Source organism: Streptopelia decaocto, assembly GCF_964273445.1.
Source record: "Streptopelia decaocto genome assembly, chromosome: 23".
NCBI classification, from domain to species: domain Eukaryota; kingdom Metazoa; phylum Chordata; class Aves; order Columbiformes; family Columbidae; genus Streptopelia; species Streptopelia decaocto.
In genome coordinates, this window is record NC_138678.1 from 5,300,018 (window position 1) to 5,414,968 (window position 114,951).

At 54.8% G+C, this 114,951-nt stretch overlaps 3 long non-coding RNA genes across 6 annotated transcripts; 1 reads left to right on the top strand and 2 right to left on the bottom strand.

The window, feature by feature from the left end:
• The first annotated feature begins 27,245 nt into the window (after positions 1–27,245).
• LOC309449382 lies at positions 27,246–100,698 on the top strand. Its single transcript, XR_014185951.1, has 3 exons — positions 27,246–28,712; positions 86,714–86,949; positions 100,331–100,698. It is a non-coding gene; the product is annotated as an uncharacterized lncRNA (long non-coding RNA).
• On the bottom strand, positions 27,860–30,000 carry LOC309449383. Its single transcript, XR_014185952.1, has 2 exons — positions 29,121–30,000; positions 27,860–28,834 (listed from the first exon to the last, which is right to left on the bottom strand). It is a non-coding gene; the product is annotated as an uncharacterized lncRNA (long non-coding RNA).
• Positions 99,103–111,853, bottom strand: LOC309449381. Of its 4 annotated transcripts, none has more exons than XR_014185947.1 (4): positions 111,646–111,853; positions 104,410–104,687; positions 103,967–104,122; positions 99,103–99,345 (listed from the first exon to the last, which is right to left on the bottom strand). It is a non-coding gene; the product is annotated as an uncharacterized lncRNA (long non-coding RNA). The 4 variants fall into 4 exon arrangements; XR_014185948.1 differs by lacking the exon at positions 111,646–111,853 and adding an exon at positions 110,275–110,604; XR_014185949.1 differs by lacking the exon at positions 111,646–111,853 and adding an exon at positions 107,509–110,265.
• Between the last annotated feature and the right edge of the window lie 3,098 nt (positions 111,854–114,951).

Sequence of the window (114,951 nt, forward strand, 5' to 3'; positions counted from 1 at the left end):
AGAGCCAGCTCTATTTCACAGCAGGATGCGGGCGACATGCAGGGAGGGAAAAACGCCACCTGTGCAATTCCAATTAACATAAATTAGCAGGGTCTGCACTCGGAAAGAAACAAAGATAGCGTTGCTGGGAACGAAGGGCAGCGCGGGGCCAGGGTGCTGCTGGTTCGCTGCTGAAACCAGGAGGGCGCAGGTGCTGGTGGGGTCTGTGGAGGAGGGGACACGGCGTCCAGAAACGGCTCCAGAGCTCTGCGGAGGTTCAGGGGTCACAGGCCGGGGGTGTTGGGTTTGAGCTCCTGGGTCAGCCTCCCAGCACAGGGAGAGCCAGCAGAGGCTGGATGCGTCACCTCTGCATCTGGAACCAGTTCTAATCAGAGCCGGGCACTCTCCAGCTCCTACAGCGCACGCCAACCGAAGGAGCAAGATGCCATGTGTCTTATTTTCTGCGGTGCCTTATTCCAGCGCAGCTCTGACCCCAGCCCCAGCTTTATTCTGCTAAAATCCGTGGTTTTCAGTAGCTTTACAGACAGAGCCCAGAACATTAGGAGTAACTCATAGCATGCGCTGTTTTTCAGGCCGTGGTTCATGTCCTCAGATGGAGACCTCAGCAGCACTTTATTGATTTACAACCAGCAGGATCAGGTCTCCTTTTCATGCGTAAAATATAAAAATTACTGCTTTCGCTATTGCTTCTGTTCTCTCCAATTAGCGGCACTGACATGATTTGTTCTCCCATAGTCTTTGTTGCATAACTAATCACAGCCAATAAATATAAACACAAAAAATAATTAGCTTAAATCAGCTAGCGGTACACGCCAAGCACATCCGTTCAGCAGGAGAGGACACGCACATTTCCTGAGATTATTACACTTTACGCTTATTGCCGTTTGGGGTTTTTGCTTCGGGTGAGGCTGGAGCCTGGGGGTGCGTCTGCAGGGCCGGCGCTGTGGTAACGTGCACCCGGAGAAGCCGATTCGGCGCTCTGGGTAATTCGGTGCTTGATTCCATGCCAGTTGTGTTTATCGCTTCGTTCCAGAAGATCCTGACACTTTGACATTCCCAGAGCACATGTCTGAGAATTAATGAAATATCGAAAGAAATCTCCAATAAGGGCTTTCACTTGCGGGGGAGATGAGCAGAGACCCTGATGCGACTTCTTATTCTTAATAGCGCTAAAGATGCCACCCAAGGACCAGATTGTCTGGACTAACCTCATATTGGTAGTCGATGGGGATGTAATATTGTTTCTGTGAGATGCTCAAAAACAAAACGAGATGAGGATGAGATGTAAAAGGGTAACTCAAGAGGATTGGGGGGTGTAATGAGCTTGGGCGATGGGCTCGTTAGCAGGGATTGATCCCAGGCTCCTTCGGGTGCTGACGAGCTCAGGGCTGGATCAGCGGTTGGGACGGAAGGGGCGGCGCGAGGGCGCTGAGGTCGATGGGGTTGGTGCGTGCTCTGGTCTGCAAGATATTCCCAGCGAGACGCCAGCTGGAATGAGTTTGCCTGAAGTTCTCGGCGTGTGCTTTTGGCCCCGATTATTTATGTTATGCTTAAGATTTTGAGTTTTTTCGTGCAGAATTGAAACATTGTGCAAATATGCCAATTTACACATCATTTTCCATGGGACATTGAATTGTTTCATTTCAGTGGTGTCGTTTGTTTTCAATGGTGTCCTAAATCTGCTGTTTCACAACAGTAAATCTGCAAATTTTTTCTGTGTTATTGTTATGCTTCATTTATTTTGATCAATTTTATTGTATCATTATTCATGTTGTCTCCGACTCCAGATTTCACATGGCAATGGTTGGGATCATTGAAACAACATTTTACCCCATGGGCATGGTAGGAGTTGAAATAACTGAGCCGGGATGATGTGGCCGTGTTGAACAAACCCCCGCGTGGTGTCCAGCATAGAAAATGTTCGGAATTCCTGCTCCCCTCTTCATGTTATTTTCATTATTTGGACTTTTTTTTTTAACCAGAATGAAGTTGTGTGGGAAATGGCAACATTCCCAAACTATGGAAATCCCGCGTTCAAACCAGTTCAATCTCACCGCACAGTTCCTTGCAATGTCCTCGGGGTTTTTGCAGAGAAATGGTTCCTTTTCGGTACCAATGAGATTAGTGAATGAACCCTTGGGATGTCACGGCACGTGTCCCTTTGCGCAGACACCAACCGCTCACGCGTGGGTGTGCGATCCTGCCGTTCCCAACGTGAAACGCTTTGCGGGTTTTGACAGCACTCTTTTCATTTTTCTCTTTGCTGTAGCAACTTCATTTTCCATAATTTTACCATCTGCCACTACCAAAGCAGGTAAACCATCCTCAGACACACAGCGCTCAGGGAACGCTGATCCCACGGCTGGAGTTGCGAGGGATCCGCTCGTGGATCCTTCCAGCAGCGGGATCGCCAGGGCGCGTCCGGGGCTCTGTCCTGCAGCCCTGGGGGCGCTGGGCGACACTCGCACGCGCACCAGAGTCGCACCATCGCGTTCCTGGTCCTTCAAACCATGGGCAGACTTCAAATGTGAATTCATCAGAGCTTTGTAGATTTTCGTATTAGCAACTCGCATGCAAATACATGCAAATAGATGTAAATAGACAGACACTTTTCTGCAGCCCAGGTTATTAAAGGAGCTGCTGCTCATAAGAGGATTTTCATAATAAGGCTGAGAATCCCACAACATCTATTAAAACACAGTTACTGTAAATTACACTAAATACGAGGTTGTTATCCTTGACAGAGCTTTGCAGAGGGAGGGAGCAGGGAATGAAGCTGTTTCTCTCTCGTCATCTCCCGTCTCTTGTCCATTCTTGCGGTAGCTGGTAGGACATGGTGGTGCAGGGAAGAACACGGTTCCCGTGGCTGCCGCGTCCCTGGGACGGCTCCAGTTTGAGGGGAGAACCCAAAGAGCGCTGGTTTGCGTGGGAGCACTGGGAGCCCCTCCTGACCGCGGGAGGCCGGGTGGGCCCGTGGGGAGAGGGGCAGCCCCCCCTCCTGCTGCCTGTTTGACTGGGGGTGCACGCCGCGTGGGAGGGACGGCGCTGGGTGTGGGACGGGGCAGGACGGCGCTGGGTGTGGGACGGGGCAGGACGGCGCTTGGGTGGGACGGGGCAGGACGGCGCTGGGTGTGGGACGGGGCAGGACGGCGCTGGGTGTGGGACGGGGCAGGACGGCGCTTGGGTGGGACGGGGCAGGACGGCGCTGGGTGTGGGACGGGGCAGGACGGCGCTGGGTGTGGGACGGGGCAGGACGGCGCGTGGCGTGGGACGGGGCAGGACGGCGCTGGGTGTGGGACGGGGCAGGACAGTGCTGGGTGTGGGACGGGGCAGGACGGCGCTTGGGTGGGACGGGGCAGGACGGCGCTGGGTGTGGGACGGGGCAGGACGGCACTGGGTGTGGGACGGGGCAGGACGGCGCTGGGTGTGGGACGGGGCAGGACGGCGCTGGGCGTGGGACGGGGCAGGACGGCACTGGGTGTGGGACGGGGCAGGACGGCGCGTGGCGTGGGACGGGGCAGGACGGCGCTGGGTGTGGGACGGGGCAGGACGGCGCTGGGTGTGGGACGGGGCAGGACGGCGCGTGGCGTGGGACGGGGCAGGACGGCGCTGGGTGTGGGACGGGGCAGGACGGCGCTGGGTGTGGGACGGGGCAGGACGGCGCTTGGGTGGGACGGGGCAGGACGGCGCTTGGGTGGGACGGGGCAGGACGGCGCTGGGTGTGGGACGGGGCAGGACAGCGCTGGGTGTGGGACGGGGCAGGACGGCGCTGGGCGTGGGACGGGGCAGGACGGCGCTGGGCGTGGGACGGGGCAGGACGGCGCTTGGGTGGGACGGGGCAGGACGGCGCTGGGTGTGGGACGGGGCAGGACGGCGCTGGGTGTGGGACGGGGCAGGACGGCGCTTGGGTGGGACGGGGCAGGACGGCGCTTGGGTGGGACGGGGCAGGACGGCGCTGGGTGTGGGACGGGGCAGGACGGCGCGGTGCAGGCAGAGCCGCCCCAGCTCCTCTTCTCGGCAGCCCTGCCCGTTTCTTGGGGCTCCTTTGAAGCCGTGGACCCGAGGCTGTTTTGTCTGCGTCCGCTTTACGTTTCTTGCTCTGGCACGCTCTGCCGCCGTTCTGGAGTGAACCGGTGCAGCCAACGTGCACGAGAAAAAGAGCATGTGAGCTTTGGTTTCTTGACCTTGGGAGCCCGGATGGCTCTTGGATGGCTCGTGAGCGGGTTTTGCCCAGCGTGCGGGCTCCTTCCATGGGATGGAGGGAGCGTTTGGGTGATCTCCGTGTGCATCAGTGGGCAGACAGCAAAGGAGGAGGTTGGAAGTGGAGAGCGCGGTGTCCCCGGGATGGTGCTGAGCCTTGGCCAGCGAGAGCGGGACATGCCAAACGCCGCTGGCGGCAGCCAGAGCCGAGCTCGAGCCGGGGTTCCTGTGCCGGGATTGCAGCAGGCCGGAGCAGACGGGCGCTCCTGGAGCGCAGGCCCTGCAGCCAGCAGCGAGCGCGCCCGCGAGGGTGCGCGGGGACGGCTCTGAGCTAAACCTGGAGGCCGCGGAACCAGCTCGGGACTCCCGCCCAGCGCCGAGCGAGCGATGCTGTGAGAGGGGCCTCTCTAACTTGTGCCCACTACGTGTGTGTAGCAGAGATAAGAGGCAGCGGGGCTGGGATCCGTTTGTTTAGCTGTGCAAACAGCTCGGCCCCAGCGGCAGTGACAGGCGGCGGGCGGAAGCCTGGCCTGGCCTGGCCCGGCGCGCTGGCCAGCGCAGCCCGTCCTGTCTGCACACACACAGATTTCAATAAGGCACGGGTCAGAGTCCAGCCGCCTTCCTTCCAAGCGCCGCCTGCACCACAGACACAGGATTTGGTTACAGATACTCTCACAAGATAACATACGCTTTAATTATATGTTTTTCCTTTCTTGCACCACTGTGATCTACAGAGGCACCCCCAGCTCGGATAAGCCGTTGTTGGCTGTCTGCAGCACTCTCTCTTTTGCTCTTTTAGTAGGCAAAACAAACCTCTTTCCACCAACAAAGCAGAAGATTATGTTAATACGGGGGCTGCATTCCCAGCCGGTGTAAGCAGAACGGGCTCTGCCGGCTCTGACCACGCTGACCGGCTCCAGCGCCGTTTGCGGGTCTGGCAGGAGCCCCAGCACCGCGCTGCGTGCCGGGCTGGCGCTGCCCGGCCGCCTTACACGGCACCAGGGGCAGAAACGATTGGGTTTTGTTAGTTTTTGATGGTCTTGCCCAACCTTGGTATTCTGCAGAGAGCTGATAACGCTTAGTCCGTGTTATGGCAGAGAGTAACTGGTGTGTATATATATATACATATATATACATATATATCTAGATACCACTTGCAACAAGGGCTCGCTTAACCCCGGTGAAGCCCCTGGCTGCTGGCGATGTCCCTGTCCCCCGTGTCCCTGCTCAGTGTCTGGCTGTCCTGCCCTTAGCAAGTTGTTCTGTCGTGAGTTTCAATCTGCTTGTGTTTGTTTTGTCAAAGACAAAGAGATTCCGTTGTTTCCTCTCCTCCAGAAGCCCATTTGGATGAAACAAATCAAGTTCAGCTAATTCTGAATTCAGGCTCTTTAGAGGGAAGGGGGCGCCCTCCGCACTCGGATTCTTTAGAAAAAGAGATGTTGTGTTTTCCACCAAAACCATGAACACTTCTGTCACCGAGCGTTTCCAACAGGGAAATGTGGGCTAGAGCCGAGCAAGGAGCGGGAAGAAAATGTGAACGCTGTGCAAAGAATCAAACTGTTCAGCGATCGAAATGGGAGATATTTTAACCAAACAACAGCTTCCTGCTGAAATTCTCGCTTTGGTTGAGAAGCTGTTCTGTGCTTAAATATACACAGAGTAGGAGAGAGAGGGATTTGGACTAAAAATACTGTAACTGGTTCAGTTTGTGTTCTCTCGCTGCCGTCTGCCGGACTTTAGGAATGTGGAGAAAGATTTCTAGAAGTGCAATGCAAAGAAATGAATTTGTTGTATTTGTTATTTCCCTTTATTGGGAAATATCAAGAAACAACCCCAAATGAAAAGCGCGTCCAGCGTATCATGATGCATGAACTGACAGCGCGGAAGGTCTGCGTACCCTCCGTAATTCAGTGAGAATCATCAGCGAGCGCTTTGACTTGCCCCACCACGGCTTTAATCACATCAGCTCCTGAGCTTTGCTGGCCCTCTCGGAAACGTGATTTATCTTGGGATTAAACTACAGTCACCCGCCTTCTACTCTAATTTTTAAAAAGCACCTTCTGTGAGCTAGTAACAAGAAGCCGCTCTTACTGTTCAATTTCCCAGCCTTTATTATATTAAGAAATATCATCTCAGTTCAAATGGCTTCAATTTTCTAATCCTGAATAACCTAAAGGCTGGGGAGTGACCTTGCTTTATATCAAATCAGATGTGATGCAGTGGCAGGGTTTAAATCCCACAGAGTTCATCAGCGAACTCCAGTGTCACCGCATCTATTAGTGAAATGAGTGTCTAAAGCCGCCCCGGATCCGGCGCTGGGTGCTGAGCGAGTATCGCGCTGCTGCGGCGCTGCGGACGCGCCTGGAGGCGTCAGCGCGTGCCCGCGCAGCTCGTCACGAGCATCCACCTGGTGCCCCAGCAATCAGTCCGTACGACCCGGACCCCAAAGCCCCTGGGACAAGTGCAACATGCACAGGACAGCGACAGCCCCCGCGCAGACCCGTGGTGAGGGGAAGAGGGCCAAGTCTCCAGGGAGGCGTTGAACACAGCTGAAGTTTGGCACCAAGTGAGTCTTCAGGTCCACACACGTAGCTGGAAGGACCATTAGACAGTCGAAGGTCTGGACGGGCACGGCCTGGAGCGAGAAGTGCTCTGACAAGACCCCAAGAAGAAATTGTGTTTGGTCATCCCTGGCACAGTGTGGATCTGCACCAGCTGGGGGCTGGGCAGGCGGAGATGAGGCTCTCGGGACACGGGGCAGGGACAGCGTGGGGAACGGGTGGGCTTGGTGATCTTGAGAGTCTTTTTCAACCAAAATGGTTCTATAATGCTCCTGCAGGGAGGCGTGAATCACAGTCCTGTCTCTGTCCACGATGTCCTGCGTCATCCTTTGTATCTCGCTTGGGCTCCCCCCCGCTCCAGATCCTCTGCCAGCACGTCTGCCTTGCGGGTTGTCCGGTCCAGGCTCTGTCTTCAGGGACGCGTTTGTCCAGCACCTGATCCAGCAGCAGCCTCGGTATCTTATCATCCGTCGTGCACCTCTAAATTGAGGCCCCCATCTTTAATTTATAGATCTGTAGAGAGGCCCTGATGTAAGCTTCTAGGCAGTAATGGCTACATAAATCACAGCAACAATAAGCTTATTGCCAACAAGATTTTCCTGATATTCAGCCTGAATTTTCTCTTTCTTAATTTAATCTCATAACTCTTCAAAATGGTCCCGTGACCCACCCTGGTTAATCCCAGCCCTCCCTTGGGTTTGTGGCATCCAGTTTAGTGTTGTCCAGAAAATACTTATTCCATTCAACAGTATACTTAGAGCTTGAAGGTGCATTTCATTATGTGTCTGGACAGAAGGGAAATGGTCTGAACTTGGTATTGAAGACCCGAGGAAGGAGAGTTTCAGACAGGGTGCAGCTCCGGGCCCCGAATTAGACAGTCAGGACTTTTCCCACCCGCTTCCCCCAAAGTGCCCCAGGACCAGCCCCACGTGTTCCCTTTGCCCAAAAGGCCTTTTTTTGGTAGCAGCACTTTTTGCAACACGAGCAGATTTCTCAAGAGAGATGCATGTCCCGTAACATTTCCACTTGCATTCTCCTTGTACCATGGAGTCAGTGTTCCCCCAGCATTCCGCCCCGTTCCCGCCGCTCTCCTGCCCGGTCCCGTGGCACCCGCCTGGGCGCTGACGCGCGTTTTCCCTTTCAGCCCCCGTGGTAATGTTGCTCTTCTAAAAACAAAGAGAAATCCCCAGAGCGTCTCCATCAGCAATGCTCTATTCTGTTCCGGGCGCTGCGGTAGGCAGGAAAGAGCAGGAATGGCGGCAGCGTTGTTACCAGCCCGCGAGGTGATGGATGAGCTGCATTTTCCAGATGCTCGTTCAGAGCGCCGGGGCGGGGGTGTTCGCTCCCCCGCGCGTCTCGGGCGCCGGGCGGCGCTGTGCGCGGTGACGGGGGCAGCGCCCGGCGTGCCGCCCTGACAACCACTCAGCCGGGAATTGGATTTCCTTCCATTTCCTCAATTTTTTTCCACCAGGGAGCAACAACCATCTTGTAACCGAGCTGACAATCATCGTGTCGTCCCGAAAATGAGATTGTCAAAATATTGTGTCAGGAATTGTGTAAAAAGTGACTCCCTTGGCTGTCACTCATACGCGCCATCCTAAAGAGTCTGGTTACCATTAACAAAGATACTTAGCACATAAATAGTCTCAAAAAACAGACACGGCTAAAATTAGGAACGCCAGAGATAGTGATAGCAGCAATAATGCAGCCTGCGAGAAGGTGGTCAGGGAAAAACGGAAAAAGGTGAAAGCAAGAAAAACTAAATGACAGAATAATGTGAAAAACACATCTTTTGTACCATATGAAATTTAATATTAATACTTAGCAAATGCCATTAACTCTGCCCTCGTATCACATCTAATTATATGTTTGTGCTGTGCAGATAATGATAACCGTGCAGTGCGCTCCGATTTGTGCCGGTTTTTGCAGTGTATGGTGTCATTACAAGAGCTGTGATGTTTTAGCGAAATGCGATGATCTGTGTCACACCTGAATTGCTGATCCGATAGCCCAGTTGTGGTTCAGCAGATACTCGTGTTCTCGCGGGCCGGCCCTCGAGCTCTCCCCGCCCGTCCTCGGGGCGCTGGGGGCAGCGCGAGGTTGCTGAAGGCGCCGTGCGAGGAGCAGAGCGGAGCCAGCAGCACCGAGCTCCGTACGGCTCCGTGGTGCTGAAGGGGCCGTGCGAGGAGCAGAGCGGAGCCAGCAGCACCGAGCTCCGTACGGCTCCGTGGTGCTGAAGGGGCCGTGCGAGGAGCAGAGCGGAGCCAGCAGCACCGAGCTCCGTACGGCTCCGTGGTGCTGAAGGGGCCGTGCCAGGATCAGCGCGGGCCCAGCAGCACCGAGCTCCGTACGGCTCCGTGGTGCTGAAGGGGCCATGCGAGGAGCAGCGCGGGCGCAGCAGCACCGAGCTCCGTACGGCTCCGTGGTGCTGAAGGGGCCGTGCGAGGAGCAGAGCGGAGCCAGCAGCACCGAGCTCCGTACGGCTCCGCGGTGCTGAAGGGGCCGTGCCAGGAGCAGCGCGGGCCCAGCAGCACCGAGCTCCGTACGGCTCCGTGGTGCTGAAGGGGCCGTGCGAGGAGCAGAGCGGGCCCAGCGGGACCGAGCTCCGTACGGCTCCGTGGTGCTGAAGGCGCCGTGCGAGGAGCAGAGCGGAGCCAGCAGCACCGAGCTCCGTACGGCTCCGTGGTGCTGAAGGGGCCGTGCCAGGAGCAGCGCGGGCCCAGCAGCACCGAGCTCCGTACGGCTCCGTGGTGCTGAAGGGGCCGTGCCAGGAGCAGAGCAGGCGCAGCAGCACCGAGCTCCATACAGCTCCGTGGTGCTGAAGGGGCCGTGCGAGGAGCAGCGCGGGCCCAGCGGCACCGAGCTCCATACGGCTCCGTGGTGCTGAAGGGGCCGTGCCAGGAGCAGCGCGGGCCCAGCGGGACCGAGCTCCGTACGGCTCCGTGGTGCTGCGACTCGTGCTGCTGCCGCTCTGTCTGCCTGAGGGTGAGAACCCTGAGCAGGGGGCGTGAGGCGACGGGGACACGCGCATCCCTGCAGAGCAGCGGCTGACGGTGTCGGGACGCGGGGGGACGGGGCGTTTACCTCCCCAGTTCTCCCGCGTTGCTGAACCTGCCGCGTTCTCCCTGAAGCCAACAGGTTTTCCCATCAGCCACCAGCCGATGTTCTTTCCCTCACCTCTCACCTTGGCGGCCAGCGCAATTTCGCTGCCTTCCAGCCAAAGCGGCGTAATAATCGTACAATGTGATTTAAGTAATAAAGAAATTGCTGTACATGCTGTTTGGTTTCTGGAGAGCTGGGAATAGCAAAGGCTCAAGTTGCAGACAAGTGCATTAATCTTTTCAGCTTTCCTGGAATGAAACATCAGAGGCTTTAACCTATTCTTTATTGCTCTTCCAGTGCTCCGGGTGGTACTTTTAAAAATAAACTCCTGAAAGGAGGGGAAAGGGAAGGATCTTGAGAACTGTTGTTAACATACTGTAGGTATGAGCTGGGAGTGGGACACGGTCTGTTGCAGGTATCTCTGGAGAAAACAGGCGCAGCGTGACTGTCGGAAAGCCGGGCTGGCTCCCCTGCGCGGGTGTCGCAGGCAGAACCTGCAGCTCGGTCTCTGCTGGGGCTCACGTGCTGCTGCCCTGACACCAACCGTCCTTTGGGGGTTTTGGCCAGGCAGGGGCTTTCCAGAGAAGTCGGTCGTGTCACAGGATTTGCAGCATTTCCCTTTTTTAATGCAAAATGAGAAGATGTGTGTTGGAGGGGGCGAGAATGAATATTGTTAAAATTCCGGTCCTCACCTTTCAGAGGCTGCGGCTCCCGATTCGAACGTCCGTCCGGCGCTCGGTCGGGAGGTGTCGTGGCTGGCTGTAACCGCAGAGCTGTGTGTTACTGCAGGTACAGCTCCTGTGCACCCTGGTCCCGGCAGCTGGAAGAATTGGTGATGAGTGGGTTTTGGTTTTCAGGGTCCTGGGGAGCTTTCCTGGAGTTTTACTTTCACCAGGTACAGGTGACTTGTGAGCAGGGGCTGTTGTGACAGGACAAGGTGATGGTTTAAACTGAAGGAGGGAGATTCAGGCTGGACATGGGGAAGGAATTGTGGCCCTGAGGGTGGTGAGAGCCTGGCCCAGGTACCCAGAGAGGGGGTGGATGAACCATCCCTGAGACACCCCAGGCCAGGCTGGACGGGGCTCCTATAGACTTCTTACAACAGAGCATATACTTAGGTCTCTCTAAACTGGGCTGAAAAGAGTTAAATGAGTTAAATCTTTTCTTTCACCGTCTCCCAGGTGAAGCTAAAGGTACCTTAGATGCTCATTGTAATGGAGAGCGATTATGGGGAGTGAAATTTGCAATAGAATTATGTTTAATTGTATCTTCTATTCTAACAGGTATTTTGAGGAAGCCAGCATTTGAGATAATTAGTGTTATTTCGTGCAAATAGCTGAGAGGATACAGGGGGAGGGAAGGTGATTCCCCGACCCGCGTGTGTGAGCTGGCGGGTGGGTCTGGCTGAGCCTGGGTCTGGCTGAGCCCGGGTCTGGCTGAGCCCGGGTCTGGCTGAGCCCGGGTCTGGCTGAGCCTGGGTCTGGCTGAGCCCGGGTCTGGCTGAGCCTGGGTCTGGCTGGGCCTGGGTCTGGCTGAGCCTGGGTCTGGCTGGGCCTGCCCAGAGCTGCCGTTCAGCAGGATGAGCTGGCGGGTGGGTCTGGCTGAGCCTGGGTCTGGCTGAGCCCGGGTCTGGCTGGGCCTGGGTCTGGCTGGGCCTGCCCAGAGCTGCCGTTCAGCAGGATGAGCTGGCGGGTGGGGGGGGTCGCACCAGCAGCCCAGGTGTTTGATTTAACCAGCGTCTCCTCCGCCGTGCTTTTTTATCCCCAAATACAAAGCTCCTCAGTCTGACATTTTAGCTGCCTCAGGCCTTCTCCATCCCAGGTTCTTGTTCACACGTTCAGCCGCAACGATCAAATACAACAGGAATGGCACTTTCACTGGTATTTCTGCCCTTCCAGTGTTGGGAATAAAAGAGACAGACTGAAAATAAGGGCAAAATAAAAGTAAAGGATTATTTTCATCTCTGAATCTCTAGCGAGGTTTGAATTGTGTTTTCAATAAGATTCCAGTCTGAACAAATCCTGCTCTTCCTACTTGATGCCGCCTTTCTCTGTAATTTCATTTCACACTTCAGTTCCGTAACCTTGACTTTGCGGAGGGTGAAAGTGCCCATGTGAGCCACATAAGCCAATGGAAGTAAAGATGCAGCTTTTCTGGGATGTTTTTTGTTCACAAAAGGTGAAATTCCGATTCGTACGGAGAACGGGTGAAGTCTGGACTGGCGCTGGCACAGGGCGCGGGCGGTCGAGCCGCGGGGCCGGCGTCACCTGTGCCAGCCGCGCAGAGCCGGGGCCACCAGGACCTGCCGCATTCATTCCGTTCCATGAGCTGACGCGTTTTCTTTGCAACGGGAGGCACAAAGAACATCCAGAGAGCTCGTTCCCGTGTCCGTCTTGGGAGTCAGGAACCCACTGAGCCATGGAGAGGGAAGCCCAGCGCGTTTAAGAGAATCTCTGCCTCTTGCTTCAGGCGAAAGTCGCACTGACATGGCTCAAAATCCTGAGACCACGTGCTGTCCCTGCTCTCTTCTCCCAGGGGTGCAGCCACAGGGCTTGAGCCAAAAGGAGTCACAGATATCTTAAAAATAGAGCGAAGGCTCCGTCTTTCCCGTCCTGGGCCACTGGTGGCCGTCTGCCCCAGGGCCGGGCTGGCCTTGCCCAGCGCGCCCGCGGCTCAGTCGCTGCGCTGGAGACGCGTCCCTGCTGCCTGCGTGCTGGGGAATAAAACAAAAACTAGTGGCTATTTCCAGATAGCCCGGCAGTGATTAATTGCTGTTCCAGCAGATGCTCCAAATCAAATATGCTTTAGCATCCCCGATTTATACTGGAGAGGCCGAGAGGAAACGCATTGCGAGGGCTGGGAGGGGGCCGGCACGCGGGCCGGGGGATAAACCGCGCTAAGAAGCCAAAGTGAGGGGTGCGGGATGCGTGTTCTGTCGGCTCCTGGCGAGGGGGCAGAGGGGGCGGCGGGGGGGGAAGGACTCGGGCTGGTTGATGACGATGTTAAAACGAGAGCGAGGGGAGGAAGGCAGGGAGCCCGTGGGGAGCGTTTTACGATGGCATCAGTCGTGTAATAACACTATAGAGTTTTATGTTTGCAGATGGGAAGAGATAACGATCTGGTTTATGAACGGAGAGAATCAGTCAGACATTGCGACTGCCGTATTAAGAATGTGGACTGTTTGCTTGATATAGTGTATGATTAAGCGACAAGACAGGGATATCTAGAAACCATCATCTAGGCAGCCAACCATCCATCTTTCTGACTTGTGTGAGGAGCAAATTAAAAAGCCCCGGTTTGTTCTTTGTGTGTGTGTGTGGTTGTCAAAAGCTGCCGCGCTGGGTGCATGAGGCTCTGAGGTCTGGAGTGAAAGGTGAAGGGGACAAGAGCCCTTTGGGCAACTGCTGCTGGTGCAGGGGACGCTGCCCAGAGCCCACGCGTGAAGGCGTCCGTGGGTGTCCCCGGAGCCGTCTGTGCCAGCGCTGGCGGCCGCGCGTGGAAACGCTCGTGCAGTAGGTCCCGATCCATCCACCCCTCGCTCACTAAGGGAGCAGGTTCCCATGCTGGAGTGCAGGCGTGTGCGCCGGGCGCAGCCCGATCCACCCCCCGGGTGCCAGACAGAGCGTTCCCGTGGGACTCCTACTAGACCAGATACGTATGCCAGCTTCCCTCCTTTCTCCAAGGCAGCTTTGCTTTCCTAACTATCTTCTTTTGTAATAAGGTTATCCAGATTCTCCTTTGCGAGCAAGGCTGCGGCACAAACTCTGCTGCTGCCCCCGGCTTTGGTTCCGAAACTCATACTAACAAAGCCAGGCTTTGTCCATCTCCCAGATCCACCAGCCAGCACAGGTTAACCTGCTGGCACCAGCACGGAGGAGCTTTTATCGCAATGAACTTCTGACAGGTTGCCAAGCAGGATGCTTTTTCCTCCATTGTGAGGAATCGTGTCAATATTTTCCCTGTGTCTGAGCAGCTCCTGAGGGCGCAGCAATCCAGACCAGAATTGGAGTCTGAGTGCTGGTTAGTCTTGGTTTCCATCCACAGACAAAAGGACCAAATGCTGATTGCCTGGTGCAGAAAAAGCAAAACGCATTCAGGCTTCGATTTTCCAACAGCCCTTTTTCCCTCTGAAAAAAAGAGACAGAAAGGAAGGCTTCCATTTTATTAAGATGCCATTTGCTGTTGAGAAAAGATATAAGCGAGTGGTGCCCACTTCGTGACCTTGTTGTCCACATGAAGATGAATGACCCGAACCTGCTCAGACCCCGATTGTACAGCAGCTTCTAGAGAAATGTGTTTGTTCGCCTGGCCGCAGAGCAGGAGATGTGAGCAGGGAGATGGAGCAGCGAGAGCAGCTGCCTTCCCGTAAATGCTCTCAGACTCACATTTTCATTAGTCCTAAATTCAATCACCCTTTAAAGGAAGCAAAAGATAAAGAGCAAGGGAACATATAAAGGATTCTTTAGAAGCAGAGAGGCTTGCTTTACCATTAAAATCCTGCCTAGAAGTTATTGTTATTATTCACATTACTGCTGCGCTCAGAGGCCTCGTGCAGATGAGGTTCCATCACGTGCGCCCGGTGGCGGGTGAAGGGCTGAGGAGGACCCGGTGTTGCCTCGTGCAGCTGAGAACATGCACTGGGAGGGCGGCTGCAGCTCTGCCCCCCGGCAGATGGGGCTGCCAAATAGTGAGCCTTAGGGGGCTATGGGGCTGCCAAATAGTGAGCCTTGGGGGGCAATGGGGCTGCCAAATAGTGAGCCTTGGGGGGTAATGGGGCTGCCAAATAGTGAGCCTTGGGGGACGATGGGGCTGTCAAATAGTGAGCCTTGGGGGGCAATGGGGCTGCCAAATAGTGAGCCTTGGGGGACGATGGGGCTGTCAAATAGTGAGCTACAGGGGGCTATGGGGCTGCCAGATAGTGAGCCTTGGGGGGCGATGCGGGACGCACAGAGAACCCGCCCCGAGCCCGCACAGCGCCCCTGCCAGCGGGATGGGCGATTGTGCTGCCCGGCTCCAAAGCCCGAGCTGCTCACGAAGCTTCTGCTCTTGCCTTATTGCTGGAGAACTCTCCAGGTCAGAAGCCTCTATTGGGAGAGAAGGGGGTTTTGGGGGCTGTTTTGTTCTGCTGGTTCTGGACACACGTGTCTAATGACTAATGTCTTCCAGCCTGACAGCAGTGAGAACAGATGGGGAGCACTCAGGGATGTGTCGACTGGCATGCAGGGATGTCTAGACTGACATTTGCCGTGGAAATGGAGGCTGGACGTGGCCCGTGGTGCAGACGGTGCTATGGGAGGTGCAGAGGTAACACCTTTCCCATCTCTTCCAACACTCTTTATGTTGCTGTGGTTTGTGCATCACCTTCCTCAAGCCTTCCTGTGGTTCCTCCAGCGTCTCAGCGTTGGTTGCTCCGGGAGCATCTCACCTGTGAGATTCCACAGCACAGCAGGTCCAGCCCTGTGATGGGCAATATCAGAAACAGGTCTTTTAACTGCAGAAAGCTCCTGTGATGTGTAACACACCTCCGCTGTGTTAACCAGCAGCTGCTGTCTCCACAGCCGACATTAAGTGAATTTTGCCCTTCCCCTGGCGCCGCGGGATGGGGCAGCTCTGGGGCTCTCACGTGCTGCTCCGCCAGGAGAGCTGCAAACCTGCGCTCGGTATCGTGACGTGTCATCAGCTCCGGGGAAGAGGAGGCAAACACACGCCATGTCCTGACTTTAAATGCGTGAGGAACTTATCAGAGGCGATAAGTGGGGATTTGAATGCAGAGATGTAACTTATCTCTAAATACACATCTTCCTATTTAGCTGCGTTTACATCCACCCGTATCTCACTGCCTGCAATGTGCCTTATTATAGAGCAGTGCTTACCTTTGATGTGCTGAAGGGCTGTTTGTGCTGGCGATGAGAAAAGCAAGGTAGAAGAAGCTTTCCAGAGCCGGAGTTTTCTCTCGCTGTCTCCTTTTGACTGTCTTTCATTTAACGTGTCTAATAAATGGTAGTTTACTGGAATCAAAGAATTCAAGGCTTCTGTGCTTGGTGATGAATACAAGGAATAAGAGGCTTTTATATTCTGTGAAACCTGCAGCAAGACTGAGCTATGGGACAGCTTTCCTATAGGTGTCTCAGAAGTGAGTGCTTATCCTGAGATAGGTGCAGTGATCTCTGCAAGGAAAAGCAGTGTCTCCGAGCGAGCCGGCCACTGTCGCTGGAGCCGAGCAGAACTGAAGCTCCGCAGATCTCAGAGCCCTTTGCGTGCTGACCTGAAAGGCTTTGCAGCGCGGTTAGGCTGGGTTTTGCAGGGGTGCCTAAGTCTAGCATAGGTCTGACTGCTGGTTTTGATTGATTACGGTTGCGTGTTTGCTTTAACGGGTTCTTGAGAGTCCGGTCCCCACCACCCCGTCTCGGCTCCTGGCCTATTGCACTGAGAAATCCAAAGCTGAGGAGGGATTTAATTTTAGAATAGTAAAACATTTGGGTTTCTCCATAGATAGATGAATGGCTAGATGGTATTTTTTATGATCCTTCTCCATGAAACACACTTTATCAATTATTTCCCGGAGAAAGAGAATTTGCAGATTGAAAACAAGAGCGGGAGCAGCAGAACTGGCGTTGGCTCCCTTGCAGCTCCTGTTTGTGTCCATGCACCGAGGGCTTTGTCTCTGTGGTACTTGCCAGGGACTCCAGATTACTGCCTCAAAGCACAAAAGCATTAACACGGCAAGACTCCGTCTTAATAACTGCAGAACTGTTCTGCAAATGAACAAAGATAATGTTGGCCTGACAGGCTGAGATTGGCGGTTGATGGAGGCTGAGCCTGAGAAGAGCGATTTCTCCAATAAGTCCCGGCATCAATCTGAGAGAGCAGCTGGAAGAAAGAGTAATAAATATATTTTCTCCGTCTACATGTCACGAGTTATAAACATGAAGCTTCAGCCTCTTTGCATTGCGCACGAACCGAGTCCCTTATCCCCACGCGCTCTGGTTTTGAGCCCCCGCTGTTGGGTGTGGGGCGTCACCCGCCCCGCGTCAGCCCGTCCCTCGCGCCGCCCGTCAGCCCATCCCTCGCGCCACCCGCCCTGCCGCGGGGGGTGTGTGCCACGGGCCCTGGGCACGTCACCCGCCCCGTGTCAGCCCGTCCCTCGCGCCACCCGCCCTGCCGCAGGGGGGTTGATCCACGGGCCCTGGGCACGTCACCCGCCCCGTGTCAGCCCGTCCCTCGCGCCGCCCGCCCTGCCGCGGGGGGTGTTCACAGGCCCTGGGCACCCACCGCGGCCGGTGTTGGTGTTTGTGGCCAGGGTTCAAAGGGAGCTTTGACTTGGACAAACAGACTGTGTCACCGACTCAAATGATCAAAACGGAAGGGAAGGGAAAAGCAAACTCGCGCCTTTGAAGTCGCTGCTGCCGCGATCTGTTTTCTCAAGCCTAAAGCTTTTCTTGATGCTGGCAAAAAGTCAGGAAAAATGTTTGCTTGGAGTTGCAGCAAAACAGAGGCCGAACTGCTGCCTCCTGTGGTTGAACTGCTGGTTAAACCCCGTGTCTGCACGGAGCAGCAGCGATGGAGAACCAAACCCCGTGTGTGCATGGAGCAGCAGCGATGGAGAACCAGCGCCTGCTCTGCTAACAGCTGGTTTGAGCGCCCCTTTCCCGCTCCGGGGCCACCGGCGGCTGCTGAGCTGTGGGAAGGAGGGTGAAGGTGTCACTGCTGCGTTGTGTTCCCGTCCCACAGGTAGATGGAGAGGGACCCTGGGCAGGTGGTTTTCTGCAGTTCAGTTCTTTCATTGTCCGGTGCCCTGTGCTGTGAAACCGAACCCGTTTCACTGGATTTCAGGCAGTGAACCCGACGTGCCCCTCGCGCCCGGCTGCGTCCCCACGCGGGTTTGTCCTGGAGACTCACGGCAAAGCAAAGGGGGTTTCTGCTTGTTCCATTTCTGTAGAAAACAGAAGGTGTGAGCGCCAGTTAAGACCAAGTAATTACAGACAGATATACAGTGTTACAATTCAAACCTGCACTGTAATGGCTCCATAAAGTCACCTAGGTTTAGATATACATCAAACCATTTTTCACACCGCAAGTGAATACTTTTTAAGAGCTATAACTTCGTGGGAGTTGATGGGTTTGCTGGATTCACAGCCCTTTGCTGGATGGAGGGGGGCGCACGAGACGCCGCTGTGCAGCAGAACGGGAGGGACAAAATGGATCCTTGGAGATGAGAATTGCAAAAGCTGCTGGAAACAAGAGCTGGGTGGGTGCCTGAGCTCAGCGCCACGGGGGGAGAGCTCGGGAGGGAGGAGACGCAGCCGGCTCTGCCCCGGGGTGCAGGGCGGCCCACCCTGGCCCTGCTCCGCAGCTCGTGGAGCATTCGCTCCCTGGGCTTTGGAGCACTGCTTTATTTTTAACAAAATGTGGGCTATTTGCTTTTGTCAGTTGACAAATGAAGGAGTCAGGGAGAGAGAAAGAATCCCACAGAGGCGTAAAACCAAGACAAACAGTTGTGAACAGGTAACGTGCGCCGCTGTGGTGAATGCGCCTGAGTCTGTACGTTTAACCGACCGTGGCGACAGGCGTCTATCTTTCCTCCTACAGCTTGTTTAAGCGTGCCCCGTGTCCCTGGAAGAGCGTTGCCTTTCATGGGAGGGCGGGTAATGGAATGCCCTCATCCTGTTTTAATCAGTTTTGAATGTGGAACAGGCAATCGTGATCTGAGGAAGGCAGTGTTTCCCTTGCCTGTGAATTATGTGATACTGGAGCTTCATTAACATGCTTTACAGTCTTATCTTTATTCATACTGGCAAATTAAATTAGCACTGTCTTTCAAATCTCTGCCTATTTTTCCCCCCCGGCAACCACCAGCAGCACAAAATAAATGGCAGTAACGGGAGTGGATTGCCGTGCTCTTGATGCTAGTCCCTGGATTTTAAGCAACCATCCCTCCCAGAAATGGCATTAGTTCTCGTTCCAGGAGCCGAGCCGCGTTGCAGCGGGTGGTTGGAATTACAGAGCGCCGGGGACGCTGCCCGGGCTGGACCCGCAGCCCTCGCGGTCCCGTCCCGAGCGCCCAGACACGGGCTGTGTGTCCGTGTTCAGGCTGGGGCCCCCTCTTCCCTTCGTGCCCTTTCCCTGTGCCGGGTCCTGGAGGTCTTGGTGGGCAAAGCACAGAACGTGGTTGTGGTGAGGATGGGAAGTCAGAAGCAGAGATTTGTTGTCCCCCCATAAGGGACCCTGTTACTGATATAACCCCAGTTGTTTTGGGAGCTGTTTAGAGGAAGGATCTTGGTGGAAAGGTATAAAAGGTGGGATGAGGTGGAAAAGACTTTATATCTGCCGTGCAGCCGCCTGGCCTGAGTGCCAGTGTGGATTGTCAGCTCTGCAGTCAGGCATAAATCGAGCTTCATAACCTTGCAAGTGCAAAGCATTAGAAGCAGGGGATTTCACATTAGATACTGAATATTGCCGCTATTGAAGAACATTCGTCATGTTCACCAAGTGTCTGAACAGAGCGAGCTGTGGCGCCTCCTGCCCGTTGGTGTCAGCGTGAGAGCGTCGCTGCGCCGTGGCCGGTGCCCCGCGGGCGGCCGGGGACACGCGCCCGTCCCGCGTCACCTCTGCTCAGCCCGGGGCAGCCGGGGACACGCGCCCGTCCCGCGTCACCTCTGCTCAGCCCGGGGCAGCCGGGGACACGCGCCCGTCCCGCGTCACCTCCAGCTCAGCCCGGGGCAGCCGGGGACACGCGCCCGTCCCGCGTCACCTCCAGCTCAGCGCGGGGCAGCCGGGGACACGCACCCGTCCCGCGTCACCTCTGCTCAGCCCGGGGCAGCCGGGGACACGCGCCCGTCCCGCGTCACCTCTGCTCAGCCCGGGGCAGCCGGGGACACGCGCCCGTCCCGCGTCACCTCCAGCTCAGCCCGGGGCAGCCGGGGACACGCGCCCGTCCCGCGTCACCTCCAGCTCAGCCCGGGGCCGCGGGCCCGGCGCCGCCAACCCCCGCTGCTCTGCTCCTCAGCGCTGGCTCCGCTTGCCGTGCCCGTTGCTGACGAGTGGATTGTGCCACAAAGATAACAGGCCTGTGCATTTAGTTGTGATGGAGATTACGGGGACATTGCAGCTTTCTTCCCCAAACCTCAGTGTGATTAAATTGTTTCCTTTGTTTCCTTCTCCGAGCAGTTCCCCTGGACTGTCCGCTGTTATCGCTAATCCAGGAGATGGCCCGAGCCTCCCACCTGTGAAATGTTCATTTCCTCTGCTGTCCTAGAGCAGGCCGGCCAGGAGCACGGCCCAGCCCAGGACTGCGCCTCGGATAAGCGTTTGGATGATGATGATTAATACAGCTGCTTTATTTATCTGACAGGTGGACTGATACATAGATATTGTTGCTAAGCCTCCGCTCCTTCCTGACAGGATCAACAGTACAGACAGCGTGAAATGCTGGTGTTTCTGGAGATCTCTGGATGCAGAGGTCGGGGCGGCCGGCGCCTTGCCCTTTGATTGTACTTGGATAATGGACTTCGGTCCTTCAAGTGAAGAGTGATGGTTTAATCCAGAGCTGACATGTCCTTAGTTTCCAGTACGGAAAACAAACAAAACCTCTCAGTTTGAGAATATAGTGCAGACATAGCTGAATGCTCAGAAAAGGGCAGAGGGTCCATAGATCCAACAGAAAAAGTAGCTTCAAATGTCACCAGGAACCGTTACAGCCTTTGGTGAGGTTTCTTCCTCCCTTTATCTGATCTCCATTTATCATTCCTGCTGCCTCTACCTGACACGAACAGATGAAATTTCGGAGTTTCTCGGTAAGGGAATCTCACAGCAGTTTTCAGGGGCCGTGGTGTTAATCTGTGCAACCCGGACTCCGGAGGGCATCAGCAATGCTGATTGTCGCTTGCCTGTCCCGTTAAAGCAGCTCCTTTAATAGCGGCACTTCTTGCCAAGGCGTCTGGGAGCCTCCTGTTTTCTGAAGGGTTTGTCCCTGTTCTCATCGGGAACTTCTGGAGATAAAGAGCTGGGACCTCTGTCCATGGAAGCGGGTGGACGAGGGCACCTGATGTTCTGAAACAGGCTCCGTTCTCCCGGCAGCGTGCAGCGCTGCCTGCTGTCCAATGAGAGCTCGTTAGGGACTCTCCGTAATGATGAACAGTGGGTCTTTTTAGCCATAATGGAGGTTTCTGTTTTCTGAGGTTGCTGGCCTAGCAGGAGATCAGTTTTTACCTGTTGTGTGTTCCTCTTGATCAGCCTCCCAAGAATCCTGGATGACAAAGCCAGATGTAAACTGGGGTAAACTGTCACCAGATGAAAACCAGCTGTTCACAGGTATGGTTTTTCCTTCTGATGTGCGTCTTACCCTGTGCCTTGTGCTCCAAACAAACTGCACACTGTTAGTGGAGCAGCTTTGGCCACCAGAGACGGGGAAACACGCTGCGCTTTACCTGCCCTCTGCCCCCCAGCAGCCCCTCTCTGCCCCCCAGCAGCCCATCTGCCCCCCCAGCAGCCCCTCTCTGCCCCCCCAGCAGCCCCTCTCTGCCCCCCAGCAGCCCATCTCTGCCCCCCCAGCAGCCCCTCTCTGCCCCCCCAGCAGCCCATCTGCCCCCCAGCAGCCCCTCTCTGCCCCCCCAGCAGCCCCTCTCTGCCCCCCAGCAGCCCATCTCTGCCCCCCCAGCAGCCCCTCTCTGCCCCCCCAGCAGCCCCTCTCTGCCCCCCAGCAGCCCATCTCTGCCCCCCAGCAGCCCCTCTCTGCCCCCCAGCAGCCCATCTCTGCCCCCCCAGCAGCCCCTCTCTGCCCCCCAGCAGCCCCTCTCTGCCCCCCCAGCAGCCCCTCTCTGCCCCCCAGCAGCCCATCTCTGCCCCCCCAGCAGCCCCTCTCTGCCCCCCCAGCAGCCCCTCTCTGCCCCCCCAGCAGCCCATCTGCCCCCCCAGCAGCCCCTCTCTGCCCCCCCAGCAGCCCATCTGCCCCCCAGCAGCCCCTCTCTGCCCCCCAGCAGCCCATCTGCCCCCCCAGCAGCCCATCTGCCCCCCCAGCAGCGCCTCTCTGCCCCCCCAGCAGCCCATCTCTGCCCCCCAGCAGCCCATCTCTGCCCCCCCAGCAGCCCATCTGCCCCCCAGCAGCCCCTCTCTGCCCCCCAGCAGCCCATCTCTGCCCCCCAGCAGCCCATCTGCCCCCCCAGCAGCCCCTCTCTGCCCCCCAGCAGCCCATCTCTCCGTCCATCAGGCTTTAGGGGCAGATTAAGTGTTCAGAAGCACTATTTACATTTCAAAAACTAAGCAGGGCCTGGTGTGAGATCAAAGCGAAAGTGGGGCTTAGGTGTATTGATCAGATGCCCGCAATGCTGGGCCTTTCTGCTTTCCTGTAGCTTGTAAAGGGATCAGACAAGACTTTGGAAAGATAAGAACTGTCAGCATGGTTATTTTCTTTTATTTTATGTAAAAAGAGCTTGTCATCCCAGGTGTTTAGAAGCTTGCCTCAAAGAGAAATCATCCTTTTGCAGTACTCCCTGGATTAATTAGTGACTATACCTTACGTACTTGGCCCCCTGCCCCAGCCGCCTTGCTGAAGTGCTGGTCATATACATGGAATTCTGGCTCGCGTGTGGGATGACGTTGTTCAGGGCTCACCCTTCACCCTGCTCGGCGCGCAGCTGCAGCTCCGTGTCCTGGGGCCAACAGCCCCGTCCATCCGGGCCAACAGCCCCATCCCATCCGGGCCAACAGCCCCGTCCATCCGGGCCAACAGCCCCATCCCATCCGGGCCAACAGCCCCGTCCATCCGGGCCAACAGCCCCATCCCGTCCGGGCCAACAGCCCCATCCCATCCGGGCCAACAGCCCCATCCCGTCCGGGCCAACAGCCCCGTCCATCCGGGCCAACAGCCCCATCCCGTCCGGGCCAACAGCCCCATCCCGTCCGGGCCAACAGCCCCGTCCATCCGGGCCAACAGCCCCATCCCGTCCGGGCCAACAGCCCCATCCCATCCGGGCCAGCCGCGCCAGGACAGCCCCGCAAACAGCTCGTGTGCCCCGCAAACGGCTCGTGTGCCCCCGCAAATGGCTCGTGTGCCCCTGCAAACAGCTCGTGTGCCCCGCAAACGGCTCGTGTGCCCCCGCAAATGGCTTGTGTGCCCCTCAAACGGCTCGTGTGCCCCGCAAACGGCTCGTGTTCCCCCGCAAACGGCTCGTGTTCCCCCGCAAACGGCTCGTGTTCCCCTCCACTGGAGGCGGCGGTAACGCACCTTGCACTGCACTGCTCGCGCAGCCCAGCTCTGCTCTAACTCACTTCTGTGTCTCATATAGATTAACAGGGACTTGAGGCTGCGGTTGAATAATTGATCAAACCCACACGGGCTTCACAGACTTGAACAGAAGTTTTTGTGAAGTTTCGTTCTCGCACGACACTTTAAACCCAAGAAGATCTGAGCCACGCGGCACCTCGGGTTTGGTATCTGATCTTAAACTGTGCATCACCTTTTCCAATCTTCCTGTTATGTTTTGCATATCGCAGCTATACGAATGCATTTAATGAGAGCTTTTCTCATTAAAAAGGGTCTTTACATGTTAGACCCTTTCTAGTGGATTCTTTTGGATGATTCAGAGGATGTTGACTTCTCTGAATGTGATAATCTAAGGAAAGGCCTGGGTTTCTAGTTCCAGGTACAGAGGACATGAATTCATGTCCGTTTTGTGTGGCGGGCTTTATGACTTTGGTCAGTCCTTGTAGGAGTTAATCCCCACTTGGCAGCGTTGGGTTAATGGCTGGACTTAATGGTCTTAAGCCTCTTTTCCAACCAAAATGATTCTATGTACACACTTGTTGAGGTCAAACATCCATAAATAAGGTCTGATGCGAACAAAAGAAGCACTGGTAAAATGCAGCAGTGAGCAAACTGTATTCTCTGTGTGTTGTGTGTGTCGGGTTATTGAAAAGCCATGGATGGGCACACTTTGTGGTTTCATTGCCGCCAGGTGATCCAGGGAGGCTCCAGCAGGCTGGGGCTCCAGGGCCCGGGCAGAGCTCCTGCGCCACGCCAGGGACGGTGGCACCGCAGCCGCGGCGCCGCTGTGCTGCAGCAGCTCTGAGTAACCAGCATGAGAACCCCTTCATTCCCCACTTCATCCCAGCGCTGTCGTGTGCGAGACAGGAGCCTGAGCCGTTGCAGAGAGGCTCGTTGTCCTCTGTGCCCTGTTGCAGCCGCAGCGCAGCGGCCCGCGCGGCGCTCGAGGGACGGCTGCTGTTCCTGGCTGCTGCTGGGGAAACGCGCTGTAAATCAGAACAAACACCCCAGTTCTCGTCTTTGTTGCCTCCTGCCGATCTGTCGTGCTTTTCCCCACCTACAGCCACTGGTTAAGCACTAGAAAGAAGCTTAGATCACTGGTGACTTGTTGTTGCTCTTTAATTCATGCAAATGTGCTTTTTAACTAGCTCGGAGTCTCAAACAGCCCTCTGGGGAACCTTTGGTGTTTATGATTATTGAAACAAAGGTTTATTTCCTTTAAGTACAAAACAATTGGGGAACAGAGGGAAAGAACCTGTTTTCTTTTCTTGCGAATAGGGTAACTTTAAAGGTCAGGTGCAAGTTGACATAGCAGTGGGCAACTCAGCACTTGAAGAATTCCCCAGAACAGCAGTAAAAAGTGTCAGCTCTGCAGCCTCCCAATGGCACAGGGGATTTGTCTGTGTCTGGAGTCATAAAGACCTCTTTACCATCCACGCCTCTTGTGTTTGCACAGGCAGCTTCTGTTCCCGCGTCCCCAGTCGTCTCCTCTGCGCCCCTCGGGCAGCACCAGGAGAACCTGCATGGAGCCAACGTCCCAGAGCTCCGAAACAGCCCCAGCAGGGGTGACAACCTTGTATTGCACCAAGTGAACTGGGCTCAGCGTCTTTCCTTGTCTTCTCCGTATGCCAAAGACAGAGGCCCTTTGCTCGCAAACCATCTGTGTAATAGATCACTCTGACACCAATTCGCTTGTTCTTTGTGTAATAAGTTATAATCTAGGCATTCAGAGAGACGTGTAAAAAAGAAAACTAACATGGCCTCTAAAATCAATGAGCCAGTAAATAGAGGGCTATAAATAATCAGGAGAAGGATTTAATTAGCAACACAGCTCTCCAGCAGTACAGCGGATGTGCAGGGCAGCCCCTGCTCTGGAGCCACCGCACGTGCTCCGGCTCGTCCCGCCAGTCGCGCGTGAGCTCCTCTCCCGCCCATACAGACACACAGAACAGGCTGCGCTTTGGGAGCTGTTTGCTCCCGGCACTGCGCTGTGGATGCCTGTCCCGTGGGTCTCCACGTCGATGCTGCTGAGAGCAGCATCAAACCCAAAGTGAATAACGGAGCAAAGCTCACGCCGACACCTGCTCACATCTGCGGCAGTGCTGTTTGTGTGCTGAGCGAGTCCCAGGCGCGCAGGGCCATGGTTTCCGCAGCCCCTGTGCAGCAGGTGAGCGTGCTCTGCAGCCGGCGCTGCTCCGCGCTGCTCCGCGCACACGGTTCTGCTTTGCAAGGTCTGGGTGTGAGTCCAGACCAGGTGTGAATCGTGTCCAGCTGGATGTGACCCCAGCCTGCGCCCGGCTGTAGATGCCGTGGTTTGCTGGCCATGGGCACAGGGGATTCCACCCTGCAGCCCGTCCAGGCGCTGGTGACCAGAGCTGCTGTTCTGTTCCTGTGACCAGAGCTGCTGTTCTGTCCCTGTGACCAGAGCTGCTGTTGTGTTCCTGTGACCAGAGCTGCTGTTGTGTTCCTGTGACCAGAGCTGCTGTTCTGTCCCTGTGACCAGAGCTGCTGTTCTGTTCCTGTGACCAGAGCTGCTGTTGTGTCCCTGTGACCAGAGCTGCTGTTGTGTCCCTGTGACCAGAGCTGCTGTTCTGTCCCTGTGACCAGAGCTGCTGTTCCATCCCTGTGACCAGAGCTGCTGTTCCGTCCCTGTGACCAGAGCTGCTGTTGTGTTCCTGTGACCAGAGCTGCTGTTGTGTCCCTGTGACCAGAGCTGCTGTTCTGTTCCTGTGACCAGAGCTGCTGTTGTGTTCCTGTGACCAGAGCTGCTGTTGTGTTCCTGTGACCAGAGCTGCTGTTCTGTTCCTGTGACCAGAGCTGCTGTTCTGTCCCTGTGACCAGAGCTGCTGTTCTGTTCCTGTGACCAGAGCTGCTGTTGTGTCCCTGTGACCAGAGCTGCTGTTGTGTCCCTGTGACCAGAGCTGCTGTTCTGTCCCTGTGACCAGAGCTGCTGTTCTGTTCCTGTGACCAGAGCTGCTGTTCTGTCCCTGTGACCAGAGCTGCTGTTGTGTTCCTGTGACCAGAGCTGCTGTTGTGTTCCTGTGACCAGAGCTGCTGTTCTGTCCCTGTGACCAGAGCTGCTGTTCTGTTCCTGTGACCAGAGCTGCTGTTGTGTCCCTGTGACCAGAGCTGCTGTTCTGTCCCTGTGACCAGAGCTGCTGTTGTGTCCCTGTGACCAGAGCTGCTGTTCCATCCCTGTGACCAGAGCTGCTGTTGTGTTCCTGTGACCAGAGCTGCTGTTGTGTTCCTGTGACCAGAGCTGCTGTTCTGTTCCTGTGACCAGAGCTGCTGTTCTGTTCCTGTGACCAGAGCTGCTGTTCTGTTCCTGTGACCAGAGCTGCTGTTCTGTTCCTGTGACCAGAGCTGCTGTTGTGTTCCTGTGACCAGAGCTGCTGTTGTGTTCCTGTGACCAGAGCTGCTGTTCTGTTCCTGTGACCAGAGCTGCTGTTGTGTTCCTGTGACCAGAGCTGCTGTTCTGTTCCTGTGACCAGAGCTGCTGTTGTGTTCCTGTGACCAGAGCTGCTGTTGTGTTCCTGTGACCAGAGCTGCTGTTCTGTTCCTGTGACCAGAGCTGCTGTTGTGTTCCTGTGACCAGAGCTGCTGTTCTGTTCCTGTGACCAGAGCTGCTGTTCCATCCCTGTGACCAGAGCTGCTGTTCTGTCCCTGTGACCAGAGCTGCTGTTCTGTCCCTGTGACCAGAGCTGCTGTTGTGTCCCTGTGACCAGAGCTGCTGTTCCATCCCTGTGACCAGAGCTGCTGTTGTGTTCCTGTGACCAGAGCTGCTGTTCTGTTCCTGTGACCAGAGCTGCTGTTCTGTTCCTGTGACCAGAGCTGCTGTTCTGTTCCTGTGACCAGAGCTGCTGTTCCGTCCCTGTGACCAGAGCTGCTGTTGTGTTCCTGTGACCAGAGCTGCTGTTCCATCCCTGTGACCAGAGCTGCTGTTGTGTCCCTGTGACCAGAGCTGCTGTTCTGTTCCTGTGACCAGAGCTGCTGTTCCATCCCTGTGACCAGAGCTGCTGTTGTGTCCCTGTGACCAGAGCTGCTGTTCTGTCCTGGACTCATCGCTCCCCGTGTGCTGCACACCTGGCACTGGCGGAAAGTGCCTGGATTTCTCAGTACAGTCACTTAAGGAGCTTTTTCGTTGCTTTGCCTGCTGGTATCACAGCTTATTGGTAACACGGTAGGTGAGGACAGGTCAGCAGAGCGCAGCAGGAGGTTGGGTGGCACCCAGGGTCTGTGGTTTGAAGCATCGGTGGCTGGAACTGAGGGCAGGTTGAGGGGTCCCTGAGGCCCCGCGGGCAGAGCCGCGCTGGGAAGGGGCCGTTCCAGAGGAAGCCTTGTGCAAGGCCTGGTCTTTATTTACACCTGTTTGCTTCCTTAGCCTCAGTTCGGTTTTCTCCTCATCAGTCCGTGTTTGTGAATTCACCTCAGATTTTCTAATGGAAACGTGTCGCTGAGCAGCACCAACCTGAACTCCGGAATTTTCTGGGAATTGCTTTGCCGATCCGAGGCTGCTGTATCGTGTGTCAGTGAAGAGTGATTTTATTATTGAAAGAATGATTCCATTAGGTCAAACCAGATTGTAAAGATCCCTCTCCTGTGTTTTACTGCCTTTATTGAGTACCCAGCCATATGCCTCTTTAGTATCCATGTGCTGTTTGGTTTTATTAATGCTTGCATCTGCTGGTGATTTGAGCAAGGGCCAAAGGTTCAAAATGGAAACTCAAGGACCCTCTACAACTAAAAGATTTTATTAGCCATAAATCTATTATAAAGTGCATGTGTTGACAATAGGGAATAATACAATCAAAGCTGTCTCCCCAGCGCTGACAGCCCTGCTCTGCTGCAGGATCCACACGAATTAATCTGTCTTGTTAACTGGCCCAGAGTAAGTGCCTTTCAGGAGGAGAAAATACTTGAGCAAAATACAAAGAAACATCTGTGCTCTTACAAATACATCCCGCTTTCCACAGAGGCACTTGGATAAATAGCTGCTGCTCCGTTCCAGCGCGGGTCTCGCGGGCCGTGTGCGCGGTGGCATCACCGCTCTGGTGTGAGCGCTCTGGTGAGCGCACGGCACCGAGCAGCACCAGCCAAACTCCCCACTTTTCCGGGAACTGCTTTCCGATCCGAGGCTGCTGCATCGTGTGTCAGAAAGAGTGATTTTGACTCCATCAGGTCAAACCAGATGGTAAAGACCCGTCTCCTGGGGTGCGAGGTCGGTGTGCCGAGCTCTGCTCGGGCTCCCGCTCCCACCGCAGCGCCAGCCGAGCAGGAACCGGGGGTTCAAACCTTCCCGTCCTTTAGTTCCGTCCTTTTATTCCGGAACACCATCATTATGCTTTGTTATGTCTCCAGAACAAGCCCGTTGTTGTTCCTGCTGCTGGAGCCGTCCCCGCTCATTGCGGGGGCCGGGCTGGGCGGGCTCCGGAGATCCCGTCCAACCCAAACTGCTCTGCGGTTCTGACGGCTCTGGAGCTGCCGCCAGCACAGAAGCCAATGACAGAGGCGTCGATGCTTCCGAAGCGCAGCCGCGGGTGACCTCCTGCCGCAGCCCAGCTGGTCACTCGGCGGAGCATATGGAAGCAGTAAGTTCATAGTCTTTCTCCTTCTACCGTTTGTGCTGCGATTGCGCTCGAGAGAAAAGTATTTCATTGTCCGGTAGCAAAAACTGACGTTATCATCCTGCCTCCATCTGTCCATTAGCTCCCTAAAAATTACGCGAGACGGAAAACAACATTGTGAGCCTGTGGCAAATGATGGGTGGAAAATACACAGGTACCGCCCAGAGACTTTTCTGCAGAGACAGAAGTCCTGGCGCCCTGCCTGCGTCTGTTCCTGAGCGTGCACGTTAAATGTGGGAGTCTGTAATGTGATCGACCTCTGTGGCGCTGGACGGGGCTGCGGGCCCGGGCTTTGGGGTTCCAGGCGATAACCTGTTTTCTCTTGCTCAAAGCACTTTAGAAATAAAAGGAGAAATAATGAGAAATACGAACCTGGAAGTGTCCAGGGGGTTGGCGTGTGAAATTCGGAGTGTTAATGAGACTCCTCAGAGTTGTGCCGTGGGTGACTCTGCGAGGGTGAGAAAGCCGAGGACTTTTGGGGACAAGAGGAGAAGGGCCGGGTTGGCTGTGCAGGACAGCGGCTCTGGGCCGTGAGTGTTGTCAGATACGCCTTGTGTTGCAGTTACTCGATAAGCTTTCAGCCACCCACCGGCTCCTGCCTTAAGTGCTCTTTTGAGCAGGCCTGAGCAAGACAAGCCCTTTGTGTTTTGGAGCCACTTACTGCTGGGTTTCTCACGCCGGTGTTGCGGCTGGAAAATAAATGGTTTCTCTTCTGCAGAAACTTTGAAGCACTTTCAGCAATCTTCAATGGCAGAAGAGTTTTCAGGCTCTCGGTAGCTCCTCTTTCTAAACCTGCTCTCCCAGCGTCACTCTCGACATGCACCTGAAAGGATAACTAAGAATAGAATATTGACGTTTCTGTCGATATCTCAGAGGTGTTCGGAAGCCAATGAACCCGGCTTAGAAGTGAGCCCGTTGCTGCTATTGTGGACAGCAATTGAACACGCGTCTCAGCCAGACCTGAAAGCAAATGCTCCTTGTGCACGACCCACGTACCGTGCGCTGCGCCGGGCTCAGCGCTTCAGCTGGATCTACAGGTGTCCCTGCGGTCCTTGAGTGGGCCCAGGGAGGGGAGGGGGGTTGTCTCACTCCCTGGCTCCAGAAGCTCCCGGAGCTGTGGTCGGTCTGTTCCCGGAGCTGTGGTCGGTCAGTTCCCGGGGCTGTGGTCGGTCTGTTCCCGGGGCTGTGGTCGGTCTGTTCCCGGAGCTGTGGTCGGTCTGTTCCCGGGGCTGTGGTCGGTCTGTTCCCGGGGCTGTGGTCGGTCTGTTCCCGGAGCTGTGGTCGGTCAGTTCCCGGGGCTGTGGTCGGTCTGTTCCCGGAGCTGTGGTCGGTCTGTTCCTGGAGCTGTGGTCGGTCTGTTCCCGGGGCTGTGGTCGGTCTGTTCCCGGGGCTGTGGTCGGTCTGTTCCCGGGGCTGTGGTCGGTCTGTTCCCGGGGCTGTGGTCGGTCAGTTCCCGGGGCTGTGGTCGGTCTGTTCCCGGGGCTGTGGTCGGTCTGTTCCCGGGGCTGTGGTCGGTCTGTTCCTGGGGCTGTGGTCGGTCTGTTCCCGGGGCTGTGGTCGGTCTGTTCCCGGGGCTGTGGGTGGGCGGCTGGGGCGCAGCAGAGAAGAACTGAACTGGGCCGAACGGGCAGGTTTGCTGGTCGTGTTCCCGCCGTGCGGAGTGTCTGGCTCTCAGTGCTCATCAGCAGCGCTTCCCAGCCGCTCCGGCGCGGCCGCTGCCCCTGCAGGGTTCGGCCATTTTAAAATCACTATGCAGAAAAAGGAAAAAAACAAACAAAACCAAAAAACCAACAACAACTCAACTTTAACTTCCCACAAAACAAAGTAGAAATCACGCAGCATCTGGCAATTTCTGCTTTTAGGAGTGCTTCGGTTTTAACCCGTAGTATAAATGATGTGACGGTTCTTGAGAAGGAAAATGAAATGCAGGAGCAGGTGCCGTGAGCACGGTGTTTCACTTTCATCACTTTTCACGAGGGAAAAAAACCTTTTAACTAATAAATCAGCTCTCTGGGAAAAGGTTCCTAATTCTAAGTTGTGGAAGAAAGGGATGATCCCGTCTTGGATTTGAGTGGCTGTAAATACCCATTTACTTTCCCTGCTAAGTAATCATCGTACACAGTTCGGTTTGGAGGTTTGCAGAATCCACGTCCTTGCTGAATACCATGCAATATTGCTTTTTCCTGAGAGTTTCCAGGCAGATCTGTCCAATTTGGGTCAATGAGACAACACGGGTTCCGCATTCCCTGTCACTGCCCGCTGGTGCTGGTGCTGAGCCCTGTGACATTTTGCCGTTCCCGAGCTCGGCCTTGGGTCAGTACGTGGTCTCCGGAACGTTCCTGGTCCGGGGCCGCTCGCGCCCGCTCCCCGCGGGACGCGGAGCCCGGTGCGCGGACGTGGCGCCGGCATCGCGAGCGCGTCTCTTCAGAGATGAAAGTGCCCTGAGATCTCCGCATGAAAAATGCTTTATGAAGTTGTTGTTCTCTGGAGAGCTGTAGAATTGAGCGAGAGCCTTTCTGTGGAATTTGTAAAGCCAACTACAGCATTTAATGGCAAATTAAGTCTTTACTGCGGGACTCCATAGGCTGGTGTATTACCATTCCCAAAATGCTTGGAATAATCCATTTCTGTAAAAGCCTCAGGACACGAAGTGCGTGAAACCCCTCCAAATACAAAAATAGTCCAGGCTGTTCTCTTTTCATTTATTTTCCAGTAACAAAGGGCTCGTTTTCTCCTGCGCTGGCCCTCGGGCTCGTCCTCAGTCGCAGGAATCTGCTCCTGCTTTAGACAGTTGCCAAATTCCGTGGTCTCAGCAGGGTGTCCCGTGGGACCCCGGGTCCCGACAGCTGCTCCGGGGCCTTGGGCCGAGCTCCAGGAGTCAACGTTCTCCAAGGCCTCAATCTTTGTAGTGATTATCTACTGCAACTGCTTCATCTGGCCTTTGGAAATCAGTCTGGGGTGGGTTTTGTGTCTTTGAACGTAATTTGATGTAAAATTCATGGCTTGTCTGTAGAGGGTTCAGTCCTGCCCTGTGCACAGACAGGGTGAGTGGGGACATAAATCACTTGACCTTGATGTTCAGCAGCTGTTGGGGGCAGTTTTGGGTTTGCATCTGAGTACAAATTGGGATCACATCTGAGTATAAACTGGGATCGCATCCGAGTATAAACTGGGATCGCATCCGAGCATAAACTGGGACTGCATCTGCGCTTGTGGACACGAGGGTACGGGGAGCGAGGGGCAGGGCAGGCGGCGCAGAGCAGGCGGTGCCTGCAGGACGCAGGGACACCCTCCAGGAGGAACGTTTGGACACCCGAGGACACCCCAGAAACCTCAGTTAACCCCAGGGCTCTCTGGGCTCCATATCCAGCTACATTAAAGCAGTAGCCTTACCCGTAAACCTGAATTCACATTGAATTTACAGCCCATTTTGTGCACCAAGAAATTACAGCAGCTGCTCCCATCTGAGATACCGAACTGCACGTGGCTCGCAGCCATTTCTTGGTAGAAAATGTGCTTTATGCAGGATTCTAGCTAGGACAGCAAAAACAAGCCCAGGACCATGAGCAGGAGATAAGCAGAGAACACCCTTGCACCTTCTGATCCATATGGCTCAGGTTTCGGTTGAGTGACCCAAGAGCAAGGTGGATATAGATCTGAACTGAGAGCGGTGCTGCCCGGTGACTAACACGGGTACACCGTACCCAGCTGGCGGTTAGCAGAAGGTTGTTCTTCAGCTAATAGGGATTTCTTTTCACGAGTGTGGGATGCCAAGCGATGCTCAGTAAGTGTTCTGTCTGGCACGGGGAGCTCGCTGATGGTAAAACGCCATTTCCCGCACTCCTCGCTGCCCCACGGGAACGTGTTTGACGTGCGCCTGTGTCTCATCAGCCGTGGGCACCGCGGGTTCCAGGGGAGGCCGTGAAGCGGGTGCAGACTGCCCCTCTGCTTCGGCAGCTGAGTCTCAGGGCAGCGTTGAACAAGGTTCCGTAGCCGAGCCCTGGCCGGGCGGGGGTGGGACCGGGCCGGCTCCAGCAGCGATGGTGCCCGGCTCCGCAGCATCGCCCCAGCGGGCACCGGGCTGCTCTGCGCGCCCTGGGGGATGTGCAATCATTTCTCATCCTGAAAGTCTGCTTTTATGGCCTTCTTGGGGAACTAGGACCGCCTAACGTCCACTCCCTTCATAGCAAAGGGACAAGATAATATGTTCATCCCCAAGCCATCCAAGTGAAGGTGGAAGGTTGTTCAGATTTCTGTGCAAATGCCCCCAGCAAAGGTGCAGATGCCCAGCACGTGCTGCCGGGCCGCAAGAGCCACCTGAGCGATCTGTGACGGCCCCGGCGCAGCGCGGGAGGTGACATTGTCCCGAGCAGTAAATTCACGTGTGTCCGCTGCCAAACGGCGGAGAGAAACGTGCTGTAGGATGTGAAGCGCCTGGGCTGCGGCTGTGGCGGGCGAAGGGCTCTCGGTACTTGCTCTCTAGACCCGTCGTGCGCTCGGGGCGGCGCTGGGTGGCAGCTCTGCGGGTACTGTGGGTCACGTTGCCCCGGAGTCGCTGCAGCACGGCGTGGCCGCGGCACGAAGTTCCCCTCTTCCCTCCCTCTGCCAGCTCACTTACAGAGACTCAGTCATGTTCTCACTAGAGGCAGTTGAGCCACATTTGTTGCACAGTTTGTTTGCGAGCTTGGCATTTTTCATCATTTAATAACATGCAGCAAACGGCTTTTCGCACTCTTAAAGCAGCCCCATAAAGCACCGCAATGAGCTTTGGCAGTGATTTTACTCAGCACATTTATTGCATCAGTTGTTGAATAGAACTGTTTGTGCATCTTAATCAGAAACCTGCCCCCTGTTTTGTTTCCTCTAACACTGTAGAGGGGACCTGGGGACAAAAAGGACTTTTGGGGAAGATCCCAGTTGCTCCGAGTTCCAAAATCGTAGTTTTGTTGAAGTCACGAATCTCTGCTGGAGCTCTGACCCCTGTGTTTGAAGGTGGAGGGAACCCAGTTGTTCAGCAGGGGAACTCTTGTGTCCAGTTGGCCAACAGTGGGACGGAATCGGTGGTGGGAGCTGCTGTGAACCAGAGAGGGACGCCTGGTGCTGGGTGCTGTGGGCGCGGTTACCCCGTTCATGGAGCTCTGTCTGTCTGGAGGCACAGGCTGATACTCGGGGAGCGCGAGTTCCACCGTGGCAATAACCGTGGGGTGGCGGGCGCAGCGTCTCTGTCGCTCCTGGCTGGGTCCCAGCTGGAGCCGCCCGAGGGCGCTCCCAGGGCCACCCGCAGGGCAGAGCGCCCGCTCCTTGATCTGCCTCCCCGTGTTCTGAGCCCCGTGCGCGGGGTTTGCTGCACTGCAGCTCTGCCTGCTCCACCTGCACAGCGTGTCCCCGCCACCCTCGGCGCCGCTCGGTGTCACCGGCCGCGGAGCAGAGCTGCCCAGGGCCCAGGGCGAGCAGCACGAAGGAACCAGCTCGGTCCTTTCCTGCCCTCCATGAGTTACTACAGTTTGATGCATATTGTGAAGCTACAGCAGCACTTATTGGTAGGGGAGCCACAAAAATGATGAAAAGGTTCTGAGAATTGGGCCTGCGAGAGCCAGGCAGGCTCAGGCTGGAGGAAAGATGAGTGTACGGAGGCAGGAGCGCGGTTTGCAACTGGAGAGGAGGCTGTTGTGGGGCAAGTGGGGAGAAATTATCCTCATTAGTCACTGACAACAGCGTCAGAATTAATGGTCTGGGGCTGCGGCGGGGAAACTGCTGTTTAAGTGCTAGAGGAAACATTATAACTGAAAGCAAAACCGATGTATTTCAAGTGGGTAAAGAGCCCGTGTCATCCCCGGGCTGGAGACGTGGTGCTGGGCAGACCTGTGTCCTCCTGGAGAGCAGGAAACACCCAGCAGAGCTCGTCTCCCGCACAGAAGACACTGATGGAGCAGAGGACGTGTCCTCCCCTCTGCCGCCCGCCGGCGGTGCCGGTGCCAGCGCACGCGGACACGGACACGCTGCCCCGCGGGCGCCCAGCGCGATGGGACGCGGCCGCTCCCGCTGCCAAGCCAGAGCATCTCCCCGCTCGGGCTTCGCAGCCACGTTGCTCCTGCCGCTTTTCACCCGCGCTGCCCGGCTGCTTCTGCGTGCTGCCCGCTATTCGTTACTGCAGAACAAATCTCATTTAAAAGCAGCTCCTGCTGCTGAGTGCTGGCACGAGATGCTTGAGGCAGCCGCTCCCACGGGTGGTCAGCGTAACCCCCTCCCGGTCAAGAGCACGATCCCTGCGGCGTGCACGAGCCTCCTGGCAGCCCTGCGATGGCTCGAGATCCGGGCATTCAGCGTGTCCAGCCCAGCCGAGCTGCATTTGCAGCATCGTGCTCAGGGCTGGCTGGTTTTTTGGAGGAGTTCGGGGCCAGCAGCCAAAGAAGCTGGAATGCAAACGCCAGCCAGGCAGCAGCTCCTGCGATCCGACCAAGCAGAGCTGACAAACTTCATCTGTGGCTCTCGGCTCAGGACGGCGCGCTGCAAAGCGAGGGAAATCAGTGTCATTAGCGAGGAAACACAGCAGGAGGACTCGGGCCAGCTGGGATCTGAGCTCCTGGCTCTGAGGTTCGGCCCTGGCAGCAGAGCCCCATGGAACCTGAGTGCCAGACGGACACTTCGTACCTGTCTCCAAATCACAGCTGCACCTACACCAGGAAAAAGAAGCTGAGTCCCGCAAAGCATCCGCCTTTCCCTTGGAATAAGGAATTACGCCAGTATGAAGTATTTCTGTAAGGGAATGTGCTACTTGCGTAGTTATTAATTCATTACTGGTCATGGCCAAACTCCCTCCTGTACTAAGTCATCTCTTAAATGAGCCAAATGAAATTTATTAACACAGCATTGATCATTCGAGTCTTTTAGCATAAAGCAGAGCGGAACAGAACCAGCAGTAATCATTTTGTCTGGCTCTGGCTCGTGTCTGTGCCCAGAGCCCCGTGTTATGGTGGTGCTGGAGCTGCCTCCCAAACGTGTCAGAGCGGCTGGGAGGGGTTTTCTGGGGTTTGTTGTTTGAAGACAAAGTGAGTTTCCCTTTGGACTTGACCCAAAATGCCTCTGAAAACTGCACTGGAAAAACAGGAGCAAGCCCTTAAATAGCTGAGGACTGGTGGCCAGCAGGACAAAATGCTTATTTGGCCCATAGCACAGGTGTTGCCGTGTTGGCGCTGAAGGGGCCGGGGCATCCCGGGGCATCCCGGGCAGCGCCCGCGCCTGCTCCTGGAGGAGTCACCTCTTCTACAGAGAGGAGCGGGGGCTCCGGGAGCGGGGCCGGGGCTGGCACACAGCACTAGGCCAGGTCTTGCTGGGCTGGGCTCCGGCGCTGCCGAAGCCTCCACTAGAGGTTGCCCCAGTGTCACTTTTTTGGAAGGAAACGGCGCATCCCCAGAGGAAATTGTCTTAATCACCGTTTTGTACAATTAGACTCAGTCTTTCCGAAGCTCTGATCGTTTCTGTTTGCACAGCTAAGTTTGTTTCTGCTGGAGATAATTTAGCCTCTAGGCAGACGGGGTTTTCATGGAGTCTCTAATTCTGAATTCTGTGAATCAGAGAATCATGGAACGGTTTGTGCTGAAGGACCTTCCCAGCCCCCCAGTGCCCCCCTGCCATGACAGGGACATCGTCACCAGCTCAGGGTGCTCAGAGCCCCGTCCAGCCTGGCCTGGGGTGTCTCAGGGATGGTTCAGCCACCACCTCTCTGGGTACCTGGGCCAGGCTCTCACCACCCTCAGGGCAGCAATTCCTTCCCCATGGCCAGCCTGAATCTCCCTCTTAATTTAAAGCCATCAGCTCCCTATCAAAAATGGGACCTGCAAGCTGCTGGAGGAGTCTCGATCCACCGCTTGTTAGACATGATCCCATTCCTCTCCCCCGCGGGCTCCTGATGTTCCTCCTCACACGTGTTTCTGGTTCGCAGTATTTCATCAGATCGCTTTCCCAATAAGCGCATGTGAACTGACCGAGCTCCCCAGACACGGGCTGCTCAGGTTCTTATCGATGTCCCTGCAGTTTTTTTGACGAGCGTATGGAAGAAATTCAAGCTGTGCTGCTTAGTCTCAGAGACACGTAGGGCAAGTGGCTCCTGGTTTCGGTGCCTCCAACCCCACTTGCTGTGAGTGCTATTTGCAGAGATGCTTTAAAGCCAGAAATCAATGTGTAGTTACTGTTTACCATGAAAATGAACATTTCAGCCTCTCACACTAAAAGGGAAAGAAATTTTCTAGTCACCTGCCATTTAAATAGCATCTCGCACACAGTCACTAATTTAATGCAAATCTCATTCGGCCTCCTTGTATTTGTCATTTCGGTGCATTTTTGTGCTTGTAGTTTTTATGCTAATGATCCTGCTCCGTTGCTAACTAGGTCTTTATACCTATCATTTCAATGATACTGGTAATTACAGAGTTATGTGCGTGTCTGCGGGTGCTGTGGGTGCACTCAGCTCTCTTGTCACCTCTTTTCATCGCCGCCGGAGCCGTGAGCGCTCGCTGTCACCGTGACGGGGCTGTTTGCCGCGGCTTTCTGCAGCTCCGGTCTGATCAATGGAGAAAATTCCGCAGATGTTCCAGGTGACAATAAGCAGAACCCTGTGGGTTTGGGTAAAAACTGGAAAACCTGGGGTTGGAAAACGAGGACGCAAAGCCTCGCTCTGCCCTGTGATAAAACCGGCTTTTCTGTGGCCCGCGGTGCTGACACACCTGTGTCCAGGAGGAAAACACTGAGACCCTCAGGGATTCATTGCTCATGATCCATTTGGCCAGGGAATGGATGGACCTGTACAGAGGGAAGGGAGGAATAAATGGTCCTAATCCCCGCTTACAGGTGGAGAAAATAAGAGAAGAACGCAGAGAACCACAGTGAGAAAAGATGCGAGGCAGCCGAGATGATTGTTTGCAGAGGGAGACGAGGGAGACAGCGCCGTGTCCCGGCCGCCCCGCGCGCTCCAGCGCCCGCAGCCCCGGCAGCGCGGGGCGCGGGAGACGCTCAGAGCTCGGGCTGCGGCGTCGGGGACGCGCTGGGGAGCAGCGGCTGGGGAGCCCCCGGGAGAACACCCCCATTTCTGTGCTCTCAGGTCCTTCCTCGTCCCGCAGCCCACACAGCTTCGCTCAGCACCAGCAGCTGCTCCTTCTAGATAATTCCAGACTAATTCCTCGCTGTGGCACCAGAGACTCCCAGTCCCTGTTCACGCTGGAGTAACTGGAGACCAGCCCCGTTTCAGCAAAGCGCTCCAGCCAGGGCGCGGGATCTGGACCCTCTGGAGCGGCTGCGGGAGGACTCTGCAAGGGGCCTGCGGAACTCAGTGACAGCCTGAAATGAAACACGACACACAGTCATTTCCGAGCACGCCGAGGAGAGATTAACGTGCAGCCCTGGGAAAAAAAGAAAGTTTCATTTTGTCCTCGGTGCTCTTGACAGAGACTCGTCTGCAGCTCAGTGAAACGGCGGGGAGAGCCGAGCCGAGCTGACGGCTTCAGCCTCCTGTGGATCAGGCCGATGAAGAGCAGCCGCGAATGAGGATGACTCCCCTACCCTTCTGCTTTGATAGAGATAAGGCTGAAATACACTTGAGATGAGCAGGCGTCCGGGCGGCTGGAAGGTGACAGCAGAGGATGTGAGTGCAGCACGTGAACGGCAGCGTGGGAGGGTCATTGAGCGGAGCAGCAGGAGCGGCGGGCGGGGACAGGTCGGTCGTGCCAGGGGCGCAGAAACCTCGGGGTCCTGGCAGTGAGAACGCTGGCACGGAGCAGTCACTGTCCGCTCCGTGGAAACATTCAGCACTTGAAGCTAAACCAGGCACCTTCTGTACTTGCGCTGTACAAACACGTAAGGAGAGAGGCCAAACAAAGAGCTTAAATAGGCAAAACCGGGAAAACTGAGGCACAGAGCAGCAGGTGATTTAGTGCATTGGTTTAGAGCAGCATATCTTTTTCCTGCTTCTCAAGCCGATGCCTTATGCATGTGTTTGTCCTGGAGCGTGCTCTGCCACCCGGCAGTCCCACCGAGCCCTGGGGACACGGGAGCCCACAGAGCGAGCTGTGCCCAGGTCTGGAATGGGAGCGGGAGAGAGATTGAGACTCGGGATTGAGGACGAACTGGTCATTGGCCCCAGAAACAAAAAGCTCTGGTCCTTCAGAGCAGACCGGCCCTGCCCAGGGCACAGCTTTGCAGTTGAGCTCGATCTTGGTTTGGATCTTGCGCCCTGAGCCAAAGTTCCGGCAGCTCGTGAGCTGTCAGAGCCGCGTGTGCGTTCAGTGGTGTTGGAGTCCACCCGCGCGCTGGTGCGGCGTGCGAGGGGCCGACCTTTCGTCTGGGCTGGAAAGCAGCCAGGAGCCAGTGTTTGGGCTGATCTGCATGAGGTGTAGATAAGCGCCATCCACCCCGTTGAGTTCAGAGCAGGCACTGGATGGCGGTTCAGGCTCTGCAGAGGATCCCCCGCACTGAGGTCCGGTGACCCCCTCCGGCTCACAAACGTGTGGTCAGAACTGAATGGAAGAGAACAGGTAGAAAGAGAAGAGGATGGATTTTTTTGAGTGCCAAGAGAGGCAGATGATTACGGCTTCATTGAATTATTATATTCCCCAAAAGGTTAAAAAAGGAGCATCTTTAGAATACCTCCAAATCTTCCTTTCTTCTTTCTTTGAAGAGGAGACAAAGAAAGAAACTAAATACAAATGAAATTAAATCAAATGAGTTCCTGGACTGCTTAATGTGGTATTTTACCCCCATTTAAAATATCCCTCAGGAGACTACGCTGATTTAATAAGCCCAAGAGATGTTGCGGTGAAGACTGAACTGCCTTGATGAAAGCACAACTTGGCTGGGGCTGCATTAGTCTTGGAAACACGTTCCAGCTTCTTAAAAGGAGCCTTTTAATCCATTTTTGAAATGGAAAGAACAGGATCAGGCAGAAGACATTCATAAAGGGGAGAGAGGATCCATACACTTACACAGCGATGGTGTGGAAACGGCTCTGATCGTAACGTCTGTCGCAGGGAAGAGCAAACCGCGGCGGTTCACCTGGGGAGCTGGGTGTGAGACAGACGCCTGGAGCCAGAGGAAGGACCTTCGCTGAGTTCCAATGGTGTTCACAGCGTGTGCCCTTCGGCTCTTCCCACGCGCCCCAGGCCTGGCCCCACGGTGAGCGGATCCCGACGGGCTCCGAGCCGCCCGGGGCTCCGCGGCTTCCTCCGGCGCTGGACAGAGGGACCGGCCCGCGTTGGAGTCACGGTGCAGCCGCTGCGGGGCGCTTTCCTCCTTCCTGGCAGGAGAGCACAGACACCAGTCAGTACAAAGGCAGGTAAACCGGTACAACCACCTGAACCCCAGCCGGGTGCGTCTCAGGTGTACAATGACGGAGCAGCTCGCTCACAACAGGGCTTGCAGCCGTCAGGCTGTGCTGCTGTAATTAACACCACAGCTTCCCGACACAGCGAGGCTTTGAGGATGAGCTTTTGGAAAGGTTTGCCTTTGGCCGGCGGCAGTTTTACCCTAACACAACTCTAAACGGTGCTGGTTTGGAATGAAAACTGTCAGTTCTTTCCCAAAACAAGCCCGTCTGGCACTGGCCCCAGGCAGCGACACAGCAGAACAGCTTCTTTTCTGCCTGGTTTAGCTGGTGGTCACCAGTTGATCAGTTGCTCAGGTTCAGTTTGACCGTGTAATTTGTGGAGAATTGTTTGAATGGCTTAATGCGTTGTAAATCAAAAGAAGAAATTCTACTCTTGGTAATTAAAATGGAATGGGTAATTACTTTTCTCTGTCTGTAAGTTCAATTTCTGAAGGAGGAAAGAGAAAATGGAGCTTTCAGATGCCTTTATTCTCTTCACCATGAAGCAGCGTTCGCTCGCACCCACAGATCCCTGTGCGTGCTGTTTGTGTCTCCCCGGCAGGCTCAGCGTCCCTTTGAGAGCGAACCCCCCCAACGCGGGAAGGAGAGCGGGAGCGTGTGCGCGAACGCGCCGCTGCTCTCCCAATCTGTCTTCTACAGGTTTCTCCGAGCACTTGACAAGTTTTAAGATCAACAGCAAGAAGCACTAATGGGCAGGGAGCTCTTGTAAAGCATTTTTTAAATGTGGGACTTAAAATGTGCCCTGAAAGGCAAAAAATTACTTAAGTCACGTGGCTGCTGACCAGAGGGTGCAGGTTGGAAGCCTCAGACACCGAGCCCATACAGAGCAGCTCTTCCAGCTGCTCGTTCTCGACGTGTCAGCGACGCGTTTGACTGTGCTGGTGTCTCTATTCATTTGCGCATTCCCCGTAACCTCAGCCTGTCAAACCTGCGCCTGTTTGGCTGCTGTCAATCACGCCTCAGTTTCTGTTTCACTTGGCTCAAATCAGCGCGGTGTTCTGGCAGCGGGTGTTGGGAGAGCAGCTGTCGGAGCGGCGGGCGAGGGACACGCAGAGACCCGAGGGCGGCGGGGAGGAACGGGGTGTTCGTTACCCGTGAACATGGTGCGATGTTGTGCACGAGGTGTGATGAGCCAGGGGCTGCAGCGAGAGCGGCGCCGGGAGTTCAGGGTGACACAGAATCACAGGACCCTTGTGGCTGGAAAAGCCCCTCAAGATCATGGAGTCCACCCATAACCTGCCCTGTCCCTGCCCCGTGTCCCGAGAACCTCGTCTCCGTCTGCCCACCCCTCCACCTAAGAGATTACACATCTTTTTGGTTCAATGGCCAATTGCTTCTTTTTTACCCTGTTCCATTTCTTGTTTGACTACTTTTAAGGGAAATTTCAGAGCCTGTATGATCAATCCCAGCTACAGTTTTGTAGTGGAAACCACAAGTTTTACCCCAGAGTATTCTGCCCATTGCCCAGCGCTATGAGGAAAATCCCGCGGTGTGAATTGCGTGAGCTGAGTTCAGAAAGCAGGGTTGATCCGGCTCAGCTGGCGATCGGCTCCCGTCTCCGTGACGGTCCCGGTTGTTTTGTGCCCTGGCGCCCTGGCGATGGTTCCCCGTAGACAATCAGTTGGAAGACGAGGCTCTTGGTTCTGGTTGTTGGAGTTCTCAATGAGGCGCTTGGATTTGGAACATCTCACAGTGGAAACAAGCCAGATCAGATGCCAGAGCAGACACCAGGGAATTCTTTGTAACACTCATTTATTTGTTTTCTGCAAAAGAAGCAGATTGAGTGATACCAAAATGTTTGGTGAATCCATATTGATGTTACTGGAGTGTTTAGGGCCAACGTTTGCCTTGAATTGCCTGGGAACTGGCTGCTTTCATTTCAGCAAATGGAGCTGTTATCTTTCCGAACTCCTCAGCGCCCTCAGTCCCCCAGCCTTGACTATGATATTCTTTAGGTGCACAATTACCAGGGAGTCGCATACATAGTTTAAACAGAGACCTTCTGACTGTGCCTCGATGGGCCAGTGACATTTCCAAGGGGAATTCAGCTGCACGCCGGGTAGAGCTCCCACTGTTCTTTGACAAGCTTAATAAGACCTTTATTGTTTGCAGAAAAATGTGCTTTAGGGGAAACGCCTTCCAGAGTACCTGGGACTGTGGTGAAATGAGGATTAATAGTATGTATAGTTATAATCAGGAAGACGGGCTCAAGGTAGTTTGAGAAATAAGGTCCAGGACTCCAGCAACGCGAGCCTGGGTTCCTTTGCGGGGGGATGAAGGCTTTCGGAGTAACGAGGGGCTGGAGCCGGGGCAGTGACGGGAGACGCGGCGGTCGAGGCGGCGCTGGGCTCCGGCATCGGGCCCTGTGGTGCCGGTCCTTGCCCTGGCCGGAGCAGCTGCTGGTGGTCGTGTTAAACGTGTCCGTACAACTCACCCAACGGCACTGGGTGGACTCTGGAGAAGTACTTGGGATTTAAGATTTCAGAACCATGGGAAACTCTGATATTTCTGCCATCAAAAAAACCTACAAATAATAGAAATATGATCACAAACACAATAAAAAGCTCAAACTGGAAGATTTCAAAAGTAATGAAAATTCTGACCCTGTTATTTCGAAGCTGTTGAAGCTGCTCACTCCACTTCTGTTGAGTCATTTGTTTTGATGAAGTCAGGCCCGTTCGCATTGAGCCTTTTAACAGAGGCTTCGCATCTGAAATTGTACGTGTTTCCAACAATAAAGGGATCCTAGAGAAGGAAAGTTTAAAAGGAAACTAAAACAAAGCCAGAAAGTTGTAATGAGCCGTTCTTGTCTTTTCAAAGTATTTTGACATCTTTGAAACAAAATGAGAAAATGGAAACAAATGGTTTCAAAATTACATGCGTCAGAAGTGTAACCGCGATTGATGTGTCCCCGGGAAACGTTCAGATCGTGGTAAAACTGCTTTCTGATTAAAACTCTTCTGTCAAACCCCTTTAGACCAACACGAACACGGAGTTGTAAGGACAAGCTGGCCCGGGGGCTGACGTGACGGGAGGAACGATACAGCCGGTCACACACGCACAGGAGGTACCGTGGGCCAGCCGGAGCCGGTGTCAGAGCCGGGGGACAGGGAAGGAAGGGTCAGTGGCACCAAACGTCAGGAGGGGACCACGCTGGGCAAAAACCACAGAATCACTTGGGTTGGAAGAGACCCTCAAGATCATGGAGTCCAACCATAACCCATCCCCGGCACGGCCCCATGTCCTGAGACCCTCATCTCCATGTCCAACCCTCCAGGGCTGGTGACTCCAGCGCTGCCCTGGGCAGCCTGTTCAATGCCCCACAGCCCTTTGGGGAAGAAATTGTTCCTAAATCCAACCTCAACCTCCCCTGGCGCAACTCGAGGCCGTTTCCTCTGCTCCTGGCGCTGGTTCCTTGGAGCAGAACCCTTGATCCTCCCCATCTCGTGACCGTGGCACAGGAGGCTCTGGAGCCCGCGCACCGGGGGCGTCACCCGCTGCCACCACGGCAGCAGCTTCCCAAGGAGCCCATTATCTCTCCGAAATCTCCTCGGAAGGCGTTTTTGCCTGTGGATCAGAAGATTGAGCTAAATGCCTGGAGCTATTAGCAGACAATTAAAGCTAATGTTGCAGCCAGTGGAAAGATCCTGGTTAGTCACTTTACTCAATTTAAATCTGTGAAAATTTTCACAGTTCTAATCAAGGAATAAAAAGGAAAATACATATAGATGTATATATATAGCAGAGCATTAACTTTCATTGTCAAATCAAGTAAAAAATTGCTGAATGAGGTAAATATGAGGAGCAGCGTAATAGACTATTACCACAGTATAGCTTGTGGCTTTCATTTTCATTTGATACTCACACAGCCCTCGCCCCCACACAAATGCACTTAAGGAAAGAAAGCAGTAATGTCTGAGATGGATAAAATAATCAAGTAAAAAGCAAAAAAATCTGCAAAGTAGCAGGTTGTAGTGATTTTAGGCTGGGCATTGGTTGCAGGATTAATTTGTTGGATGTTCTTTCTTTTTCTGGAGAGAGAAGAGTCTCAAGAAGGAGAGAGACTAGAATGATAACAGGTAAATGTAAAAACTGGGGGATACTCGGGTAGATTGGTGAGAAGGAGCGTGTTGTGTGGTGGGAGGTCAGAAGGTGGCTGAGGGAATACTGGAGGGAAATGGAGACCCGTGTGCGGGGCTCACCTGCCCGAGGAGCGCTGCTGCCGTCGAGTGCCTTTCTTGGAGACGGTCATGGTCCTCGGGGGGGTGGACAGTGCTCTGGAAGTGCCAGTGGTGTTCTGTGTGTTTCCTATCATCAGCCACTCTGATTAATTTGCCTTCTCTAGCCTGACCTTTCCTTCCCTGCCACCACTGGCTTTTCAGGGAGTCTGTTTCTCAGCCGCTGTAAAGATGTTTTCCCATAACTCTATGTCAAGGAGCCCATCCCTTCTGCATCCTCCCGCACAGACCTCTGACATCCACTGCAACAGGGTGTCTGTAGCCAGAGCGTCACCCTCCTCACACGCATTGGAGGAAATGAGCAGCAAATGGCACACAGATGGGGCTTTCTTGTCCATCTCAGCCCGTGGGTGGCGAGGTGGAAGAGAAGAGCCGTGAGACACAGTCTGTACGGCGTGTCGGGGTCACCTCGTTCCCGAAACGTGCCAGGGCAGCGGGACGCAGGAGGTGTAATGTGCTCCCAGGTGTTTGGCAAAGCCGCAGGAGGGAGGGGTATTCAGTACACACCACTTCCTAACCAGCAAACTCACAGCTCATTTGAGATGATGCTGAAGGATAAAAAACCAACCAAACCTGTTCTTTGGTGTGGATATAATGCTAACGGTGCAGACAGCTTTGAAGGGAACATAGAGGAGAATACATGGGTGCGTTTCACCCTCTTCAGCAGACAGGAAAAGCGCACGGGGCTTTGTGGTGGGGAGGGAGATGGAGCGTCCTGCTGCCGTGGCCGCGGGACCGCGCTCCAGGGTTGACGGGGGCGCTGACTTGGCTGCTCTCGCCAGGCGTTTGAAGGGCAGGATGCGTCTATCCCGCATCTATTTTCCAGGTCAGTGACCTGCTGTTACATGCAGATGTGCCAAGGAAAAGGTCAGCGAAGGAGTAAGTACCGCAGGGCTCCCCGAGAAGGGGGGGGACCAGCTGAATGTCAGGGGAGACGAGCCGCGTGTTTTCCAGGCAGAAAGGCCTGAGAAATTATTCTTATTTACACCTCCAGGAACCGGTGCCAGACACGCAGATGATGGGATGGCTGGGCACAGAGGAGGGACGCATCGACCGGTGGCTCTTCAAAGCTGGGAATAGCAGAGGCCCATCAATCCAAGTCACCACGGAAGGGGAGTTATTGTCCTGCACACGCTCTCGCTCACACACACACGGAAACTCGCAATTGCTTTGCCAGTTTGGCTCCAGCCTCCCACTGACTCACAATCCAGCCACTCGATCATGTCTGAGGAAAGGCTGATGGTGCGTCCCACCAGCTTGATCAAACAAATGCTTCAGTCCCAGATAATCCCACCAACCCTTCTGTTCCTGCAATGCTGAGATCAGGCTGCTGAGCTCCCTCTGTAGTCGGTAGAGCAGGAGATGAGTTTCTCCAGGGGGTGACTGATCTTTTCCTAACAGAGATGCTTAAGATACTGTGGCTGAACTGCCCTTGACATGTGTGGGTTCCCCAGAGGCCCAGCTGGCCAGCTTAACATGGGCTTCTCATTCGAGAAAATCTCTTTTCCTGCTCTTTGCATTTCAGTGCTGCTGCAGGAAAAACAGATATAACTTTGGGGCTGCTGCAGTGGCTCTCTGGGGTACCAGGGATTCTTTGGGTAGGTCTCCATTGTCTTCTCTGTGTCTCTAGACCTTGTCCTAACACAGCACGATGGATGTTCCCTTTTCCCGTCCCTCTTTTTCTCCTCCGTTTGGATGACATTGATGTGAAGCTTGCTCAGTGTCACCACAGAGTTACAGGCTCTCCTCTAACATTTGGATCCACAACACCGTCACTGCTCCGGGCGTCCATCTGGGCAACGAGTCCCACTTACGCAGCATTGTGTGCCTGTTCTAAGGACACATGTCATTCCTGTCTTGAAGGGATATTATCCTCATAAAATAGCTTTTGAAATCAAGTGGTGGGACCGGAGTCACCAGGCCAGTGTGGAGCACTCCACTGACACCCCCCAAATCCACAAGCCACCGTATTTCGTTGATCTACCACAACATTTCACTGCCAGGGACCTGCAGACTCTATCAAAATGGGCTGTCTGAGCTACGACAGCCCCGAAGTGCTGCTGTCCAGTGGTGCCTCCATTGCCTTCTGCTGGGTGAGGGTCGTCTGTACCTGCTCGAGCCCTCGGGAGCCAGCGCGGTCCCTGGCCGGCGCAGGAGCCCGTCCTTGGCGGGGCAGCCGCGCTCCGCCGCCCGGACACGCGGCCCTTAGGATTTGCTGAGCAAGCCCTGTAAAAATTAACACGTCTTGCAGTAGGGGGTGATTAATGAACACAGCCAATGAAAAGGGGTGGAGGGGGAATAGATTCACTAAATTGACAGCATATAAAATGTTTGTTCCTGCCTGGAACAGCAAGGTTGGCAAACCCTGTCATGGGCCAGTAGCTTGGGTTAAGTGAGGAGGCCACGGACCCGTAAATTGTCCATCATCTCTATTCGGATGTACAGGCTCGTAGCCTCTCTGGTCCGGTGAGCCCAGTAATGAAAGACTTCAGAGCTGCCTGAGACGTAAGATCAAGTGCCCTGGTTGTTCTAGGGCTAAGATTTTAGATGAGGATTAATTTCGTTAATGACATTTCCAGTGCGTTCCTCTTCTCGCTCAAGGGTTATCGTGAGTGCTTTCTGCAGAAGTGAGAACCGTGAGGGACGTTCCAGAGAGACTTTTATCCCATGAGTAGAAACAGAATAACTGAACAAAGCAAGGGGTGTTTGTTATCGAATCATTTGGCTCAAAGAAAGATACAGCATCATGCAAAACTTGCCCAAAACATTTCGAAGTGCTATTTTTATCACATGGTTTTTTACTCAGGAAAGTTACAAAGGAGTCTGCTGAGGCGTGTTTTCCCTCTGCTGCCTATGGCTCGAGTGGCTGGAAACTCGGTCAAATCTTTCCCCCCCGTCTGAGGAGCCGGTATCTTGGCAGCGCGTGCGAGCGGGTCTGGCTGCTGCTAAGCTGGGGGGCTCAGCTGCTAATTTGCTGCTGCTGAGTGTTTTACAGTCATGAGGAAACACTGTCAATGTGAGTCCTCAGCGCTGCCTGCACCCCCTGCACCCCTGCATCCCTGTACCCCTGCATCCCTGCACCCCTGCATCCCTGCACCCCTGCATCCCTGCACCCCTGCATCCTTGCATCCCTGCACCCTGCATCCCTCCACCCCTCCACCCCAGCCCCCCTGCATCCCACCGCCATCCCGTGTGCTGGAGCGCAGCTGGTGCTGGTCCTGGCCAGGCCGGAGGTTGTGCTGCTCCTTCCCATCCCCACGCTGGATGCTGGTGCTGCCGTCTGACGTTTTGTGCATGTGCACTGTGGTGCTGAGGCCTGATAATGGTGCCAGGGACAAAAAATTCAGCAAGTAACCCCCCCGATGATGAGATGTCTTCCAGCAAGCAGATCCTTCCTTGGCCCCCGAGGACGGGCGCTGCTGTCGCAGCCCATGCGCCGTCCCGTCCCGTCCCTGCTGGCGCCGGCGGGCAGCGCAGCGCCCGCGGGAGGACGGTGCTCAGGCCCAGGGACCGTCCCCTTCCATCGCTTATTGCCAGCGACTCCTCATTCATTAGGTCTGACATCTGCTATTGATACCAATTATGATAATGAAAGAAACACTTTGCTGGCTGTGGCTGGCGATCTGTCCGCAGTCTCGCTGGAGGCTGGTCGATGGTGGTGGTGGCACAGGGGAGATGTTTAGGTGGTTGTGTTGGATTAGGGGAGCAGCGGGATCTAAAGATCTCACTGCTGTCTGTGTTAGGAGCCCTGCGAGGGGGCAGGCGGGACGGAGACGTGCTGGACGGGCACCTGCACAAGGAGCTCCGAGGAAACCGTTGGAGGTCTGTGCTGTCACTGGTGCTGGTGACAGCGGGGGACACAGACCCCGCGGCTGGCCAGGGCGTCCCTTGGGTGTCCTGCAGGGCTGTGCAGAGCAGCGGGTCATTTATCATCGCTGGGAGGGGCTGCACAGACTGCGGGGCGGCGCTTTGGTTCCTCCAGAGATGCTCAGCCGTCTCCTACAGTATATAAATGAAAGGATTAGGACGGGTCCCGAGCCATGGAGGGGTTATGAAGCTCCTTCCGTGTCCAGTCGAGGCCCTTGTGGGTTCTCAGTTACCGTCTGACATTTCATAAGCTGCTTTCGTTTGAGAGACAATTCTGAGTGATTTCCCATGAGCATGGGGCAGCGTGGGGAGTCACCGGGTTCTGGTGTTCTGGAAATGTCTCGGAACATTCTAAAAAAAATGTCTGTAATTTCAAGCTTGTAACTTGCTGTAAAACTCTCCTGTCCTCAAGACTTCACTGTTGTTTTAAAGTTCTTGTGACCTTTATTTTCTCTCTTTAGTTTCCTGAGCAATAAAACTGTAAGGAGCAATATGGGATTTGGGGGCTTTTCTTTCTCTCCCCGCTGGAGCCAGGATGGTGTTTGAAGCCGCAAGGTGAACGGAGCGAGGTTTGAGCTGGAGAGACGCGGCAGCAGCGCTGGAACCGGCTGATAGCACAACGAGCACTCGGTTATTAGGAGGCACAAATCACTCTAAAAGATTAAGTACTGAAAATAATAACCATGCAAACCTTGACGGAGGGATGTCAGAGGCAAAGGTCCTTAACTGGCTGCTGGGATTTGGGCTACAAGTGACTGGGGAATTATCTTTCTCTTTTTAAGCGAAGCAAAGCTGTCTGGTTGTCTGGCGGAGGCTGTGCTGCGCACGGGCTGGCTGCTGCTGACTGTTCCTAGCGCCGGCGTTAGTTCACTGCTCCAGTGGGTCCAAAACAATTATTCTTCCTTGCAATTCTTCTGTTTTATTGTATTTATGCATTTGGCCTTTCCGCAGTGCCCTTGCTCTCTGTCTGAACATCAGTTAGGAAATGCAGGAGATAAATGAAGCGTATTTAATCTCACAAACTGCCTGTGTGTGCTCATCGGGTGAGGTGGGAGTGGATCAGGTATCCGGACAGAAGGAGCGTCTTCCAGTGCCCGGCACACCCAGCAAACCCCGTCGCTCTGCCGCGCGGGAAGAGAGCTGAGGTGGCACAAATCAGTGCCGTGCACTCCGGTTCCTGAGGTTTCCTCTTCGCTATGAAATTGTAGCAAATGCCATGAATTTCCAGGGCATGAGTTGCTCTATAGGGACTCTCACCACCGTTAGACCAAGTTTGGTGCTTTCAGGGCAGAATAAGCAGCCAAAAGTTACGCTAAAACACATCAAAAACAACTGCACGGAAAGACCATTAATGTAAAGTTCAGCCCTTCCCATTCCCTTGTATCAGCTGCAAGGACAGGTGAGTTACATCCGCGCTGCTCTGCTCCTAAATACGGCTGTTTACACAACGATTTAATGCAGTTTAGCTAATCCACTCTAAATCCCCAACCTCAATTAATTGCAATTATTAACTAGCAGATTACATTTCTCGGCACCTCCTGTGGAGATGAACCTTGCACGAAAAATCCGCCAACGGCGTCAGGTTTGTTCTGCAAATGACAAACGAGAACTTGGGGGTTTGACCAAAAGAATCGTCCCGAACCTGCTGCAGGTGTGGGTGAGTAATGAGCTCGTGCTCTGCTCGCTGGGATTCCATCCCCTTCCATTGCACCCGAGCTGCTGTTCCTGCCCCACGAAAGGCGTTTTCCATGCTGGTGACAGCACGCTGACATTTTCATTCGCCATAAATTCATCTGGGGGTTTAATAAGACCTGACATCTCACTCCTGCTAACAATGTGTCATTAGCTGTCATTACAAGTCAAAAATAATCATTATTTTTCTTGAAAGCATAGACATGAACAATATAATTGTAATTTAATTCTCATTTTTCATTTTGTTATGCTCGAAGCTTAATCATTTGAATTTAAAAAATTACTTTTTGTTCACTTCTCATTTAGTCCCATATTTTACTGATAAGGAGACAGGAGAAAATAGAGAAAAGAAATAGAGACCTCAGAAGGTCTTTGGTTTGTTTCAGTGCAAATCCATTTCAATCTAAATCTGGTTTTGCTTGTTTGGATTGACTGAAAGTGGCCCAGACGCTGCCATGAAATATTGAAACACACGGATTGCTACAAATATTCTTTCTTCTAAGAATGCACATACTGTTTGTAATTCTGTTTTCATTGGCAAATCCTTCAACTCAAAGGAACTCGCCAGCTCCAGAGCGGCCCGTGTGTGGTAGTTACACGTTCATCTACCATTTCATGCTGTTCAAATGTGTGTCAATACTTTATAGAACAAATAAAAGAGGCAGAAGTGTTTGCCCCGGTGCAAACAGGGAGCCTGGGGATTTAGAGCAGAGTTTGATTCTGTCCCTGTTGTAGAGCACGTCCAGTGTTCCCGCGGTCTCTGGGGTCACCTCTGGAGCGGTGCTGGCGCACTCAGAGGATGCTCCACGTCGGTGGTTCCAGCACTGAGCAGCTCTGCTCTCCTCTCCCCGCCACAGGGACGCAGCTGCAGCCGTTCTCCAGGTACCTTGTTCTTCCTCACTCATCCTTCTTGTCTCAACTTCCGCATGGAAAAATGTAAAACGTCTGAAAAATGCTGTTTGGGGAGGAAAAGAAATCGATGTATGAGACCTTGACCCGGCAGCCTTCAAAAGAGGTGAAAGGCTCCAGGACCAGGAGGGTTTGGCGTGTTAGCTGAGATCTGCAGCTGATCTCCGCAGCTCCTCCATGAGTTTCATGCATAATGCAGCAGCAGTTTTGATTGAAGCCAGAGAAAGTGCTGACAGAATGTAGTGTCAGGCATCTGGGGAGATGTCCAATTAATTATTGTAATTGACATCCACACCAGATGTCTGATATATGACGGTCTCTTTGTTGATAAAAGGTTTCGGTAATTCTGTTTGAACAGCACTTTCACAACGTTTTCCATTTAGGTCACGGGGAAAAAAGTCTGATGTATTTTTTCCAGGAGATTGAATTCAGTGGGGCAGCGGCGTTCAGTCCTCGCGCCCCCGCTCCCAACAGCCCTCGGAGTGCAGGGTGGGGGGCGACGGAAAGCGCCCGTCAAGGGCCCAGCGCCGCCAGAGGCACCGAGCGGGAGCGCAGCATCCGCCAGCGGTGCTCCCTGGGGTCACAAAGACGAGCAGCTCATCTGACATCGGTAACATAATAATAATAATAATAATAATAATAATAATAATAATAATAATAATAATAAACTGCAAACCTCGATCAGAGCGCCATTCTCAAGTGGAAAGCCAATACGTTAGTTTATCAAAGAAGGTCAGCAGCTTTTGAGTTCTTTCAAGTCACTGTAGCACTCGGGAGCAGCTCGTGCTGAGAAGGGACAAAGCACCCGGTAACCGGGCCCTTTTGGCCCCAAATCCAAACCAGCGCTCAGCCCAGCAAGCTGTAGCAGTGAGGAGAGCCTGCCGGGCTCCCTGCCTTCGCAATCCGCGGCCCTGCCGTCTTTGCTTTGCGTTTTGGCTCGGGCCTGCTGGGAAAAGGTCTGTGTGGCACGCTCGCTCTGGATAGGAGCAGGAGGCACAAACCCCTCACAAAATCCACTTGTATGAGCTTTCCAGAGTATCTGATGGGTCTCGGGTGTTCCATTTCAGAAGATGAAGACCTTGCCTTAGGACAGGGCTGTGGCAGCCAGGCCTCTGCACTGCTGGAGCTTCATCGCCGATTAACACGCTTCGGTAACAAAAACTCATCTTTGGCACGTGGTTGCTTCGTCACACCAGCCAGCTGCCTCGCTGCCTGGCAGCGCTGAGGAGTCACAGGGTCATTTGGGTTGGAAGGGACCCTTAAGATCGAGTCCAACCATGACCCAACTCCAGCACTAGACAAATTTTTTTCCAACAATCTAGGGGAATTTGACCTAAACTTGGTGCAGGGCGCAGTCAGACGAGTGCTTCCAATATATTCGGAGGCACTTAAGAAGTTACCTGCTTTCAGCTCCAAATTGCAGCTGCCGTAGCTGGGCCGTTGTCTCTGACTCATCCCTGTGGTGCAAAGTATGACACATTGACTTAAATTGCCTGGTAAAGTTCCTTATCTAGAAGTAACCCGATTCCCGGTATTTTGGTGCCCAAGCAGCAGACAGGCTCTGGTGGTCCCTGCAGAGCCCACAGGTGCCACTCGGCAGCCCCCACGCCCCGTGTCCCGCAGGTGCGGGGTTTGCGGGTGCCCACCCTCGCACGACACCTGCGCTGAGGCCACCGCAGCGGAGATTGGGCGCTCGGCGGGGCTGCGTTGTACCTGACTGCAGGCGTCTGCAATTCAAATGTCTTGTCTTAGCAGGTTGTAGCGAGTCCATTTAGAGTTACTGAACAGAGATTTATGGTTATTATGCTGTATAGTTACAGATGATGTCCCACATTCTGTGTAGGAGTTAAGTGCCTTGATACCTTTGCGTGTTTATCCCTAAGGCTTTGCATCTCCTCTGGAAATAGGACACGGGTATCTGTGTTACCTAAGCCAGGACACGCGGAGCACGGGACACGCAGAGCACAGGGAGCACAGGACACGCGGAGCACAGGGAGCACAGGACACGCGGAGCATGGGACACGCGGAGCACAGGACACACAGAGCACCATTATCCTGTCTGGCTGGAGACAGAAGTCACTTTTCTTCTTTCCTTTTCCTTCATTTTGGGAGGGAATTGGGTGGTTTACTGTACAAATGAAGGTCTGTCTGCCATGGGAGATTCAGAAAAGCTCATCAAGATTAATTCTTAAAATGGATAAATGAAAGCACATTAAACAACCTATGTAGACACACTCATTTGGAATTAAAGGGTCCATAATTAAGTTTTACTTAATTCACTTTTGAAGTGACTTGAGCCAAATTGAATTAAAGCCACTTTAATTTTAAATGAAAGTATCCAGACCTGTGTTTAATGTAATTTAACTAATCCACTTGCAATTCACACCACTAGTTAATTTTGGATTAATTTCCCCTTGTAAGCAAACTCTGAAGCAAACAGCAGGAACACAACTTTGTTTTCCCTTTTCCAGAACTTCTGTTCCCCCAAAGGCGCCTCTGCCCTGCGCAGCCCATCCCTGCGCCAGAGCCCCGGGGCTGCAGCCGAGGGCACAGCTCAGCTGGGGTTCGGCTCCCGAGCTGCCATCCGTGAACCAGAGCGTCCTTCCTTCGTGCCGGCACTGGCTCGGGACCGGTGACGTGGTCCAAACCGCCCCAGCAGTTCCGATACAGCACTTACTGGAAAGCCCCTTTCCTTGCCAGAACAGTGCTTCTGGTTGGATGTCAGTACTCATTGCCAAGTTGTGCTGCCTTTAGATGTTGTTCATATACTTATCAAAGTCATTTTCCCCCGAGCTTTCCATCAGATAGCCCTGTGCTGAGCAAACAGGAGGAGACACTCCTTAAGTCCTCAATTACATTTCTTTTCTCCTCTTCAATTCCAGCACAGACAAGAGGTGATAATACTGAATCTTTCAAATATTTGATATACGAAGAGAAGAGCTTGTTAGAACGAGACCAATTAATGCATTTTTAATCCACATTTAAACACATGCAAAGATCCTGAATACTAATGCCGTCATTTAAATTCCAGGCGGGGCGGCTGGCGCGGGGCTGCGTATCTCTCCATCTCCGCTTCCCTGCCTTGCTTGAATCAGGCAAGGTCGACTAGGCGCTGCTGCTTATAATAAAAAGGCATATTTAGGCTCCCTTCCATTTTTTTAATCACCTGAAGGTGTCTTGCAGCTGATGCTCACGTTGCTGGTTTTTTCCCCTTCTTCCTCCTTTCATTCCAAAGTTCAAGGACGTTTGCATCCCCTGCGCTTGCCTGCTGCTCGGAGGAACAGCCACACGCATCGCTGGAGCTCCTCGTGTTTCCTTAGCGGTACAGCGCGTGTGCTCCAACCGCTCCTCGTGCACATCCATCCACACCTGGATTTCCCGTCTCCTCATCGCTGTTGACACAGCAGACTGTTCAGCTGGGCCGCGTCCGTCGCCAAAGGTTCTTTACTCTGTTGGACCTGGGCATGTATGAAATCTCGGGCCCAGGGGGTTTGCAGCAGCAGTGGGAGGGGAGCAGAGAAATCGAGGCGGCCGCGGGTCCTCGTGGTTGCGTAGGACGCTCCGCCCGCAGCTGATCGCGGTGACAAACCACACGTGCTGCTGCGCGACGCGTTGCCAGGCCGGCTGCTAATTGACGAGCCCGGGTTTCTGGTTGTGAGATGCATTTCAGTGGGTGCGGGCAGGAGTGTGCACGTGGCTCTGGGGCAGCTGGGAACCCGCGTTCACCGTGCGCCCGTCGCTCCTGCCCGCGGGACACCCGGAGACCGGGGAGGTGTCACGGGGATCGGGGGTGGCAGCTGCAGCCCGTACACCCGACCCGTCCCGCGGTGCCTCCTGCTGCGGGGCGGGATGTTAACGGACGTGAGTGTGCCCGCGAGCCGTTTGCCAGCAAAATGTCATCACACCGTGTTGACTCATCGAAGTCAGAATATTGCAGAGCCAAGAACCAATTTCAGTAGATTTTACATTTGGGAAAAACGGAGGAAAGTTTTTAAAATTATCAGTAGGTCACTGTGACTTCTAGAAATGGAATTATTATATTTTGCTTCAAATTTGCTTTGAAATGTAAGTTCAGCTACAGGACGAACAGGAAGATTGAAATGGAAATGAAACCTTTGGAATGACCAAACTGAAATGTTCCTGCGAGACCAGGCAGGGCTTTTTTTTCTTAATTACTTTGTTGGACTCTCCATATTTTCAGCCTTACTTTAGATTTCCAGCTTCTGTAGGACAGGATGGGATAAAAGTGCTTCTAAAATCCTGGAAACGTTCTGTCTCCAGTGCAGACATTGCGAGTGTCGTCACTCATGACGCACGGGGCTGTGTCCCTGGTGCCCGAGGAGCGAACGGTGGGGCCGCCCCGTTAACCAGCGACCCCTCCATCCCTGAGACGAGAGACTGAACTGCGGTTAAAGCTTTGCCCTGAGCTCGCGGTAGGGGATGGTGTCTCTCAGGCTTTTACCCTTTTCTTAATTAAGAAGCCGTATTAAATATTCAGGAATTCTGCACTGTGACTTTCCTGGGAAGCACAAGGACATCTCGGGGTGACAAATCCCTTTCCCATTAACACCTGGCAGGCCACCGCTCTCTCCTCTGTTTTCTCTGGTTCTCCAGGGCCACAAAACTGCCGGAAGGTGCGGGAGACTTTTCCTGAGCTGTTGGAAATGCAGCCAGGGCTCCGTCAGCTCCAGTTTGCACCAGCGAAAAGACCTTTGGGCGCGGGAGCAAAGGCTGCGGGGGCAACGGCTGCGGGGGGATGATGCTGATTCAGAGGATAAACTGGGAAATCTCAGCCCGAGCATCATCAGTGCGGCAGACCCCCCAGAAATGACAATTGTGCTGTACCAGAGGCAGCCAGCACCTCTCGAGGTGCCGCTCGGCACCAGGATCCTAACGAGACGCGATCAGCCAGCCCCCCGGAGCCGGCGAGCGGCTCGGCGCCCAGCCGCCCTCCTTTATTCGCTGCATCAAGCTGCTCCTTCGCTTTCGTTTCCCAGTTTGTTTTCGGTGTGTCCTGTCAGTTCTCCAACACCAAAGAAACATTTTTCAACCTGGTGAGGTCCTCCTGTGTTTAATTACTAATCACGGGCCATCAGAAGGTGCTGAAAAGCAGGTCGTTACTGGCAGGTGGTTACTGGCTGCTTGCGCGTTTTTCCAGTGTTGGATCCTGGAGGCGATTGGTGCTGAAAGTCACTGTCACGGGGGAATTTCTTTTGTTTTTAATTAAAAGGAAGAAACAAAGGCCCCCACAGGTCTCATTTTTCCAAAGCAGCCAAAGGCCTCAATTTCTTGCTCTTGTAGCAGCCCCCGTCAAGGCGCAGAGCAGGGGTTTCACCCCGGGGCTAGAACACTGAGCCTTACCCCAGATCTGTGGGTTTCCCACGTGCAGGGTGGACGGCCCGGGCGGCCTGGCCCTCCCAGCGCCGCCGTGGTCCTGCGCTGAGCCAGCCCCTGGGGCCACCACGGCCTGGCCCTCCCAGCGCCACCGTGGTCCTGCGCAGAGCCGGCCCCTGGGGCCACCACGGCCTGGCCCTCCCAGCGCCGCCGTGGTCCTGCGCAGAGCCGGCCCCTGGGGCCACCACGGCCTGGCCCTCCCAGCGCCGCCGTGGTCCTGCGCTGAGCTGGCCCCTGGGGCCACCACGGCCTGGCCCTCCCAGCGCCGCCGTGGTCCTGCGCAGAGCCGGCCCCTGGGGCCACCACGGCCTGGCCTTTCCAGGGCCAAGAGCACCGAGAGCAGCCAGCCCTGCGCCACCAGCATCCCCGCCCCAGCTGCGCCTTGTTAGTCCTTCTTAACGAGACTAAATAAAGGCCTGCTGGTCTCTATAACGATCTTGGACAGAGGCCATGGCAGCTGGTGATGGAGAAGACAAGTGTCCAGGCTCTGCAGGGAGGTCTTGAGGCCGCTTCTGTGCTTTTCGTTTCCTGGTAAGAAAGATGGGAAATGGGAAAATGTGCGGCATGTGGCGTTGCACAGTTTGGCTTTGGAGAGTTAGTGTTCTTGGCTGTGTCTGAGCTCGTTTGCTGTGAGGAGTCGGGTGTTTGGCGCTGGAAGCGTGGCCTGAGGAGGGCGCGCTGCAGCGCGGCTGGAAGGAGTGGGGACACTAGAAGGTTAATGGCGCAATAAGGGAACTTCATTTTAGGTTCTTTAGGCTCTCAAGCCTAGATGATCAGTGTGACAGCAATTGGTCTAAGGCAAGTGTGCATTCAGTAGGAAAGACTGATGATGGAGATGCTTCTGGAGCAGGAGCTCAATGGAGAGACGTGAAGGAGCTGTCGCAGGAGGGTCCGGACGTGCTGCACGGGGCAGGCTCTGAGCGGAGCTGCCCCCCTGAGCTGGGTCCCTGGTGCCTCTTGCTCTGGACATATGGGGGGTCTGCATTCCCCTGTGTGAGCTGAAACCGGGGGGGTCATGGTCTGTTTGGAGAGTTTATTGGAGCAAAACCGAGATTCTGAACAGGCGGGGCTGGGAGCAAGCGTGGTTTGTGTTGTAGTTCTGCAGTGCTGTTGCGATACCCTGTGGGACGTCGGCTTTAAAATGTGCTGGGGAACCCGTGCCTTGCTCAGTGCGGGTATTTCTGCATGCAAATGGAACAGCTCCGGTGATTGGTGATGTTCGTCTCTGTATATGGCACAGGAGATGTGATTGCCCCCCGATGAGGCAGCTGGGAAGCAGTGTGAGAAGGGACTGGTGTTTGCAAATGTCAGCAGCTGTTTGATGGCTCTGGCTCACAAAGTGTTTGTACAGTGCTGGGAGCCGTGGGACCTCGCGCTCTGCTGGGCTCCTGGTGCTGCTGCTCGCCGGCAGCTCCTGGATGGGCCTCCTGGAGCCCTGGATCCCGTGGGGACGAGCGCGGACCCTGCGGTGTCAGTGTCCACGGGCGTGAGCCGGCGAGGGCCGGGCAGGTTTGGTGCCCAGGGCTGGGCGCCGGCTGGAGAGCCCGTGCAGAGCGGCGAGGGTTAGAAGCTGAGGTCTCCCTGCTTCTGCTCTGTTCAGTGCCTGACCAGTGAGGTCCTACATGTGTCCTTCCTCCTTTGCCAAGGCTGGGGCCTCACCCGGGCAGGCAGTTTTGTCCATTTTGCTGGGAGCTGGGACACCTCAGTCATTATGTGCAGGTTTGGCCACTCATGATCTCACGTTAGCTGTGAGTCCAGCACACCAGTGCCCTTTTCTTTGCTGTTAGAGTCAAAAAAATCTGTCTGTCCCTTCTGTATAGAAGGGCAGAGGGTCTGGGACACCCGACACGGATCTCGTCTGTGGCAGCAGGGGACGGATTCATCGTCCTGGTGCTGGGGTCAACTCGCTAACGAGGCTGCCAGTGACACCCCCTCCCCGGCACTTGGGGCTCCTCTGCTGGAAATGACCTGTGGGAACCAAACCCCGGCGCGGTGCCGGCGGCCCCGGCGGGCGTTCCGCGCCCCGGCGCTGTGCCGGCGGCCCCGGCGGGCGTTCCGCGCCCCGGCGCTGTGCCAGCAGCCCCGGCGGGCGTTCCGCGCCCCGGCGCGGTGCCGGCGGCCCCGGCGGGCGTTTCACCCACCCGTGCTCGCACTCGTGGCCCCGTGAGCAGCCCGTTCATTAACCGGCCCACGGTGCTGGGAGGGGAGGAGGAGCGGGTGTGCGCAGCGATAGCGTCTGCTTTGTACCAGGCAGCAAGCAGCGGGGTTATTGTTTGTTAATAGATTGCTTTTGAGAAGCTGCTCATATGGGACCAGGCGAGTTTCAGAGGTAATTAAAACTCTGTCTATGCAAAAAGCAGGATCTGATTATTTCCAGAGCAGGCAGATTAAACTAGGAAGGCTTATTTCACCACTTCTAAGAGTGCGGGATTGCTTTGAATGAAGTTCATATTATGGTATATAACAAATAAAACTCTTCAGCTTCTTTTCCTCATATTTAAAAAAAAAACCCCACAACTCTTTTTTTTTAAACCCTGAAGGTTTTACCTTGGCTGGGAGAGAGAAATATAGAATCACAGAATCATTTAGGTTGGAAGAGACCCTTGAGATCATGGAGTTCAACCATAACCCAGCCCTGTCCCTGCCCCGTGTCCTGAGACCCTCATGTCCGTCTGTCCAGCCCTCCAGGGCTGGTGACTCCAGCACTGCCCTGGGCAGCCTGTTCAATGCCCCACAGCCCTTTGGGGAAGAAATTGTTCCTAAATCCAACCTCAACCTCCCCTGGCACAACCTGAGGCCATTCCCTCTCATGTGCACCCTCCGAATCCTACGATGCAGATTAGATGGTCCTAAATTAGGAGTCACCCTTGAAAATCCGGCGCTGGTGGAGGGAGGGGACGGTCCATGGCACAAACTCTTCCTGTCAGGGCTGAACGGCGTCTGTGGAAGAGGTGACTTGGTGCAGAAATCACAGGTGAAGTGTCACGGTCCTTGTTTCATAACAGATGGAACTCGCTGATCATAATAGTCCTTTCTGGCTGTAAAATCTCTCTAGCATATGTAACAGACTCACATATATCTTAGGAGTGCATGGGTCTCTGCATCTACTTAAACCGAGCGCATGCATGCATGCATACACCTATTTTATTGCTGATAGGAAATGAAACCTCATATTAAAAGACATTAACAAAGATTAAAGTAACAGAATCTAATTTCAATTGTCTGTGGCAGGAACCCAATTTTCAAATGATAATTACAATAATTAAAAATTCCCTTATCAACCGAGACAAAAATGCTGCACGTTGGCAGGCAGGGACGATGGAGGCGGAGTGGGGTGATGGAGGTTGGGGCGATGGAGCCGGAGCTCAGCTGAAGGGAGACCGGCGTCTGCTCCGTCCGATGCCCTCCCAGCACAGGCAAAAGCTTGTTTGGTTGCACATATGGAGAAAGGTTTCATTTCTGCAGGTGTCTTGGATTTAAGCTGACCCATTGAATTTTGGGAGGAGCCGAGGTGACAACTGAACGTGACCCTATGGATGGGTGGTGCCGTGGTCTCGTAGGTGGTGTGGGGCTGGGATCGTGCCAGGTTGGACTATGGGGCTTTTCCGTGTGGGTGCATATTAAGCAGATCCAGACTGTCAGTGGGTTTTCTTGCTCATCTGGGTATCCTGGGAGCAAGCTCGTTCTGCTGGGTTGCACAAGGATCGTTCTCTTAGTCCCCGCTGGCAATAATAAGCATCTTGATTTTGGGGCAGCAAGACGCGGGGTTTCCACCTGGAGCCCCGAATGGTGCCCCTGCAGCAGAGCCGTGATGTGCCGGAGGTGTCGCCGTGGGTCTGTGCCCCATGTCCCCACCCACACACTGCAAACGATGTTTTTGCACTGGGGTCAGAAAGTGCCCTGGTAAATGCTGAAGGTACCATCCCTTCGTGTTTGAAAAGAAAAGCGTCCTCGCTTGCATGTTTAATTGCCAAATTATCGTATAAATGTCACATTTATATGTCACACTTAGGATGCCAGAACTCACTGATATTTTAAATGTTTCCATGTTTTAATTCCTGCGAGTCAACCTTTGCAAAGCTGATTGCAGGGGGAGGTCACTGTGGCATTTCCTTTGCGGTGTTTGGGGTTCCGGGGACGCGCAGGGATGTTTGACGCCCCTTCGCGGGGGTGGCAGCTCTCGCGCTGCTCCTCGCTGCGGCAGCACGAGTTCTGCCGGCGACCCAGAGCGACAGCACCAGGACACGCTTGGTGTTTGGGTTAGTTCTGCAAAATAACCAAAAATAAACAGAAAAGCCCATGCGGAGTTGAAAACCGTGGGGGAGGCTTCATGCAGAACAACTTTCCACTTCAACATTTCCTTCAATTTTACTGTAACAGCAGCTGTCTAAAACGGATCGAAATGCAAGTGAAATGTTTGACAGCGGAGCGGGGCGCTTTTGGCGTTCCCGGTGCACTGAGAACCCCAGGCTTTTAAGCCAGTCTAGTATTTATGTTTATATTAACACAAATATGCGCTTGATGTCCATTTGTTCCCTTCTGTATATAGCAAACCCATAGGGCCGGGGTTCCCAGGGCCTGCAGGACTTTGCCCCCCGTTCCCAGCGGTGTGTTACGGACCAAGCAGCTCTTGCGTTCATGACCTATGGAGATCCCTCTGTGACTGTCCCCAGCTGTGATGGCAGCAGTTGTGCTCCCTCAGCTCCTCTGTCCCGAGACCTGAGCGTCTCTGGCTGTCGTTCCCGCGTCCCTTCCACACGAGTCGATGGCAGATGGATGTGACGTCCTTCTGTCCCAGGAGCGCGGGGCGAGCCGGGCGGGACGTGGAGCCGCCGCAGCTCCCCGATTCACGGCGGCTCGGCGCACGGCCCTTCGCGCAGTGCCAGATGGTGCTTTATAAGCACAAGAGTCATTTAGGAGGGTGGCTGTTACCCCAGCGCTAATGAATCACAAATAACTCCTTCAGGAAAGACCCTTTGCTGACTGAGAAACGTGTTCCTGAGATAAACTAACTGTTGAGGTTTAAAGGGTCAGCAATTTTTTTAAAATATATTTTATTCCTAGGCAGTTAAAGGGGCCCAGAAATATCCCGCTTGCCTCATTAGCAAATATTACCCAATTTTTCTTTCCCAGTGTAGCAGGGGGGAGGTAAGCGTATAAAATAAACACCTGGCAGGAGTGCATAATCTGCATAAATTCAAGTGGTTACACTCTTGACAGAAAACCGAACCGAAATGAGTCTTTGGGAGCTGGCGGCGAGGCCGGTGATGATGGATTTCCACGCGGCGGGTGCGCGGCCGGGTTTTAAAGAGAGGCCTCGCGGATCCCGCGGCCCCGTCCCTCGGCGCGGACGAGGCAGCGGGTGCGAATGGGACGGTCCCAGCTCAGGCTGTTGCTGCCGGAGCTGAACGGCACCGTCACATCGCGCTCGTAGGTCTCGGCCGCGGTGCCCGAGGTGCGTTGGTCGCACCCGGCGATGGAGCAGCCGCGCTGCTCCGTGTTGGAGGTGAAATCAAGTCAGTGCCACAAGGTGTTACTGTGGCCCTCGGGTTGTGTTTTCTCTCCCAGAGCTGCTCTGCTGTGTTGCAGCCTGGGCTGCCTGCATTTTATTCATCACTTGTAAGTGGTCCAAGAAAAAAGAAAGCCATTATTCTGGTCAGAAAGCACTTTGGCTGAAAGGCCACATTTTTTATTATTTGTGTCTATTGCAGTCCACAAATAATAAATAAAGCCTTGGCTAATTTAGCTTTAATGATGCTCCCTGCTTTCACGTCTCTGCCGTGCCCCGGGTGTGCCAGATCCCTGCCCCGCGCGCTGCTCCATCGCTTCCACAGGTGCCCAGCAGCCCGTGCTGGGCGCTGCGGGTTTTCCCACCCGTGCTGGAGCAGCGGGACCGGGACAGGGCAGATTTGGGAGAATCGCGCAGAGGTGCCCAGGGAGTTTGCGGTTGGCCCTTCCCTCCCTGCAGGAGTCGCCGTGTCTCCAGCATCAGAACCGTTTGCAGCAAAGGGCTGATCTTTGCATATCTACCCGTTTCAAACGTTTCCCTGTTTTTTGAAGAGCCCTTTTGGGCCTTTTTGAAGTGGAACTATTCTCCCCGAGGGTCAGCATTAATTTCCGTGCGATGTTTGGCTGGGAAGCACGGACGGCTGGCGTCGGGAGCGCCGCGGTGAGGCGTCCGCGCTGACCGGCTGCCGCGGCTCCGGCTGCCTCCTGTCGGTTTCCCTGCTGGTGGTTCCTCTTCTCTGCAGCTCCAGGAGAGCTGATGGGCTGGCAAAGCTCCACGGCGAACCAGAGGCGGCGCGAGCACCCCGTGCCCCTGGGGAGCCCTGCAGCAAACGGTGCTTTTTCTTTGCAATTTATTAATATTCTGGGAGATTTCTAGTTCCTCGGCTGTATCAGCGGAAGCGAGGGGCGCCGCCCCGGTATCACGTTTTCCAGGAGCGAGGCTCTGCCGTGCCCTCCCTGCACCGCGCTGTGTGGATCGGCCCTGGGCTTCGGGAGCGGCTCCAGGTCCCCTGGGCAGCGCTCTGTCCCCAGCTGTGTCACCTTCCCTTGCCTTGCGCTGCCTTGTCATGGACAACCGCGGCTGTCACGCTTGTTCACACATCAAAATCCACCCTTTGATGTAAGCTGGAGCTTGAGCCATGAGCTGCATTGAAAATGAGGACCGTGACCTTAAACTGGCACAGGCAACCGCCCGAAACTCAGTGGGGAATCTGAGCCCAAATCTGCTGTCCTGGCAGCAGCCGGAGCCGAGGACGCGGCCGCTGGAGCAGCTTGTGCATCGGCTGAATAGCTGGAAATTCCAGTGGGCTGTGTCTGGAGAAGGATCACGAGAGAGCTGCTGGAAGCGCCGTTGCCCCGCGGCTCGGCCGTCCCCGCGAGCAGCGGAGCCGCGTGTGCCGCCTGCGCTCGGCAGCAGGAACCGTGGTGCTGCTCGTTGCGGGGCCCTCGTGCACTGGGGTTGTCACCGTGTGACACGGTGGCCACAAGGCTCGGGCAGGTGCTTTGGTCCAGGGGGCTGATCGGGGTGGCCAACAGCATGAGCATCCGTGGGCAGGGGGTTGTGCTTCTCGTGCTCCTGATGGAGAACGTCTGCCCCCATCAGCTCTTTTATTGGAGATTTAAAGGTATTATTATTCCAGCACCTCCATTTAAACAAAATGAGCCTTGAATAAACATAACGGTAAGCCCGGTTGTTCAGTGGGGCGACGCGATGCCGTTAGCAGGCAGTTCCCACACGGAGACGTCTCCTCCCCAGCAGCTGCGTATCAACCTGAAACGTACATCTCTAGTTAAACAGCGGCCTCAGTCTCTGGTGACAGTGAACAGAGCATCTCCCCCATTAAAGATTGCTGCTTGTTTTTCCGATGAGAGGCTGTGCTGTGCAGGCGTTTCTGTAGTTTCCCACAGAGGTGGTCTGGCTGCGGTGTTAAATATTTGCCACGTCAGGCTGAAAAGTCACCAGGGATGGTGATTAAACACCACAGCCGTTCCCCTGCCATTAAAAACCCTTCCCTGCCGGCTCGGAAGTGGGAGATCGATGCACGGCCTGCCCCGATTTCAGACCGGGAGTGAGGTGGGCAGTGTCATTGTCACCCGTCTGCTGCAGGACCATGAGAAAGTCATCCTGTCCCTGCTGCCAGGGCCCCTTCTTGTCCCCTCTCCATGAGGTGACAGATGGGGCAGAGCCCCCGCTCCCTGCCTGCAGCACCAGTGTGTTCAGTCCCCACATCACACAGCTGTGCTGGGCAGGGGAAGGGAGAAGGCACAGAGATGTTGTTAAAATAACACCGTTTATTGCTTAAACAGGAAAAAAAAAAGCATAGTAGTGCAGAATTCAGTCTCTTCTTCCCATAACTCACCTGGCTCTGTGGAGCACCCGCTCTTCGTTCCAGTGGGTGGGAGAGCCTGGGGACGGGGGTGAATTAAAGATGAAGTGGCAGCTGGAACTGTGAAATTCCTGCCTTAATATCGTTTTGAGGAGTTCTGTGCGTTTGATAACATGTGCTGTGCACACGGTTGTTTCCTTGAATTAGATAGCAGCAGATAACAAGGATGCTGATCTCCCGCCCGGGACGTTGTTGATACCTGGCATCGCACATCGGCAGCAGCGTCCCCGCTTATCTGTCCCGATGGCTGCCCGGGAGCTCCCAGCGGCCGCTCTCTGTTTGGACGGTGCCAGGATGGCTCGGGCGGCGCTGAGCGCGCTGGCAGGCGGCGCTGCGCAGGGTGTGAGGCTGCAGGCAGCCGGCCGGGCTGGCTCTGTTTGGACGGTGCCAGGGTGGCTCGGGCGGCGCTGCGCAGGGTGTGAGGCTGCAGGCAGCCGGCCGGGCTGGCTCTCTTTGGACGGTGCCAGGGTGGCTCGGGCGGCGCTGCGCAGGGTGTGAGGCTGCAGGCAGCCGGCCGGGCTGGCGCTGCGCGCAGCTCCCGCAAACGTCTCCGTGGGACCTGAGGAGGAGGCGGGAGGAAGGGGGGGCTCTTATCTCCAAAGGACGTGCCCGAGGAGCGGAGCTGCGGGGTGAGGTTGGCTGACCCTCCGGAGGATCTGCCGCGTGTTCTCTGGGCGAGCGCCGCTTGTGCTGGACCCGCTTCAAAGCACCGAGAATCCACAAGCTTGCGGATTTTGTTTGGTTGGTTTTTGGTTTGTTGATTTTTTGTTGTTGTTTTTTCTTCTTTTCCCCAAATGGCATCTGTGATTCTGGCACTGTGGCAGTGCCGTGACAGTCCTGCGTCAAGGACAGGGCCTCCTTGGTGGCCACATGTTCACCGTGCGTGTCCCCCTTGGGTACCGTGACACCCCGGCCCGTCCCATCACGGGAGCCCTTTGTGGTGGTGTAAATGGAGAGACCTGCGCTGCAGGCACCAGTTTGCACAGCAGCTAAGAGCTGCTTTTGAGACACTGATAACGCTTCTGGTCGCGCAGCGCGTCGGGCAGGAGGGCATTAAACAGCAAGGTAAATCCTTGTAGCACCTCCGGAGTGGAGACATGCAGTAAGTGAATAAATTACCAAGTTTGCAGGGAGAAAATCTTACTAGGATCTTGTCTTTTGGCATCACGCGGGGGGTACGGGGCAGGCGGGGTCTCTGCCCGTCGCCAGAGCTCGGCAGCCCCGTCCCCAGCCCAGAGCGGCTCCGGATGGAGCAGGGACGCCCGCCCGCCCGCTCGCTCAGGCACCAAGGGTTGCAGGATTCTAGTATTTATGTATCGCTTTTCCCTGCTGGCATTTAATGGGCGTTTTAGTAGCACAAATAGAAAATGCTGCATATTCATCTTCCATGTCTCAGGCATTGAGATGGAGAGGAGCGAAAGGAGAAGCGCCTCGGGCTCATTGTACCAATCTTGTCCTCGGCAGCAATCTCGAAGATGAAGAATAACTTAATTACCGCATATCATTTCGTCTCCTTTATTTGCTCTTTGTCGCTCTCGCCGCTGCCTGTGCCCACCCCGACACAGCAGCGGCAGGCAGGAAGATCACCGTTGGACTGAGCGGGCGGCGGAGCACGGCTCCCCGACCCACCGAGAGCTGCGGGCAGCGCCGGGCAGGCGATCAAACAGGGGCTGCACCTCCGGAGATAAAGGCACGAAGTCCATCACGCTGTCAGGGTGCCGGCTTTGCGGCGCAGCGCCGCGGCCGTGACGGGCTGGGCAGGAGAGGGGCCGCGTGTACCTCTGCCTGGTTCCGTTTGTTTCAAGAGGAGTGTGGGCCGGCCCTGGCCTGTTCTCCACCCGGAGATCACTCCTGCCGTTCTCGGGGCTGCGTGGTGCTTTTCCCGTTCCTCTTCTGCAGCTTTTCTTGCTGTTGTTAAATTGTGTATTGAGGGGGTTTTAATCCACATAAAACAACGAGCAAATGTAAAATATTATGATATGATGAATATGATTTTATGTTGTAGTTACCTCTAGGCATTCACTTTCTTATTTCATTGTGATTGTTATAGTTCTTTTATGCCTTTCATAAAGAAAAACATTTAATGTAAAAATAAAAGGAATCATGATGATTTGGGCGAATTGCAGTGCTCAGGGCTTTACTCCACATGTGCTTAAAGATACGTGCGAGCTTCAATGTAAGAGCCTGGGGAAGAAACACCTCATCTCAGTCCTATCAAAGGCAGTAGGGGTGTGATCATGGAGCAGAAGACGGACAAGTGGGGAAATGAGCAGCCGTGGTCACTGTCACCGTCTGGGCCAATGGCAATGTCGGGACAGCCAGGAGGTCCAGGCTGGCTTAGAGATGGGGACTTGTTGTGCAAAATCTGTGGGATTAGCGTTCCTGGTCTGGGCCCTTGAGAGCCCTCCCCAGCCAGGGCGCCCGGGCACAGCGCTGCAGGGCGGGTTTAGGAGTTCTGTGTCCATCGGGTGCCCAGAGAACCCTCCGCCGGGTGTTTGCGGCGCCGGTGCCTCGGGAGGTGGGTCTGGAGCGCGGGGACCTGCCCAGCGACCAAACTGGGGGTTCAAACTTCCAAGGCAATAATAAGCCGAATACAAAGACAATTACCAACTATTTTTAGAAAGCCTTTGACAGCATCCCCTCTTCAAACCCTGGGATATTTATTCATTATATTCTAAATCAGCTCGCTTACCCTGAGGTTGATTCACATGTCAGAGGCGCATAATGTTATCAGCCGAGCATCAGCGACGGCACTTACCGCGCCGGCCTCGGTCACGGCGTCATCGGCGGCCGCGGGTTGCAGGCGGGTCACGGACTATCAATATTAGCAATGCCCTCAGTGACAATTGAGCACAAAGCGTGCATTGGGCAGGATGACATGAGTTTGGGGAAATATTCGGGTCACTGAAGTATCGATGGCAATAAATCCACGTGCTCCTGGTGCAGCGGGAGGCAGCTGGTTGGAAAGCAGCTTGTCCTGTGCACGAAGGGAGCATCGAGGTGAGCTGGGCTGAGCAACAGCCGAGACGCGCAGGGTCTGTTGGGTTGTAGCTCAGCGTGTGTTGGGTGCGCGGTTCCCAGGTGGCACGGCCTTGCCTTGGCTGTTGTGCGGGGGTGCCAGCGGGCGGGAGGAGCCGGCACTGGAGATCCAGCTGTCGGCGTCGCTCCGGAGCTGCTCGCACTTGCCTTGCTTGGGCCGGGACTCGCTAACCAGGTCCCGGAGAGGAACTGTGTGTGCCCTCCTACAAACTATGTTTACTCATTATTTTTAAAAGCTTTCAGGCCCAGGGCCAGATTCAGAGGTGATGTTCTGCGAGGCGTAAAGCTCAGACTCCCCTTACTCTCTCCCCACACTTAGAGGCTATTTTGGGCCGGGAGTTATTTTAACTCGCACCTTCTCTTCGGTGCATAAATTACACTTATTTAGATTGCTTTATGCATCAGCAGACAGGGCGTTGGAAGCGTCCAGGGAGCCTCAGCAAACCTGAGAAGCTCTAAATCTGCTGCCTTAGCACCACTGAATTAGCCCCACGGCATCACAGGTTGCTGCAGCATCGTGACTGCAGGGACCAAGGCGTGATCTGGATGTGGTTATCACCCCTCCTGCTTTTCTGACCCATGTAAGGGTTCGTGATGTCCTGGCCAGGCTCCTGAGGTCTCTGGGAGCTCGTCCGTGGCCGTCGGGTTGTTGTGGGGCTCCTGCGGGGAAGCACAACGATGGCCCCAGGGCCGCGTGGTCACAGCTTCACTGACGGACCGTCCGGCCCCCGGTGCCACTGGCCGCGCTGTGTTTGCCAGAGATAGGGGCGTTAGGCTTAGGTTAAAATAGCAATGAAAGCAAAAACAATATGGCTTTTAATGCAGGACAGGCGTCTGCGGAGAAGCTTGGTGTTGATTTGAAGCTAAAAACAGCTCTAAAATCCAGTTGCTTTGTGCACATTTCTATTTTGCAGTTGTCAGTTAAATTGTAGTTAGCTGGGCCAAATGAGTTCATTGTCCCCCTCAGTGTGCGTCTCACCCTAAGGTGCAGGTGGAGCCCACTCTGAAGGTCTAGTTTGGTCCTTCCCAGGACTAAACCCCGTTACTCGCCCTGGTTCCACCCCGAGGGCTCGACCCGGATCAGGATCGGCAGCTGCCTGCGTCTGGGCTGGTTCAGCTCAGCGTGACGATCCCAGCGCTCAGCGGGCTGCGATCGAGCCACGTTACTGCTGGAAGTGCCGCGTCCATTCTTTCTGACTGTACCCGAGTTTTTAATGTTTAATATTTAAACATGAAAGTTCCTTTTGAGACGTTTAAAGTGGAATTATTAACAGCCCCTTGTAGAACTGACAGGTTAACAGTGCGACAATTAAAAAGAAAGGTTAAATACATTTTCTTTTCAGACCAACTGCTGTTGCTTAAGAGGAATAAATCCACAAGGAGACGGTTGTTACGGAGCGTGAGGGGCCGTGTCAGCGCTTACAGGCTCGAGTTTTTCAGAAATCAGCGCACGTCTCTCTCCAGGTTCCAGCCTGTGTTTAGCACATGGTGCTTCTCCCAAAGAGCTGCGTGAATCGACTCAGAAAGACCGAGAAAAGCTGGACGTTTGGTGAACATTGATTTGGCCCCATATTTGCAACCGTGAAAGGTCACGTGAATTACAGGTACAGGGGAATATTTACTCACCCCCTGCTTTTAGCAGGTTAAAAAAGTACTAACGGGTGTTTTAAATGAGTTATCGACAGCAGTGGCGGATGTTACAGATTATTATAAGCACATCAGTGGAAGGTATTATAAGATGGCTATAAGCCATGGTTATAATCAACCTGGTTTTGATTTATTGGACTCTATAGCAACCCATATAAATTGATTAGCAATTTATTAAGATGACTATTAATCATGGATTATCTCTTTGTACGGATTTAGAAAACTACCTTGGTTACAACCAGACTGGAAGATGAGAAGGAGGAACCCAGCGCTAAAACTTGGGAAGGCAAGCGGGCTCCTTTTCTGGCCATATCTGCTCAGGTTTCCCTTCCGGGCTGTGCCATAGCGAGCTCAGCGCCCGTCCACGGGCTCCAGCGCCTGCTGGCGCTTTGTGCCTCGCGCGGACACCCCCGCAGGGACACGGTGACCGGGACCGCCGAGCAGTGTGGCAGCGCTGGCAGGGCCCCAGCGGTCACTAAACCAGCTGCAGAGCTGCTGATGCTTCTTACACCGAGAACAGAGGGTCTCCATTTTATTGCTTGTATATATATTTTTAAAGGTCAGACTGACAGCGTTATAACGGACTTGGGGGTATTCTGCCGCCTGGGCTCTCTCCTGTCTGTCAGCCGCGCACGCTGGTGTCGTCTTTTCCACATGCCATATATCCTAATGCGCCAGTCTGTACTGATGTGCCGCCCTTCCCCACATCCCCCATGAATATATAACCACCAAATGTGATAGGAAGAAATTACTATTGTAATAAAACTGGTTCATTACATCCTTCTAGTCAGAGGCATTTAATGAGCACCAAGGCTGCCTAATGCTGTTATGTTCCCTGTGAGCCAGATGCAAATGTAATATGTTTCATCGTTTCGTTTAATTTACTCTTTGGAGCTGTGGAAGGAGCAGGCAGGTCTGCGGTGCGGTGGGCACCGGCGGATCAGCCACAACGTTACGGAGCGCCCTGAGCCCTGCAGCGCCGTGCAGCTCGGGCCCCGCGGGCTTTCCAGCGCGGAGCTGCTGCCCACCCAGCTGGCTCAGGGCGTCTGCAGAGCTGGGCTGGTCGGCCGTATAGACGATATAGACAGCTACTGGGATGCTCGGCCTTAGCGGAGATCAAAACCTCCAGGGAGAGGATTTCTCCCATCCTAAAACAGGTTTCTGAGCCCCCAGGTCCCTCAGCCGCTCCCATCACACTTGTGCTCCAGCCCCTCACCAGCTCCGTTCCCTTCTCTCAACCCCTCCAGCACCTCAAGGGTTTCTGGGCTTGAGGGGCCCAGAACTGCCCCAGGATCCGGCTCATCCTGACCTCTTGGTCAGTATGGGTTAACCACTGTTGTCTAATTACGAGCACGGGCTGATTCAGGACGCGGTGTTTCCAGCGCCCCGTGCACCCCGATGCTGTTTCTCCGGAGGCAGACGCAGGTGCTCAGCCGGCTCCGCGCAGCCCGGCCCAGGCTGTGCTGGTGTAAGCGCCCGCGGAGGACGAACACGCCATCTGCCGTAATTCCCTACGGCGCTTTGCAGCAGAGCGGGTTTTCTCCACCAGGATATTATTCCTCAGTGTTTCCCGTTGTTTTCACCCAGCTTGTTTATGGCAAATAGACCCTTGAGATACAGTCCTTTTGTCCAGGAAGCGTTAATGATCTCAGAGTCATTGTGTTGGCATCGGTTTCATTCCAGCTGCTCGAAGCTGGCAAGCTGATGAGAAGAGAAGCATTTATGGGTTCTCCAGCTATTTTGCAAGGGTGCGCAATGCTGTGCTAACACAGGCTCGCAGGGCCGTTAATTAAAGATATCGCTGATCATCTTGCAGACATGAGACAGGCGAGCCTTGGGAAGAGAAGCCCTGCCCCGCAGCGGGGCTTGTTCCTTTGGAGATCCATCGTTCCCGGGCTGGGATCTGGAGCATCTCCCTGTCAAATCCCCTCTGGAACTGCATTTTATGGCGTGTTTCTCTGCCTCCGAGCACTGGTGCCCCTGCCTGGCAGACATGCCGGCTTGGCCGAGAGCGTGGCATCGCTTCCCACACCCCGGCTGCTGGGGGGTTGGGGCAGCCCTATAACCCCGTTGTCCCAAGCAACGTCTGGCACTTCAGTGGGGCTGGACGTGAGGATGGGAGGCTGGAAGGGATTGCATGCAGCTGGGTGGTCGCTTGCCCATCCTTTAGCTGGGAGCACGAATCGTGGCATGAAAGGGGTAAACAGAGCACATCTCGGCCAATTCCAGCGGGTTGGTCCCTGCAGCCGCACGCGCAGCCCTGGGCCGCTGCGGCTCCCAGCGGGCCTGTCCATGGCACTGGGCTCGCTGCAGCGTTAGCTGGAATGCGGCAGAAGCCCCAATTTCTGGTGGATTTGTTAAACTGCATCAAAGCCCAGTGTGAGTTATGCTAAACGGAATAAAGACGACATCAGTTTCAAAGGATGCTCCCGTGCGCGTTTGGAGAACGTGTGAATCACCAGGAATATCTCTGCAGGCAAACCCGGGGGCTGCAGGTACCCGGTGCTCATTGCAAAATGTGAGTCCTCGGGTGAAAGGATGTGGCTTTCCCTCCTCAGAAAGCTGTCAGAGGAGCAGCAAGCAGGGCAGCTCTGGCCAGGGGCCGTGCCCGGGTTAGGTCTGGCCTAACGAGGTCTCTCCCGCGCTGCAGAAGGCAGCACAGCTCCATCGCAGCCTCCGCGGAGCGGCGCGGAGGATCTGCCATGAGAACTCCCTTCCCTCGTCCTAATCTGTGTCACTTTGAGTACAGCAGAGAACCAAATCTGACAGCTGTTTCAGTTTAGCCCAGCACAGAAGGCGCCGTGTGAAATACTCAGGGCTTTTAAGCCCTGTTTATGCCCCAGAGTGAGAGCGGCATTAACTCCCTGAGTGCAGAGAACAGCCTCACTGACATAAATGTACTTATGTGGGGAAGAGGAACAGGCTGCGTCCTGGAAACGACTTCGTACCTTCTGACGGAACCTGCATTCGCCTTCGTGCTGGTGCAGCTGCCAGCGGTTTGACGTGCAGTCCCGTCAGCGCCAGCAGCAGCGCCGTTTTTGAGTGGGTTTGCAGGCCTCTCTCGCTGCTGTGATGTCGCTGCAGGCGGCAGCGTCCCGCTGCAGCCAGGGGACACGGCTGGGACACTAAGGGTGATTCTTGCCAAAGGCTAAAGCAGCGGTAGCTGTTCCAGCCAGTGCTGACATTTAACAACGCATCCACCCGCTCAACAGCATCCAAATGTTTCTTCTCCTGAGAGCGCAATACTAAAGCAAACAGGAACACGACAGCAGCTTCTTACCTGGAGCTGCCAGGGTGCAAGTCTTTCCCAGTGGATTGTAATGAACTGCCCCAGCGTGACCTGTCTATGCAGCGTTAAAAACAGTGTCAGCATCTCTGATCCTGATTTCATTTCCAAGCCTTCTGTACATGAGTAAATAGTGAACAGCGGGCTCAATGCTGGGTGCCAAATGTCCTGATCCTTCCTTTGCAGGAGCGAGGCTGGAACACAGAGAAATGATTAGAGGGTGAGATGGTGCTGCAGATTTGGAAAGAGAAGCCTGGGAGGAGATACCAGATAGATGAGATAAGCAGCTGTGTGCAGAGCTGATGGACAGAGAGGGAGTGCGGTTTCCTTTCCTAGCTCGCTCCTTTAAACATTGATCTGGAGGCTTTCTTGGATCCGTATCAGTGAGCTCTGATTTACGGTCCCATCTCTGCCTGCCCGTGTTCTTCTCCCAGTGGAAAATCAAAGGGCTTGTACCTACAAATGCCCATTTTCCAGTTGGCCGGGCGCGGCAGCGCTGCCGCCAGCTGTGCGCAGCTGGGAGGGCCGGGCCACCGCGGGCCGGGCGCTGCTCCGGCCCCGCACACGGCGGCTGGAGCGGCTGGAGCGGCTGGAGCACAGAGCGGGCGCTGCTGCTGCCCTTACAGGAAGATTATTATTGTTATTTTATTTGCTTCCCCCACTGTCCTTTGATCTTTCTCTGGCTCGTTGTTCAGCCCAAGGACCATTGTTTAACCCCCTCCATGTGCCATTCCTGCAGGCCTGTTTGAACTTGAGGAACTGGGGCTTTTCTTGTGAATCAAAGCCGGGTTTAGTGGCTGTGAAGAGCAGCACCGCTGGGGCACTCCAGGCACGAGACGTCCTGTCGCAGGGATTGTCAGGGAATAATGAAAGCGTACATGGTAGAGACATGTTGCGGGTCACCGGCACTGTAACTGACTGTGCCTGCTGCTCTCCCTTCATTGTGCTCAGAACGGTGCTCTGAATTGAAATGTTTTCATCGCTGAAGGGAGGGGATGGGGAGAAAAAAAAGTTCCCTGAAGATAAAAAGTGTAATAGTCTATTTTATTTTCCACTTTGCACGTCAATGATGAAGAGCTGCGCTGCGGGGACAGCGGGCAGCAGTGCAGCGTCCCGGCGTGGCGCTGGGACAAGGAGCGCCGGGATCAGAGCCGCAGCCGCGCAGGCAGGACAAGGCAGAGCCGGTGCTCTGTGCTGCCTGCTCAGTGCCGGTAAACTCACCACAGTCATTCTGCGCAGCTTCGTCTTCGGCTGCTTGAATTAAGATCTTTTACAAGGGTTTATTTTCAAGGGAAGAGTGATCAGCTTGTCCTGAAAACAAGATCCTTTTGAAGTGTTTCAGCTGCCTTACCCCCTTAGGCCAGGCTGATGTGATGAGGTCCCGTTTGAGTGTGTACTTGGGGGGTTTGATGGGAATGCCGGGCAGGCTTCTCAGGGAGCGCATCTTCGAGTTCCTGCCCAGCCAGCTAACGACAGCGACCCCCCTCTCCTACTTTCTGCGAGCAAATAGAGCCTGAATTTGTTTTTACATTCACATCCCTCTGTTTTTCTCTACAATTAAGTGCTGCCTTGTTTTCTTTATGGCTGTGTCTAATGCCTCGGTGTAAAATAGCTCGTTCTAGAGCAGAAGTGATGGTTTCGCCTGTATCCTCAGAGTCACCCGCTGGCCAAGCGGCTGTCACGCTTTCCGAGGCCAGACGACACCTGCTTGGACTAGTTAACCATGGAAGCCTCGCGGCCGGGCTCATCAAGGGGAGAGGGGAGGTGGATACCTTTGTGTTCAATAAGGAGCGAACAAAAACAATAACGGCTGTTGGTGGCGAATAACAGTAATGGACACCGCGCAAACGGCCTGTCGGGAAATGCCAGCCAGCAGGAAAATGCAAGTAACAAGCGTTTTACGTATTCCAATTTGTTCGTCTGTTTGCTTCTGTTTAATAAAGTGGAGAAGGTGCTCTGTGTGTGGAATGCAGAAGAGAAGGGGGCAGTGATGGTGCCTTTCCCCACAGATCCGCGTGGGACGGCGCTCCTGCCGTGTCCCAGCAGGTGTCACAGGAGCTGTCACCAAGGAGAACCGGAGTAATTAATGGTGGGGGCACCACCACCTTTCACTCTCCTGCAGCTGCATCCCATTTAAATAATGAGAGTGTTAATTTCCTGTTTGGGCTGGGCCTGATTGCCCCTGAGATAACCCTGGTGCGGAGCTGGGGGTCCTTGAGCACAGCTTGGCCACGGGGGTGCTGCCTGCTCGAGTGGGAGGCGGGGGACCCGTCCTGAGACCCCGGTCGCCACAGCCAGGACCCTCGCTGGATCCAGATGTTTTCTGTGTCCTCGATCCAAACGTTTTCTGTGTCCTTTGTCTTTCTTATTTTTTTTCTTCTGAATTTGGTAAAAGCTGCAGCAACAAGCTGAAGATGTTGGTGGTGTTAATGATACCGAGGCGGGGGTAGAGCTGCTTCTATTGCAGCTCAGGATATGCACGTCAGCGGATTTGCCGCCGATCCCTGGCGCTCCAGGGCTGCCCCGAGCCCGCGGTCCTGGGCAGCCGGGCCGGAGGACGCGCCGCGGGCACCGGCTGCGCGGGAGGAGGCGGCAGAGCGGGAACAGCCCCCGCTCCAGACGCCGCTGCCACCGCCCCGTCGAGAGCCAGGAGTCCATCACTTCAGCCTAATGGAGCATCATCAACTCACCTCAACAAGGCACTTAATCGAAGGAGTATTTATGCCACTCGGATTGCCAGCCGTACTTTATGACAGCTCTTTGCGCAAGAGATGCCATTGTGCATTTGCTTCTTTGTTAGGCCAGATTGGAGTTATCGGCGGCTGGGTAAACCCTGCCGTTCGCAGGAACGCCGCGTACGCTCGCGGGACGGAACGGAACAGAACGGGGAAAGAGACACGGCTGGGAGAGACAGGCGTGACTTCGGCGATGAGGAGAGATGTAACAAAGCCCTTGTCAAGCGGGATGAAATGGGTCTGGCTGCATCCTTAGCTGGTGTAATCCCTGTATGGTGGGCTGCATTCACACCGCCACCCGTGGTGTCTGTGTTTAAGCAAAAAATACATAATTCAGAGTATTAAAATGCAGGAGTGGGGCACTCCTCTGAGCCTGGGGAAGGGTCTAAAACCAGGCAGAAAAGACGGACAGATGGATGGATGGATGGGGAAGCGTTCCTGGTGGCCCAGGGAGTCGCTGCTGGGAAGGCAGCAGTTTTCACACTAACTCAAGGGGGCTTATTTGCTTCTGTTGAAACCCGGTGTGTAATTAACTGATCTCTGATAACATTTGCCTTGTCAGGATGGAATTCAGATCTTATCTTGCCTGACAGCAGCGTTTATGGTGTTAATGCTGGAAAAGAAAGGGGGAGGCTGTAATTGTGGAAACCCTATTTAATTTGAGGATTCTGTTATCTTGTCACACGGGCTGAGATTTCACTAATAGATTCTGACTCCAGGAAAATTATATGCTCAAATAGATGGGATTTTAACAGACAAGATCCCATTGATATTTGGGTGGAAATACAGTAAGCTGCACGGAATGTTTCGAAATTGGGGTTGCTTAGGAAAACGCTGAAGGTGAGGGTGGCCAGGAGATCCCACCGAGAGCCGCGTGCCCAGGGTGGCCCGGGACAGGGACAGAGGGTCTCCAGGCGGACAGAGGGTGGCCCGGGGCCTGGGGGTCCGGGAGCCTTCGCCCCGTGGTTCGGGGAGCACAGGACTTAGCGCCGCAGAGCAGGGAGCGATGAGCGTCAGTGGAGGCCGCCTGAGTGCTCGTGCGAAGATACCAGTAGTGACTCGGTCATCCGGCCAGGGTCTCACTGTACTTCTGGGTTAATCTTGGACTCTTTTTTCAGGTTTTAAAAATTGCTTGCCGTTGCCGTTCCTTCTCGTGGCAGCCCTCTGGGGTGTGGAGGGGGTTGGCACCCTAAAATGAGGATCAAATTGTGCAAACGTCCCGTGCCAGAGCGGGTCTGATGGATCCCCGGTGCGGACCCAGCTTGGCTTTACAGGCACAGTTATTTGCCTAGAAGGACAAATGCCCACAGAGTGTCTACAATATCTTTGACAACCGTGGCAGCTAACAGACGATCAATTATTTCTATTCATGACAAAATCATAAACTCCACTCTACAGAAACCCACTGCGTCTTCATCAAGACTATTGATTATCTTGCAACTTGCTAACAACTATTCTTAGGAGACCCCCCGTCAGTCCAGCCCGACTCCAGCACAGATCTTGCGGAACCAGGTTACTTGTGCGTGTCGTGCGTGCACGTGCGGGGTTTGAAGACCCTGCCTGCCCTGAGAGCGCAGGTACTGGGAGGCGAAGCAGCGATAAAGCCGCCTGCGCTTGCTCTCGGCCGCCAGTCTGCCCATAGCGCTGAAACACTCGGTCCAGCAGCACCCAGCCGCGCTGGGTTTGCCCAACCTTATCTTCCTTGCTGTTTTTCCCCCGCTTCTGTGGAAGATAAGAACACTGAAAAAAATACAACATAAATGCACAAATAGTCTGTTAGTAGATATTGGTGGGGTTTTAGCACTATTTGTTTATTTATAGCTGATTAATTCTTATCGGCGGTGCCAGCTGCCAGCAAGACAAATGTGACACCCGTAACCCCTGATTCCGCAGGAAAGCTGCGCAGGTGAATGACGTTGTTGTGCGGCACCCGCCCAGTTAGGCTCAGTTCCCGGAGTCCTGCCTATCTCGCTTTCCCAGGAGCGTTCCAAAGCCGGGACCGGCCCTGGCCGACTTATTTTCCTTCAGGAAGGGAGAAGCCCCCGCTGCAGTGTCCCTGCTCTTGGGCAGCAGACAGGGCCGGGGAAGGTGAGGAGCCTCCCACGGGTGGCCGGCAGAGCACCGTGGCGGGAGACAGCGGCTGTGGCGGGGCCATTTCTGTACAGCGCTGCACACAGAGGGGAGTGTGGTCAGTGACGGACGGGCCGTCACAATTTATTTAATAACCATGAGTGCACAGAGGGCAGCCGGTGCGTTTCACCTTGAGCTGACCCGGGCAGCACCGCGCGGTTTGAGACGTGTGTGAAATAGCCAGGAGAGTTCAATAGCAGATGTCAGCGGATGCTTGATGAGCCGTTAGCGAAGGCAGTGAGGTGGGCAGCGCTCGCGGAATTAATGAAACCGGTCAGCCGGAAGAGGGACCTGCGGGAAGGGACGATGTGGGGTTCGGAAGGAATGGGGAGTCAATGCGGTGGAGCCGGGCGGAGGTTCCGGCTCTGAGCGCGGGAGCCGGGTGGAGACGGGGCCGGGGCGGGGCCGTGGGCTCGGGTGTTAGTGGGTGTTTAGAGGATGCACCTGCACACACACGCAAAACCGGCAAGAAAAGTTGAGGCTTTTTCCTAGAACAACCCCCAGCAATTTGAATGATGACGGGAAGACAAAGGGCACAAATCCAGGTGTAAATCAGCCCAGAAAGTGCAGCAGAATGACACAGACCCGTTCTGCTCTTCCCCCATTAAGCACTTTTATAGCCCAGGCTGGGGGCAGATCAATTTGCATTTAAACTTTCCTTCCCCCTTCAAGGTGGCACTTTCTACCTTTTGCTGTATTGAATCAGGAGATGCAGACTTGCCAAAGGAAAATAAAATAAAATGTCATCCCTTTTATTTAATATTTAACTGCTGCTTAGACTCCTCCAAGAAAAGACCCTGATATTACTGTTTGGATTGAATTATGATGGCTCCGCCTGAAAGTTATATATTGCTGGTGCTCCATTATTCATTAATCATAGCTTTTCCTGTCAAGATCAACATGTACTTCTCAGCTGGTTCCTTGGCTGTGTGATGCCTCAGATAGGGAGGGAATGTAGAAAAGATGCCTCTTAATTGTGTGGGGATTTCAGACCCAGCTCTTAGAATGTCAGCGCCGCCCCTGTAAGATGCATCCTTTTCCCCGTGAGCTCTGCGCTGCCAGCAGGTGTTGGCAGCCCCAGCTCCACCCGGCTCTCTGTGAGCTGTGCAGAAAGCGAACAGCCTCAGGATGCTTGTAAACCACCCTGGGAGCAGGGCAAACCCAGACCTGGGGCTCGGTGCAGGATTCGGCGCCCCTTGTTGCACCAAGGCTGAGGAGGTGCTGGGTTCAAAGGGTGAGGAGCCGCCAGCCCAGGGGGGAGATCGGGGGAAGGGAAGAACATTGGGGCATTTTCTGGGCACACACTGTCCGTGGGTACGTTATGTCCGTGATCCTCGGTGCACACACACTGTCCGTGGGTACGTTACCTGTCCGTGATCCTCGGTGCGCACACACTGTCCGTGGGTACGTTACCTGTCCGTGATCCTCGGTGTGCACACACACACTGTCCGTGGGTACATTATCTGTCCGGGAGCCTCGGTGCGCACACACTGTCCATGGGTACGTTACCTGTCCGTGATCCTCGGTGTGCACACACACACTGTCCGTGGGTACGTTACCTGTCCGTGATCCTCGGTGTGCACACACACACTGTCCGTGGGTACGTTATGTCCGTGATCCTCGGTGTGCACACACACACTGTCCGTGGGTACATTATCTGTCCGGGAGCCTCGGTGCGCACACACTGTCCATGGGTACGTTACCTGTCCGTGATCCTCGGTGTGCACACACACACTGTCCGTGGGTACGTTACCTGTCCGTGATCCTCGGTGTGCACACACTGTCCGTGGGTACGTTATGTCCATGATCCTCAGTGCACACACACTGTCCGTGGGTACGTTACCTGTCCGTGATCCTCGGTGTGCACACACACACTGTCCGTGGGTACATTATCTGTCCGTGATCCTCGGGAGCAGCTGCGGCCAGAGCCTGTTTGCACAGCCGCGGCGCTCCAGGGTGAGATCAGCTCTGCTCCATCCCTCTGCAGGGATGTTTCCAAAGGGAACGTCATGTCCCCAAATGGCCCTCGGACATCGCAGCTGTTTCCGCAGTCGCTGAACATGTTTATTATAGGCCAGGCGGGAATCTCATGCTCAGTGGCAGCCCCGTGCTCCCCTCGCTTGTCCTTCAGTTTAATGGGATACAGGCATAAATCATAGATCTGATACTGCACATGGGCTCTGGCTATATTTTTTTTATAAAGAACATTTGCTCTGATTTATGGAGCACTGGGTTTTGAATTAGTCTAGCTTGAAAACTGAATCAAATCTTTCCATCAAGTCTGGTTTTTTGCATTATGAATGGCTTAGCTGTTTAGTAATGGAATGCCAATCAGCCATTGCTCCTCTCCATGGGCGATGCTGAGGAGATCATTTTGGAACATAGACTCTGTGATTAACTGAAATGAACTGTAAAATTGTATTTTGTTTAAAGCTTTTTCTTTTGCTGGGAGGTTCCTGAGCGGCTTGTGGAGTCACCTCGCTGGTGGCCTGAGGGGGATAAGGAGAAGGGGGCACAGAGGGAAGGCGGATGCCTGAACTGGCCACCTTATCTCTGCCGGGGTCTTCTCATGTGTCCCAACACAAACTGTTCTGTGATTCTGTGACAAGTTAGAGGCCAAGCAGAAAACCGAGCCGCATGGTTACTGCGGCCCCCGCCTCTGCCAGACCTGGCGGACACAGAACCCCAGAACCCCCCGTCGGGTACGAGCACCAGTCCGGCTGACCCTGAACCTCCGCCAGCACTTTGCACCAGGCTCAGAGCTTCCCTGTGGAAACACATCCCACCCCGCGGACAGGTGCACCCCCGTGTCCCCGGGCCGTCCGGCTGCTGTTGTCACCCGCAGGAGCGCACACCTTCCTGCTCCTCAGAATTCGTCAGCCCCCCGTTTCAATGACCCTTTCTGCAAGGCCCTCGACACCGAGCTGGCAGAGCGCTCCGCCCTCTGCTCGTATTTCTGCCTTGTCACATACGCAGGAGCATAAATAAACTGTTTTTCTATCAAACAACCCAAGGTTCTCCAAATCTCTCATATTCAACCAGAGTGAATTATTCAGTGAATTGTTGTTGAATTTAATGAGTTCCAGTTTGATTTGACTAAGTGTAACTTTACAAACACGTTATGTCTGTTCCCATCCATCTCAATAGCGGCTTTGAGATACTCCTTAAAGTCACATTTAGTGGCTTTGGGTTGAGTCTCATTAATACGGGACTGGTTTTACTGAAGGAAATGAACACCTGCAGCGCGTGTTCCTGTCTGCAGAGCCCCAGTGCGGCAGCCAGCGGGCAGGCACGGCAGCGCCGGCGGCAGCGCCCCTGCCTCAGTTTCCCTCCTGCCAGGGGAGGCTGATGATGCTAAAACCCCTTTTTTATTTTAAACTCATTTTCGGGCTGACCTATGGAAGCGCTGCCTAAGAGCGACGCTCTCAGCGTTAACTCACTGCTGGCCGGTTCCGTACGTGGGAACAATCCGTGTTTGGTGGTGCCGGTGCCGTTGGTGAGGTGCCGTGGCGGCAGCCGGAGCGAGGCTCTTCCTCAGCGGGTGCCTGAGCCGTGCGGGAGCGCTGCACTCTGGAAACATTCATAGCCTGCTCCTCGCCGCGGGCGCCTGCAGAGCCGCTGCTTAAGCTTTTATCCCAGCAGGGTAATATCGACAACCAATGAACTTTCCCTTTCCGCAGCAGTTAGAGAGGGATGGGTATTAAAATCCTCCACCCGCCCGGCTCCCCATTGACTTTCACCCATGCTGAGCAACCGGCGCAGCGCGGGTGACGTGTCCCCAGGAGGGCTGGCAGGGCTGTCCTGGAGGACGGCGGCGCAGCGACGGGACGGGGCTCACCCGTGTCCCTGCGCCGGGGGATGCCCACGGGTTCCCTACCGCTGGGAGGATCCCCCGCAGCGACGGGACGGGGCTCACCCGTGTCCCTGCGCCGGGGCTCACCCGTGTCCCTGCGCCGGGGGATGCCCACGGGTTCCCTACCGCTGGAGGGATCCCCCGCAGCTGCAGGATGGCACCGTGACCCTATTGCAGCATCCAGACTGGCGACTGGCGGGGGGAGATGCCACGAGGTCGTCCTTATCCCTTGTTCCTTTTATTCCGTACCCTTATTCCTGAGGACTGACAAGCTTGGCCCCAGGACATGGTAAGGAAGAGGCTAAAAAGGTAGAATAAATTGGGACAAACACAATACATGCCTTTGACACTTCTCCACTCCATCTGCCTCTTCCTGCCTGTCTCTCCTCTTTGCTCACGACTTTAGCCGAAGGTCATTAAATCAATAAGCAGATTTCCTGGTATCCAACTGTCTGGGGTCAGGATCTTTTAATACGAGGGAGGGGCTGTGCCCCTGCATATGAGCGCAGCGTCCAGCACATTGCTGTATTTATTATCGTGATCGTTATTATTGAAATATCACTCACGATTCCTTTATCGATCTTGGCAGACGAAGCGGGGATTTGATTCTGTGTTAAAATAGCAGCTCCACCGCAGTGCTCAGCGTCGCTGGACGGGAGCAGCACCGCTTACTGGAACGAGGCGGCGCGGCGCTGGGCCGGGTCTGCACCAGCAGCTGGAGGGGCGTCCCCGTGGGCTGCCCGTGGGGGCTCAGCACCGCACCCGGCTCCTGAACCTGTATCTGCATCCTTCTCCCTAAAAAAATCGGGGAACCTACTGTTTAAAGGTACCTGGAGCAGCACCCGCAAAGCAAAGCGGGGCTGTTGTTTGCGACGCCGGTCAGCGGGCTGTGGTGTCTGGAGCTGTCACCTTTGGGTGGCCTTGGGGCAGAGCGGGGACGCGCAGGGTGCGCAGACTGCGGCTGTCCCATCTGGTCCATGTTGCAGCTCCAGAGGCTCTGAAATACGGTGTTACTTGTGTAGAAAAAGCCAACGCAGTGACTTTCCCAACAACGTTCTGCTGGATGATCCTGCATTCAGGCCTGAGGAAAGGGACGTTAGCAGCTGGCCAGGCAAAAAAAAAAAGAGATATTTTTAATTTACTCTTTTTCCCATTCCCCGAGCAAGCGGGGGAGCAGCGAGGTGACCCGCAGCGAGGTGACCCGCAGTGACATGGCCCGCAGCGAGGTGACCCGCAGCGAGGTGACCCGCAGCGAGGTGACACACAGCGAGGTGACACACAGCGAGGTGACCCGCAGCGAGGTGACCCACAACGAGGTGACCCGCAGCGAGGTGACCCGCAGCGAGGTGACACACAGCGAGGTGACCCGCAGCGAGGTGACCTGCAACAAGGTGACCCGCAGCCAGGTGACCCGCAGCCCACGGCACGGCCGGGACGCACCCGCGGCCTCGCAGGGAACAAGGGCCGCGCAGGAACAGCTGCTCTGAAGCACCGCGTCCTCGCTCCCTTTCACCCCTCACAGCATCTTTTGGGTGCGTACAACCTCTCTCTCCACACCACCCTAAATTGTTTCTCTGTCTGTCTCTTCACTCAGGTTTCCAGCTATTTGTCTCCTTGCGCTGACTAGATTAGATAAAGATTTAGGTGTGAGGACAGATGGAGATGGATGGATAGAAAGCTCCCCGACCATCCATCTGCTCCTCCACCCATCCATCTCGCTTCTTCCGTCCTGACGCGTTTCCCATCATAGAGAGCGACCTCTCCTCCCAGATGGAGACTGAGGATAGCTGGATGGATGGCTGAGTAGATCTGTATTTAATCTGCCCATCTATCTATCCTCCCAGACTGACCTATCAGCCCAGCGCGCCTCCTCATTTTTTCTCTGCCTGTCTATGCTCGGAAACCCTGATCCATCCGCTCCCAGTTAAGGATTTACTGCCGCTTCTCTCATCAACGAGCAAATGTGTTTGACCCTTTTCATTACCCATCAAATTACGTGCGTTGCTCCTTGGTTTTGCTGGAGTTTTAACAGAGAGAAGCCAGGCCTGCGAGTTAGTAAGTACCCAGGTGCTCTCCCCAATTAAAGACCAGTTAATCATCACCAGGAGAACAGCAGCAGCTTGTCTGCAGCAGGCAGGGCGCACCTGGGGGTGCACGAGGGACCCACGCCCAAAAAATCCTATTAAACCCCCATAGCCTCCCTGGCATGAGTGGATCACATCCGTCCGGATGGCACGGGTTACAGATTGCTGGTTAAAAGCAGCTCTCTGCTGGGCAATTTTCCCATGAAGGAGTGAAGATGTGGTTCTGCAGTTCTTGGTGTGGGGCTGATTAAACACCCTGCTTCCATCTCCTCCTTTTTCACGCCGTGCTGGGTAATTTATGGCGGCTCACAACACACTCTTGTAAATGTTCCCCATTGCTCTGGCAGCGCTTTTCCTCCCTGGGACACTATTCCCACAACGAAGAGAAATGAGCTCGGCTCGCGGTGATTGCTGCTGCCCTGAAGAGGTTCCAGCAAGGCTGTGTCGCACCTTAAACCCAAGGAAATTAAAGGAGGAGGAGGAAAAACATTGACCTGGAGGCCAGGTAGGTGCTCAGCACGAGGAGGAAGCCGGGACTACAGAAAATGTCTGGTAAAGCTGAACTTGTTCAAAAAGGAGCCCACATAAAGCCCCTCCCTTCCCTCTGCTTCCGGGACATCTCTGTCTTTGTTCGTGTTTCAGCCTTGATATTTGTAAAATAAAAGAAATTTCTGGTTTGCAACGATTCTGCGTTTCACAAAGTTGAGCTGATGGTCGTGAAATTAATTATTACAAACATAAAGTTAACACGGCAGAAATTGAAACAAAAAACCTTCCCGGAATTGCCAGGGGAATTATTTGCACAGATCAAAAGCGATTCACTCTGCGGCTTCACCGCGAGCGGCGCTGGGAGCGCGGCCCGGGGGCCGCTCCGCTCGCTCGGCGCGGTCGTTTTCCCCGTCCAGTCTGAGCGCTGGGCGCAGTTCGGGCTGGGGGGTCTCAGCGAGCCGGGGGGGTCTCGGCCAGCCGGGGGGGTCTCGGCCAGCCGGGGCAGCCCCAGGGGGATCCAGGGACATCGACACGTCCTGGGGACACGTCCCGTGTCAACATCGCACACGAAGGACGAGGGCTGGGGGCGGGCTGCCTGCAAACCTCCCGTCCCAGGCGGTTTGTCCTTCATTTCCGAGCTACAGATTCACCCCGACACATGTTCTGAATTTAGAAACAGGCACATTCAGTGGAATTCATATTTTATGAGGCTCCTTTTAGGGGCATATTGTGAAAGAAATGATGAAAACTGATCTTTCCCTTCTTTCCATTCTCTTAAAACTGGCTAACGAGGGTCAGGAACATGAAATGAGCAGGTTGGGCTGCGTGGTGAAGCAGCAGGTCCAGGAGCCCGTGAGCAGCCGGGATGTACAGGACGGCTCTTCCCCGGCAGCCAGGAGAGCGTCGCCGTTACCACCTGAGCCAGGCCTGGCAGAAACCAAGCTCAGCGTTATCGACGGGGACACAGGAGTGTGCTCCAGCCCTGCTGTGTGGGCCTGGCAACGGCTTTTCCATCTTCTGCTTTATTTTTTCATTTAATCTTACCAATGGCACACCAAGAATTACATCCAAAAAAGGTTGAGGCTGTAAAGTCCAGCATTCAGACCTCTGGCAGCTCAAATCTGCCATTTTAATATTTGTAGATATAGAGATATATGTGCATACATACACTTAAGCTGTCCGTTTCGTGCTGACAAAATGTCAGGGCTTCACCTTTGCAGAAGTGGCTCGTGGTGCTTCGGCTGCCCGGGGATGAACTGGAGCGACGGAACACGGGTGTGCAGAACGCAGCCGATCCCGCTGCCTTCGCCGTGGAGACAGAAGGTCCCCAAAACCACAGCTCCCCTTCAAAAATAGAGGCAATATTTGTTGTTTGGCTGTGTCTGCTTCAACAACGAGACAGGGGGAAGGAATTTGCCCTGAGGGTGGTGAGAACCTGGCCCAGGTACCCAGAGAGGGGGTGGATGAACCATCCCTGAGACACCCCAGGCCAGGCTGGACGGGGCTCTGAGCACCCTGAGCTGGTGACGATGTCCCTGTCATGGCGGGGGGGCACTGGGGGGCTGGGGAGGTCCCTCCAACCCAAACCGTCTGTGATTCTGTGGTTCGGACCAGCCCCCGCCCTCCCCACGCTCCGGCCGTGGTTGGGGTGTCCCAGAGCACAGCTGCCCGTGCGGTTCGTGCTCCCCAGGACGGCTCCGTGGGGACACAGCGAGGATCCCTGCGCAGGCACCTTGATCCCAACCGAGACACCGGCAGAGATGGTCCCGGGGGGCCAGTCACCGTCTCTCACCCCCAACTAAAGCGCAAAGGTTTGGAAATCCAAGCGTGCGAAGTTTCTCTCCACCCTCCAATCTATAAATCATCCCCTAGCCATTTGTTTCAGGGAATTATACAGTTCCTGCCACAACCACTGTGAGATAAAGCATTATAAGTGTTACAACATGCAGCTAATCCCTTTAATAGATCTCTTGCTATTAATTTCAGTTCTTGCTTTGGCTTTGCCAGGCCCTGTCATTATTCCTGTGGATTATGTCTTCAAGCTGGCCTATCTGCCTTACCCAAATACTTCTCATATTTCAAGCTCGGGAGCGCACTTTGCATTCAGCACAAACCCGCCGAGCACCTTGCGGAGCCGCTGAACTGCCGAGGCAGGAATCTGCCCCCGTCTCAGGCGAAGCAGCGGCCGCGAGCGGGCAGGAAGGGGGCCCGGTGCTGTCGTTCAGCAGCGATGGTCTCAGCGCAGCTGCAGGTCGGTGCAGTTTGCTCGGTCCTTCAACAGCAGGAAGGTGCATTTTCTCAGCAGCCTTGCAGGATAGTTCAGAAAAGAGTAGCATTGACCTGAGAGTCTCCAGAACAAACCTGGTCCCGTTTGTGCCCGTTTGTGACCTGCTTGGCATATTGAAGGTCAAGCAGTGAAGTTCCCTTCTTGTTCTAGTCAAGGGTGGGTTTTTAAGAGACAAGAGAAAGCGACTGGGGAGCCTTTGTGTCCTTCCCGGGAGCTGGTGGGCCCTGATGCCTCTGAACCTCTTGCTGGAAACATCAGAGCTTCAAGGATGAGTTTCCAGCCGGTGTCTCCTTGCAGCCCTCGTGGGTCCCCGGCCACCAGCAGGCTGGGTCTGCAGCCCCCATTGTTTGGGTCCCCGGCCACCAGCGGGCTGGGTCTGCAGCCCCCATTGTCGTGGGTCCCCGGCCACCAGCGGGCTGGGTCTGCAGCCCCCATTGTTTGGGTCCCCGGCCACCAGCAGGCTGGGTCTGCAGCCCCCATTGTTTGGGTCCCCGGCCACCAGCGGGCTGGGTCTGCAGCCCCCATTGTCGTGGGTCCCCGGCCACCAGCGGGCTGGGTCTGCAGCCCCATTGTTTGGGTCCCCGGCCACCAGCGGGCTGGGTCTGCAGCCCCCATTGTTTGGGTCCCCGGCCCCAGCGGGCTGGGTCTGCAGCCCCACATTGTCGTGGGTCCCTGGCCACCAGCGGGCTGGGTCTGCAGCCCCCATTGCTGGGTCCCCGGCCACCAGCGGGCTGGGTCTGCAGCCCCACATTGTCGTGGGTCCCTGGCCACCAGCGGGCTGGGTCTGCAGCCCCATTGTTTGGGTCCCCGGCCCCAGCGGGCTGGGTCTGCAGCCCCACATTGTCGTGGGTCCCCGGCCACCAGCGGGCTGGGTCTGCAGCCCCATTGTTTGGGTCCCCGGCCACCAGCGGGCTGGGTCTGCAGCCCCATTGTTTGGGTGCAGGGCGGGCGGCAGAAGAGCCGCGCGATCCGGTGACCTGTGCCTGCCGGGGAAGGATGAATTTATAGCCGTGGATTCACCCACCTCGGCTCGACCTTGTTCCCAGCAGAGCCGAGCGCTGCCCGGGGAAAGGGCAAACCGGAGTCCAGTGGGACATGGAGCACAGCCTCCGAGCACATCGCCGGCTGCTTGAAGTGACCGCGGGCGCTACCAGATGGATGCATCCAGCAGAAAAAAGCTGCACAGCATCAATTCACCCCCTGTTCGAGTCCCTTGTCCCTTTGTTGCGATGCCAAAGCCAACTGGGAGATGCTGGACCTCATGGGCTTGTGTTCATTTCTGGTAAGTAACGACCATTAGTATGCAGGCCAAAGACCTGGCAGCATTATACAGTTCGATATTTTGTGCCCTGTAACAAAGGCAATGCAATTCGCATGCAGAGCGCCCGATTGCAGCCTTTTGTTACTCGAGTTTCTTAAATTTCTATCTCAGAAATCAATGAAGGAATTGGAATTCCACATCTCGGCTTATGGTCAGGAGAAAAAGAGGGAGAGCACAGGGGAAAATGATGAAAGAGGGAAAGGGAAAAAAAGCCCCGAACTATCTCATCCAGACATGCTCATGAATTCTTTAACAATTTAATTACTGTGCATTCTGTGCTTTGGTTTTAAAGCTTTGAATGAGGGTTGTGGGTTCGGTTGTTGGTTGCTTTGGTTTTCCCCTGCGGAGTCTATAGAATTGCTCGTCTTCTCCAGTTGATCTTCTTGGAGAAAAAATCATTCTCCATCCAATTAATCTAATTAGGATGTAATCAAGTTGCAGAGATCTGTGCAGCAGTGTGAGTGATTAGGAAAAATTACCTTTCTGCAAAGAGCTTAAATGTAATTTTAGTCCCATAATCTAAAGCCCAAGCGAAGGGAGGTGCGATTTGCGCCTCGTGCCGCCCGCTCCCGCCCGCAAGAGCGAATTTCAGCTGCATTCGCAACAAACCACCCTCCGCTTCTCGGCTCCAGCTGCCGGAACAACCGCCCGTTCCCAGAGGAACTGGGAAGACGCTCCGCTCGCGTTGGCGTTCGACCCCGCGGGCCGGGCGGGCGGCGCCGGCTCCGGCGGGTTTTGCAGCCGCGGCGCTGGAGCGCGGCTGAGTCAAACCCGCACCCAGGACGAGCCGCGCGGATTCTCTTATTGGCTGCGCTGCCTGTCCAAACCGGGAACACAAATTAAGGAAGGAAAAAGAATTATAGAACAAAAATTTCCTTGGTGTTCACATCTCCAAATTGAGCATAAAAGTCCTCAGATTTATCTGTGCAATGGAGTATTTTCAGCACACTTGCTTTCCACCACATCAGGAGCTTTCCAGGGCTGTAAATAGTTCAGGAAATGGGAAAGAATTAAACTGGCATTTTTTGGTAATTTTCTAAATCATTCTTTTGTCTTTCAGCCCTCCGTTTGCGCTCCGCTGAGACGCCGCCTGCAGACTCAGCGTTTCCCTCCCTCCCCATTGTAAAATAATAACTTCCTTCCCTTTTCTTCTTTTTTGTGATCCTCTGGAGCGTTTTAAGGTGTAAATCTCTGTTCAGCAGAGCTCGGAGGAGTGGGGCAGGTGCTCATTTTGCTTCGTGTTCACCCCACGGACCCGCCGGCTGGGCAAGACGTGGGCTCAGCTCGGCCTCGAGGAGAGGGAGAGGGAGAGGGAGAGAGACGGCGGGAAGGAGCGTGAGACGGAAAATACATGAATTGCTTAAAACTTGTATCACTCTTCATTACCTTCTGCTCTGTGTAAGTTCCAAGGTTCGTTTACCCGCTGTAAGGAGCCCAGTGCCTCCGTGTGTAAGAGTTGTCATGCCTATTGCTCCCATTAATGTTCTCGTGAAAGTAAAGGTAGCTCGCTGGTGCCGCGAAGCCAATGGGTGTAACTAACGCACCTTGTGCAGCAGATCCGTAACTGTCCGTTGGTGGGGTCGGTGGATGGGCTGCAGGCGTTTGCTGAGCACGGGGACGAGGGAGCTGCTGGAGCTGGGGCTGGTGCTTCCCCTGCGGCTCAGAGCTGCTTGTAAACCTCTCCTGGGTGACGCGGGCCAGGCGCTGCTGTAGCGCTCGATCGCTGGATCGCTGGATCACTGACCCCAGCGTTCGCTTGAATGAATCCACCTTGTCTTTTCAAGGTTAAAACGTGCTTTTTGCAGACAGTCCTTGGGATTCCCTTAAACATGTTGTATCTCTGCAAAGAGCCGCTGGTTGGGTCTCTGATGGTCCTGGTGCTGTGTGCTGCGCAGGACACAGCACAGATGTGTCCCTGCCCCAGAGACCTTGGGACCTGAATACGTGGGAAGCTCAGAGAGGGAAGGAGAAATAAGCACTGAGGGGGACAGTGATTTATCCAAGGTCACCCAACAGATCGATGGCAAAGGATTTTCCAGCCCCCACAGATGTCCCCCACAGCACAGAAATGTCTTGTAATGCAAAAAAAAATCAAAAACAAATCCTTTTTCTCCATTTAGCTGCAGAACTACTCCTGGAACACGTTAACAGGTTAGTTCTCCAGGCTCCTTGGACAAAATAACGTTATTAGAACGAGTGCCAGTGGAGGCAAAGCCGCTTTGCCGTTTCACTGAGAGCTGCACCCCGGCCGTGTGGCAGGGGAGCTGATCTGGATGCGCTGCAGGCACCAACCCTTTGGTCTGCACTCCCCAGCCAGCGCCGCCCGCAGCCCCGCTGCAAAATCCGAGCAGCATTTCCTACCTTCCCCGCTCCCCCTCTTTGCACTGAGACAAATCGCCAGGAAAATTCATTACGCGGTTTAAGTGATGGGATTTATCATTCCGCTCAGCGTCCCGGCTCGGAGCTCTCCTCGCTGTCACACCAGCACGGCAATTCTCATTTGTTTCTTTCATATTTCCCCGTGAAGTTCTCCTCTGAATGACAGCAAGAAAATAGAGATGAGAGCCCGGAACGGCTTGGGGCTAAATGGAGCTCTATGGGGTGATTTTCTGCTTCGCTGGCTGGGGCTGGGGGGCCCTCGGAAAAGGGGAGACACTCCAGGCCGGCTCCTGGGGACCCAACGCAAACCTCACAGCGCTGCTGCAAATCGGGTTTTGCGTTACCCACCGTGGAGGATGGTTCCCGCTCCTGCTGTCCCGGCCGGTCCCTGTGTGCCGTGTCCGAGCTCTCCCCGTGGTCAGAGCGCCTCGTCCCATCAGCGTCTCCTCCCCGCGGGGCACAGCGATGGGTAGAGCCCTTCGCCCAAGGGGCTCGTCACACCTGGTGTCACCGGAGGTCACTGTGCGCCTGGGACGGGACCAGAGGAGTCCTGCGGGGCAGGGGTGATCGCAGATCACACACCACAGATCACAGATCAGATCACAGATCAGATCACAGGTCACAGATCAGATTGCAGATCACAGATCAGATCACAGGTCACAGATCACAGATCAGATCACAGGTCACAGATCAGATTGCAGATCACAGATCAGATCACAGGTCACAGATCAGATTGCAGATCACAGATCAGATCACAGGTCACAGATCAGATTGCAGATCACAGATCAGATCACAGGTCACAGGTGACACATCGCAGAGTGGCCGGGGTCGCAGGGTCACCAGAGCAGCTCACGCAGGCCGGTCCCGGCGGGTGTGATGTCTCCAGAGGAGACTCCACAAGGCACCACCAGCCTCTGAAGGGGCTTCTCTATTTCAGACAAGATCCTAAATCTGGCACCCAAGTCCCATTTTAAGTGAATAAGTCCTTTATTAGCTCTGACCTTTATCTAGCGTTAATAATAAATTGATGGTGTTTCCTGTTAGCCTCATATAAATACACCTTTGGCTAATGAACACTGTGGCCACATACCCAGAGAGTTTGTTTGTATGCCTGGAGTTATCGCCCCATAAACCAGAAGCTGCTCCACAGGATCATCTAATTGATATATTTTGCTTGAATCCAAATAAGCTATAAAAAGGTACGTTGGTTGTGGGGAAAACTCGAGTTTTTATCATCTGCCTCATTTTAGGGAAGGATGAAAGGAAGAAATCCACTTTATGTTTACTGAGATATTTAGAACAAGCTGTGAAAGATGGAAAACGTTTTAGAATAAATATAAGTTGTATTAATATGATAGTCCGTCCTTGAGAATAAAAAATAGTCAAAGGTAGGTAGGCAGCTATTAAAGAGATGAAGAGATCTTACTTTAAATCGACATGTATCTTATTTGATTGCAGCACCATTCCCATGCATTTTCAATGTTCTTTCTCCACTAACACCAAATTAATTCATTTTGATTATTGTTATTATGGCAAATGGCAAAAGGAATTAAGAGCGATGAATCAGGCGCTTCCTGCGCAGCGCGGGCTGGGTTTCCCGCCCCCGCTGGGACGCGGCGAGACCTGAGCGTGTGTGGGGGCCGTAAACGTGATGGAGGGATCAGCTGGCAGATTAAAAAGGCTCCTTGCAAGGTAACGTCGGGCAGCCTTTGCACAAGGCCCAGGATCGTCCCTGTGACCCGCAGGGAGTTAGAGGCACGAGGATTGTGCTTTTTCCTGTTGAACTGCATTTTGGGCTCAGGGGAGGGTGACGCAGCCGTGGGGAGGACAGAGCCTCCAATTCTCCACTCACAAGCTCCGGGAAGGTGTCAGGTGAACCACCCCTTGCCCACGTTACAGCCTGGTTTTCTGGTATTTGTGGGATCAGCGGGAGCGCAGCTGCAAAGCAAAGGGCTGAGGAGCAGCTCTGCGGGGAGGGCACGTGCTGCCTTTGGGCAGGTGATGGGGGACCTGGATTATCTATTCACATCCCACCAGGGCTGGGGAATCCCACATGTTTGGGGGATTTTATTCTGGAAAAAGCTGGTTGGTATTGGGAAGTCTGAAAGGACCGTAGGGAGCAAACAAAATCACAACCCTGACTGACAGGTGTGTTGGCAAAAGGGAGAAAGAACAACCAAACCAGCTGTGCGCGAGTGAAGTTCGCCCTGGTTGGCGCCTTCCTGAGCCTGAGGATCTGTCTGTAAGTACCTTGTATTTAAAAGCCCCTGATGGCCCTTTTCTGTACGTATTTTTCTAATGACTTTTCAAACCCATTTCTGCTTTTGGTCTCCGCTGGCCCCGGCCGTGCGTTTCACAGTTGAATCAGGCATTGTCTGGAAGAGTCCTTCTCCATAAAGTGATCTTGAATTTCACCTGTCGCTGGCACCGATCCGACCTCACATCTCCTCGCGTCTCTGCGGGAGGTGCTGCAGGTCACTGCAGGGCAGGGCTGGGCAGGGCTGGAGCGGGTCGGGTGCCCAGGGATCCACAGGGAGCTCTTGGTCTCCCCAGCTCCATCTGTCTTCCCAAAGTGCCACCTGGCCCTACAACCTCCCTAATTCTGGGTATGTTCCTATTAGAACCACCCCTTTTGCTGATCCAGACCTTTCACTGTTTGGCCATAAACACAGTTGTAGTGCTGAATACTTTGTTTTATCGGTGCTCTCTGCACACACCCCAGATGGTGACAATATTCCCCCGGGGGTTCTGAAGCAGATGACAAGGAAGGGTTGGGGACATAAAAAGGAAGTTCCTGGCAGCGCAGGGATGAGCAGAACCTGGATCCCCCGGCGAGCGCACGGCTGCGCCTGCTTGGAATTCGCAATGCACACACACAGTGGGAGCTTGCATAAGAACTGTCCATAAAGGGAAGAGAGTCACAATTTCAGCCTAGCATGAAACCCCGGGTTCTGCTTTTTAATTAAGATTTCAAGCTTGTGTCTCCCCTGAGGTGCCGAGGAAGGTTTTGCCAGATACAACAACCAGCCGGGGTCCCTCTCAGCAAATTGGCTCTTCAGAGGATCCTCACTCTGCTCACACACCCGTTAGCGCTGAATTGGCGGCGCCAGATTTGGGGTCCAGCATCTGCAAGAAGATAAAGCCCAGCAGAGGGCCCTGGGGCCCCTCCCCGCAGGCCGGGGACCTTCTGTGAGCCCTTTCCCAGCGCCGTCTTCAGATGATCCATGCAGTCACCGGGACGGGAGTTCTGGTGCATCTCAGTATCAAACAGACACAGCAACTCTCAGGATGACATTTCCGGAGTGAATACCCGTGTTTATACATTTTAGGAACCATTTACCACTCTTCCATGCTCCCTTAGTATTCCCTTGGAGCTCCTTTCCCCGCTGCTCCTCCCGCCGCGCATCCCTGTGGAAAGAGAAGCCGGGGAAATGAACAGTCAGACACAGTATCTTAGTTATCTCCCAGAATTAAAGGCCAATGTTGGCATTTACAGTTGTGCTGGTCTATTCCTCCATCACAACCGTGTTCTCCCACCTGGAATGTCAGAGCAGAGCCCGGTGGGTCATAAACTCCTCGAAGATAAAGCAGCAGCAAGAGTGGCGCTCCCTGCGGAAGCCGAAACGACCCCGCAGTCACGGGGTCGCAGCCAGAAATCCCCAGCTCCCTCCCCTTCACATCACTGCCAGTTCAGATGCATTTAGGAGGAAAGGGAGACGCCTCGGGTACCCAGCGCAGCGTCCCCCCGGCTGTCGGTCCCAGATGCGTCAGGACGCGCCGCTCCGTGCATCTATCATCCCCGCGAATGCCGCCCCCCGATGGGAACGGTCCTGCACACACGAACCCGCACCCCGCACACGGCACATCTGCCCCGAGCATCCGCACAGCTGAACGGGGTCCCCACCGGGGACACCCCGAGCAGCACATCCCTCCGGCGCCTGGCACCGGTACAGGGGACGTGGACAAACATTGCACTGCAAGCGCCTCAGAAGGTTTCACAATCACTCCAACAAAACATTTAGTGCACAATAGGAATGGCAAGTAAGATATCAAGGGCTGGTGTGGAGAATGAAGCTAATGCTTTGCCCTGTAGATGTTCATAAAATATTAAGTAACTTTAAAAACAGGAGGGAAGGGATGCAGGTCGATAGACCGCTGTTACAGCAAGTCCACCCTGCCAAGCGGCCAGCGAAATGCAGGATTTCTTTAGGACTCATTAACTCCCATGGCAGCGTTAATGGTCCTGTGGCTGTTCATTCCTCTTCTCCGCACCACACACGCGGCTTTATTTAGAAGCCGAGATTGGAGCCCAGCTCTGCGAGTAACGTTTGCCTGGATGCAATTAGGGACCAGCAGAGCAAAACTCCCCAGGCCAGGGAGAGAGGAATCCAGGTCAGGCCGTTCTGTGCCCGCAGCCGCCGCCCCCAGCCTGAAAACAGAAGAAACTGGGGAATTCTGTGACCGTCCCAGCCCCCCAGTGCCCCCCTGCCATGACAGGGACATCTTCCCCAGCTCAGGGTGCTCAGAGCCCCGTCCAGCCTGGCCTGGGGTGTCTCAGGGATGGTTCATCCACCCCCTCTCTGGGTACCTGGGCCGGGTTCTCACCACCCTCGGCCTCAATTCCTTCCCCACGTCCAGCCTGAATCTCCCTCCTCTTGCAGGGAGGAGACTGCGAGCACGTACCGGCCATGGGTGAGTGAGGAACGGGCCGTTTCCAGGCTGGTGTGGGAACATCTCTGGGAGCGATCAGGAGCCGGGGCGGCGCTGTCCTGCTGCACCCCCTCTGCGAGCCCGGCTGATACAAGAGCAAATCAGCGCATCGTCAGACAAGACGCGATGAAAACCCAAAACTGATGTTTTGACATTTGCTTGTCCCAAATGATGACGGAAAATTCAAAACATGCAGAACCGGAATCCTGTGCAGTTTCCATTCGGATGTCGGAACAGCTGGTTTCGGCAGAGCAGGACACGGAGCTGGCTCCGCCGCGGAGCTGCGGGACGGGCAGCCGGGTCGCTGGCACCGCAGCGCCCGCGGGGACGGGCCGTCCCGGTCCTTCAGCCCACGAGGGGGTCGTGGTTTTGAGCATCTCCCCTGGGCACCTCAATACCCGACTTCGCATACAGCTGCAACACAAGTCGTGAGGGGAAAATACTTCTGATAAGAATAAAATCTATTCTTTAGACTGAAAAGATGCAGTTTATGTATTTTTTTATATATATATGTGCCTGTGTGTTTTAGTGAAAATGAATTAAGTGCCAAAAAAAAAAAGAATCCTTCTGAATTAAGTCTCATTTCGTTTAAAAGCGCGGAGGGCGGAACGCCGGGTGCTGTGATGAGGTTTCTTTGTTCGCTGTCACAATTCAACTTGAATTTGCAAAATACTTTGACTAAATCCATTCTGATTTTTCTGTCAGAAACGTTCCAGGTGACAATTTTTACCCAGAAATCTGCGCTTGTGGCAACTCAGATAGAGCAGTTTAACATCAGCCCAGAGGGAAGCATTTCATTCTGACTTTGCCGAAGAAAAGAAATGAACACTTTAAACAAAATTGACACTTACAGGGGGAGATATTTTACAGAAATCTCCATTTTTACAGAAACCCGGTAGAACAAGGGTGTTTGCGTGGAAAAATCTCCATCAAACTCAATGCGCCCCGTGGCCTCACCTAGAGCTTGGCCTCCCCAGACTACAGCATCTGGTTTAAAGAGCCAGAGCAGCATCTCCCAATGCAGGGACCGAGATGAATGCACAGGGCTTGCAGGAATCCAGCGTTCGCTGGGTACCCGCGCGGGGCCCCAGGAGCCGGAGCCAAAGGGCTGGCAGGATCCGACGTGTTTGCTGACACTGATGGAGTGATGTTAATGCGCAGCAGCTGCGGGCCTGGCCCGGAGCCGCCCTGTGCTCCCCCCGCGGTGAGCGCTGCCCCCTTGTGCTGCCCCCTCCACGTGTCCCCGCTCCGCCTCCGGGGTGATGGAGAGACGCAAACCCTGTGTGTGTGCAGCGGGGGGAACATCAGGCACGTCCCCCTGTGGAAGAGCTGGGAGCTGACTGATCACCACCCCTTCCGAGCAGAGCCGTCCCGAATTTACCCTCCTTTTTCTCCTTGAATTCTCCCCAGACTGTGAGACCAGCCGTTACTCCCCAACCCCAGCGGGTCAGACCTGCTCCTATGGATGTGCTCCTATGGATGTGCTCCTATGGATGTGCTCCTATAGGTGTGCTCCTCTCCTGCAGGACCTTGAGTGGATGAGACCTGGGGAACCCAGGGTCTGAAAGTTTTAGGGGCTCCGCGGGATGCAGTGGCATTCAAAGGATGCCCCCTCCCCAGCTGGGAGCTCGTGCTTGGCCCTCCCCACCTCCTGGGGCTCAGGGCACCAGGGGACAGGCCATTGCGTGACATCCTGGGCAAGAACGTACTGAAAAGACCTGCTTGCTTGTTTTTCTCCCTGCATGGCATCAAAATTCCTTCTAAACTCGCGGTATTAGTTTTACACCTTAAGGGCAGAATGGGCCCTTCTCTCCAACCCAGACTTCGGATGAGTTTCATCCACCCTAATCTGCACACAAGTTAAGCAATTAAGTAATTAAGTTATACACCTTCAGCTCTCTCCATAACGCTTATGGAGACAAAAAAAGCACAACAAATCACCTCATACTGCAGTCAGTTCTCAGGTAACCACTGGGCTTGGAAACGCGCTCAGGCTCGAGCACGTCTCCGCGTTTCAGGTCAGCCGGACCAGTCCTGCCCCTGGACCAGCATCGAGGCGCGAGCTCCAACCAGGACCCGCAGCCGTCCCGTCGCAGCGCTGGCGGGAGCTGGAGGTCCTGGTTGGGCTGGATGCCCCGTCGTGCCGGGAGCCGCACACACAGAGCCAAGGCCTGGCCCAAAATAAGCCTGCAGTAAAAATAGACCAGACAGATGGAGGCGCAGATTTACGGAAAGCGCACAGCAGGTCGGAAGCAGAGCTGAAATGTGAGCACGAGCAAGTAGCAGGTCCGAGATCCTCAGTTAATGCTTCTGCTTTGGCACTAAAGCACAAACCATACACTTCAAATTGCTCGAGCCCAGATGCTCTGAGCACCCTGAATTCAGAGCCCAGGAAGCTGCAGAGCCTGGCTCGGAGGCGGCTCGTACAGCGCCACAGCGGCGGGCACCAGCTGAGCCCCAGAACTGCTGCTCCCGAGGCCCAAAGCTCATTAGCGTCCCCAGTTTTCAGGCTCCCATGACAATTTCCTCTGAAGCCGGGTGTCCCCTCCAGCCCCACAGCCTCCCCCGGGCGCTCACTCGGCACACTGAGCTTTGCCCAAACCATCTTTTAGAAATCAAGATATGTTGCCATTGCATCATTAGTTGTAATAGCAGATAGTATCACTGATAGACATCATTAATTATTAGACCAGCAATCATGCTAAGTATGCTTTGTGTTCATTACTACAGTGCTATGTTTGTGTTAGCATCATACTTATAAACAGTATTAATAGTAATTGCATCAATAATAACCGCACAGTTGTGAAATGTTTATCCAGCATCCATCTGCTCGGAGCTCCGCTGCGCAGATGACGCGGCAGCCGTCTGGCGTCACGGTGCCTTTGGCTCATTGCAGCCTTTCAGTCTTAAAGGGGTGATAAGAGAGATGGGGACAGACGTTTGAGGGAGACTGGGGCTGGACACGAGGAAGGAATTGTCGTCCCGGAGCGGGGGAGCCTGGCCCGCCCCGCTGCACCGAGACCGTCCTTGCACCAGCAGCTCCGGGGGCTCTGCCCGTGGGGAACTAGAGCAGAACAGTTCCCTCCCAGCACAGCCGGGTGCTTCCGTGAGAACAGCAGGAACGAGCACCAGAAACTGTACTTACAAACCTCACGTGAGTTCCTTATACCCCCTTTGGGGCTGGGGTGTTTTCACAAGTTTTTGGGGCTTCCACAAGAATTTCTGTTCAAAGTTAAAAAAGAAATGTTAGAAATGGCATTTGAAGGAAAAGGGCTCACTCCAAGACAAATATCATTTAAATATTCCCATCAAACATGGAAAAAGATCCAGGCAACTTGATATTTTTCTCAATAGAAGAGCAGTTTTGCCCACATCTCTTTCCGGTGGGACACCCGATGGACGCGCCTCGTCCTCTGCCGCAGCGTGTTCAGCAGAGCAGGCGACGCGGCGCATCCGCTCACCGGGCTCACAGAGGTTCTCCAGATGAAATCGGTGAAATAACCACACACGTAAAGACAGGAAAAAGTTTCAAATAAACTCGCCTTTTTTCGCTCCTCCCAGTTCAAGCTCTTCAAAGTTTCTCCTCTCATCCAGTTGAGTCATTAGTCCTCAGATAAGTGATGCTTGAGCCTTTGATTAAAATTACTGGGGAGCGTCTCTGCATGATTAAAGAGAGATAACATAATAAAAGGAAGAGGACTTTACACCATTATTATGTCAAATAAGTGCAATTCCCAACCTGAGAGCTGCATCAACTTGTCTAATGTAATAAATGCTTCCCCTGTTGGAAATGTGTCAAATTAGACTTCACGATGTCAGCCTTGGCTTTCAAAGGCCTGGGAGCTCTGCGGGCGCTCCGACCGCAAACCCGACCTGACCGAGAGCGGGAGGTGGCGCTGCCCGTGGGAGAGCGGACAGACGTGCAGATGCGCGGGGACAGAAGGAGTCATAGAATGGTTTGGGTTGGGACCGTCCCAGCCCCCCAGTGCCCCCCCTGCCATGACAGGGACATCGTCACCAGCTCAGGGTGCTCAGAGCCCGTCCAGCCTGGCCTGGGGTGTCTCAGGGATGGTTCATCCACCACCTCTCTCTTGGTCACACAGCAGGGGACACTCCTTTGTCTAGTGAAAAAGCATCATTTCCAGTCTTACCCAAAACAGAATCCAAAAAAAGAGTCCAAAGGAATGTCTACCCAAGAATTCATTCCAGGAGAGCTGCAGAGCTGGCTCCTTGCCATGGACAAGCCAGGAGGCTGCTCTGCTCCCGAAGGGAGGATCGTTCGTTCCCTCCCGTGCGTCGTGTGGGGCTGCAGCCTCCAATTCAAGCAGCAAAGACACTTTACTGCCGGTGGCTTGTAAAAGCGCAGACAGACAGCTCACAGAAGCACCCTGTTCGTGGCTTAAAATATACTAGTTTATCATGCAAATGATATGTCAACAGAATAGCTGTACTTGGCAATACTTCCCAGAGTAAATGAAGCAGTTAAACATGCCGTATGTAATAATAAGGAGGTTATGTGTTACATATAATAAGAAGCCAAGTTGTCAGGAAGCCAGGTTTCCTCAGAAATCAGAAATTCGGCTCGAAGGGGCCAAGGTGCTGCATCTGCGCACCCATTGCCACGCAGCAGGATGGGGTTGGGCGCCGCGGGGTCGTGGTTCTGCCAAGACACGTCGCGGTGCCGCGGTCCCCGTGGGTCCCGTGGGTCCCGCGGGTTTTACCGGTGAGACGGGCGCTCCGGTCCCAGCTCCCCGCTGGTGTTCTGGCACACGCCACGGCCTCCACAGCTCGAGCGCTGCGCGTCTGGAGCCGTTTGCAAGGGTAGAAATAATGCATGGTCCAATCTTCTCCAGGCTGTTCACTTCCTGGAGGGGGAAATACCGGGCAGGGGGAAAAAAATAAAAGAAAGAAGAAAGAAAAAAATCTTGGGTTATTTCAGCTCCACAAATTGCTCCCTGAGGCAAATGAATGTTGTAAAAAACATACACAAATATTCAGATTCAAGTTTAACCAAATACCAGGACATTTGGATTTATTCGAGTGTCAGCATCCCCCAAGCTTCCCTCGTTATTTCAGGCCTCTTTACATCAGCACACGTTTTGTGTTCGCAGACACTCAGCGTCCGACCCGGGGCCCACGGGGCCCAGATTTCGGGCCCGCTGTGGCCTCCAGGCTGACATTCTTCACACATGCTGGAAATTCCTCCCTCCCTCCGCGTGCTCGTGCGCTCCCTGTGCGCTGGGTCTGCCTCCCCAGGGCCCCGCGGGCCTGCAAGGTTATAACATTGCAGTAAAGTAGGTGTTTCTCAGGCACTTTCTACCATCCATGGCCCTGCTTCAAGCCCTGCGGGGAGCGCCGTGGGGTGCATCACACAGCTCTGGGAAAGAAAAAGATGTTTTTGAGTTACATGCTTCCAAAACATGCAGTGAGGAGCAATCCAAAGCATTTCCTCCGCTGTTAAAACCAGCACCCTGCTCCTGCTCCTGGGCTGTCCTGGCAACCCACCCGGAGCTTGCGCAGCTCTGCCCGCTCTGAGGCGTCTCCAGCACCAGTCCCGCTTCCCCGCGGGTATAATGGCGCCATCATCCAGCTATTACCCTCTCTTTGCTAAATTAAGCAGATCATGCTCCTTGATTTGTTCTCCAAAGGTGTGATTTGCCATTCATTGGCTGTTTCTGCCTCTTCTTTGAATCCCCTCCGACATTTCCAGACCCTTTTTGAACTGCAGGTGCTGTGCCAAGCACAAGGGACGTAACCTCCCTGCACCGGAGCGGCCGGAGGACCACGAGCTGTGTCCCAGGGCTTTCCCGAGCCAGCGCTCAGCCCGTCCTGCAGGCGTTCTCTGCATTCCCGCTCCGCTGCGGGGCTTCCTCCCCCGGCTTCACCCATTCGGGAGTTCTACATGTTTTTAAGTGAACCACCCCCGTCTCCACTGTCAGTGCAGAGAAACGCGCACTGTCCCACCCTAAGGGCAATCAGAGGTGTCATTAATAACTCGTGCTCCAGAGGTGCCTCCACCCCTCCCAGGACTAGGGCTGGACCCCACACACCTTGAGACGGCCTCAGTTAAGAGGGATGAATGGCGCGGCATCTGACCGCACCAAAATACCGTGTTTGCTTGACCCAGGGCCGCCAAGAAAACCCAAGGCTCCGTATCGCTAACTGGGGCTCTTCTTCCCCAGTCTTTGTGGCACTTTCAGCATTTACCAATGAGGATTTAATAGATTCTTCCCTTTTTTTTCTGCCCCCTTAGCTCATTGCTGGAGACATTAGACGGGATAGGGTCAAGACCAGCCATTTCGGGTCTCCACAAGAAACAAAGCTGTTTGATGTGGAATTTCCCTGCTTGGAAACCAATTACCAACCCTGTTCATTCGATGTGCTGATTTTGGATGGCTCCACTTCATCCATTAGGATGTCCTGTGATCCAAAGCCAAATGCTTTTGAGACGTTTGACCAATTTAAGAATAAGTAGGAGGGCAATAGCTGGAGCTCCCCCAGGCTGATGTGTTCGGAGGGCACAAAGGATCATCGCGACCAGGGGTCTGACCCCCTGCGTGACACCGGCTGCAAACATTCATCCGTGAGGCTCCCTTGAGGGTCCCAATGATACCTCTTGGCGGTGCAGCCCCCGCACAGCTCCCCGGCTGCCCACAAGCCTCAGCAGGGTGCTGGGCGGGAGGGAAGGATCCGGTCCGGCCGTGCTCAGCGTTCCTGCGCGGTGACCAGCAGCTGCCGCCCGAAAGGATCCCTGTTTCCATGCTGCTAATTTTAGGTCTCTGCTTTCCAACACCCACAGACAGAGACACAGCCCGCTGCCTCGCAGCAGCTTAAATGCTTTCTAATGGCCTCGACCCAGAGATTTACACTGAGCCAACTCGCTTTGAAACCCATCCATAAAAACGCCTTCTGCAAACAGATTTGTTTCATTATCGTTGGGCCTGGAAAGTGCCTGAAGTAACAAACAACTTCAAACTCCTTCAAATTTATTGTGGCACAAGGTTTGCACTTCATTTAAATCTTGGGTACCTGGGTGCATGTCTGATGGGGGGACAGGCAGCGGGGGGATGGAGAGCCCTGGTGCAATGTATCCATGATTATGGTGCAATAAATATTGGATGGAGGATCTATGATAACATCTATTACGGCTTTATGAAATATTGATGGGGTCTGAATACATATTGCCTCCCGAACAGCTCGTTCCGGAGATGTTTAATGAAAGACATCTGTCGTTTTATCCTTGAATCTACATGCAGGCGAAGTACAGTCTCCATCCTTGCTGTAATCTCAGTAAGGGCTTCCAGAGCTATTAGAAGCGGCATGAAATGCTCAGGCTCACCCATCCTGAGGAGCAAGGGCAGCGAGACACGGGCTGTTTTATATATGGAGGCTTTCATTTTGGAAATGAATTAACTTTGTGCTCCTCCAAAATCAATCCCCGCACAGACAACTGGCTTTAACGGGACCAATAAAAGACTGCGCAGGTTGCCGCGGCAGAACGGTGGGACAGAATGGGGACTCCGGGAAATCAGCTCATCCCTGCCACTTTTAGCCCTGATCGTGCACTTCTCACTGTTTATCCCCGTGTGCAGCTCTGGGGCACAAAACCCCTCCCCTGCGTCACCCGAACACTGACGCTGAGCGCAGCGGGGCTGGCGCTGCCCTGCCCCTGCCCAGACGGGTCCTTGGGCTCGGCCGTCTCTGCCTGGTCTCAGGTGAAGGTTTTCTGTTTGAGCATGCACACCATAGAGACAGCAGCCAAACCCCAACCCTTCGTCCTTTCCCATCCCACCCTCCTTCACCGTCCATCTCCCGCAGCAGCCTATTTCTTCTACCTCCCCCCGTCAACCCTTTTTCAACGGCATTTCCCTTCCTGCAGCCAAATGGACGCTTAGGAGCACGGAGACAGTAAAACATTGCTCTAATGTCCCTTGCTGATGCATAGCCTCCTCCCGTTATTGGTCTAACACCATCAGGTTATGCGCTGTTAATAGCCTTTCCACTTGTTTATGGCTTCTCTGGCACGGTTCCTGGATCCAGCGCCGCTGTTTTACTTCCCCTCGCTGCTGCGGGGCGACCTCCCCTCGGGCAGCGGGACGCGCGGCGGCGTGCGGTGGTGATTCGGCACGGGGGCCAGGGGCACCGCCCGCAGCCGGCACATCGCACACACGTCAGCACAGAGCCAGCGACCCCCAGAGACGGGGACCCCCAGAGACAGGGACCCCCAGAGATGGGGACCCTCCTCTCAGGTGGGTGGGGGGAAAGAGGTTTTTACTTTTTTCTGTGAAGTGAGTGAATAATTCACAGGCAAACCATTGACATGATAAATTCCTCCCTTTCTCCTCTTTTGTGAATCGACAACGAACACCTTTCCAATTCCTCCCCTCTGCATTTTCATTACCCAGAATTATTCACTAAACAATGGCTTGGAATAGTTCTGGGAACGAATTCCCCGCTGGGGACGCCGGCGCTGACGTCAGTGGAATCGGCGCCAGCGGGAGCTCTGGTTCGGGGGCGACGGGCCGCCCGCGAGCCTCGAGCCTCCCATCGCGGGGCTCGGGTCTGGATTTCGAGCCAAGCTGATCAGCCGTGGCGGAGCAGAGGGGCTGGACGGGCCCGTTTGCTCTTCCGTGAGATGAGCCGATCGGGTTTTCCACCCTGAACGCTCATGTTTACAAAGGAACGGGGGTTGAAATCGCTGGGATGCGACGACAGGTCGCCCCGGCGCCTCCAGCAGACACGGTGCCTGCAGTTCCATTGCAGCCCCGCGGGACGAAGGGAGCGCGAGCGGAGCGGGGTTCCTACACTTCATTCGGCTGCCGATGAGCCCTGCCCTTTGCGGAGAGCGCTGGGCACGCCGGCAGCTCCTGCCTTCGGTATCCGCGGCAAGCGAAAAAAACAACGCACCGTTTGCTTTTTAATTCCATGGGAAATTTTGCAAGTGGCTTCCGCTCAGCTCTGCACTTCGTTTATTCCTTTACAGACTGACCCAAGCCCCATGTGAACAGCTGAATATCCTCAGCACACCCCAGCTCTGACTCACAAAGTCCTTGATGTTTGTCTGCCTGCAGTTTCCAATAACTTAAAGCTGGCTGACCTAAAATACCAAATTCCGAGGGAGCTCTGGCTGATGACTCCCGATACCTGACAGCAATTGTCTGGGGTGTATTCTCTGTATTTATTTATTGTAAATGAGACACCTGACACCATGAGATCATAAGCAATTTCCAGCTCTCTCCAAATCACCGGTAGGGTTCCAGTTTTGAGCCTCAAAACATCATCAATCTGCTGCAAAACTTTCTGTGCTGATTGCCAGTAATTTGCAGCACATCACTTGGAGGGACAGATTGCCCGCGGACCCCCCTTCACCTCCCGGAGATCAGCCCGTGCCGGGCGGGCCAGCCCGCTGTCCCGGCGCAGGAACTGCACCCCGGGAATCTGGCTCCGTTCTGCAAAATGCCTCAGGCCACTGGCAAAACACAGTGTCGTATCCCTAGTGCCGGTTTTACCTTGGGAAGGATATTAACCTCTTCGCTCATTTCTCTGATTCAGTGTCTGCTTCCTGCATCATGTCCCTGCGTTTGGATTTAATTCCTTCACCATCGCAGACCTATCTGTCTGCAGAGCTGACAAAACCATTTCCCAACAGGTGACAATGTTTCATAAATGCAAATCTGCTTTCTGCAAAAAGAGACCCTCGAGATCACTGAGTCCACCCATAACCCACCCTGTCCCTGCCCCAAGTCCTGAGAACCTCATGTCCGTCTGTCCAACCCTCCGGGATGGTGACTCCAGCACTGCCCTGGGCAGCCTGTTCAATGCCCCACAGCCCTTTGGGGAAGGAATTATCCCAAATTTCCAACCCAAATCCCTTTTTCCAGCTCCTCACCAGCTCCGTTCACTTCTCTGAACTCGCTCCAGCACCTCAAGGGCTCTTGGCGTGAGGGGCCCAAAATCCGCCCCAGCACCGGTGGGCACAGGTGAGCACGGCTGCAGCCGCCCCTGCTCCTCATTCTGCGCTTCGGAGGAACAAATCCCTGCACGGCTGGAGAGAACAGAACTCATTACAAAAATCAAGGGAAATGAGGAGCGTTTTTCTCTCTCTTATGAAGGTCACTAAAAAGAGGAGCATCACATGGGGTCTCTGGGAGGCCGGTAATGCAAACAGTCAGCGGACAGAGGGCATCTTCTATTAATGAAGGTGTCTTGCCAAAATACACAGGCATCATATAAATTATTAGATAATGAAATTCCAGCTAATTTGCTGCCTGGTCAGCCACAGCCCTCCCGCCATGCTCCTGAGCCCAGCCAATAACATTAGGAAAGAACTACATTGGTGTTACGGCAGCCGGTCGACTTGGTTCAGAAGACGGCACCTTCTGCAGACGCGGGGCCAACGCTGCTGCCCCGCGGTCCCTCCACCGCTCCGCACCAGCGCTGTCCCACAGACAACGCGCGTCCACGGCTGCAGCGCAAGGCCAGGAGCGAGGATCCGCTGCCTCATTCCAGAGGTTGGCTTGGCGGGTCTCGCTTGCCCAGGGCCGCGGGGGAGCTGCTGATGTGCAGTCTGCAGCTGCTGGAAGCGGGTGCCTTCTCAGCTGGCTTTAGGGCTGCAAGAAGAAAAAAGGCCAGAAAAATCCAAGGCAATCCAATTTTCCTCCATCTCCCTGTCCTAACCCGCAGCTCTGGGCTCAGTGCACCCATTGCATCTCCACCAGCGCTGAGCAGCCAGCAGCAGCTGCCTGGGGAAGGACACAAGAAGGGATGTCTATATAGGAGCCCTTTCCCAGTTGCAGCTTTGCGGGGACCAGCCCCGGACGGGTCGTCTGCCCGGCTGCTCTCGCAGTGCCCGCCGTGCCCGTGGCTCTGCCCACCGTGCCCGTGGCTCTGCCCTCCGTCTGCCCGGCTGCTCTCGCAGTGCCCACCGTGCCCGTGCTCTGCCCGCCGTCTGCCCGGCTGCTCTCGCAGTGCCCGCCGTGCCCGTGGCTCTGCCCACCGTGCCCGTGGCTCTGCCCTCCGTCTGCCCGGCTGCTCTCGCAGTGCCCACCGTGCCCGTGGCTCTGCCCTCCGTCTGCCCGGCTGCTCTCGCAGTGCCCACCGTGCCCGTGCTCTGCCCTCCGTCTGCCCGGCTGCTCTCGCAGTGCCCGCCGTGCCCGTGGCTCTGCCCGCCGTGCCCGTGGCTCTGCCCGCCGTCTGCCCGGCTGCTCTCGCAGTGCCCGCCGTGCCTGTGGCTCTGCCCTCCATCCCGCGGGGGTTCTGGACACGAACAGGGGGTGTTACCGGCACCTGGAGGGGACCCCAGGGGACAGGGAGGTGACAACCACCCCCTTTGCTCTAGTGACACCTCAGTCCCATGTGCAGAGAGACCCAAGTGGGGGAAGGCTGGGGCATCTTTCCCTTCAAAACAAGACTGCAGTGACTGCAAGTAAATACAAGGTGCAGGACCAGGCCTCGCACCTACAACCGGGACCGGGTTTCAAGTACAAACCCCATTATAACTCCTTCCCATTACCCTTCAGCCTCTGCCGCTCTGAACTATTGGCACTTCATAGCACCAAATATTCAGCATGCTCTGTGCAATTTTAAAACCATTATGTAAGCTGCTTTCCCCCATCTCTCGGTGTCTCCAATTGGTGTGTCAGAATGTAATTAGCTTTTGATGGGATGTTAAGATTTCTTGAGCTCCTGTGGAGAGGCAGCATGGGGAGAGGCAAGGCAGCGGATTGTGATTGTCACTCCCCGTGGTAAGTGCTCGAAGACCCTGGAAGACTCATTTACAAAAATATAAAATAAAATAAATAAAAAATCCCAAAGCAACAGCCCCAGTAGGCTCCAGCTTAATTGACTGAAATCACTGGGATATTTTTTTTTTTACCTCTGTGCTTTCTCCTGCTTGGAGGAAAATGAAGATTAACTGTGTCGTGACCAAGAGAAGAGTGCAATGGTCAGGGCTCCGTTGCAAAACAGCTCCTCGAGAGGCTGGGAAAACCCCGTCTGAGCCATTCGCTCGCGTGGTTCTGCCCGAGGTCACGCTGCAACTTCTTGTAGAGATCAGGAGGTCTCCCCTCAGCTCCAGGTCCCTCAGGCGCCCCGTCACACTTGTGCTCCGTGCACCGAGACACGGGCTCTTTCCCCAGGGAGCAGCCCCCCAGCACGGCCAGACGCCTCAGCATCCTCTGCCATCCCGTCGCCCTCCTGCAGCCCTGGCTGCGGGATCCCAGCAGGTGAGAGAGCACACGGGGGTTCTGCAAGAGGATGCCGGTCCTTTTCCAGGTAAACCATGTGGGAGGTGGGTGTTTCAGGGGTTATGCCCCCCAAGACTTAGATTCTGCAATGTAGAAAACTATCGTGAAGCTTTTACAAGAACAAATGCAAGTTGGTGTCACTTTTCCAGCCTCACAGAGATGCTGGAGAGCTGCAGGACCTGCGCCCTAATGATCCATGTAGGCAATACCACATTTCTAGAGCCTCCTCTGCCCCGCTAACTGAGCCCCGGCTGGTGTAAAACACACTGGCAGTTCCCCCAGAGCAAGTTTTCTGCCGCCTGGCCAGGTCTGAGCTGCCACAAGAGCATCTGCCGGGCACACACAGCACATGCAGCGCTTGCATCCCTGCTGGTGGCGCCCACGGCACAGAGCGGTACCTGCACGCCAGCCCTGGCCCAGAGCCACTCGGATGCTTCTCGTCAGCCCCCCGGGCTGGGACACGCAGCGACTCCTCCAGGATGCTCGAGCTCTCGTGCCTTCAGATCAGCACATAAACACTTTGCTAAACTGCCACAAACCCCCTGCAAACGCACATGGCCTGATATTAATGCACCTCTGGCTCTGAATTAGTTGATTATGTGAAACACAGACACATCCAATACAATAACGAGCCATTCCCATCAAATGCCAATTCAACTGGATAATGGGCCATATTGATTGCTTTGAGGGCCAGACCAATTTCACTTGTCCTTTTAATGATTATTATATTATCTATATTATTTCTGCTCAGCAAAATTAATTCCTCTCTCCCCATCCCTGTCCTGCTGGATGCGATTCCATTCAAATCTCCATTACTGCTCAGACAGAAGCTAAGGAGGCTTCTGCAAGGACTGGGCTTAATTCACTTCTAAAGTGTTGTCAGGCAATTTGAGGGTTTTTTTCCTCTAATGCTGCCACTGGCATTAACAGAAAGAAAACAATAAATGTATCTGGTCACATAAGTAGTCAGCTTCCCGTTTCATAGCTCTGCTGACATTTCTGTCTCCAGCCTGGACAGTAATGCATTCCATTTTAATTTTAGCAAATGCTTGCTTTATTATCAGAGACATTTTTCATTTGTACTTGTTTGCATCTCCCTTAAAATTCAATATTTCATTTGGGGATGCAGGGTTATTGCCTGCTCCTCAAAATAAAGCGTATGTGGCACAAGGATATTTCACATTACCTTCTGCAGTTTCCCCTGCTCAGGAGCAGCAATCGCATTTCCAGCTGGAGTCAGCTCCGGTCTGTGCGGCCCGAGGGGACTCGGTCGGCTCCGGTCTGTGCGGCCCGAGGGGACTCGGTCGGCTCCGGTCTGTGCGGCCCGAGGGGACTCGGTCGGCTCCGGTCTGTGCGGCCTGCGCGGTGCATCTGGCCAGATCACCATGGGGAGAACACGGACGTCTTGGGGCTGCCCTGCACAAGGTCGCCTACAGAAAGGCTGGAAAACCCAAAACTCTGGCCAGGTTTTAGTTACCTTGGGCCAGACACGCCAGCGGCTGCGCCGGTTGCTGTGAGCAGCAGCCGCGCGTCCCCGCGGTGCCACAGACGCGGTCCCGGAGTCCAGCAGCCACCGGCGGGCGGACCCTCCGTGTCCCGCTCCAGCGCTGCGGTGCTGGTGGCTCTGCTGGACGCCGCTCCGGCCGAGGGCAGCCTGGCCGAGCGCTCTCCCGTATCTTCTGTGCTGTTCTTTTCCTTAACTCATGTCTGGCAGCTCTCCAGGACGCATTATCGTCTTACTCGTGGGTTTAGGGTTTATCTAATGCGCTAGGACGCTGCCTCCTCTCTTCCGCTCTCTTGCTTTCTCCCAAGCCTGCTTCTCACACCCACAAATATCTGTTTTGGTTTCCAGCAGCAGGAATTTCATTTTAGTCACTCACCATCTTCAGACGCAACAGGAGGTGTAACGCTGAGCATCCATAGGCCCGTGGCCTCTGCTCCTCGGGTGTTTTTCTGCAGTTCAGGCGGTGCAAGGAGACCCCACCCGGCCGCGGTGCCGGCGTGTCCGTGGACAACTCTTCTGATCAACGAGGAGAACCCGGCAATAACAATCCATAAAACTAAACCGCATTAAGGAACCCTCTCGACTCATCTTCCCATATCTAATTAATTTAATGTTACTAACTAGCCCTGTCATCCATCCTTTTCAGGTTTTATTACAAGCTTTTTTAATGGAGTTGGAAGGAAAATTGACTCTCCCTTGGTGGGGCTGACGTGTTAACTATCAGCCCCAAGAAAAGTTATATACTCAGTACAAAGGAAAATAAATTGGGAAAAGAGGAGGAAAAGCAGAAAGACCAAATGAAATCTCATATTGGAGAACAATTTCCGTGCCTGCACTGCCAGATAAACCCGATTTGAGCGTCTGGTTTGCTCAAAGCCCGCCAAGAAAAGGCCAAGAGGTGAGCTGCTCCTCATCACATCAGCCCTGTCTCTATACAGACCTGATGACACCAACACCCGAAAACCACAGAAATAACGGAGGGTTCCCAAGGGCGCGGAGCTGACAGCAGAATTTCCTCGCTGACTAGAACTGCACCAATCAACAACTATTTCTTCAGAGAGGTTTGTGCCCCCTGGCTTTTGTCTCCATGTTCTGCTCTCATCTACATCATCTCCTACACACTGAGGTCCTGCACTCCAAGGAACAGGAGTCTGGTTGCAATAATGTGGCTCCAGAACTCCCAGCAATCTCAGGACAGGGCTGCCTGCCCTGGGGACACCAGCAGACAGAGCGGAGAGGTTCCTGCTGGCAGAGACCCCGGCGCCCCGCGCTCCTGCCTCGCTCAGGCTGGACGAAGCCTCATTGCTCACCCCGGTGTAGGACGTGCTCTCCCAGTTCCATCACCTTTGAATTGCTCAGACATTTAGCCATTCCTCAGAGCTCTCAAGGGCTCACACACTTTTGCCTAAGAGTATTGATGGGGCTGTTCCACTCCCAGGCCGAGGTACCTCTGGAAAGTTTGCTGACCTCTGCTTCACCAGCTTTCTTCAGCTGGAAAGCTCTCTCCACTGCCCAAATTGGCCTCGCACCAGCTCTTTTGTTAATGCAGCTTCCCCTGTCACCTCTCTGAAGAGCACACTTACCTGCTCTATTAATCTCTGCAAGTTGCATTCACCTTCTGTGTGCAGCTTGTTAAAAATGGATCCGTTGGTGCTTTTATTGATTTCAGGTGCTATTACCACTAATCGCCGTCCCTGGAAATGGATTTCAGGCTGGCGGTGCTGAACCCGCTCCCCTCTCCGCGCGCCCGGGGCGGATGGCAGGGTCTCCCCCGGCGCCTGCACATTGAAGCAGTTTCTTGCTGAGGATCCGTGCTGGAGGTGCAGCCTGAGCACCAGCCTGGCACTGGTGTGGACTGGGAGCAGCACCGCACAGGAGGAGACGCGGCTGCTGGCCCCGCGGGGAGCAGGGGCTGTTTGGACGAGGCCGTCTCCAAATCCACCGGCCGACATGCGCCGAGCCCTCCGCGCGGGCCGGCGCTTCCAGCGCTGGGGAAGCCTGAGCTTCTCAAAAGGGGTGGGATCCAAATTCAGGCACCTACAGAATTTCCGAGCTTTGGACGAGCTGGTTGTATCTTAAACGGCAACATGTTCACCTGCAGGTCCCGAAGCGTCTTGTGAAACGCTCCCTGCTCCAGCAGCGGCAGCAGCGCACCCCTGCAGTCACAGACATCGAGGACCGACCCAGCAGCCACTTCTGGGCTGTTCTTGCCAGTTTCCTGATTCAGGCCCATCTCCGTATCTGCTCCCACTTTTGTGGACACAAATCTGTGCATGTTAGCATCAAGAAAAGGTTAAATTCCTAAGTGAGCTGGTAATTACATTTTTACTGTGGTTTAAAAAGGCCATTTGAGGCCCTACAGAGCAAACATTTTCCCTTTTAATGACACCGTAATAGATTAAGAGGGACCTGTCTCCCAGCAAACATTAAACAAAGGAGCCTGATTACCCTGGTGACCAGAGCAGTTGATCCCCGTGCACAGTTGTTCATGGAGGCTCCGGCACCACCAGCTGCGGGAGCTGGGGCACAGATGTGGCACAGGCAGGTCGGCACAGGTTCCCTTCGCCGCCCCCGCTCGTCTCCAAACAGCCACCTCGGAAAGTGCAGCTGTGCCAGGAAAAGAGAAAACAGAAGGTGCTTTTGGGGCGGGCGGAGGTGCTACTGCAGGCGTTTCGGTTGTTGCAGGATTTTGTCAGGGAGGGGGAGCGCAAGGGAGAGACAGCGGGGAAAGGACATTTTTATCAAGCTTCCAAAGAAGCAGATGGTTGCAGTGGAAGGGAAAGCGCACCCGGGACAGCTCTGGTGGGAGCAGGATTAGCCCTGATCTTGTAAAGGTTTTGAGTGCTCCCTGCTCTGCCACCGCGGCGCTGCCAGAACCGCGGGGTGCGCGGTGCCGGCGCGGGCGCTCGGCGCGCGGCCGGCTGCTGGCGGGTGTCCGCCCGTTACTGCGGCCAGAGGAGGGTCCCAGGAGCTCGGGACTGTTCCCCAGCAGCACCACCAGTGCTTTGCTCCAGGATGGGCACCCGGCCGGGATGGTCCCTGCGCTGTCCCCATCCCAGGAGGCTCAGCGGGTACCTGGGCTGTCCCAGGACATGAGCCACCTCCAGCCGGGACCGGGGGGAGGACACAGCGCAGAGGGACGCCAGCCCGGCTGGGGCTCCTCGACGGAGCCGCCTCCAGGACAAGCTCCTGCGCTGGCAGGGTGGAAATCCGCCTGGTGAGCTCCAGCAAAAGCAGCAGCAGGGGCCCGGCCAGCCCCTGCCAAGCAAACATGTTCCAATAAACTGCAGCTTCTCTGCTCCAAAGTTTACAAGATGTTTCTTTCAAACCTTCATTAAGCCCTTCTGTTGTCCCCCCCACGTTGAGGCTCAGATGCCATCGCATGCAGCCACCGCTCCAGCCCCATTCCTGCTGCCCGTGGGCATGCAGATGTTGGCACATCTGGCACGGGTGACACAGAAGAGCCCAGAAAGCCTGCGGGTGACACACAGCGGGTCACACAGACACCAGCCCCGCAGGAATCAGGCCTTGCAGCTCCTCTGGAAACGCACGCCAAGCTCTGCAAAAGCGGTTTGGGTTTTGGGGAGGGGAAGGGCCAGGGAAAAAGAACTCGAAAACGTCTGGTTTCGACACTGCGCAGCGTTGTGTTAGTTCCCTTTTGATGGTAGTTTCTGTTTTGGTTGAGAAATATTTTGTGGTCTGACGCAAACCCCACTGTGCCCGAAGCGCCAATGTCAACACGGAGCTCTGTGAGCTCCTCAACGGGGAAGGTTTAGAATTACAGAACGGAAAAAAATGCAGCAGCTTTCCTGGCCTCACCTCTTCCTTCCCAGGGACTTACAACGTTTTCGCTCTCCTTTCCCTATGGAACCAGTCGCATTTGGGGGCTCAGGTGTCGCAGCTCCCAGGCTCACAGCAGTGCCCAGAGCCGCGCTGCTCCCGCTCCGGAGCTCGTCCCGGGACGAGACCCTGGCAGGTTTTCCTGGCAAAATCGCTCCTGCCGTTGCCCGAGCAGACGCCTTCCCCCGGCCGGGCTGCCAGAGTTACCGAGTTAGTGCTGGAAAAACCGTGGGTCAGGAGAAGAACAGCATTTTGAGCACAGAAAAATGCAGCGCTCAACCGCTTCCTCTGGTCAATTAATGCAGCGCTGCTAATTAAGCTTCCATCTACCCGTCCCACACCGCCTCCGTGGCCCGCAGTTTGCCGCCCGCCCGTCTGCAGCCGTTAGCCAGCCCTTCCCTGCATGGAGCCGCGAGACTGGGCAAGGACGGGCTCGCCAACAGCTTCGGCTTCTGGATCTCAGCAATATGTTCCATTTCAGCCAGAGAAACCGAGGGAGGGCTTTGCCAAATTGTCTGTCTGGAGGGCAGCACATGTGTGGCTCTTTAATGCATTTATGCCCCACCTTCACATTTGCTCTTGCTATAGCTGCATGGAAGGGGAAAATCTATATGTTCACATGCATTTTTACGTGTCTGAGTGCCTCCCTCTAGGTTTGGTATTGCTTCTGCCTGCATGGATGTGTTTCAGGCTTACTGGAGGGAGTGAGGCTGTTTATTTGTGTCTGTTTGTGTATCTGCATTCTGGCTGTTTATTGGTATGGGCTGCGTTTCCCTCCACATATGCCTCCGTGGCTACGTGCCCGATTGCGTAGGAGAGCTTCCCGTGGCTTTTTGGTGCCATTCCCAGGCAGCTCCAACAGCAAAACACACACTCTGCAGTGGGAAACTATTAGACAGCGAGGTAAAGGAGGGGAAGCACTGAGAAATGGTGACTTTGCAGAGAAAACCGAGTTTCCTGGAAGGTCCCAGGGAGCAGGTGAGATGTGGGGGAGGGAACGCGAGGTTGCACGAGAGGCCCCCGTGGCCGGGCAGGGTGAAGGGAGGACCACGGGGGTGGAAACGCGTTGCAGGTGTCCCTCTGGATGCCTTTCAACCTGCTTCTCGTTCTCATGGGTTTAGAGGGATGTTTCCCACTCACCTTTGGTTTTGGCATCTAAACAAGAAGCGTGTGGAGCAGCGGAGCTGCGCGGCCCCGAGGAGCGCCGTGGCCGCGCTGGTGTCCCCGAGGAGCGCCGTGGCCGCGCTGGTGTCCCCGAGGAGCGCCGTGGCCGCGCTGGTGTCCCGCAGCCGCTCGGGGCTCTGCCCACCGAGGGGCCCTCCAGCTCCTCCCACGGCGACTCCGAACGCAGCAGCTTCCCAGAAACCACCTTGAACCTCCAGCTCCTTTCAGACACTGACCCGGGACAGGAACACAGCAAACCCGGGCTGTGCTGACCCCAGGAGATAAGCCCTTGGTGCTTCTGCACTTCAGGAGCCACTTTTCCCAGCCTGATGCTGACCCATCCTGCACCCATCTCCCACCGGGCAGTTCTGAACCCACCTTGGGGTGGAGGCACCAGCTTCCACCAACCCAAAAGCTCCTTGTTTCCCAGGGGTCTGTATATGAACCTTCCCTGGCCCTGACCTCTTGCCCTCCCTCATTGCTGTGACCTGTGGAACACCTGGGGTGTGCCTGCCCTTGCTAACGAGGGTTAATTACTTAATTAACCTCCAGCCTCCTGCCAGGCTGGGCAGCTCCTCCCAGCTCTGATGGACTTACCAGAGAGTTTCTGGTTCCTTTGGGTCCCTAATGCCAGTCTCACATGGTCCCCCCATGCTGTGTTCTGGGCTTGTCCACCACTCATGACCGAATGTTTGTTTCCTGGGGGCCTCTTTGCACAGGAGTGTGCAAAACGTGCCCACCCGCCTGCGCACCCCACCAATGGCACCACCCGCACCCTCCGTGTGGGCTCAGCCCCATAGCAGAGAGGTTCCCCTTCCATGAAGGGACTGGGCACCCACCACCCCTCCGGGCAACCTGGGCCAGTGTTTCACACTCAGGTTCAACTGTTCCTCACGTCCCATGAGGTTTCTCTCTCACCCACAGCACAGAGCGGCCCACGGGCCACTGCGCAGAAGCATCACTTGGGTTATCTCCATGACAAAGGTCTCCGGGGTCCCATCTATGACACTCAGGACCCCTCGTTGCTTAATTCCTTTAACAAATCTTCCCTCTGCATCTTGGTGGAAAGAGCCCAGAGATAATAACAGCAGATATGTGTTGACCTGTGGGATTCCTGGAGTGATCAAACTGTCAGATAACAGAATAAATCTTTCTCGTGGGCTGGGGATTAAATCAGAGAGTGTTAGCTGCTGCGGCTTCTTATTTATTTCTGTTCTCTTAAATTGCATTTCCCTTCCCCCACGCAGCGTGCCCGCTGCCTCCAGCTGTAAATTACTGCAAACCCTTATGGTAACTTTAGGCACTGAGTCTCTTAACCTTGCAAAAACCTCTTGTTTCCCTTAATGGTCTCCAAAAGCTCTCAGGAAAGAGAAACTAAAAAGGGGAATATGATTCGATAGTAAGCGTGTACCTCGGCATTGCACAAGTGACCGGGTCTGAAAATCACCTAAAATGCTCCGTGTCTAAGTCCTGGCTGTTTCACTGACCGGCTTCGTGACCTTGATGCAGCTTTTCGTCTGTGCTGCCCCCAGCCCCTCTGCAGCGCGGCCCTGGGGCCGGGGCCGGGCCGAGGGAGCCGAGGACGCGGCTCTCGGGTGAGCTCCGTCCCTCTTCAAGCTGCGTTAAATGTGCCACGGAGCAGGAGAGACGAGCTGCTCCATACTCCCCCTTGTTTTTAAACGCCATCCATTTAAGGATGGTGAAAGCCCGAGGTGTTCGCACGCCGTTTCGTTAGAGGACGATTGCTCTGCCGCCACCAGCCCACACTGTGGGACCCGCGGTCAAGGTCAAAGCCGGCCCTGCAGACCCCCGCTGCTGTGGGGGGTCAGGTCTGCGGAGCGAAGTTCACGGCCCGTCCTGTGCCGGGGCGACGCTCTCACAAAACAGCGCTGGCACCCGGCGGAGCGTCGGGAGCTTCCACACCCGCGGCAACGTGGCTGCTTTGGGACTGAAAGTCCTCCCGTGGGCTTATCACCTCCTGGGACCGGATGGAAAAATGTCACTTGGCCATTGACCTTGAAGCGCAGAGGATCCAGCACGTGGAGATGTGGGTCCCGCACGTGGAGATGTGGGTCCAGCACACGGAGACATGGTTCCAGCACTCAGAGGTGCGACTCCAGC